The sequence below is a fragment of the Heloderma suspectum genome, chromosome 2, assembly GCF_057233095.1.
Source record: "Heloderma suspectum isolate Gila_16-S chromosome 2, 16-S_ref, whole genome shotgun sequence".
NCBI classification, from domain to species: domain Eukaryota; kingdom Metazoa; phylum Chordata; class Lepidosauria; order Squamata; family Helodermatidae; genus Heloderma; species Heloderma suspectum.
The window spans coordinates 53,838,596-53,982,774 of NC_139459.1; the positions used below are offsets into that span (position 1 = coordinate 53,838,596).

The following is a 144,179-nucleotide window of genomic DNA, read 5'->3' on the forward strand; positions in this document are numbered from 1 at the left end:
CTAGGAAAACAAACTTATAAACACAAACAAGTGATTAAACTGCAGCTATTTGGATACAACATCCATGCAATCCTGTGTTTCGCATACTCTTCCACTCAATAAATGCTAGAGATGCTTATGAAATTTTCCCCAGATGTTGGGATTCCAAATTAACCGATCTATGCATTAGTAATCTGCCATTCTTCCAATATGATTTCCAAGCTTCATTCAGGACTCTGCACATTGCAGTTTTATGTCATTTTCAGGCTATCTTTTCCTCCCTTAAAGGTTATCAATGAATACTAGCATAAGCCCACTGATTAAAGCTGCACAAAAAGGAATCTTGAGGTGACTACACAATCACATCAAAGTTCCCTTTTGCACTGTGCTTGAGAGCATCTCTACACTAGCCTAAATCCTGCATTTAAAATGCGGCTTTCTGCACCCATTTTAAATGCAAGATCACAACGCTTTACACACGCTTCCTTTCCCCTTTACACACGCTTCCTTTCCCCCTCCCCCTTATCTGAGTCTTCCATATGTTTCATTATATAGCCACTAGATGGTGCAGTGGTCTAGTGCGCTTCTTTTTCTCTTTTCATGGAGGGAACTCCAGTATGGTAATTTGATAGCTCATTATCTCTGATCTTTTAAAGGTCATTTATTCCCTGGAGACGCCCTGGAGGTTAATGACGTCATCTGAAGGGCCCACAAACTTCTAATCTCAATCGCAGGATAAAAGCTCAGTGTTAAGAAGCCCTTAATCACCACATGTGCATGTACATATCCTTTTCTTTGCTGTTTTCCCCTACTCCTTTTTTATTTATGCATCACCTAAAATTGCTCAGGGCTGTTGACATAGGCACCTACCACTGCTTAGTATTCAGGGCCTTCTACCAATAGTGTAGCAATTCGTGTGCACACACGTGTGTAGCGCTTCTCAATCCTGTGCCAGTATGTCTGTCCCCTCCATCACTGTCCTGTGAAAGCAGTCAAGACTACTATCAGTTGCCTATATGTCTCCCAAGTATTCAGATGACATGCTATGTGTATCATACCACAAACATAATATTATAAAGCTTTCTCACATGGCAAATATGGAATTGTGCTCCAGGAAGAAGTATGAAGCTGATGTAACTATTGAAAATAGGATTCAGTGGTCCTGGTCCAGGTAAGGTTAAGTCATGATTAAGACTGCAGCTCTATACTCACCCAGAAGTAAGTCCCATTGAACTCAGTGGGACTTACTTCTGAGTAGATATACATAGGATTGCATTGTAAGTCACACTGAAACAAAGGGACTTAAGTTAATCATGACTAACTTCTTCCATTAGTTTCAATAGGACTTTGTCATAGCTAATTTTTGTTGGATCAGGGTCCCAAGTCTTCTAGGTAAATCCATCCACTATGTAGTATATGTTTCTTTTTATTTTCCATTAGGGATATCATATAACAGATAATGTTCCCTATACAGAACTGTGCAGTCACAGTACTGCTGACAATTTGAGGAAATGTCCCATAATCCCAATAGTACGCAATCAAGGAGTTACAATTAAGAATGATGATGCAGCTGATCATAATTTCCTGATGCAGGTATCACATGTGGACATAGGAACTCCGATATGCACAAAGAGCTCCTTTGCTCACAAGGGCTTCCTCATTCACTTCAGGGGAGGGACAGCTTCTCAGGCACAAAGGGATGTATGCATGGAGCTGCTGTCTCCATTAAGATGAATGGGAAAACTCACATAAGAGATTCATGTACGAACTGGTGTATACATGGAGCACCGGAACAGGGGCATTGAATACAAAGATATTTCCCCCTTCCCTAGTTGGTATCTGAGGATTTTCTTTTTTAATCATATGTATCAAGATACAGAAAAATATTAAATATTTAAATGTTTCATTTATAAAGACAATAATATTTTAAAAGCTATCATGAAATCAAGCTGCTATATTTAATACATTTTTGTGTGTGTTTCTGTCCAGCAGTTCAAATATATATAACTGCCCTGAGTAGATGCTAAATGCTGCTTAGCAAAATGGCCTTTAGAATTTAAAACAGAATGAAGAACACCCCCATAAAGCTACTCAGAGTAATGCAATACATCTCAGGCATATTTAGTTTGTATTAAGAAGAAAATAGGGTCCGCTCTTTAATTATTCATACACACATTTCTAATGCATACATAATAAAACCAGGAATGATGTTCAGAAGATTTAACTGTGCTTGTTGGAATGTTATGGGATTATTGAGCAGATTTTGCTAAAAGGCATGATTTTAAATAGTAAAACAATTCTCATGTTGCCAACTTCATAAAACACTGTTGCTTTAAATTGTGTTCACATCTTTGTTTTTAACTGCTCAGAAAACCACATGGAATGGCAGTTAAGAAAAGATCAAAGTAGTTCAGACCTGCAGAGCACAGTCATTACTCTTTGGTCTGTTTTAAAGTGATGCAAACATGTAAACTTTATCCTTGGAAAGGTTTCTGCTTTGAGTAGCCTTACATTCCTTAATTTAGTCCTAGCAATCATCAAGCTATTGCATGCCCCATTCATGAAAAAAATATGCTTAATTGGAATGATGTAGCTTAAACAGTTACAATTCAAGCACTTCCTTACCTAGAGCTTCCTTTAAATTATATTAATTTAAAATATCTATTGAATTTTTTTTTTTTAAACCAAAACAAATTAATGGGTTGGGTTTATGAAAATGACTCTTTACAGTAAGTAAAAAAGATTTATCACAGTTTTGGTAACTTGCATGAGTTCATATTGAAACAAAATCCTTCACATGTTCTTGATGGATCGGACATTGTTGTGCTCTAGGTACATTCACTGGTATGACCTGAAGCAGTAGACACCATAGAGCTTGTGCTTTTTATCTGGAAAGCCCACAAAGCGTACTGCTGCTTCAGTAGGGCTGCAGCGTTTCCTTGGCTTGGATATGGGGTACCGGACACTGCCATCAGCCAGCCAGCCGGCATCACAGCGGTCGTATCCTAGGAGTTTCCAGGCTGCAAATATTTGGCCTACTTTAGCAATCTGTGCACCATCTTTGAGGCAGGCTTGCACTGCTTCATCATAGGTCAGCTTGGTTGGATGTATTAGGTAGTAAAAACGGCCTAATGAAAGCAGAGAAAAGAATATCAAATAGATGAAAAGATGAATGAGATACACATCAAATACACCCCCTCCAGCCCAATCCAGCTCTCTCTCTAGAAAAAAGGATCGCTATATTTTTGCCAACTTCCAATAACTGTAACTATATAAATCCCCCATATGCCCCATATGGGGAAAACTGTGGGTTTTTTTTCTGTAACAACTATTATGAATAATGATTCTTACTCATTGTCTGCTATTTCATTGTCCTTTGATAAAATGTGGGCTTGTGTTTACCGCAAGCCACAAGTCATTAATGTTAATTAAATTTATTAAATTTCTTAGATTTTTAAAGACTCAAGTTTACTTACAGCAACATTTAAACATCCAAAAGTTAGAAGCACTAGAACAATTATCCATATCATACTAAAATACAACTACCGAGAAAACAACTAGAACATCAGTGACACAACCGTAGACAATTAACCAATACAACTCAGCTTATGCATTAAAACAGCTCATCATATGCCATCGAATGCCTGAGAATAGAAGAAAGCCTTGGCCTGGCACTGAAAAGATGACAATGTCGCTGAGGAAAGCATTCCATAATCTGGGGACCACCACAAAAAAGGCCCTGTCCCTTGTTGCCATCCTCCAAACCTTCCTCGGAGGAGGCACCTGGAATTGGCTCAGATGTTGATCATATAGTATAAGTACCTGGAGAGGCATTCCATCAGGTATTGCATTCCAGAGCCATTAAGGCTAAAACCAGCATCTTGAATTGGGCTTGGAAATATACAGGCAGCCAGTGCAACAGGACAGAATCGGTGTTATATGCTCAGACCTTGTCAGTCTGGCCACCACATTTTGCAGAAGCTGCAGTTTCTGAACCATAGTCACATAGAGCACATTGCAATAAACTAACCTGGAGGTTACCAGATCACAGACTGCTGAAGCCAGGATATTCCTGTCCAGATAAGTGTGTAGCTGGGCCACTAGCTGAAGCTGGTAGGAAGTACTCCATGCTACTGAGCCTCAAGAGATAGTGGTAGATCCAGGAGAACCCACAAGCTATGACCTGCTTCTTCAGGGGGAGTGCAACACCATTCAGAACAGGCTGAAACCACTCATCCAGTCAGAAGATCCACCCATCTCCATGGCTGGTTGAAAAAATCAAGTCTACATGTGCTGGGCCAATTACATGGTGGGACAGTCACACTGTTGTTATGGCAGCCATGGGATTCTGAGCTACCCCAGACAAGGCAACCTCAATGTGAATGTTGACGTTTCCCATAACCAATGGTTTGGGGGTTCTCAATGCCACATCCAAGTTCAGATAGGGAGAGTGCTAGGTAGCAGGTTGGGTGGTACATTAGCAGAATCTCTAATCTGTCCCACTTGAGATGGAAACACTCCAGACTAGTAGAGTATCTCTGAGTCTCTGAGTAGGTCAGAGAGTATGGAGAAAGAAATATAATTCCTATAGATCACAGCAACCCCCTTCCCTCCCCTCAAGTCTACCCTGATGCTGAACCAAGTACCCTGGTGGGCAGTATAATTCATAAATCAGTGTTGATATGAAGTGATGGACTGTGAACTGAGATGAAGAACAGCTGCAAAATGCCATGCAAGTATGAACTGTGAAGGTCACAATAAAGTCAAATATAGGCAATCTGGCAAAATATGAACTCTATATTATGCACATTCAGTTTTACAATTCGACTTAATTTATACTCTGTTTTCCCAGTAACTTCATGACCTTAATGGGACTATCCATTTACCCTCTTTAAAATGTGCTGGTGTTTGACCTGCCTCATTTGAGACTTAAGTCTCAAGAAAACTACCTGCTGGTCTCACTGCTTCTGCCATTTGGAGGCAAATCTATGAGTTTTTTTTAAATTTAATTTAAACTTGGAGCACACTCTGATTGACTATGGTAAATTTCCTAAATGTATGCATGGAGAAAAAGAATGGGTTGATATTTATATCAATGTATATATGACGACTTTGTGTTAATGTCTGAACTTTGTCTTATCAGATAGCTGAATTTCACTGTGGGTATGTGAAACTATACATTGATTATTGTTATAGTAATGTCAGCTACTCAAAATGCAGTGGAAAGGAGAAGGGTCTGCATGGGGCATGGAGGAATGAATGAAAATCACCTCCTTCTCTTCCTCCAGGGAGGAACCACCACTGCATCTTGCTCCTAAAAAATGGAAGGAACCCTTCCATTTGCGGAAGGGGAAGTATGGATCTAACCCCAATCCTGCAGTTTAAATCTTTCATGAAGCCACACCTCTGCTGTGGAATCCTTGCTCCTAATCCCAGATATGTGCAAGCAAATTTGGGTACTCAATAGTGAGATGGAATGGAAATACTTTCTACTCAAGCTTAGAAGTACTGCTACCTTTGCTAGGTTTTCATGTGGTCCAAACTGCCATGGCTCTCGTTGCTTGCTGTATTACTCTTTAGAACTAAATAGTCTGGAAAGTGGGTAAGTTTAAAAAACCTTGAGATGTTAAGGCAGCATTTTTTTCTGTTATGTAATACATGCACATGAACATGCAGTGCACATGAGAGAAACCAGGGTTTATGGAGTGAACTGAATTTTCATTATAATTAGTCAAAGGCTGGCTAGCCTTTTTGGATCGGATGTTTATTTATTCCCTTTCCACAAATTGCATAAAACTGCTTAAATGGCATAGGATTTATTTGAATAAATCTAACCAGACCCTTATGGAACAACTTAGCTGGATCTGGTAAACATTTGCACAATATTTTAAAACCTATTTGTTTTGAAATGCAAACTCAAGACTGCCCAAAGCAAAATAAATGTTTACTCTCTGCATGTTTTAAGGCAAATAAATTTCATTGTGAATAATACCCAGAGTGTGTGTAAGCAAAGAATGGGAGCATGTCTTAGTCTGTGGCTACAGGCCAAACATCTGCTCTCCAACACGCATACAAGTTAAGACATATGTGGAGGCCCACACCTGAGTCACAGAAAACAGTCCAAGTTGTTGCTGAAGAGGGAAGTCTGTTGTGTGATGGTCCTCCCCTTCTGACCTGTATAGAGCAGTGATTTCCAGGCATTAGACAGCTAATTTATCAGATGATGGCTGAGGAATTATTTCATTCTGGCATTGAGGAAAATGACACTTCCTTTCCCTTTCATGATCCCCATTCACACCCTACTTCAGAATTTTGAGCTGAAAGTTTGCATTAGGGGTAAACTTTTTGCTCAGCTCTGTTGCAGTTAGGGTGACCCTGTGTCCTTCTTTACAGAAGGTAGTCCTCTGTTTGCAGGGCTGCCAGAGGACTGTTCTCTATTTGAAGGGCTGCCCAGTTCAAGTCCAATTTAATGATAAAGAATCATCAGAAGGATGAGCTGGGCCTTGAAGCTGCCCATCCACTGTACCTGGACAGGAGACCGAGCAAGGTACACAGGTCACCTGGTCACAGTCTTCCACATTATGGTGAGAGATGTACTATTTTTCTATTTAAATTATAGTAATGATTTTAACATTTGCATCTATACATATAAGTTAGCACATGGAAACTTTATACAAACCAGTGTCCTCTTTTGTTCTCTCTCTCTCTCTCTCTCTCTTTTTTGGGGGGGGGGCAATTCATAAGTGACTACTCTAAGTACAAATGATTTCAGAGGGCATAGCAAAGAGTAACTTCTTCAGGAATGGAGGGGTTTCTGTGCATCCTACTCCTATGAGCTGCTATAAAGCAGAGGCTCATAGTCAAATCCTTACTGCCCCTATCCTAGTTCTGGCCATACCACTTAGCACATTCTGTCTGCAAACCAGTGTTTCATTTCCAGAAAAAGATATCATGCGACTCCAGTTTTCCTGTAGCATTCTTTAATCTGCTAGACTTTCCCTCTAGTTTCTGGAATGTGGAAACTTTGTAGTTGTTTACTGATGAGAGAAATGCATTCTTGCCCTTTCCAGCAAGAAGCAAAAGAATATGTCACAAACTGCAGGAAAATTACCACACAAAGGTGCCCTAATGCATTTGCAGGCTGCTCTTCCCCATCACCCATTTACTCAGACAGTACTAGCAGCATAAGTGAATGAGGCAAGCAGTTCTAACAGTACATTTCATTGCACAGGGTTAATTTTTTTATCACTAAAATTTCTCTTTCTTAAGGGTGCAATCCTATGCAGGTTTAGACCGAAGAAAGTCCTACAAGTCCCAGTATCCCTCAGCATGCTGGGACTTGTAGGACTTTCTTGTGTCTAAATATGCATAGGATTGCACCCTAAATTATCTAAAGGACAGTTGGAAGACAGCAACAAGGAAGAGGGTGTTTTTGGTGGTGGCTTCCCGATTGTGGAATGCTCTCCCCAGTGAGGTCCCCAAGATGCCAACATATTTTTGACTCCAGGTTAACGCTTTCCTCAACCTGGAGTGACCACATGTGAGAGGGCCTTCTCTGCAGTGACCCCACACTTTTGGAACAAGCTGCCATCAGAGTTCCACCATGCTCCCTCATTGTAGACTTTTAAGAAGGCCTTGAAAACATATTATTTTACCTTGGCCTTCATTTGACATGACTGCTATTGTTGTTGTTGCTGCTGCTTTTAACATTGCTGTTGCTGCTTTTAACATAGTTATTGGTTTTATTGTTGGCTTTTATTGTTATTTTTAGTGTTTTTATATTTTTATCGCTTTTAATATTTTTATTGTTTTTATGTATGTTATTGTAGTAAGCTGCCTTAGGAGGGCTTCTGCCCTGAAAGGTGGCCAAGAAATATTGTACATAAATAAATTTCCTCTACTGCCAGGCATTTGACAGCATATGGTGTACTTTCTACTTCAGTTGCTTGATTGGTCTTGGTATTTTATTGTTAATGGGTTTTAGCTGTTTTAAATTTCTGTATAATTTAATCCCTGTTATAAGATGATTTGAGTTTTTCTGAGAAAGCTATCTAATAAATTTCAAAAAGAAGATGATTATGAAGAACAACAACAACAACAAAAATTAGGCAAAATTCTTTGTTTTTTGTTCTGCTATTACCAATAGCTATTTTTTTTAATAACACAGTAATAACATGAGTCCCATATTATCAAGCTCTTCAAAATCTCAAATATTCTTGCTGCTTTTCAGTGATTAAAGAACTATCTGAAGGACCACCTTCTCCCATATGAATCTATTTGCTGGGGCTGTAATCAGAGGCCCCGTTCACAGGTTACAACAGACAGGGCTTCTTCTGTGGTGGCACCTAGATTGTGGAATGCTGCTCCAGAGACATCTATTTTCTGCACCATGTTTTTCTAGGTCTGTTTTGTACAGGCTTTTATTGGGAGGTAGTTTGGAATGTTTTTTTCCTGCTATTTTTGCCTACTACATAATTCTGGGGCTGTTTTACCTGTTCCCGTTATGATACTTGTGCTTTATTTTTTTATATATTTTGTTCTTGAATGGTATGTTTTTAATCAGAAAACAGCTGCCTTGAACATAACTCAATTGTTGTAGACTGGGATAGATTTTTTTTTTTTAAAAAAACCAAACTATACAGGAAGCTGCTTTATATCAGGTCAGACTATTTTTTTTTCCATTTAGTCCATTATTGTCTACTCTGACTGGCAGCAATCCTTCAGAGTCACAGGCAGAGGTCTTTCCCATCACCTGCTCCCTGCTCCTTTTAACTGGAAATGCCAGGGATTGAATCTGGTACCTTTGGCATGCATAGTACATGCTCTGCCTCTGACCTATGATCCCTTCCCAAATAAGTAATAAATAGAACTGGGTTGTCATTCCCCTCCCCACTAAGGAAAGGAAAGGTTCCTGCTGTGCAAGCACCGGGTCATTACTGACCCCTAGAGGGACGCCTGCGTACGCTGGCGTTTTCATGGCAGACTATAGCGGGGTGGTTTGCCATTGCCTTCCCTAGTTGTGACTACCTTTCCCCCCAGCAAGCTGGGTACTCATTTTACCGACCTCAGAAGGATGGAAGGCTGAGTCGACCTGAGCCGGCTACCTGAGACCCGGCTACCTGAGACCCGAGTTCCTCTGGGATCGAACTCAGGTCATGGGGAGAGTTTCGGTTGCAATACTGCCGCCTACCACTCTGCGCCACACGAGGCTCCCCACTAAAGGCCCTTTAAAAAGACAGTAAGAGTTTCTTACCATTAAAATGGGATGTAAAGCAGAAGACATCGTATCTGCTTTGATCTTTATTAGAGAAGCCATAATTCCGGACTCCAGGCACCATGTTCTTCCCACCACAAGGCTCCCTTGGATTTGTGATGGGATATTGGACTGACCCATCACTGAGCCAGCCTGCATTGCACCAGTCTAGACCTGACCTCCATGCTTCATACAGCTGGTCGAATGAAGCTATAACCGCATCCTGGTCCAGGCAGGCTTGCTGAGCCTCATAGAAATTTAGGTTGTAGCGACCCAGTCGTGGAAAGTAAGGGAAGACAATACCTAAAAGAGAGAATGCAAGGGGGGAGGGGGAAGCTACTGATTATTTAAATACATTTTCAAAAAATGTGTGCATGCATGTAGTCAGAAGAGAACATTTAACAGAGGAAAAAGAGAGAAGTTATTGGTTTGTAATGCCAAAATAGCAACCTGTAAATTTTATACCTGGGCTAGAGGCTGTCAGCAGGTTAGCTGTTTAGTCTGAGAGTTTCGCATGACTGTCTCCTCAGACAGCAGCCTTCTCTCCTAGACAGAATCACACCCTTTCCCCTTGGAATGCTCCCAATTCTGTATGCTACTTTCAAGTGTAGAGATTCTATAATTATAAATATTGCTCTCGTTGTTTGGTTCTGTTCCCTACAGTACAAGCACACCTACGCAGAGTAACCTGGGGAGTTCTGAGAACAGCAAGAAAATAAATTAGGAGATGGACTGCTTGATTTAGACACAAAAACATTTTGACAACTGGACATGCCTGTTCTTTGGTGTGGGTCATAATGATAGTTATCAAGTAAAACATCATTTAAATTCAATTGCAGCGGTATGGCTGCAATCCTATAACCCACTTACCTTGCAGCAAGCTCCACTGAACTCAACAGGACCTACTTCTGAGTGGGCATGTATAGGATTGCACTGTAGTGCTATCTCCAGAACAGAAAATATATCAATCACTATTAGCTTTGATAGCTACATGAAACCAATACTAGTTAGTTGGTAAAGAACAGAAAGCACAGAGTGGGAATAAATGGTAAATTCTCCCAATGGAGGGAGTTAAATAGTGGGGTCCCACAGGGATCTGTATTAGGACCAATGCTTTTCAACCTGTTCATATCTGGAATTAGGAGTGAGTGGTGAAATGGCCAAGTTTGCTGATGACACCAAATTATTTAGGGTGGTTAAAACAAAAAGGGATTGTGAAGAGCTCCAAAAGGATCTCTCCATACTGGGAGAATGGGCATCTAAATGGCAAATGAGGTTCAATGTAAGCAAGTGTAAAGTGATGCACGTTGAGGCAAAAAAATCCCAGCTTCAAGTATCGCCTGATGGGATCTGAGCTAGAGGTGACTAACCAGGAAAGAGATCTTGGGGTTGTGGTGGACAGCTCAATGAAGATGTCAACCCAGTGTGCAGCCATTGAAAAAAGGCAAATTCCATATTAGGCATAATTAGAAAAGGGTTTGAGAATAAAACTGCCAACATCATACTGCCCCTATACAAATCTATGGTGCGTCCACACTTGGAATACTGTGTCCAGTTCTGGCCACCACACCTAGAAAAGATATTGTAGAGCTGGAAAAAGTGCAGAAAAGGGCAACTAAAATGATCAAGGGGCTGGAGCATCTCCCCTATGAGAGAAGGTTACAACAGTTGGGATTGTTTAGCTTGGAAAAAAGGAGGGTAATGGGAGACATGATAGAGGTCTACAAAATTATGCATGGCGTGGAGAATGTGGATAGGGAGATATTTTTCTCCGTCTCTCAAAATATGAGAACCTGGGGTCATCCTATGAAGTTGATTGGTGGGAGACTCAAGACAGATAAAGGGAAGCACTTCTTCACACAGCTCATAGTTAAACTATGGAATTCACTACCATGGGAGGTAGTGATGGCCACCAGTTTGGATGGCTTTAAAAGGGGGTTAGACAAATTCCTGGAGGAAAAAGCTATCTATCAATGGCTACTAGTCTTGATGGCTATGTGCTACCTCCAGTATCAGAGGCAGTGAGCCTGTGTGCACCAGTTGCTGGGGAACATGGGTGGGAGGGTGCTGTTGTGCTCATGCCCTGCTTGTGGGTTCCCGGTCCACAGCTGGTTGGCCACCGTGTGAACAGAATGCTGGACTAGATGGACCCTTGGTCTGATCCAGCTCTTATGTTCTTATAGTTTGAGCTTAATCCGCTCTGCTTTTTACGTCTCTGATGTGTTTTTAATGTAAAGTTGTATGTTTTTATAGTATTATGTTTGTGCTATATTTTGATTGCTATATGTTTTGTTTACCATCCTGGTATCATAGGATGATGAGCAGATTAAAAATACTTTTTAATAAATAATAAACACCAAGGGCTGGATTCAGATTTATGCTGGATCAACTGGTGGAAGTGGACTTCTCAGCCCACTCCAGCCAACAGCCCTCCAGCTCCCTGCAGATACTACACAAAGACCCGGTTCACATAATCTAAACAAGCTTATTTAAGTCGTGGTGGTTGTTTTAATCCTCAGCACATGCTAAACACCATTTCCCTAATTACCCACTTGGGAGCAGCTTGTTGTGTCATCCAAACCTGGGGGGCATGGCTTGTTTGAGGGGAAAACAACTCTCAAATAACCCATGGGGATTAAAACAAACTGCCATGGCTAATTTAAGCTTTGCTTTAAGCCACGGTGGTTTGTTTAATTGTGAAAACTGGCCCAGAGAGTCAGGACACCCTACTGAATGGGTTAAACCCATTGTGCGGGGAGGGGAGATCCCCAAAAATCAGATGGAGGGACCCCAAGCAGAACTCTTCCTCTCACAGAAGGCAGATCCTGGATCCCACCCCAAATGCTGAGGACAAACAATGGGTTAAGGCTGTTGTGTTCTTGCCCTGCTTGTGGGTTCTGGGAGAAACTGATGAGCTACTGTTGGATACAAGGTTTTGGACTAAGTGGAACTTTGATCTGACCCAGCAGAGCTCTTTTTATGCTCTTATAGTTTCAATATTAGCACTGGCCAGTGCCGGCTCTAGGTTTTTGAGGGCCCTTGGGCAAGACACCCTCAATAGGCCCCCTCTCTCAGTGAGCCTGCCTTCTCACCATCATTGTCACCAGCTGCTTTTGCTCCTCTTCCTCTCCCTCATCATTGCTACCACTTGCTTGCTTGACAGGCAGAGAGCCAGTCAGCATGTAGGCAATGATATTTACTACTACTCCTTTTCACCACCTCTGTTATCTGGGCCAGAGTGAAAGTCAGGTGACCAAGCAGATTGCAATGGTGGAAAGGAAGAACAAGTCCAGGGGGCTCGTGTCAGTGGGTCCCTGCTGGGGTGTGGGCTCTCAGCAGGTGGCCAACCATGCCTACCCTTGACGTCAACCCTGGCACCAGTTCTTATGTTACAGAGCAGCAGAATATTGTGAGTATGTGGAGAACAATCTAGCACATATCTACTTAAATAACATTCATTTACAAGGATTTAAAATAATCTAAACCTTAGATTCTAAAATGTAAGGATATTGGAGTTAAAAGAGGAAATATATTTCTAATTAAAACTGTGTCCCAGTTCTAAGCTGTACAGCAGGAACAAGGTATTAGCATTTACACAGTGGCTGTTAAAAATTTCTAATTACATTTTTAAAACAACAGCAACACATAGTTCATATTCAGGCAAAAAGCCAAACCGGCGTCTTTCCCAAGCCAAGAGGTTAGCAGCATTTTTGTACAAGATACCTTCCTCCAATTCCTTTTTCAAAATGACAATTGAATTGTTGTTTATCTTCACTCTTCATGACTTCATGGACCAGCCCACGCCAGAGCTTCCTGTCAGCCGTTGCCACCCCCAGCTCCCCCAAGGTCGAGTCCGTCACCTCCAGAATATCATCCATCCACCTTGCCCTTGGTTGGCCCCTCTTCCTTTTGCCTTCCACTTTCCCTAGCATCAGCATCTTCTCCAGGGTATCCTGTCTTCTCATTATGTGGCCAAAATACTTCAGTTTTGCCTTTAATATCATTCCCTCAAGTGAGCAGTCTGGCTTGATTTCCTGGAGTATGGACTGGTTTGATCTTCTTGCAGTTCAAGGCACTCTCAGAATTTTCCTCCAGCACCACAGTTCAGAAAATTGAATACCATATGAAATAACCATATGAAATGACTCAACCACTTAATATAAAAACCTACCTGTTAACCTGAGGTGCTGACATTAAACCATGCATATTTATTCATTTACAAAATGTATATCTCAGATCCTGTGGCATAAATGTGGCATTTGAAGTGATAAACAGCACAATAAAAACACTAAATTGCACAACCACTTATCAATAATAAGACATTTTAAGGCAAAAGAGAAGTAGGTGCAGTCAATTTTTCCCAGCATTAAGGTCATAGAAACACACTTTGCTTCACAGGATGAAAGAAAAGCAGGATATAAACATACTGAATAAATAAAGCAACAGATAAATGGGCAGGCAGTGTGGTTCAGTGCATTCTCTGTTCAACACATCACACTTTCCCATACATGAAAAGATATGTGGAAAGTTAACGGAGGAGTGTACTGGAAGCTGAGCAACTCCATTCTACATGGTTTGACTATGTGCTGTTGAGCAGAATGAAGCACAGCTACTTCCTTAAAGCATATCCAGTAATAAAAGAGACACAAAAAGTAAAGAGTCTTGTGGCACCTTAAAGACTAACAACTTTAATATGGCATAAACTTTCATGGAGTGGAGTTTACCCCATCTTATTCAAGGAAAATAACCCTTCTGCCCAGCACTATTTTTCCAATGAAAATTACACCTTCAAGATCCCCTTTGCCTCATAAGGAAAAACTTATACATACATGTGCATTTTCCCTAGTGAAACACATAGCAGCTTGGAAGGCACTTTTCCCCCCAGAAAAACATAGGGATATACAGAGAATTCAAAATGTGGAGGATCAAAAATGTAACAACCCCCCCACCGAATAAGGTGTCCCCATTTTGAGTCGGGTTCAGTATCTTTAAGCTGGACTAACTTTGAAATGAGAATCTCGTTGTACCTTATTGGTTCCCAGGCCCTCCATGCCAGTCCTCATTTTCTCCAAGAAAGAAAGAAAAAAAAAATACCTCCAGGAAAGAGGTAACACGCAGTGGGAGTGGGGTGGGGGGGAAGGAGGAAGGGTTGGTAGGAGAAGCCCTGCAGGGTCTCTCTCTTGCAGCCAATCATATACTCCATGCACCATTTCCTAGCAGATCATAGAAGCCCCATGATCCCTTGCAGGAAATGTGGTGCAAATCATGTCATTTCCTGCCACAGAGATGCCTTGCAGGGCTTTTCCTTAGCTGCAAATGGTGGACAAGCTTGACTTGATGTGAGCAGCCCAATTAATTTTTGGGATGAGCAAGATGGTGCTTGCCCCATCTTTAGGAAATGTGTGTGTGTGTGTGTGCATGCGTGTGTATAAGAGTTAACCCCCTACTTCCACAGTGCCATGGCCCAATTCCAATCACCCCTCGGCCTGCCCTGTGTCCGCTTTCTACAATACTCTAAAGAGGTGGGATCTCCGATTATGGAGCTGGCGTAGATCAATTCCTTCACAAGGGAATTCACAAAAATGAAAAAGAGGGATAGGTAAGTGAAATTGACAGTTCCCTTTCTTCTGCTGTGCTGGGCTCATGTCAGCAGGGTTTTGAAATCATTCGAGGCTATGATATTGGAGCTCTCCACTAGGGCTTTGGAACCATCAGAGCTCTCTGCTACAGAAGGACTGCCCATAAATCTTCATGTTAGAAAGTAAGAAATCATGTTGGAAAAGTACTACAGTCTGGGTGCCAGGTTTGAGGGACAAATGTCAGTGGAACTCAGGGAGATTTAGGGCCAAACCAGATATGACGTTAAATGTGCTTTTGCATTTAACGTTCATATTTTAAAAATGCAAATAGCAGCTATTGGGGGTCATGGTGATAGTAACCATTATCAGGATCACAGCATGCAGGAAGGGGAACCTTTTCTTCCCGTACTGCAGTCCTGGTGAGAACTTACTACCGTACTGCAGTCCTGGTGAGAACTTACTTACTGGCCCTTACTTTCAGGTAAACATGGATAGTTTTTCTCTTAGCCAACTTTTTACAGGTCACTTTCGAACAGATGAGGATGCTTAATTTCAGCTACAGCTAGCTAATAGCTGGTCAGAAAGCAAGTTCTAAAAGTTTCTAGCTTTCGCAATGCAAATTCAGAAAATATGTCCAATTTGATGTTTACTACAAGACAGTGCTAGAACACTGACCCAAATTGTGCTGTTCATACTCTCACAAAAACTTGCATTTTCTAGCAAATTCATACTTCAAGGTAAAATTGCCCCCTTGTAATGTTAAGATGTTGTTCTTGTTGTTGTTCAGTCGTTCAGTCGTGTCCGACTCTTCGTGACCCCATGGACCATAGCACGCCAGGCCTTCCTGTCCTGCGCACTCTCCCGGAGTGTGCTCAGGTTCATATTCATTGCAATGTTAAGATGACATTACAACAATTGGAGATACTACATACTACAGTAATCACATCAGTATTTCAATTAACCCTGTACTAGTTTAGTTCAACAGGTGCTTATTTAGAAAGTATCAGAGGGGAGAAATGGACAAATCAGAGAGAATATGTATAGCTTATTTACTCATAAAATGTAAACACTTTCTCTACTGACATTGGTCACCTGATATATCTGGTCATCCAGTATATTGTACAAGAGAACTGCTAATTGCAGCTGTTAAGCTCATGGTGTTGATGATGAGACATTCTGTATTGTTTTTATAAGCTGAGGCCCTCTGACAGTGAAGTGCTGTTAACTACAACTGGAGAGCAATATTGAACATTTGCTTTTCACTACAGAATGAATATTGGTCTACTCAGCCAAGGACTTGGCTCATAAATATTCATGTGCCCCATCCAAAGCATTGCCAAGAACTGAACACTGAGGAACACCAGTCAACAGCAAAGGTTATTTTTCTCATAGTCATGCTATTCCATCTTTATTCTGTCTCGAGCTTCGAGTTACCAGCTGCATGCATTGACATCCATTTTCATTTTCCGGTATATTGGCAGAAGAGAACTTAGAGCTGAGGAAGAATTTATGATATTCACGATGAGACATGAGATGACCATTTCCCCCTAAACATCTTCTGAATATTGATAGTTTGCCATGATACATGTATTCTGATTAGCCTGGAGGGGTAAAGATCAGTGGGTTGGAATTCTGCCTCCTCCTCTCCACAGCAGCTCCTCCAGCCCCCTGAAAATGCTACACAGAAGGACAGGGGAATGGACCCTGTTGTGGGATGAGCTGTGGTGGAGAGGGGGAAGGGGGGAATCCCCCCAAATCAACAGAAGGTGGGTCCTGGATCCAACCCAATATATTTTGATCGATGCAATTTTCCAATGACCAATTTTGCCTTTTATGGTGATCAAGATTAAGGTTTTAACTGTGACATTTGCAAAGAGTACCAAAGTTTCTGAGTTAACACTGTAGTCAATTATTAATTTTAAGAGCAACCGTTCTGTATTTACAGAAAGACTTAAATTTCCTGTACTATACGTCCATGTGAAAAAAAGAGGCTACTCTCAGCCAGAGTAAAGAAATTGGCTTCCTTCAGTGCTAGTCTAAACAACAAAGTCAGACTTCATTTAGCCAGAGTCAACATGGGATACAGTAGAACGTGCTATATACTCCACCAAAGTGCAACTGTCTTAAGACTCTTAACCTGGCATGGATATTTGCCCTAACTAGCATTTTTCCAACTGATGTTACTGTAATTCTGGTAAAGAGAATTATCTAATTCCTTCAGAATGTCTCACTCTCTCCTATTATATGCAGTGCCCAAGTTATTTCCATGAACCAAGGTTAGGAACACAGGAAGCTGCATTACATGAATCAGATCACTGGTTCATCTATCTCAGTATATATTGATTGGCAGAGGCGCTCTGGGGTTTTAGACGGTGGTCTTACCCACCCCTGCCTGGAAATGCCAGGGATTGAACCTGGGATCTTCTGAATTCAAAACGTGTACTCTGCCACTGAGCTATTGCCTTTCCCCATAGTCTGATCTTATAACAGGTTGCCCACTGAGCACAGTATTGTCTACTCTGGCTGGACCAGCTCCCCAAGGTCCCCAGCAGATATCCTTCACTTTGCTGCTACCTGATCCTTCTAACTAAAGATTCCAAGTTGATAATTTTGTTTGGTTCGCTTTTGCTAAGAACTTGTCTGCAAATTTCTTCATAAACAGGAGGGAAAGAACTTGAGATTTTTTTTTAAAAAAAAACACAAATGTTTAAAGCAAACTGAAAGCTTTTTCTATCCAGGCAAAAGGCCTTAAGCACTTAGCACTTAAAAGTCTGGGTTTGAATCCTTGTGTATTTAGCCATGTTTATGGTGCTGCTTGCCACCCTGATGCTGGGAAAGACTGAAGGCAAAAGGAGAAGGGGACGGCAGAGGATGAGATGGCTAGATAGCATCACCGACGCAATGAATATGGACTTGAGCACGCTCCGGGAGAGAGCGCAGGACAGGAAGGCCTGGCGTGCTGTGGTCCATGGGGTCATGAAGAGTCGGACACGACTGAACGACTGAACAACAACAACTTATCTTTAACAGCTACATGGCAGGCAGGGGCAACATGGTCCTCGCCATGCTAGGAGTAGATGCACCTATCGAATTTGCAGATAAGATTAATTAAGTTTAGTTCATTAGACCTTAACAAAATTTTCAAATTTATTCATAAACAGGAAGGAAAGAACTTGAAGGTTGTTTAAAAAAAAAAAAAGAATGTGGGAGAAAGTGAAACTGACAGATTTTTCCATCTCTAGATTGAACCTGGCACCTTCTGCATGCAAAGCATGTGCTATACCAGTAAGCTATGATGCCTCTACTGCCAGTGTTCCACTTTCCCAATTCAACCCTTTTGGTAGTATGTGCAAGAACCTCTATCTGAATCCCATGGCTGGCATGGCGTTCACATTCTAAAAGAAAGGTAGTTGAAGGGTTTGTTTTGCATTTTGTAAGTATAAGCATGGTTATACATAGTTATCACCAAACATAAGCATGGTGAGAACGTTTAAAAAATTACTGAGAAATAAGTATAGAAAAGAGGAGGGACAAGCATGACCTAACCAGTTCCTTTTTTCTACTGGCTATCTTTAGATGCTTTTATTATTTTGGTAATTTGTGGCCATTTTTATCTCAAATTTTGTGACCTAGGCACAGTAAAAAGCAGTGAGAAATATGTGTGGTGGACAGAAGAGGAATAAGGATGTCTAAAAGCATTAGATAAAAGGTAGCACAGTAATTTAATAAAATGTAACTTGTTAGCAAAAATTAAAACTTGTAATTCTCTGTAGCAGATGATCAAGTGAAGAGTCCAGCTTTATGGGTTAAATCAAAGAACTCATCTCTGACAACTGGTTTCCTCTCCCCTGAATGTTATCTAACTATAGGACATACTAGTTCACCCACCACATAAACTATAGAATTCTCTACCACAAGTTGGGTGATAGTCACCAACTCATGACTTTAAAAGGTGGTTAGTCATTTCTTCCCTTCATGACACAGGCACCAAGACATCAGTTGCTCGATGGAGCAAATATAACTAGCGACAAAGCTGTAAATCGATAACCAGTAGTTCCTAGATACTGGTCTTAAAGAATGGTCCTTGGCAGATTGAGAAAAACATTTCTTTCCAGGAATGGCCCAAGTCAGACAGCATAGTTAATCATTCCTATGTGAGTTCACTGTCTAGAAATACAAATTTTGCTAACAGAAGCCATATTTAACATAAAAGTGAAAGGAAAGCATTTCATTCCCATTTCCTAGCTAGCACCAATATCTGGTTCCTACATTTTCAGGATCTTTCTTCAACCTAAACCTTTATTCAACCTAGGGATGTGCGATGCTGTGAATTCTGTTCCATTTAAGCTCAACGGAATTCCATAGTATTTCCAGGCCAATAAGTGGCAGCGGACTGTAGAACTGGACTGTACAACTGGTGGTGTGTAATTGCAATTTGTGCAATTTTCCCAGGCTCTTGAAATTTGCACAAATTGTGTCATAATTTTTTAATTTTTAAAAAGAAATTAGTGATCCTGTGCAAGTACACATGATTGTAAGTCCACCTGTCCACTATGGAGCCCTGCTGAGGCATATTCCCATCTTGTCAATATCCTTGTCAATTTCATCCTCCACTTGGCACTTCCTGGGACAAGTTCTTTGACAAATACAGAATATTGCTCCCCTGGGCTAAAGGAAGAAGCTGTGGAGGGATGAAACTGACAATGATATTGACAAAGGGGAAAATGCCTCTGTGGCACTAGAGTGGACAGGCAGACTTGTGATTGTGTGCACTTGTGCAAGACCACCAATTTAATTTTTTTAAAAAATAACACAATTTGAGCAAATTTCAAGGCCCTCGCATTTTTTAATGAGAACTGCTGCCATTAAAACCCCCCAGAATCACTACAGATTAGTGAGAACAGCAAAGAGAAACAGAACAAAATCCACAGGGCTGAACCAGAAAAATCCATCATGTTTTCAGCCCCCCAAACAGAATTCTCATACATCTCTACTTCAACCTTCTCCAGCTGTCAGCAGCCCAATCCTATGATGCTGTGGCCCATCCACTATTTGGCACCATCCATTTTGTAAGTTCAGCATAGAGGGCTCCCTCTTTTTCCTACTTGCCATAAGATCCTATGCAACATGAGGAACAATAGTGCAGTGTTGCATCATCATTCCTGACTCTCAGATAAAAAAAGAACCCATATCATAGTAAAGAGGAACATGCTGGAATAACAACACAGAATTACAGCTGCAATGGCTCCTCACCCAGCTCTTGCGCTGGGTTTGCTTTGAATGGATTTGGGGCTGGGATTGATTTCAAGGTGAAAGAAGAGCAGTTTCCCTATGCCAGCAGTGGCACGCTTTCCTGATCCTATAAATTGCTTCTTCGGTGTTGTTGCTCAATACTCACAGCTATTAAAAGAATGAATAAACTCAGTAAAAAGAGCTTTGCTGGATCAGACCAAAAGCCTATCTAGTCCAGCACCCTGTTTCCCATACTGGCTAACCAGATGCCTAACCAGGACATGTGGGCAGCAGTCATATCCTGCTGTTGCTCCCCAGAAACCAGAATTCAGAGACTGCATCTGATCTTGAAGGTAGCATATAGCCATCATGACTAGTAGCCACTGATAGCCTTAACCTCTATGATTTCTTCTAACCTGACCCAATGAACCTGTGCTTCCTTCTCAAACAGATTTATATTATATATTTGCCTATTAAAAATGAAATAAAGATCCAAATGGTGGCAGGAATCTACATCAGCCGGACCCCTTCCCCCTGCAGTCCTGAACAGCAGCTCCTGAAAACTGGGTGTATATGTGTGTGTGTGTGTGGGGGGGGGAGTACAGACATCATCCAACAGAGCATGTGAGGTTGCAGCCAGAAGAAAAATAAATACAGCTCCTGCATTCATAGGGAAGTACGTCATACACACACACATACACACACACCTTTTTTTTAAAGTTGGGATATGGTCAGTGGGAGAGCACTTGTTTGCGTGCAAAAGATCTCCAGTTCAATACCTAGCATCTCCATGTATGCCTGGGAAAGACTTTTGTCTGAAACAAGTGTTGTGCCAAATATTTTGATTCTTCAATTTTGGGGAATTTGTGGGGGGATTGGGGCAAAGTGAAAACTCTCATGAAAGAGGCTGGGGAGGTGAGAATTTCGAATAATTTTCTCCTTGGAGTAGAGGACGGGATTTCCACGTACTTTTTTAAATGCAGGGAGTGGCTAAGGGATCACCTGTCTATTTTTATTTTTCTGCAGCTCAGGAGCTCTTCCTGAATGCCTGTGAGAGAGGGCAAAGTCATGCGGTCTCACGTTCAGAGAGTTCAGGAAGAACTGGCAGGCTGGAGAAGCGTCTATGTAAAGAGTCTCGTGCTGCTGCAAGTGCCCAGAGCATTGTTAAAGAAAAAAAAGTAGAAAGAAAGAAAGATCCCTCAGCCACCTCCTAAACTTAAAAAGGTATGTGGAAACCCTGTCCCCATCTCCAAGGAGAAAATTATTTGAAATTCTCCCCCACTCCCCTGTGAAAGAGGCAGAAAAAACAATGCCTCTTTCGCAGGGAGAGAAAAATTCCCCCAAATAGGGGGCATGGTTTGGCACAGCACTACTGAAAGCCTGAATGAATGCTGCCAGTCAGTGTAGACAATACTGAGCTAGAGACTATGGTCATTTGGTACAATGCTCTTCTTTTCATCCCGTCCTATATATTTCACCCTTGCTGTGTATCTACTCATAAAAATAAAATATACTTTTTCATGTAGACATAATTAAATGTACCTATTTCTTGTATTTCATGAAAAAGTGCATAACTCTGATTACAAAATGCAGAAGACCTGGGATCAGATCACTGCTCAGCCATGATACTTCATGGACAGCCTTGGAGAGGTCACTTCCTATCCTCCTACTCATATTTCAGGGTTCCTCTGAAAAAAATATAGGATAACCCCTATGTATACTGGCTTCAGTTGGTTGGAGGAGAGGTAGGCTAGAAATGACACAGATAAATGTGGTTATTTTAATAATAAACTGCCACTGCCACTATCATCAGTAAAGACCAAAAATATTTGCTTGAAACAATGATGTCAAAGTTTCATGTGGTATTCTTGTGCACTGACAAATGTCTGTATTAACAGAAACTAAGTAGTAAACATAAGGTACAGAAAAAAAAATCATGCCAATTCCTGTTACAACAAAAGGAAAAATAAAAACTATACCATCTACGCTACTTGAAATATCAGTGTGAAAGTCAAAGAGTTTCATCCTTCATTGACTTGCACTCAAGTGTACAATCATGTATGATTTAGCATTGGCTGTGTGGCAAGTGAAACATGCTTATGACTTGTACACACTTGGTAGCATTTTGGGGATCTGGTTCAAAGCTGGTGAAAGCCCTTATTACTCACTCTCCTGCAGTTATTGTGTTCACTGCACAAATCAATATGGGTTCCCTTGAAATATCAAGATCAATTCTTCATTGAACTCATAGACAACTGAAATATGGCTACTCCACTGATCTATAACTAACTTACAATGACAGAATTCAAAAATAAATGTGCCATAACTTGCAGCTGCTTTTTTCCCTTGTGTTTTTGTGGTTTCTGTTTTCCTAAAGCAGGGGTGGGAAATATGTAGCCTATTGTTGGATTGCAATTTCCATCACCTCTAGTCAGCACAGCCAATGGTGAGGGATGATGGGAGTTGTAGTCCAACTACAGATGGAAGTCCACATGTCCCCCATCCCTGCCCTAAAGACAGTAGATAATTTCATGGCTAAATGAGTCGACTGACCTTCATTTCACCTCAACTTTAATGAGTCAGAGTGGGGGAAATGATTTCTTAGGAAGCTAATTCAAAGCTAACATGTTAGAGGAGGAAAGAAAAACATAACTTAATACAGCAATCATATACTCAATTATCTGGGAATAAGTCCCACTGACCTCAATGGAGCTTACTACTGAGTAGCCATGTATAGGATTGTACTGTTAGCATAGCAAAATGTTAGCCCGTAAACAGTATGGCAGATAATGCTGTGGCACTTGAGAAATGACTTGGGTTATTCTGGAATGGGTATTTATAGTTAATGGCCTATTTCAGATGCATCTCATGAAGTACTCAGCTTCCCACAAAAGCTCTTGCAACAATAAACTTAAACCATTTAATGAAGGTGACATAACATTCTTTTACTTATTCAAGAGAGGATTCAAGTCCGGCTTGGCTGCAACAGAATAGAAGAAAGCTTCTTAACATAAGAAAATGAGAAGTTGTTTAATAAACTCATGTCTTTCTATGCAATAGTGAAAGTTGTGAAGTATTGTATGTCATATTAAAACCATTTTTGCACTGCTCATGTAGCAATGATTACATTAAACCATTATATTAAACAAGTTATGCCAGGACTGCTTACCTTCTAAATCTAGAGATACAACAGCTGTGTCATCTTCTAAACCTTCAATCACTTCACATTTGTATTTCCCATAATCCTCCAGCATTATATTTGTGATTACAAGAGAGGCATCATTTTCAGAGCTTTTCTTCAGGAAGATCCGTCCTTGGTAATTTCCGTAGCTCTTTTTGTGGTATCCCATTTCAACGTAGACATCCACTTCCTTGAGGTAATCTGAGGTGAGTTTGGTCCACTTGACCCGAATTTTATGGGATCCTGAGTCGGATGATGCACGGTCACGGTAAAATTTACATGGCAGTGTAATATTGCCGCCCCGACGTGAGAAGACTTTAGTTTGTTCTGCATTCACAAGAAGGCGAGGTCCATTTTCTGATCATATATTGGGGAGAAAAGAAACATTGTTTAGCATGGAATAGTGTCCTACATTCACAGATAAAGATACTGTAGTGTATGGGAGGGTGAACCTCAGGGCAGATGTAGGCAGCCCAGCAGTATGCCCAACTGGACAATGATGGGGCTAATACAGTCCAGACTCAAATGTACGACAAACAGAAAATGGGAACTAAAAGTGAATGCAAGCAGATGGCTCCAGATGACTAAATCAGTGAGGCAAGCTACAAAACCTATAGCGAGTCAAGTACATAACCTACACAAAAATGTGCACTATATTGCATTTATATCCTTTCGAGCAGGGGCATTGCACCTCTTTCAGCCTGAGGGCTGAATTCAATTTCAGAGAAGCTCCCAGGGGCTATATCCCAGTGGTTGGCAGGGCTAAAGGGAAAAGGGCCAAAATACCAGCACATTTTAGTTTAACGCTCTTATTTTCCCTAACTAACCCTTACGAGAGGCACTTCATCCTTTTAGAATAAGAAAAAAAAAAACCCAGTGCAAAAGATGGGAAACTACCAAGTGATTGGCAGTTGGGGGAATAGGGTGGGACCAGAGGAAGCGGTGTGGCCATCTGGGAAACATTTGAGACCAGACTGGGATCCCAGGTGGGCTAGAGTTGGCCTACAAGTCTGAGATTCAACACCTCTGCTTTAGACATTGATCCCATTTTCTAGATGAGGAAACTGAGGCAAAGCAATAAGGGACTACTCCAAGATCATTCTGTGACTCAATGGCACAGAATTCTTAAGCATAAAGAACACATAATAATAAAGACAGTGCCTCTGAGAACATCTCATTACTGGTCAAAGTAGTCCTATCTGAGGTTTCCTGCTGAGAAAATATTATTTTCTCTGTACAAATGACAGTCTTTAATTAAGGGGAATGTGCAAGTGTAGATAATATGACCTTTCCAAAACAATTTTTCCTTTCCATGTGGTCTGCATTAGAGGCAGATCACAATCAAAACATTTGTACCAGGATCTAGGACACAAGTTCTAGATTTTCATACATAGCTAGCAAAAACATTGGGGTGGGGTACATAAGCATTTTATGGAATTTTCACGCTTCGTTTAATGCTTACTTATATTTCGAGTTTAATGCAAAACTATACAGTCACAGCAGGCTCTAAATATTTTACTGAGTGAGGCAGAGCATCAAATGGTGCCCTCCCCCCACCCCCCAAGTCTCAAGGTACACAGGACAACATCCAAACGGACACTAGCACTAACATAAAGTATGTTGCACTACTATAACGGATCTCTAGCACAATATCTGTAGTGTTAGCTGGCACAATGGACTTTCCAGGGAATCCATCATGCTAGCTTGGTGTTATTGGTACTGCTGTAGAGGTCTCCTGAGTTACTGTAATATAATTTATGCTAGTGTCTGATGGGATACTGCCCAAAGTAACCAAGGCCAGTCAAGTTACTTTGGCACTTGAGGCAGAAAACTCCACAAGTGCCTCTCCCCCTTTCTGGTAGAAAAAAATATAAGAATAATTAATCAAATAACTAGGAAAGCAATCCTAACCACCAGATCCATTGGCTGGAGCAGGTTAGGATAGGGTGGAAGTGCTCCCCTGCCAGTGGAGACGGGCTCTGACATGGTCCACATATACACTGGCAGGAGCCAGTAAGCCCACTGAAGGTTCTGTGGATGTAGATCTACCACCAGTGGGGGGTGGGGGGATTGGGTAAAAAGAAGAACCACCAGAAAACCACTGGAACCCCCCCCCCCACTGCCTCCCACCTTGGCTGGCACAAGCTTTGGAATTGGTGGATCATTACCACGTCAATTCCCCATCATCTCTGCTTAGGATAGCTCTATAACAATTTGCTGCCCTTTTCATGACACCCAAAATCAGGCAGCCAGCTCACTCTGCCAAATGATAGGGACAGCTCTTCCTGACCATTTTAACTAGCCCTTATAAACCCTGTATAAAATTAGGGTTTTGACAGAATGAAATAAAAAACAATTAAAGTGATGCTTGATTTTTTTTTAATCTGAGTTTAATGGCTCTAATCCAGTGATGCAACCTTGACTGTAGAAACAGGACTTTTCTTGTTGCTGGCAATGGAAGGGGAAAGAGGCCTCTGTGCTCATGGAGCTTTGTCTCACATACACAGTAACAGGACTGCAATTTCTCAATTTAATATAGTAATTGTATTTATACTGCATCATTAGATAGTAACGTTATATTTTAATCTAGTATTTTAGATGGAAGGCTAAGCCATAATAATTTCATTGCCTGTAGCAGGACTACAATGAATTTAGGAATTATAAAGTTACAAATAGTGTAAACTTATTAGCATTCTCCATTGTCCAGAACAGATACTTAGAAGGGTTTCTATTTTTTATTTTAACAGCCAAACGATTTTTACTTGGAAGGGAGTCATACTTAATTAGGGGAAGGAACATAGCACAGTAGTAGAACAATCGTACATGATGCAGGCAGAAGGTCCCAGGTTCAATCCTTGGTATTTCTGGGTTGGCTGGAAAAAACACCTGCCTGAAACTCTGGAGAACTGCTGCCAGACGGGTGATACTGAGCAAGATCGATCAATGGTATGACTCAGTGACCTGGTTCACATGACATGACAAGCCATGGTGGGTTGGCTAGGGATGTCAGAGAATTTCTCCACGAATCTCGGGGAGGCCGAATGCCAACGCATTCGGCCCCCCGAAATTGTTGGTGAAATTCTCCACCCCCCCGCCCCCCCCGGGATGGGACTTACCTCCCTTGAATGTCCCTCTTGGCGGCGGGTCCCGGTGGGAGTTCAGCAGTGGTTTGTCGGGGGCGGGGGCGGGGGCGGCGGCCGCCATTACAAAATAAAGTAAAAAAAACCAAAAACACCCGTGATAGGCTACGTAACAATTTACGTAGCCTATCACGGCTGACTTTGGGAATCTAGCCGTGATAGGCTACGTAAATCGTTACGTAGCCTATCACGGGTGTTGTTGTTTTTTTTCACTTTTGTATTTCGTGGCCGGGGAAACGGGGCGCTTCTCCCCGGCCTGAATTTCGGCCGGGCGAGGCAGGGCGTCTCCCCTCCCGGCCTGAATTTCAGCCGGGCGAGGCGGGGCGCCTCCCCCCCCCGGCCTGAACTTTGGGGGGAGAACCGAAGCACCTCCCCTCCACCGCAAAGCAAGCTGCAGGACCAGGTAAGTGCCTTTCGTACATCCCTAGCTGGCACCATGGATTGTTTCAGGGTAGCTTGTCATGAAGTCTGCATCTGGAGCGGTTTTTTCCTCGTGGGTTATCTTCCATGAACAAGTCATCCTGAGAACCCATGACCTGTTGTTCAGGATGGCTTGTTTTCAGGGTAGCTTGTCCTGATGTCCAAACCTGGCAGGGTAACTTCATTGTGGATTGTCGAGAATGGCTAGAGAGCCTCCCAGCAAGAGTGGTGAAACTCCTTGCCGCTCCTCACTATCTCGCTAGTGCCACCATCATCCTCCCCCATCCCTTGTCAGTGCCCTCCTCCCTATGCTCCTAAAAACTGAGAACAAAGGACAATGGAGAGTGTCCCAAATGCATTCGCAACCTTTTTAAAAAATCGGTCTTGCACAAGCGCACACATTCGACAATCTGTGGCTGTGAAATTTGCATAATTTCCCCAGCAGCTTTACTGCTCTACCATGAAATCTGTGTATCTTTACTGATCCCACTCCCTGCTCTGCCTTGAAATATGCATACCTTTACCTTGAAATTTACATATCTTTACCTCTAACTCCCTGTTCTGCCTTGAGATTTGTATATCGATCCACATCACTGCTTTGCCTTGAAATTTGCATATCTTTACTGATCCCCATCACTGCTCTGTAACCCACAGCTAAGAGCTAATGGAGACCAATGGAGGGAAGCTACAAGCATGAAGGGAGGTGGGGGAGCCAAAAGCAGCTGGTGGTGCAGGAGAAGGAGCTTTTTTGGGGTTTGTGTGTAATTACTTTGGTAGTATGCGAAGCAGCCTTTTTTTTTTTAATGGTGAATGCTAGCAAAGCAAGCCCTGAAGAGGAAGATGATATTGACAAGGGCATTGACAAGAGGGGGATATTGGTATGCTAGGCTAAATAGTAGACAGGCGGTCTTGTGCTCCTGCACACTTGTGCAAGATCCTAAATAAATAATAATTTAAAAAGTTTGCAAAGATATCACATTCATAAGAGTTCAGATAATTATATGCATTTCGCAATTCGATGCGGCCCACCTTCTATGTTCAGTGAGACTTATGACCAAGGGAGTATATATACAGAACTGCAGACTTAGTCTTTCAAACAGTGATATGTGGATGATATGAACATCCATGCCTTCACCCTATCTGTAAATTAATCCTCTATTTTTCCTTTTTTGTAAGCTGCCTTTTGCTATGAAAAGGCAGAACAGAACTATTTTAAATAAATAAATAAAAGGTTTGAGAAGCATAAAAAACCCAGAACCAACCAACAGTGCTTTCTTCAATTTCATATCTTCTGTATTCCCAGTTACAGTACAAGATTCATTTTGCCTGATGGTAACTTTCAACCTTTCGGTAATACTCAGCCATCAATGTCAACATGTACAGATGGGTTGGGTAGGCCAACTGTTATTTTCAAAAACCTTAAGGGCTGAATAGCCTTTCTGTGTCATAAGTATTTCATAATATGTTTCTGCCTTGGGGAAAATCCTGGAATACCCAGAGTTGAAAATGGCAGACAGCCCAGTTGGTAGAGTAACTCCCTCCTGTAATACCCTTCTGATCCCCGTTTGCTCACACATTTTGCAAAAACCTTAGACTAGGTTGCAGATCCAACTGTCTATCATTAGAGATACTGAGGAATAAAAGTTGAGTGAATCACTCAACATCCATGTGCTGCAAGAAAAAGTGATCGCAGCCTGAACATGATGAAACAGAACACTTTTGTAAAGATTTATTTTCACATGCTCCACCTAAAAACTGACTCCAATTGATTCAGTTAATGGAGAAATTCTTTCGTTAAGGAACGTGTGTGTGTGTGTGTGCGCGTGTGCGCATGTGTGTTATCTACAGATTCTCAAACAGTACTCTGTATTCAGTTATAGAGAGAGAACAATGGGAATTCTGCAGGGCGGATTCCCACGGAAGCAGTAAGCAAAATGGTATTGATGGGAATAAGGCAAAGGTAAGCAATGTGTGTCCATGGGCACCACTGTGCCCATGAACACATCCTTCTGAATGAACAAAGTGCCCTACAGTAGGCTTTTAGATCTGTATTTATTTTTTTTAGAATGGGTGGCCAAGGGCATTTCAAATTGAAGTACTAGCCTCCAGCCACCTGCCACCTTTACCCCTGAATGCCTCCAGGGTGCCCATGGACCCAGAGACGTTCTTAAGAAGTAAAGATGGTGGGTGTCTAGGAACCAGTGCTTTGCTTTGAAGCACTTCAGGCCACCCAGGAAAAAAAAAACAAGGAAACAAGGAGGAACAGGTCCCATTACTGCCTGGTAAGGGAGGAGGCTTGGGGATGGCAGCAGGGAAAGCAGGGGAGAAATGGTAGTTACCTGGTGGAATGGGAGTGGGAATCAGGGAGTGGGGTTGAACCAACAGGGGGGAGGAAGCATGGAGACCTCCAAGGCCGGCCCTACCATGAAGCAGGCTCAACCTTCTGCAGCAGGTGGCACGGATCACAGTGAATCACACTGCTCCCCCCTCGCACCCCCGCCCGCACCCAGGGGCCCATCTGGGCAAGGCAGGCTTAGCCCAGCAAGGAGGGAGGGCCCCTTGTCAGAGCAAGGGCTACTTCCAGTCACAGCCTCGCCTCGCCTTGCCTCGCCTTCCCTCCATCCAAGCTGGAGGAGGCAGTGCCGCTGATGCTGTGCCTATGCCCCCACCATCGCCATCTGCTTTCCGAGAAGGAGCAATGTGGGCCAGGCTTGGTGGCTGCCTTCTCAATGCTCCTTCAGCAGAGACACTGGCGCTGAACTGGAGCACAGCACTCTCATCATGGGTGGCCTTTACTTTGGTGCTGCACCTCCTCTTCAGCCCTGCAGAGCCCGTCTCTCCACCTGCCCCCTGCTCAGCACTGGTGAGCCCAGACACCACTTGCGGAGCCGCACGCAGCAGCCCGGCACACATCAGCCATCGTGGCAGCGGACTTATTTCTGCTGAAACAGCACTTTCCCCAACTACTGGTAATACTATTGTTTCTATCATTACTTGCTAGGTTTACACTGTTGCAAAATTCCTGTGAGTTCAAAGGCCAAGCTACAGATTGCACTAAGTTCCATGTAACTTTTTCCTGACTCCAGGTACTGGATGCTGCAATTAGGAGTAGAGGAAAGATGAGTGGGAATGGGATGCTTAAACCTTGCCAGCCACTGCTGCTCCTGCCACTTGCCCCAAATCCTGCTTTTTTGCCCCCACTGGGGAAAATGCACAGTGGGCCAGTTTCTTCCTTGTCCCTCTATGGATTGGGGGCGGGGATTGGTTGGGGTTAGCTGCTAGGAGCATAATGTTAAAAGTGACATTCTCCAACCTGGCACTGTCAAGACGGTGTGGACCACAACCCCCCGCATTCCTGATCATTGGCCATGCTGGCTGGGGCTGATGGGAGTTTAAGTTTAAAACATCTGGAGAGCACCAGGTTGCAGAAGGCTGGTTTAGAGGAAGAATGGCTGACAGTGATAGGGTTAAACACCCCTCACCAAGACTCCTTCCTCTCTTCCTAACTGCATTCTTCAGCAGCTTGTTTTCATCAAAACTTTTTTAAAAGGCAAAACTTTGGGGGAAAGTTACTTAGAACTCCATGTGACATGTAGTTTGACCTGAAAAAATGCTTTTTAAAATGGTAAGCAGATGATTAAGTAGGGTCTAAACTGATATAAATTATATTCCCATTTTACTGTTGGGAAATTAAATTCTAAGTCACTTTGAGGGCTGTTTCTGGGCTGAAAGGCTACAGCAAGAGAGTGACTTTCCTGAAGTCACACAGGAAGTCTGTAGCAGAGGTGAGACTTGAATTCATCTCTCTGGATCCAAGTCCACTTCTTTCCCTGCTCCCTATAGTCAGGAAAAGGAAGATACTCATAAATCAATTTGTTTCTGATGTTGCATTGGGTTTTTTATGTATTTGTTTCATTTCTATACTGCCCAATAGCCAAAGCTCTCTGGGCAGTTGACAAAAATTAAAACCAAAAAGTGCAAGATAAAACAATATAAAATATGAAAGCATTAAAGCCACAATATAACAATACACCCAGAATAAAACCTAGCAGCAATGCAGAGATTTAAAATACAGATTTAAAACACTAAAGCTAAAACACTAGGAAGCTAAAATAGTAAAATACTGGGAGAATAAAAAGGTCCTCACCATGCATCGGAAGGAGTACAACATAGTTGTATTTCTGTTTCTTTTGTTTTATACATCATGATTTTCTTGGCTTTTTACTAATTACTTTGAATGAGTTCAAATCTCCTGGGCCAGATGAACTGTATCCTAGAGTAATAAAGGAACTGGCAGAAGAACTCTCAGAATCACTGTCTATTCTCTTTGAGAAATCATGGAGGACAGGTGAAATGCCAGATGACTGGAGGAGGGCTGATGTTGTCCCTATCTTCAAAAAGGGCAAAAAGGAGGAAACTGGTAACTACAGACCAGTCAGTCTGACATCAATCTCTGGGAAAATTCTGGAGCAGATTATCAAGCAATCCATCTGTAAGCACCTTAAAAACAATGCAGTGATTACTCGAAGCCAACATGGGTTTGTCAAGAACAAATCCTGCCAGATGAATCTGATCTCATTTTTTGATCAAGTAACCTCCCTTGTGGACTGTGGGAATGCTGTAGACGTAATATACCTCGACTTCAGCAAAGCTTTTGACAAAGTGCCCCATGATATCCTGATGAGCAAACTAGCTCAAAGTGGGCTAGATGAAACAACGATCCGGTGGATCCACAGTTGGCTACAGAACCAGACTCAAAGAGTGCTTATCAATGGGACCTTCTCAAACTGGGGAGAGGTAATGAGTGGGGTACTGCAGGGCTCAGTCCTGGGCCCAGTGATCTTCGACATTTTTATCAATGACTTGGAGGTAGGGATGTCAGAGAATTCCGCCATGGACTCCAATGAGGCTGGATTCTAAAGAATCCATGGCGGAACAGCTCCCCGCCCCCCTGCGGAATCCCCCCAGGACGGACCTTACCTGGGGTGGATGCGGCGGCGGCTGCGGCTGCAGCTGGTCTCCTGGCTGGCTGCTGCCGGGCTGCTGCAGCCGCAAATAGCGGCTGTCGTAGCGGCTGCCATTTGCGTCCTTGCAGGCAGCCATGATAGGCTACATAAGTATTTATGTAGCCTATCATGGCAAGGAGCAGGGACACAAATGGCGGCCGCTACACCATTTGTGCCCCTGCTCTTTGCCGTGGTAGGCTACCTAAGTATTTATGTAGCCTATCACAGTAAAGGTAGCCACGCAAATGGCAGAGCGGCTGCCATTTGCGTCGCTGCCTTTACCGTGATAGGCTGTGTAAATACTTACGTAGCCTATCATGGCTGCCTGCAAGGACGCAAATGGCGGCCGCTACGACAGCCGCCATTTGCAGCCGCAGCTGCCTGGGCCAGAACTCCGGCTGTGGCCGGCCCTGGCTGGTGGCTCCGCGGAGCCGGCTGGGGAGGATTCCGGGGGGAGGGATGGTGTGCCTCCCCCCCACTGCGATGCCCCAGCGCAGAATAAGGTAAGTGTTTTGTACATCCCTACTTGGAGGAGGAAGTGCAGGGAACACTGATCAGATTTGCAGATGACACAAAATTGGGTGGCATAGCTAATACTTTGGAAGACAGAAACAAAATTCAAAGTGATCTGGATAGACTGGAGCACTGGGCAGAAAACAACAGAATGACATTTAATAGGGATAAATGCCAAGTTCTGCATCTAGGAAAAAGAAACCAAATGCACAGTTACAAGATGAGGGATACGTGGCTCAATAACACTACAAGTGAGAAGGATCTTGGAAATGTTGTTGATCACAAGCTGAATATGAGCCAACAATATGATGTCACTGCAAAAAAGGCAAATGCTATTTGGGGCTGCAATCATAGAAGCATAGCTTCCAAATCCTGGGAAGTACTCATTCCCTTCTACTCAGCACTGGTTAGGCCTCATCTGGAGTACTGTGTCCAGTTCTGGGCACCACATTTTAAGAAGGATGCAGACAAACTGGAGAGGGATCAGATGAGGGCAACAAAGATGATCAGGAGACTGGAAATAAAGCCCTATGAAGAGAGACTGAAAGAACTGGACATGTTTAGCCTTGAGAAGAGAGGCCTGAGGGGAGATATGATAGCACTCTTCAAGTACTTGAAAGGTTGTCACAGAGAAGAAGGCCAGAATCTCTTCTGGATCATCCCAGAGTGCAGGACACGGAACAATGGCCTTAAGTTACAGGAAGCCAGACTTCCGGCTGAACTTCAGGAAAAATGTCCTGACTGTAAGAGCAATACGACAATGGAGCCAATGACCCAGGGAGGTGGTGGGTTCTCCCACACTGGAGGCATTCAAGATGAGGCTGGACAGCCATCTGTGGTGGATGCTCTGACTTGGATTCCTGCATGGAGCAGGGGGTTGGATTCGATGGCCTTGTAGGCCCCTTCCAACCCTACTATTCTATGATTCTATGTTTCTATGATTCTATCATGCCACCTTTTAATAATACATTTTCAGATCTGTAGCTAGATATTTGGAGGAAGTAATGGAGGTAGGTGATAGCCACAGGTCCACACCTTTCTCATGCTACTTTGAATGTAGAGATTGTACACACTGCTGGTGTAATAATGGCAGCTGTTTTTCCTGTGCATAGCAGGATATGCCTATTCCCAAGTCAGTATTCCCAGGTCTGTTACCCAGAAAACCTCCCTCATCCATAATATGATCCTGGATGAGGGTGCAGACCTGGCTAGCTGAGGCCACCGCTCCAACTCTTGCAGCCATGTGTCCAGCTGGATTTTCATATGCACAGCAGCCGAGGGCTGAGGATCGGGGAGGCGGAGTGGCTGTTATCTACCAAGAGTCCTTGCTCTTCACCAGACCCCCTCTTCGGGAGACCAAGGTTGCTGAGTGCATGTACTGGAGGTTGGGCCTGAAGGGCAGTCTGGGGATTCTGGTCATGTACCATCCACCCCGCTGCACGACTGACTCCTGGCCGAGGTGCTTGAGGTGGTCTCTGATGTGCGTGTACAGTCCCCTAACTTATTGGTGTTGGGGGACTTCAACGTACATTCAGAGGCCATCCTCACAGGAGCACCTCAGGACTTCATGGAGACCATGGCCTCCTGGGAGCTGCACCATATTCTAACCGGGCCCACCCATGTAGCCAGTCATGCGCTAGACCTTGTGTTTGTTTCTGGAGAAGCGGGGAGTGATCTGGAAGTTGGGGGTATATCCACCACCCCCTTGTCATGGTCAGATCACTATCTGGTGACGTTGGACTTCTCGGTTCCACAACCCCTCTGCAGGGGTGGAGGACCCATTAAAATGGTCCGCCCCAGGCGTCTTATGGATCCAAATGGATTCCTGAACGCGCTTGGGGATTCTCTGGAGCACACCAATGGCCACTCAGTCGAGACCCTGGTGGGTGGCTGGAATGCTGCAATCACTGGGGCATTAGATCAGGTGGCTCCAAAATGCCCTCTCCCCCTGAACAGGGCTCGGACTGCACCATGGTTCAATCCACAGTTACGAGCTCTGAAACAGGAGGTGAGACGGCTAGGTGGCGGAAGTCTTGCTCCAAAGACCATCAGACATGGGCTAGAGCTGTATCTTCAGCCTACCACATGGCGGTGAAGGCAGCAAAAAAGGAATATTATGCTGCCTCTATCGCGTCTGCAGAGTGCTGTCCCAGGAGGCAGTTCCAAGTGGTCTGGAGCCTGGTCGGTCCTTGGCTCCGGAACCACTGCAGCATTCTAAGGCCTCCTGTGAGGCCTTGGCAAGGCACTTTGCAGATAAAATTGATTGGATTAGGAGTGTTACTCCGCACGCTGTGGATACAGTTAGTGAGCAAGAGGCGGCCTGTGGCAAACCAGTTTTGTGGGATCAGTTCCGGCTTCTTCCTTCTGATGAAGTGGACAAGGTGCTTTCATCTGTAAGGTTGACCACCTGCTTACATGATCCTTGCCCATCTTGGCTCATTATGGGCTGCAGAGAGGGACTGGGTGAGGGGATCAGGGCGGTGGTGAATGCTTCCCTTGAGGAGGGATTGATGCCATCAGCCCTCAAGGAGGCAGTGATAGGACCGCTCTTAAAGAAGCCCTCCTTGGATCCCCAAGTTCTGAACAACTTTCGCCCAGTCTCAAATCTGCCATTTGGCGGCATGGTGATTGAGCGGGTGGTGGCGATGCAGTAGGGATGGCGGAGAATTTCTCCCCGAAACTTCAGGGGGCCGAGCGCCAACGTGTTCGGCCCTCCGAACAAGTTTCGGGGAGAAATCCTCCGCACCCCCCCGCCCCCCGCACCCCCCCCGGGACGGGACTTACCTTCACCGAATGTCCCTCCCAGTGGCTGGTCCGGCCGGCAGTTCGGCAGGTGTTCGAGCGAGGCGGGAGCGGCAGCCGGTCTTTTGACCGGCTGCCGCCGCCGCCATTGCAATGAAAGGGAAAAAAAAAAAAACGCCCCCTGATAGGCTACGTGACGATTCACGTAGCCTATCGTGGCTAGATTTGCAAAGTCAGCTGTGATAGGCTACGTGAATCGTCACGTAGCCTATCACGGGTGACTTAAAAAAAAAAAAAAGAGTGTACAGATAATGGCGGCCCCCATAGGGAGCCGCCATTCCCGTTCCTTATTTGGTCGCTGTAGTCTACGTAAATGTTTACGTAGACTACGGCGAAAATAAGGGCAACGCTATTTGCGTTGCCCTTATTTTCGCCGTAGTCTACGTAAACATTTACGTAGACTACAGCGACTAAATAAGGAACGCGAATGGCGGCTCCCTATGGGGGCCGCCATTCGCGTACGCGCTTTTTTTTTTTTTTAAAGTCACCCGTGATAGGCTATGTGACGATTCACGTAGCCTATCATGGCTGACTTTGCAGATCTAGCCGTGATAGGCTATGTGAATCGTCACGTAGCCTATCAGGGGGCGTTGTTGTTTTTTTTTTTAACTTTCGCGTTCGCGGCCGGGCGAGGCGCCTCCTCCCCGGCCTGAATTTCGGCCGGGCGAGGCGGGAAGCCTCCCCCCCCAGCCTGAATTTCGGCCGGGCAAGGCGGGAAGCCTCCCCCCCGCTTGAACTTCGCGGGGGGACCAGCGAAGCGCCTCCCCCCCACCGCGAACGGCCTTCGACGACAGGTAAGTGACTTTCGTCCACCCCTATGATGCAGTTGAAGGCACACTTGGAACAAACCAGTTATCTAGACCCATTTCAGTCGGGCTTCAGGCTTGGGCATGGGACAGAAACGGCTTTGGTCGCCTTGGTGGATGATATGAGGAGGGCTCTGGATAGGGGTGAATACTCCTTCCTCGTTCTCCTTGACCTCTCAGCGGCTTTTGATACCGTTGACCACGGTATCCTCCTGGACTGCCGGGAGGGGTTGGGCATTGGAGACACCGTATTGCGGTGGTTCTGGTCCTTCCTCTCCAGCAGGTACCAGAGGGTAGCACTGGGAGAGGAGGTTTCGGACCTGTGGCCGCTCACATGGGGGGTGCCACAGGGTTCCATCCTCTCCCCGATGCTATTTAACATCTATGTGAAGCTGCTGGGGGCTATCATCAGGAGGTTTGGGGTGCGGTGTCATCAATATGCGGATGACATGCAGCTCTACCTCTCGTTCAAATCTTCACCAAGGTTGGCCGTAGAATCCCTGTCCAAATGTCTGGAGATGGAGAGTGGCTGGATGGGGAGGAGTAAGCTGAAGCTGAACCCTGACAAGACCAAGGTACTTTGGGTGGGAGACAAGAGGAGGCTGGGGGATGTTGACCTGGTGTTGAATGGGGTACAGCTACCCTTGAAAGACCAGGTCCGCAGCCTGGGGGTCATTTTGGACTCCCAGCTGTCCATGGAGGCTCAGGTGTCAGCTGTGAGCCCGACAGCGCTGTACCAACTCCATCTGATACGGCGGCTGTATCCCAACCATCTGCTCCCATCAGTAGTACATGTCCTGGTCTCCTCTCGTTTAGACTACTGTAATATGCTCTACATGGGGTTACCCTTGAAGACGGTTCAGAAGCTTCAGGTGGTACAGAACGCAGTGGCTCGCCTGATTAAAGGCAGCCGCCGGCGAGATCACATCACTCCAGTGCTGAAGGAGTTGCACTGGTTACCAGTTGTTTTCCGGGCCAAATTAAAGGTGTTGGTTTTGAACTTTAAAACCCTATATGGTTCCGGCCCAGCCTATCTTAAGGAGCGCCTCCAGCAACACCAGACAGGCAACTTACCAAGATCAGCCTCGGATGGCCTTCTCTCTAGACTGGTGTACAGCTAGACTGGTGGGGATGAGGGAGAGGGCCTTTTCAGTGGTGGCCTCCACCCTGTGGAACTCCCTCCCTAGGGAACTCCGCCATGCCCCCTCTTTAATGAGTTTTCGCTGTGCATTAAAAACGTAGTTGTTCAGGCAGGCATTTGGGGTGGGTTAGGGTATTTTAGAAAATGTTTGTATTGTAGAATTTTATTGTTTTAAACTGTTTTATTATATGCTGTACATCGCCCAGAGTGGCTGGGTGACCAGCCAGATGGGCGATTAATAAATTTAATAAATAATAATAATAATAATAATAATAATAAATAGTACTTGAGCATCTAGGGTTTCAGTGTAACTTTCAGCCTCCCCCAAAGTGCTTTGGACTAGAAATCCCCTGACCCCTGACTATTGACTAGCTGGGGCTGGGCGTGGTTGTAGTCCAAAATAGCTGGATGCATCCATATTGGGAAAGGCTGCTCTATTCTAGCATTATGAGAAAACAATATTTTTCTCTATTTACTGTTTCCAAACTGTTCATGAGTTTATATACTTCTATACTCTTTCTGGCACCAGGAAGACCTTTTATTTTCCCAGGACTTTTTTTTAGTTTTAGTCTTTTAGCCCTGTTGTTTTAAATATGTTAGGGTGCAATCCTAGGGCTGCCAGTCAGTGGCTAGACGGCCATAGGATAGGTCGGTTCCCGGAGAACTGACCTGCACCCAATCCCGTGCCACCTTGTAGGCAGAGTGGATCAGCCCTGCACTCTTAAGAGGAGTTTGGAGCAGCAAAACCAGGCTGTGCGTTCCTGGGGCTGGGCCAGGGAGGGTGGAAGTGCCTTTCCGATGCTTCCTATGCATCGTCTGGCATCCCCCCCACCCCGCCAGCTCTGACTTCCCACAGCTAGACAGCCGAAATTGCCTGTCTAGCCATGAATGCAGGGCAGCTGAAGCGTGGAGGGGAAGATCCCTTCCATGCTGCTCCTGCCCTGCATTGGATAGGCAGTTCTTATTGTATTTTAATTGTCTGTATTGCTGCTAGGCTTTATTGTGGTTTGTACTTTTATATTGTAGTTTTAAGCATTTACATTTTATATTGTATTTTATAATGCGTTTTGTGGTTTTAATTATTGTGAACTGCCCAGAGAGCTTCGGCTATTGGGCAGTATAGAAATGTATGTAATAAATAAATAAATAAATAAATAATTCCCCCCCCCCATATATCTGCTTTGCCCTTATTTGAAAATAAGCCCCATACTTGAGAGTAAGCCCCATGGGACTTTCTTCTATCTACATCATAGGGTCATGATTTTATTTGAGATATTTATTTGCTGTTTGGAAGTTTTTGTTAGTTGAAGATTTTGAGGACCAGGCCCACTCCCATCACTTCTCACATGGTAGGTGTATAATTTGTAGATGTGTGAGAGTAGCATCATAAAAACTCATCTTAGCCCTGTGTACATCTTTTCTCTGAGATATTTTTTTCCATCACTTCTCTTCTGTTCCATTGCCCAGTCTAGTTGTACGGGGGGAGGGGATGGGACAATTTTCTCGTTTGCTTCATGCAGCAAAATGTCTTGAGCCAGCCCTCCAACCCAGGGCTAGGGTGGGAGGGCTGGGAGGACAACTTGACATGGGGAGGAAGAAACAGGGAGAATGGGAAGCAGTGCAGAGAGATGTATGTGAGGGGGTTAGGTATACCTGGGAGTGACCCAATGAGGTGGGGAGAAAGGGAAAGGGGAGGGGGGAAGGGTGTGTGTGTGTGTGTGAGAGAGAGAGAGAGACAGACAGACAGACAGACAGACAGAGAGACTGTTTTGATGGATGATTCTGGAAAAAAAGAGAAACTAGTGACTGAATGAATAGATCTTGTGTGTGCTGGAGTGTGGGTGAGAGAGTTTTTTTGGGGAGGGATAGCAAATGAGAGAGAACTGTGGTTTCAAACCAGTGGGTTTAAGTTTTGGGGCTCAGACCCCACCTCTGTCTTGTATTCAGGTTCTTGGGCAAGTTAAGTTTTAGCCTCACCCGTTTGCCTTTCTAAAAGTATAAGGCCATTCCACAGTACTCAGTTCATTGTACCAATGCAAGGCAGTGGAAGTCTTAATTTTTTTTAATTACCTATTTTTGGGTAGCACATACTTAATTATATACTGCTCTCCTTGCAAATAATTTGGGTTAATGAAAATTTTAAAATCAAGCGATGGGCAGCTTAAGTAACTTGCATGCTGTGCTACAAGAGCTTTGACAAATTAAAATCTTCAGAGACTGCTGCATTGCATCAAAACCATTTCAAGAGATATCTATGTTCTACATATACAAAACAGACAAGCTGATATAAAAAATCTGCAACCATTTAAAATAATATAATATATATATGATTTATATATATATATTAAGTTTCCCAAATAGTTCTAGATATTTGGTGGGAAAGGGATACAGAAAACTCCCAACCATTAATAGTGTACATATGGAATGCATATATTTCTTTATATAAACACTCTCTTACTTAATTGCAGTTTTCATTATGACCCAGATTTTTAGGAAGGAACTTCCCACCTCCCTGGACCATCTGGACCTGCTCCACTTTGGGAGAAATCCAGTTCCAGGAGGAGGGGAAAACAGGACCTTGTCTTTGGGCACTCTGGGGGCATATCTGCATATCTGACTTAGGCTGTCTTTACACTAAAGAAAAAACCCACAGTCCTCCAGTTGAAGAGCCTTTCCACATTTACAGTGGGCTCCCCGACGTGACTGCTGAGAGGGGAAACTTAATTTTCAAGGTTCCATAGAGAAACAGTGCCATCTAGTGGCTGTTTTAATAGTGCAACAATCAGACTTAAATAAATAGTGCATTATTTCCGGATCTTTTTGAGATGGAATAACCAAGAAATATCTCTGGATATGCCCTGGAGGTCGATGATGTCATGATAAGGACCCGCAAACTTCTGTGAGTGAGCAATCTCAATAGCAGGATAAAAGCTCTGTGTGAAGAAGCCCTTAGAGCAGTGACCTGTGCAAGTTTACTCATAACCAAGTTCCACTATGTTTAAGGGGGTCTTACTCCCAGGTAGATAGCTGTGCATAAGATTGCAGCTTTAAACTGGTTTAATTGCCATTCCTTTTTCCCATGGAGCTCTTGGAAGTACAGTTCTGTGAAGGGGCTGAGAATCCCCAGCAGAAAATTCTCTCCACCTTCCTCAAACTGCAATTGCCAAGATTCGTTGGCTGAAGTCATGACAGTTAAATTGATGGCCTAAAACTTACATATACGTTTATAGTATAGATATGTCTTTTATCATTATAGTTTGGTGTATAATAAATTGGTTAAGCCAAAGTTTCTGTTTTTTATGTATTTTGGCTTCAGAGAGAGCTTAAATCAGTAATGTTGGCTCATTTTGTACACTGAGCTGAATGCTCCGTGTCCATATCAGAAATTTTAAAGAATGTTTATTTTCAAATTGTACTATATGCTGCGGCTGTTATATTGCTCTCTGGTGAATCCTGAAATAATTCTTATTCCTCTGCAACAAAACATTGTATTACTCAGATGCACACAGTTCCATAACATTTTAAACTGATTAGAAGTAAATTATAGCCCTTGAATATGACCCACTTTTTGTCCATTAATCTCTCTGGAGTTAAAGGCAAGGGATTACATTTTCTTAAATATAAGTACATTGGTTAAAATGGTTGCTAAAATATCCAGGCATGGCTTCTTTCTATCTGAGTATACAATGCAATTGAAATTAGTCACTAACATTAAGGCTACAGTCCTATACACATTTACCTTAGAGTAAGTCCCACTGTACTCAATGGGACTTACTTCTGAGTAGACATATATAAAATTGTTCTGTTACTGTATTTTTTTCTCATCGTTCCTCCAATGAACTAAGGGCAGCATACATGGCTCATCATTCCTCTCTTACCATTTTATCCTCACAACAACCTTATGAGACATAGTGAACAGCCCCAAGATCACCCAGTGATCTTCATGGCTATGTGGGGGTTTGAACTTGAGTCTCCTGGTCCTAGTCCAATATTCTAACCACCACACCACAGGTCACATGGCACAATGGTATTATGCTATGCTTGTGCAGAGGCCTATGGTGACTTCCATAGGTTGAAGACCTTGTCCATTAGATGTTTGGATCCAAGAGGCTCATGCCTGAATACACCAACATCTTCCCACCACCTTCCATGATTGCCACTCAGTGATGGCAGGCAGTAAATGCATGGATGCTTGCTGTCTATTGGCTAAAGTTGGTTGGAGATGCAGCACGTCATCTTATAGGATCATTAATATCTCCAAAATTACATGACTTCACATCAGGAAATTTAGGATGGAATAACATTTTAGAATGTTTGCATTTTCTGTGTTACAGCAAAGTACTTGTTTTGGTTCACAAAATCCTTCATCTATGCTTTCTAACAATATTTTGATATCAACTGATATAAAGCTTAACTTACATCCATGTTTGAAAAGCATCCCGAGGACTGATGCTGACAAAACAAAATAGCATTGCTCATTTTGCAGTGCCCGCTCTTGTTTGCTTGGCAGCAAACAAATCCAAGGGACAAAAAGGAGACCCTGACGTACACAGGACCAAGTGAAACAGAATAAATTGCCAATATTGTACAGACATTGGCAATTGTAATGAATAATATAAACCAATATAATGGGTAGAAGAAGCATATAGCTTCCTTTGTTGAACTAGTTTGAAAACTTAAATTCAGCATTAGGCATTACATTCAGAAAACTGTCCTAACTATGGGCCATTGGCAGTGCAGATGTACAAATTACCCAGGGTTTAGGGATCAGACACGTGCCACAGAATGGCACTGGCCATCCCTCACAAATTCCAGCCTTTCAGGATTAGCAGTCTAACCCATCCTCCTAGGTTTAGCATTACAAACCATTGTCAACTCTTGTCTAAAATCCCCCTATGTTAATGGAGCCCACTTCCAGTGATTGCAGCCTTAGTTATGGTTCTTAACATTCATTAAGGAGGATTTCCAGATTCATTTTAATCTGGGTTAGAAATGGTTGCGCATAATACTGAATCTAGGTGGAGGGGAAATGGGGGTGGGTGAATAGAATATGCGGCTCATAGAAAGTGCAGATGAATGGAGGTCATGCTGAATCTGCAGCTTGTTTCTGAAGTCTAAACCCAGTTATTTGCATTGGCTCAACAATGGCTACAACCTAACTAGGAAGGCTGTAAAATCTCCCTTCTATTTCATGAAAAGGCATTAGTCAGGGGTGCTCTAAATAAAGGATATTCTGTTTTAGGTCAAACAGAGTGAGGATGTTAAACTAGATGGATTACTCAACCTGTTTAGAATTATTCTTGGACTGGTGAGTGTGTAGTACTCAGTCACCTCTGCCTTGGGGCATGTTTCCACACTATCACCTTCACTTTGTTTGCAACTTTGTTGCAATGTTTCCCCAATCACATCTTCCCCTTTTCCATTTTCCATGCTGCTTAAAGTCCTGGCTTATCATTGCTGTAGCCTGGGACTCTGTGCTGTTTCCACTGCACTCTAATCGAATTATTTTCTTGATGGATGGGTGGAGTCTGAGTGGAGTCTGGGTTGGGTCTGATTACCTCATCAGTGTTCCCACCTCTTCGGCCATGTTTCCAGGACAACAGAAGGAGAAGCTAATGGAGGAGTACCGGATTTTGAAAAAGGAATCAGCTTTGCTGTGAAGAGAGGCTTTCCCCCTCTCCCCCCCCTTCTCCTTTCCCCTGAAAGTCCAGATGCACCTGCATTTCAGGAGCAAGCCTCATTGAGCACAATGGTAGTTACTTCCAAGTAGACACACATATGCTTGTGCTGGGAAAGAGCAGGGGAGAACACAAAGAGGGAAACTAGCCCCTGTTTTAACCCAGAGGACCACAATGGGAGTTACTTCTGACAAGATAGTAATGGGTTTGTTGTGGGAAAGAGAGCGAAACCAGCCCCCATTTAAATGCACAGGAACTCTATATGGAAGCTGTGAATGAGTTATGTCCTAAGGCAATGGACCAAAGCCTCGAGATCGCACTTAATCACATTTATGAATTGGGCTTAAAAGTGTGCCATTTCAACTGAGGGGGAATCTCTGTAAGTTCTGATGTAGGCTTTCAAAGGCAAGCCTCATTCAGCACAATGGGAGTTACTTCTGAGGAGACACTAATAGGTTTGTTGTGGGAAAGATAGTAGTAAACACAAAGATGGAATCCAGCCCCCATTGTAACCTGCAGGATAGCTATAAAGAAGCTGCGAAGTATTTTCTTCCTAAGGCAATTCATTGCAGCCTCACTTGGTCACTTAAACGCATTTAAGGAATTGGGCTTTAATGTGTGCCATTTCAATTGAAGGGGAATATCAGCCTCATCCACTGCAATGGGAGTTACTTCTGAGGAGACACTAATGGGTTTGTTGTGGGAAAGAGAGAAAACCAGCCCCCATTTTAATGCACACAGGACCTCTATATGGAAGCTGTGGAGTTACGTCCTAAGGAAATGGACTGAAGCCTTGAGATCGCGCTTAATCGCATTTAAGGAATTGGGCTTTGATATGTGCCATTTCAGTTGAGGGGTTTCTCTGTTATTTCGGTGGTCACTGAGAGGGCAAGCCTCATTCAGCACAATGGGAGAAAACACCCCTTGACTGGGGTCATGGGCTGTGTTCTGGTGCTTATTTCAATGTTGTTTTCAAAGTTGGTCCCTTGGCATCCTGCTCCAAAATGGCGATGTAACTTTTGGAAAACAGGGAGAGATAGGGTTGGGTTACTGAGGTCAGAGCAACACACCCACAAAGGCTGGGCTACATGCCCCATGGGCAGGACTATAATACCAGACCCAGTGCGATTGTGGAAACAGGTCAGTAATGGAGCCGTGGTAAGCGGGAAAAGTAGGACTATAAGCAGTCTGAGAAGAAGCAGTTGTTCAGCGATAAAATGTGGGGCTGGTGCTGAATGGCCACAATATCATGGAAACACAGAGATGTCACCCCGCAGCCAGGTTAGAGTAAATTGCTGGTGGATACACAGCCCAGGTCACGTCACACTGGGGGGCTGCAAGAAGCTAATAGTTGTATCTCTCTTGGCAAGTGCCAGTGCCTCTTTAGGGAGGCCCATATCTCCAGTTTTAAGCATTGTGTTTTGTTGTGTACCTGAGAATATTTTTGTATTAGCTGCGCAGTCAGCAAAAGCATTATGTTTTGATTTGATTCATTCATTTGGCTCAATTCATTTCTGTCATGAGACAGAAAAAAATTATGTGCCAAAATTCTATGCCTCCATCCCTAAGCATGTCACAAAACACAATTATCTCTACATTATTATTGTAAGGATTAGTCCCAGCTGGGTCCTCTGATAAACACTCCTTAGCTGTAGACACAGATGTCAGATGAAACAGAGTTGAGTTCAAATTAAACTCATCCTATCGGGAAGTACAACTATAGATGGAATGTGATAGAAAGAAAATATACCTTTTATCTTTTTTGTAGGGGGGTAGCTGCTAATCATGTTAACTGGCAGGTTATGCTCAGCCACATAGGTGTATACTCCATCCTCTACTGATTATTCAAGGGAGAGAGTGTACATATGGTCCCATGTTTTCTGATCAGTGAAAGGTTCATGCTTTTGAAAAAAAAGGAAACAAAAAAGGAAACCACATTATTTGACCTGGAACCCTTGCCCATAATCCCAAGCAGGATGAGGCACAGCTATTCAGTGTGGTTGAAATGCATATCGTATTATCATAGAATAAAAGAGGTGGAGGGGGTCTTGTAGGCCACACCCACCCCTGCTTGATACAGAAAATCCAGAGCTACAGCCTACAGCAATCTCAACAGATGGCTCTTCAGCCTCTGCTTGAAGAAGGAGAACCTCCCCCCAGTAATTGGTTCCATTGTTTAACTGCTATTACTGTTAAGATGCTCTCCTAATGTTCAACTGAAATCTAACTTCCTGTAAGCCCATTAGATATAGTCCTGCACTCTAGGACAGCAGGGAACATTTGACCTCTTCTGTGTGAACCCTTCAGGTATTTCAAGAGCATTGTCATGTCCCGCCTCAGCATTCTCTTCTCCAGGATAAACATGCCCAGTTCTTTCACTATTTCCTAATAGGATTTTTTCTCCCCTATACCCCTTTTTCCATTGCCCTCCTGTGAACCTTTATCTTTTTATTTACTTACTTACTTATTTCATTTTTAGTCCACCCAGGAACAAAAAACTTCTCTGGGCAAACTAACTATAAGTTCCAGGTTTGAGCCCCAGCATTCAAAACAGACTCAGGGATCAAGCTCTGGCTTAAAGTTGTTGTTCAGTCGTTCAGTCGTGTCCGACTCTTCGTGACCCCATGGACCATAGCACGCCAGGCCTTCCTGTCCTGCGCTCTCTCCCGGAGCGTGCTCAAGTTCATATTCATTGCATCGGTGATGCTATCTAGCCATCTCATCCTCTGCCGTCCCCTTCTCCTTTTGCCTTCAGTCTTTCCCAGCATCAGGGTCTTTTCCAGAGAGTTTTCTCTTCGCATTAGGTGGCCAAAATATTTGAGCTTCAGCTTCAGGATCTGTCCTTCCAATGAGCAGTCAGGGTTGATTTCCTTTAGGATTGACTGATTTGACCTCCTTGCAGTCCAGGGGACTCGTAAGAGTCTTCTCCAGCACCACAGTTCAAAAGCATCAATTCTTCGGTGCTCAGCCTTCCTTATAGTCCAGCTCTCACAGCCATACATTACTACTGGGAAAACCATAGCTTTGATTAGACGGACCTTTGTCGGCAAGGTGATGTCTCTGCTTCTTACTAGGCTGTCTAGGTTTGCCATAGCTTTCCTCCCAAGGAGCTAGCGTCTTTTAATTTCATGGCTACAGTCACCGTCTGCGGTGATCTTGGAGCCCAAGAAAGTAAAATCTGTCACTGCTTCCATTTCTTCCCCTTCTATATGCCAGGAAGTGATAGGGCCAGATGCCATGATCTTCGTTTTTTTAATGTTGAGTTTCAAACCAGCTTTTGCACTCTCCTCTTTCACCCTCAACAAGAGGCTCTTTAGATCCTCTTCGCTTTCTGCCATTAGGGTGGGGTCGTCTGCATATCGGAGGTTGTTGATAATTCTCCCAGCAATCTTAATTCCGACCTCTGATTCATCCAACCCGGCATTTCTCATGATGTACTCTGCATATAAGTTAAATAAGCAGGGTGACAATATGCAGCCTTGTCGTACTCCTTTCCCAATTTGGAACCACTCGGTTGTTCCATGTCCAGTTCTTACTGTTGCTTCTTGACCCTCGTACAGGTTTCTCAGGAGACAGGTAAGGTGGTCTGGTACTCCCATCACTTTAAGAATTTGCCACAGTTTGTTGTGATCCACACAATCAAATGCTTTAGCGTAGTCAATGAAGCAGAAATAGACGTTTTTCTGGAATTCTCTTGCTTTCGCCATTGACCTGAATGGTTTAGTGGTTTTCCCTACGTTCTTCAATTTAAGCCGAAATTTTGCAACAAGAAGCTCATGATCTGAGCCACAGTCAGCTCCAGGTCTTGTTTTGATCGACTGTATAGAGCTTTTCCATCTTTGGCTGCAAAGGACATAATCAATCTGATTTCGATATTGACCATATGGTGATGTCCATGTGTAGAGTCGTCTCTTGTGTTGTTGGAAAAGAGTGTTTGCTATGATCAGCATGTTCTCTTGGCAAAACTCTATTAGCTTTTGTCCTGCTTCATTTTGTACACCAAGGCCATGCCTGCCTGTTATCCCAGTGATTTCTTGACTTCCTACTTTAGCATTCCAATCCCCTATGATGAACAGGACATCTTCTTTTGCTGTTAGTTCTAGAAGGTGTTGTAGGTCTTCATAGAACCGATCAACCTCAGCTTCTTCGGCATCAGTGGTTGGGTCATAGACTTGAATTACTGTGATGTTGAATGGTTTGCCTTGGATTCGTACTGAGATCATTCTATCATTTTTAAGATTGTACCCCAGTACTGCTTTTCCCACCCTTTTGTTGACTATGAGTGCTACTCCATTTCTTCTAAGGGATTCTTGCCCACAATAGTAGATATGATGGTCACCTGAATTAAATTCGCCCATGCCTGTCCATTTTAGTTCACTGATTCCCAAGATGTTGATGTTCAATCTTGCCATCTCATGTTTGACCACCTCCAGCTTACCTTGATTCATTGATCTGACATTCCAGGTTCCTAAACAATATTGTTCTTTACAGCATCGGATTTTCTTTTCACCACCAGGCACATCCACAGCTGAGTGTCCTTTCGGCTTTGGCCCAGCTGCTTCACTCTTTCTGGCGCTACTTGGAAATACCCTCTGCTCTTCCCCAGTAGTATATTGGACACCTTCCGACCTGAGGGGCTCATCTTCCAGTGTCATCTCTTTTAGCCTTGTGATACGTTCCATGGGGTTTTCTTGGCAAGAATACTGGAGTGGGTTGCCATTTCCTTCTCCAGTGGACCACATTTTGTCAGAACTCTCTGCCATGACCTGTCCATCTTGGGTGGCCCTGCACGGCATAGCTTATGGCTTCACTGAGTTACGCAAGCCCTTTCGCCACAACAAGGCAGTGATCCATGAAGGGGCTGGCTTAAAGTAGGTGGCATCTAAAGAGCTTCCCAGTGGCACACATGTATAATGACTAGTTAAAAGTTGGTTACTGCAGCTTTGAGGTATATCCTCTCCCACTGGTGCTGTTAGTTCTGGATCCCTGGGCAGAAGTCTGGGGCCCAGTATTGGATAGTACCCATAGCCACAAACTCCTCTCAACACCTGCACTGCTACAAATACTTTTAGAAAACTACCAAGTGGTATATGCTGACAAATTAATGATACAAATTATTAAGATAAAAGAGACAGAAAATTTGACTAGTGATATGACCTGCTGCAAAGTACTTCAGTGCTCTGACAGTTATCAGTGGTCATACTTTCACTTTATCTACAATCTGCTTTGCTTTGCACATGGTCTTGCTATAGTGTCTATCAAATCCTTCCCTATATTAATACACAATCATCTCTTCTCCCTGCAGCTGGTTCTATGGCACCCCATACCTGAGTAAGATTCTTTTGGGTTGTCAACTGCCTGGTTTTAAGGTGACCATATTGTTTGTGGGGGATTCCTCTGTTTTGTTTATCTTTGTGTAAGGCAATGGGCAGTTTTAAATCTGAATACTATGTACAAGTGAGCCATGACCAAGTGATTTTTCTGAGACAGGTGACCGCCCTATGTCTTTTCCAGAAACCCTCTACAAGGGGGAAGGGCACAGAGCCACAGGAAATATCAGCACTGGGACTGACTGAGTAGTGAGGGCACTAAGGTTTTAATGGTGGCGGTGAAACATTTGCTTTTGTATTGGCAGTTTATCACTAGATTACTGATGGAAATACTACCAGGCGAATTCCAACTGCTGTAGATTTGCACTTGACCAGCACCTCTTTGGTGCTAAATTACTAAGGGTGTTTCCAGACACAGAGCTCCTAGTACTACCAATTAGAAGGCATCGTGCAGCTATTCCATTTTTTTCTCCCTAATAGATTTTCTGTGGTAAGAAAAAAAAGGTGGAAGCAGTGGGAAAACATTGGAGGGTTACGAGTGTAAGATGATGACATCTGAACACCTCTCCCCCCCACACACCTAAAATTCTGTGAATGAGGCAGGACAATGGCACAAATGGTTCAGAACTGCCCTAATTGGAGTTTCTGCTGTAGTTTACTGCTGGTTTTTTCCCCTGGGCTGCTTGCAAGGACATTGCAGTCTAAAGTCCAACTACTTAGAACATAAGAGCCCTGCTGGATCAGACCAAGGGTCCATCTAGTCCAGCATTCTGTTCACACAACGGCCAGCCAGCTGCCCACGGGAAACCCACAAGCAGCACATGAGTGCAACAGCACCTTCCCACCCATTTTCCCCAGCAACTGGTATACATAGGCATACTGCCTCTGCTACTGGAAATACCATATAGCCATAAGGACTATATGCTACCTTCAATATCAGGGGCAGTATACCTATGTACCATGTGACAGTAGGCAGTATGCCTATTGCCCCATTTGACAAAATAGTTGGGTAGAATGACCTTTTACAGGGCAACATCTTCCACACTGCCTTGATCAATGCTACAAAACGTGGAACAGCCACTACTTTTCTTCTTGGTCCTGAGACAAAGTAAAATATTCCAGGCAGTTTACATTCCACTGAAGTATCAAACTACTACAAAGAGGTAAATATATTTTACTGCTCAGATTGACATGGAATTAAAGTACTGGTGTTTGAAAAGACAAGCTCTTCTATTAAATCCCTCTCTCCAGGTTCTTTGAGGGAAGGTCATGGGTTGAGTCCAAAGTGAGGACATGTTCTGAGGCATAATTAACACATTTTCACTGACAAATTCAACTTCCCCTGAGACATTTAAAAAAGAGTTCATATTAAATATTTAGAAAATAGTCTTTTTCCTCCTATCCCAGTTCAAAAGGCAAATGCTGGTATGGAAGTGCTAAAGTTACAGTCCAAAACGACTATTATCAACTAAACAACAGTTCCCAAGGCAAGAGCTGAATTCTTAGGAATAGACCAATTAACAAACAGTGTTTTACAAAGTCCATCTGTTTTTAGCCTGATCGTTAATCCCCTTTTAACCACACAGCTTACATTCTTTTCTAGTGCCTGCTGCTGAGACACCAATCTTGTGCAACTTCTTTTTTGACCTTGAAGTCAGGGTCTGGTGCCTGGAGATGTTGGGATCTAGAAATCTCCACTGAGAGAAGAACTGCAAATGCTAAGCCCTGCAAATGCTAAGCTCTGCCTTGTTCTGGTAGACAAGTGTACTGTAGTGTATGTTTGCAGAAAGTGCAAACACCATTCAAGAACCTCCAAACTTGATATGGTACCCTTAGGCTGCATAATTTCAGTTGTCAACATTTAATGTATACAAGTGAGAGAAGCAAAATGTTTTTTATCCTGCCTGTCACTTTTGCATAAATAAATGTTTTGGCTTGCTTCATACAGGATGACCCTCAGCTGCTGAAGCTGGAACTGAAAAACAGCTGCATTGCACTGCAGCCTCAAAGCATCATACAGCCACCCATAAGCTTTAGGATTCAAATGGATATACATGATTATGCAGAGGGGCAACATAGCGTTTTATACAAATGAAAAGCTATGTGGAAAGGCATCTCTTTAGTGAGGTAAGCTACTTCTTATATTGCTCAAGTTGTCCACTGATCTCTATTTCTTTCAGTACTATGTCTTATTAATAAGTCATTACCGTGTATCTGTGATATGGAGGTCTTTATTATATGACATGTTTTAGATCATATTTGTTCTGCAGTAAGGCAAATGGATTTTCTGTTTAAGTCAAGTGCTTACTTTCTGCATTCAATATGCATGTGCTTTAGTTTTAGCAAAAACTGTTTCAGTCTCAGAAATCATTGCAGGGTTGCATATTGAATAACTGCAGTTCAAATCTAAAAGCAGTACAAATTTCATTGTTCACAGTATAATAATACAAAACAACAGCAAAGGTAGGATATATATAATATCTGAACATTTCAGTACAGCATCACAACTGTTGTTTAAATTCATTTTTCTTACCATGGATGTGGATAATTCTGTCATGCTCCTGAGTAAAGTTGGCAGCATGATGGTCAGCCCAGCAGAAAGAAATCAGCACCAGAAAAAGTAGACTCTTCATCTTTTATAGCCCAAGACTCTTCTTCACTGTGAGAGCAGCACATACAAAGAAGCTGGTGAAATTTGGAAATCTTAACAGTGATGCACTGCACAACTTGTTACAGCTCCATCATTCTCTTGTGGCTCTACGAAGATTTAACCCACTCTGCTTGAAAAGTTATAGCAGCAAGTGACTTTAAAGAAAAAATCTTATAAAAGATTACCCTCCTTACCAGGGAGTTAGCTGCATAGACTATTAACTGACACTTAAATCAGTTGAGAGAGACAATTTAATAATTTTGTCCATTAAAAGTATAGGAATGGAAACATGCAATTATCCTCTCCAAATCATAAAGTAAAAATAAGTGATGATTGTGATTCTTAAATCTTAAGTGGACTTTGGTTTATTGGTCTGCTTAGTATTATGAATTTATTCTATTTATCTCCATTAAACAAATATGTACTATATCTCTGATATAGTATGTATTGTAATGCATCTAATCTAATATAGCTTTTTTTGCATCCTAGTTAATTCAGCATCGGACTGTAATGTCTTGATCTAATCTAAGGAGCATACAGGCTGAACAGCAAAGGCATACTTTATTTCAGGTACACAGTACACTTACCATTTTAGAATCTAGTCTACTGTGAAATGTTGAAAACCATGCACAAAGTAGGTTAGAGTTGCATGTGCTACCACTGCAGTTGCCCTGATTGATTTTTCATTCATTTCTATCTAGAACGCTGACGCACTAAATTGTGTGCCAGGTAGGGTCTCTGCAGTCAGCAGAGCTGCTGAGCGCTGCAGGGGAAATCTCTGCCAGCCTCAGACTCTCAGAGTAGTAATTAAGCAAATGAAGAAGACCAGAAATAGGTAAGAAGGCACAAAATGCAAGCATTCTTATGCAGAAGGTTCATGCTGTCATGTTCTTTAAAGGAATTATTTCCATAGTTCGGCATTCTCATTCTCTCTCTTTCTTTCTCATTCTCTCCTTTTTAAAATGTGCTTAGAAATTACTGTTTTGTGACCAGGAGACTCTGCAGATAACAAAGAATAGTGCTGATACAGACAATGCACTTTACCTCCTCTTTTTTGTTTGCATTGGAACTTAGGGTCAATCTGAAGCAAAAGTACAATTCACAACCCCTCTAAATTTGGAAGTAAGGAGGGCTGTCCTTCAAGTGTCTTCCTTAGCCCCCAGTAATTTTGCTGCTCTTGCAAATATATGTCTAGGAGCGGGCACAAAGGCTGTTGCAACAGGACACCATGGCCTGTGGCACTACAATATGGCATCCTGAGCGAATCCATGATGTTGCCCTGCAGCAGAAGCATGTCAGCAGCACTGCTTCACTGGCAATAATCACTATAATTCATGCCAGAAAGCAATGGTGGAGGTAGGACCTGAGGCAATTTAGCATCTACTTCAACCAGTGTGGAACTAGCTTTATCAATATACGTCTACCTACTAAATATTTGGTATTAGACATTGTTATTAAATGGCAACTGGCAGGCAATATAGTGGAATGGACATATACTCAGGTTGCCTTGATCCAATGGGATGTAAATAAGCCCCTGCCAACATGGTCAGTGGTCAAGAATATTGGGAGTTGACATGAAAAACATCTGGAGATGTACTTTCTTCCCACCCCTGATCTACATGACCCACACTGTCTGTTGTTATAGCTCTGTCTCTGGCCTTGCAGAGGGAGATTCACTGTACCCTATGTACAGTTGCTGTCTAGGGGACATAGGATGCTTTCTTAAGGAAGTTAACAAAAAGAATGTTTTCTGTTCCCTTCTCCCTCCTGTGGCCACAGGCAACTCCTGAAAAGTCTCTCTGGAGGTTTGGGCGGCTCTGAACAATGTGGACTATTATGCAAGAGCTCCTGGTGGAAGGAAAAATCACTGAAATTGGGCTTGGAGTCTAAGTAAGTAAACTTAAGGAAGTTCATGGAACAAAAATTTCCTATTCTTTCCACCTTCAGGAGCCCCTCCCCCCCGATCCCATCTCATATGGTTCAGAAGGGCCCCCAACCCTTCAGAGAGACTTTGGGAGTTCTCAGCAGGTGGCTCATGGTGTGGGGAGGGAGGCAAGAGGAAACTTTCCTTCTGTGAACTTCCTTAAGTTAATTGATCTTAAGAACCAAGTCACTGATCGCTGCCCAAACAGATCAGCTAAATATGAATTGTATTCCTCATTAGAACGGTATGAAATTTCATTTCAGTCTGCAAATCATCCGAACTTGCCCCATTTGCAACCCCAAATGCAAATACATTATTTTGGAAAATGTTCACACATTCTTGAGATTGTGATGGTGATTGAAAAATACTTTTTTTTAAAAATGCTCATTTTGAATTGCACTTAAAAAAAAAGAGCATTTTCACACTTTAGTCAATGGGGGAAAACTGAAAAATTCGCACAGAAATATGTACTTTTCCCATTCAAATGAATCAAAAAACATGTCACAAATGAAAACAGGAGTGAGCTGAACCAAGCTTCAAAGTGAACTTCAGAGAATTTTGGTGAGCTTGAACATTCCTAGTCCTTCCATCCCTATTCCTCATATGTACATTTGTGTGTGTGTGCGCACGCGCGCATGTAAACTTGTAATCTACGTCTTAAAGTCAGTGCAGAACAATGTCTAAGCCTTGCTTTGGTTCTGTTCAAGGGTCCTACAATTATCACTTGATAAATATCCCAAACTCCCCCCATCCACCACCTAACTTGGTTTAGCACAATACTATCCTGTCCTCCCCAGTCTATCAAAAGAATAGAAATGGTTCTCTCAAGACTGTATCATTCAACACCATTTTGTCCTAGGTGGTGAAGGTCATATTTATTTTTCCCATACTTAACTGATTGCTAGCATAGGGAATTGAAACAGAACAGAGAAAACATGTGTGGTGGCATACATTGTAAAGTACCCCTTTATTTGAATACAAGAGTTCTGACTCACTATCCCCTTTAGGAAAAATTTGTTTTAGAAATTCAGATATTGGCTGCAATTGGTTTTGCTTTGCCAACAGACACAGAATTTGAAAGACTTCTTAGTTTCCATTACAGTCACTGATTTTTATGCCAGTGATGGACACAGAGGGTGTGAAACACAGTGAAAGGATTGGCTTCATGGACTTAATGAGACATGTTGAGTTGGATAGGTTTGTGACACTATATGCTTGTTTACCACAGGGCTGTTCCTGTCTGAATAGTGGGCAAGAGCTGTAGAGCTGTACAAAACCTGTCCGTTTATTTCTGCATACTTTTTTGCTTTACTTCACCATGTTCTCAAAAATCCATGGAAAGTTTGCAGAGCATCTTCTATGTCCTTGTTTTTCAAAACAACTTCTGTACATGAAGAACTTTTTTCTCCTGAAAAGGCAGTTGCACAAATTGATGTGCTTTATCATATCAGGCTGCTGTGTGCAAATCCAAAAGTTTTGGATGTACAGAGCAGGAGTGGGCAATCCATGGCCTTTAGCCTGCACATGGCCTGCAGAGCCTCTGCCATGTTCCTCCCAAGACTTTCTTACCCAAACGAGGAGAGGCAGTGCCTCCTGGTTCAAGCAGAAAAAGAAGAATGCTTTGAAAGTCTCCTTGCCTGCAGTGTTCTGCTGATCTCTGGAGAACAGCTGAGCAGCAGGGAAAGGGGCTGCAGATAAACTAACTTTTCCTCAACACTGCCGCTACCCACAGCTCAGCTGTTTCCTGCAGATCAACTGAACAGTGGAGGGGTGGGGGATCAAGGTAGAAGACTTTTAATCCTCTCCTCCAGCTGTGATCCTCATGAAGATACCCCCCCCAATTGATATTAAGCTTAGGAAAAAAGGTTATTAGTAGTGTGGGGGATGATTTTCATCCTGATTTGGAGAGGAGGGAAGGGCTAAGCCTGCCCCCCACAGTCTTGATGAGTGGATGTGTGAGTGAGTAGGGAGAAGTGTGAGTGAGTGGAGAAGTGTGTGTATGTGAGTGTGGGGGCAGAAGGGAGCCTCGACCCAACCCACCCCACCCCTGCCCATGTGGCTCTCAATAGATTGCAGTCCTCAGGGGGTTAAAAAGATAACCCTGGGGGGGGGGGGTTAAGGATGGATAACACTCCTCTCAGGTAGTCTTTTACTATGCAATTTATACATGTCTTCTCATTTATTATGAGATGTAATATATCCATTGGATTTTTAATTTATAGTCTTGCACTGTCTTGTTTCAAAGGAAACAGTTATAGCAGTTCAATTGGAGCATGCTTTATCAGATCATGCTTTATCAGATAAATGTTGCCACTGGAACAAGGCAGTCAAGATTTATGTTGTCCCAGGAAGTGCTAGAAGTTTAAATGCAATTCAATGTACTATACACCATAAGTTTGCAATTTTTTGAGCACCATTTTGAGGCTTTGCTTCTTCTTTCAGTTTGACCTTGACCAAACCATTTGGCATATGTTTTTTCAGTTTCTTTGTCTTTGGTGGGATTATGATGTCTTTTCTTTGGCACGGGAATTTGAAATTGAAGGACAATTGAGGACCATAGTTTATAGCCACTGTATAAGAGCAACGTTCCCATTTATATTAGTTTTAATGGTTGCCATCAAATTATTAATTATAGAGTGGCAGTCTAACATTGCACTTGCTCTGTTAGTCAGTAGATTTCTGAAGTTGCATCAGTGTTTCTCTTTTTACAGAAATAAGGACGAATTTTTAAAGAGCACCTTGTAAATTCTCTGCATGCACATTTCATAGGTCACCACAATGGAAGGAAGCCAGTTTTTCTTGTGATGAGGATAGCAATTAATATTGGCAGTTTGGATTTTCATTTGATGGCCCGTAATCCCACATCATGACTGCTTTGGGATTTGACTATTTCATTACTGCATGCAATGCAACACTTTACTGTCCTGTAAATTTAACTGTAGAGGGAAATAGGAGCCTAGTACCTGGAAAGAATGCAATCCTGGCACAGGCATTCTCAGGTGCTATTCTACAGTGACATTTTGCAAACAGACAATAATGCCTGGAGCTATTCCATGGTTGTATATACTTGAAAACACTTTATGTGAATCTGAGCATAAGCTGTGGTTGGATCCGCAGATAGTTAATAGGATCATCCAAGGGCACGTTGCATGGAAAACCCATTTGAATGAAATTTAAATTCGTGCTTGGTGTTCATAGCCAAACTGATCCCTCTAGAAGCCATTTCATGAAAGCAAAATGTTCTGTCAGAATTCATTATTACTTTTATCATGGATAGGGATGGGTGAACCACCACCTCTGGTATCAGAACCTGCTGAAGCATTGCCCCCATTTGAGCTCTCTCAGACTCACACTCGAGCCCACAAGCGCACTGAGCCACCCTCACTCACCCTGGATCCCATCCGCGAGCGCCCACCATTTTGCTGAACTTATTTTTACAGAAAAAAGGAGCTCATTATTTATTTATTTATTTATTTATTTTTATTTATTTCTATACCGCCCAATAGCCGAAGCTCTCTGGGCGGTTCACAAAAACTAAAACCAAACAACACACATTAAAACAATTTAAAATAAATAGAACATTAAAACCACAATATAACAATACAACCACAATAAAACCTAGCAGCAGTACAGGAGTTTAAAATACAGATTTAAAACAGCAAAGATAAAAATTTAGAAAGCTAAAATGCCTGGGAAAATAAAAAGGTCTTCACCTGGCGCCGAAAGGAGTACAATGTAGGCGCCAGGTGAACCTCACTAGGGAGCTCATTCCAGAGCCGGGGTGCCACAACAGAAAAAGCCCTCCTCCTAGTAGCCACCCGCCTCACTTCCTTTGGCAGGGGTTCACGGAGAAGGGCCGCTGCTGATGATCTTAAGGTCCGGGCAGGCAAATATGGGAGGAGGCATTAAACATGCACATATAAATAGCACAAATTTGGGCTGGGAAAGCTGATACACGCAGTAGTAGAGGCGTTGCCAGGAAAGCCCCTGTTGCCTTCTGAAATCCTCAAGTAGCCAGAATCAACATGCAGGTAAAAGGGCTCCTTTCCAAGGCTTTATTTCCATTCAGCCTAATGATGCTTACAGATGCTAACTGCCTGAGACTAAGTGGAAAACACAAAGGAGCAGCCTACCAGGGGATTTTAAGCATTAGGAACATCAGGGTCTCTGTTTGGAGAAAAGCACGGCAAGTCTCTGAACTTAAGGAGTAGGAGGGAAGAGTCCTCCCTTATCCCGTAGGGCCTCGGGGCGCAGCTGTTGTCGTTGTGCCAGTTGGGCTGAACACCTCCTCTCGACGCCCGCAACCTCCTGCTTGTCTCTATGCCTGCGCCTCGTGTCCAGAATCTCAAGTTGTCCCTCCCTCTCCATGCTAGGGTCACTGTCGCTCCTAGGAATGTGAGCGGAGGGTGGGGGCTCTCCCTCTAGCTGCACCTCTGAAAAACAAGTGGGTTCCTCTCCCACGGATTGTATCTGTTCCTCAGAATCAGAGCTGCTTTGGGACTCTATGGGCTCAGATCCAACCCTGACAGGCGTAAATGGGCCATTTATTATTATTATTATTATTATTATTATTATTAAATTTATTGATCGCCCATCTGGCTGGTCACCCAGCCACTCTGGGCGATGTACAGCATACAATAAAACAGTTTAAAACAATAAAATTCCACAACAAAAACATTTTCTAAAATACCCTAAGCCACCCCAAATGCCTGCCCAAACAACCACGTTTTTAATGCATGACAGAAGCTCATTAAAGAGTGGGCATGGCGGAGTTCCCTAGGGAGGGAGTTCCACAGAGTGGGGCCCACCACAGAAAAGGCCCTCTCCCTCATCCCCACCAGTCTAGCTGTCCTGGCTGATGGGACAGAGAGAAGGCCATCCGAGGCTGAGCTTGTTAAGCGGCCTGTCTGGTGCTGCTGGAGGCGCTCCTTAAGATAGGCTGGGCATATTATGCATCTAATATAGCATAGATCAGCATTTCCCAGCCCAAATTGGTGCATATTTAATATGTGCATTTTTAATGACCTCCTTTTTTCCATAAATATAAGCTTGGGAAAATGGTGGGTGCTCATGGATGGGTCCAGTTGAGTGCAGGGAATGTCTGGGAGGGCGTGAGTGGAGATGAGTGAGGCCAGAGGCACGGCAGGCATGGGCCAGGGGTGTGGGCAGCCTGACAGACTCCCAGACCCAGTTGGGCATCCGTGCCAACCCTAATCATGGATGCCAGGAGGAGAAACAGTAATGTTTGATTCGGTTTTTCTTTAATAATTTTTGTAGCAGTGATTTGGTAACTCTTATTACCCTGGGCAATTTTTTTCCCAGTGATCTCAGCAACAGCAGCTCTCAGTGGCCTCAGGAGAGCTCCCCATGCCCATTTAAAAACAAACACCTTTTTGCCACCACTCATTGCAGCAGCCTATCGCTGGCCACCAAGTTTATTTCCCTACAATGCCCCCAGCTCCAGCACTACATCTGGGTGAGGCATCATGGCATCAATCAATATGGCAGCTGGCCAGGGTGCCACAACAAGAAGAACTCTGCTTCTTCCACTACCACTGGAGTGGCTAGGACAAAAAATAGGGAAGGGGACTATAGCACATAACCTGTCTAGGGACCTGCCCTGCTCAAAGCTATAGCCAACCTTGGTTCACATTGTGTTTAGGGATAGAAATGGGTATTACATATGCTCCATAGTCAAGGCAAAGACAAAACAGAAGAGAAGTCACACTTTGGGAAAAGATGGCAAAACTTTCAATGCAAAGTGTTCTTGGTTCAAGATTTTAAGACGGTATTTTTCACAAATTGCACTTAGAGGTATTTCTTCTTTAAAAAAATGCATCCTCCTCCACCCAGAACAAAATATAATGACAATGAGAATCACAGTAAAGAAATGCTTTGATATTTATACTCAGTGTAGTGATTCTGATAATTGACTTATTTCTAGCAGAGATAGAAACTGATTTTTTTTTTTTGCTTGAGTGAATTCTGGAATAGAGAGCCCCAATGTTAAATATTATAGAGTATAGTTCTTTATATGATTATTTTTGTATTTATAGTCATATGTCTTTAGAAGTACCTCTGTTATTCATTCTAACAATATTGCTGAATTTTGTGCTCAGCACTATAAGATATTACAGTCTTAGCATCAAATAAAGTTCTTTCAAACCAGCCTAAAACAATTCCCCTAATTCTTGTTCTTCAGAGAAAGAAGACTCACATCCCTACTGTTCAAGGAGGAATTCAAGATGTTTTAAGCAGTTACTATATGCAATCTATTTTAATAAGGTATTAATCACGTGCATGGAGAGAAATCTTTGTGATTGGATCTTATCTCTTTTGTGTGAAGTTGGAGGAGGAGAAGGAAAGGGACTCTTTCATCTGTGCCATTATTCTCATTGCCTCAAACTTCCACTGCCCCCCCTTTACAAGTCTAAGACTGCACACATGGGGAAGGAAGTATGTGGGGAGACAGTCACCCCACCTGAGAAGACCACAGAGATTTCACAGGAGGGGCAATACAGCCTGAAGCTATGGACCTTTTCTGCAGTTGTCCTTTGTGTGGTGCAAGCTCCTAAGGAAGCAGTGACAGAAGATCATAATGTGGCTCCCCTGGAGCTGTTTTGCCAGGAACAGGGAGAAAGCCACAAGGGGATTTGATGTTAATCAGAACTACAACAAGAAACACAATGGGAAAGGTGCATTGCATGCCTTGATTTATTTATTTTAAACACTTCTATACCATCTTTCATCACAAGAAATTCCAGGGCATAAGTAACTAATTATCCTGGAAGTCATCATTAACCAGAGAAATTAGTGTCATTGACTCTAATGCTGAAGGCCAGATAGGGGATAGTAAATGCCTGTAGTAACCTAGCGAGGCCTGAGCTGCTGTTGAAAATCATGCTCTCAATACATTTTTCCACCTACTACAAGACCGGTCACCAAACAATGTTAAGGATGCTGAAGACAGTTTCTTGAACAAGAATTGTTCTTGAAGAATAGCTGATCCCATCTCAGTAATTGTCAGTAATGATTCTTGTTAGACAACAAGAGTACTACTAACTCATCAAAGATGTCTCTGCATCAAACTGAATTATATGGAGCCAGAAAATTTAGTGTTCTTTTAAAGCTTCTATCCTTGCTCTTGCATAGTTGGCCAAGTAAGCATAGCTTGATCCACTCCAAATGTATTTAAGAATACTAGAAAAGTTTGTTGCAATGAAAGAAGCTGTGTGTGTTAACACATGACAGGTCAGATGCAAAAGAATATCCTTCACAGCCACTAGAGAAGACAGCACTGATAAAAGAGCCTCTCTTATATCCACAGTATAGACATAGGAGACTCTGCAGTCTTGACTTTGCTCATTACTTAGTTCCACTTGTTAACCTGGAAGGACCTTATGAAAACATTGAGGGCTTGTCAGTCAAATACCCCTGACAAGATATTGCTAGCTTAGCAGCATTGCTAAATCCTCAAGAAAATTTAGAAACACACTGTGAATGTATGCCTATTTAATTGCTCATTGGTTGTTTTGAAACACGCAGGCAAGTCATCCTATTCTGGCATTCAAAAGGTGTTTCATATGTTAGCAAAGCTAAACACAGACAAACATCTATGTTCCAATTAAGTACAATAGTAGCAATGAAAACAAATAAAACAGTTTTTAGAGAATCTTTGAAGACTATGTTGTCTATACATGTTACATTTATGTTCTCCTGAACGGCTATTTGAGCTAAACTAGAAAAGGATCAGATTCACAGTTGTTATGTTCATGAAGCCCTCATCATCACTGACTTCTATTCACTCCATTGTTCCAACACCCCACAGAGAAAATGGTTGAGACCCTGATCTCTGTTGTTCTTTAAAATAGTGAACGTACTCATGTAATAACATCAGTCCTTTGGCAATCTGCTTTTGAACTCCTACTCTCAGGAGTCAGAGCTGGCCCTGTCATTAGATGCAGTGAGGTGGCCACCTCAGGCAGCTGACTTCAGGTGTCATGAAAAGGCAGAAAACTCTTATTTATTTTTACTGGTTTTTTTAATCACAGGGAGAGGCGCTTGAGGGATTTTCTGACTCAGTTGCCAAAAACCTTGACCAAGCTTGGGTACTACACACCTTGACTTGTGGCAGGGGTGGGGGTATCATTTATTGTTCTTCCTCAGGCAGAGGAATGCCTTGGGCTACTCCCTATTTAGACAGATCCAATGCCCATATAGGAACATACTGATAGATATCTGCTTTGAGTATGTTCTGCCAACCTGTGTTGTCCAAGGTCTTACAACAATTCCATTGGCTGGCTTTCCATCTTCAACACCATTCTGGGCTCATGCCTCCATTGTTCAGTTACCATTTGCATAAAGTCTCAGAATGCTAGAGATGTTTCAGTTAAAACTTGGATTAAAAGTCTAATAACCACTTAATGGCTTGCTCCCACAGAAGCTGGGTCCTTACCTAACCAACAAAGAAGTTTTGATAAAGCATCCTAGTATGCCTGGCCAAACTCTAGAAGGAAGATACAACAACAAAAGCCTGAAGGGCGGGGGTAAACCCCTATTCTACTAGCAACATTATTTATTATTTAAATTTATCTGCAGTTTTATCCTAATGCTCAAGATTTTTTTTAACTCAAGGCATAGTTAATGCACCTTAAAACACCAGTTAAAAATCTCAGCTTACTCTCACGCCTTGACCAACTGCCTCCACAAATCAGCTTCAACCTGGCCACAAAGAGCCACCCTGGACAGTAATATAATGCTGACAACTCTCTGTGGAATATAACTGCATGAATGTGACAAAGCCACAATTATATAGGTTTGAAGTCTAGTCTATTACAACTGAAGCCATTCTCTAACTTCCACAGTGGTTTCTTTTCTTCCTGTCACTCAGTAATAATATTTATCGTATTTATTGTATTTTTAGTCTGCCCAATAATAAAAGGCTTTTTGCTTGCAGAGGAATACATGGGAAGGATGGTTGATAATTCAGGTTAACAGGAAAATCAGGACACTGCTTCACCATGGTGGGCCTACTGAAGAAGGCTGGTACATCACCAAACTTTTTAAAAAGTAGAACTGCATGGTTCTAATCTGCAAAAGGTTTGGCAGACGTGGATTTTTCATCTGGATCTCTACGAAAATCCACTTCCCTTTCAATAATTCCTTTTGGGATGCAGTCACCCTGAAATGTCTGGAAATCCAGCAAGCTCTGGCAGCTCCAGAAAGCATTGTCAATACTGTAGACAATGCTCCTCATGTAGATAGGACTGCAACCTTAGTCATGTTTAGGCATGCAATGCATATTTAGTGAATGCATGTAAGAGGGCAGCATTAAGGCAGCAGGCTCACTATTCTAGCCTATGCATGCTCCTTTACAATGGCTGAAAGGCGCCCACATGGGTGCAGTTGTACATGTGGCGCCTCCATCCAGGGCTTATAGTGAATGCATATAAGTCAGGGACAGAACCAACCCGCTGCCCCCCCCAACCACCACCCACACATGTATGGTCATTGCATGCATCTTGAATGTCTGAAAATACTATTGTAAGACATGATGACCTAAACAGGTTTCTTCAAATATAAGGAAATTCCAATCTGTTGATGAACATTGTGTAAGATAGCATGATTTATGCCAACTAGGACCACTGTTGGTTGACTGGCCATATAACAAGTTTGTTATAGGAATCACATACTTAGTGAGAATTCTGTTTGACTATACTGGAGTTTACAGAAATTACTTTTTAAGCACTGATGGGACCAACATGGGAAATGGTTATTGTTGCTGTCCAGTTACCACCAGCAGGATGTTGCTGAATATGTAGACTCTAAAAACATTTTGCTTGTAGAGTCTTGTTCAGAATATGAGACAAATTGGTTAAAGATACATCAGGATGCCTCATCTGGCAAAGATTACCAGAGAACAGTGAATCTGTTTTGCACCGTGGAAACCTCCTGCTGTGGTTTTTCTCCCCTTGGAAAACATTTTGTACATGTAGCAAATGGCACCAGCATGAGAGAAATTATGAAGCCCAAGTTTTGTGAAGTCCCCAGGTAAATAATTTAGTCACACAAAGTTCCACTGAGGGAAAAAATAACTAAGAAATTCCCTGTCTGGATGTGCCAGACAGAAAAGCACTTAAAAGAAAAATGCATCCTGTGTGTGTGTGTGTGTGTGTGTGTGTGTGAGAGAGAGAGAGAGAGAGAGAGAGAGAATAAAACACCTCAGTGTTTGTCAACTGTAAAGTAGTTGCCTTTGACCAGGTCTTTGTGCAGCTCTGCTAGTCACTTTTAGAGCTGTGCTGGAATCCCTGACCTAACTCATCTCGGATGTAGATTTAGAGCTGTGTTAGAATCCCGGAACTAACTCATATGTAGATTTGAATATGTAGGTGATCCCAGCCTATGGCTCATGAGTTGCAGTGTATAATTGGCTCCACATTCTTAACCAGCATTTTGCATCTAGCTCCTCCCCTTCCCTCCAATGACTATTTTTAACTGGTTCTGGTTAGTGGATTAGTAAAAAACAAAGTAGATCCCATCCCACATGCTTGAAGTTTGCCCACCTCTGTGCTAAAGGATTTTCATTCTTATTGTCTTACATCTGCATTAAAATGTAGCAAGATCGATACTGAGAAATATTTTGGAATTTAGATATATAGAACTGTTTAGTTACTTCGATCTGTATTAAGCATTCTTTATTTATCTGAGAAAAAAAGTCTTCTTGTAAACTCTGTTCAAGATTGTTGCAAGTTAAATTTGCCAACTGGGTAAATGCATTGTCTAAAAAATAATTTACAATCTTGAGATATCTTATAAAACTCTGACTACAGTGAATTCCTGTTATTTTAAATGTGTGCTTGATGTAGAGATATGATAACACAAACAAACAAAAAACCACGAAAATGATGTACACAAAAGAAAACAAAAAACTTTTACAGGCTACCTGGCAGCTTGCTAAACTCAGCCGAGAAGATTATTTATCAGCAGGTATGTGACAGATCTGCACATACTTTCTCAGTTCTCATATGTATGTTCTATATTTTCACTTTAATTGAGCCTAGATAACAGCTTATGATTATAGCAAACTAAATAAACCTCAGTGAAAGCAAAACTATATTCTTTGTTCCTTTCTTTTTTCTAGAAGAACCACAAATTCTTTTGGTTTCCACATTGCATTTGGAAAGGCATTTGGTAATAGCTATCCTGTTACCAAACACACTGGCTCTGTGCAGACATTTGGAAGCCATGGATAAAGATAATGGAGAGGGAAGCAGGATCCTTGATGCCATTCTCCATCTGAAGATCTCAAAAATGCCTATAGCAGGGATGAGCAACCCAGTGCCCTAAACATGCTTTGGACCACAATTTTCATAAGCCCTGACCATTGGTCATGCTAGCTAGGGCTGATGGGAGTTGTAATCCATCTGGAGGGGACCAGGTTGTCTACCCCTGGCCTATACACATACAAGTTTATGTACACAGTCTACAGTTGATCAGACCTTTGGATGAATGTATCGATGGCATGCATGCCTGTGCACATGCATACATACACACAGAATACCTGAAAGGGCTAATCTTAACTTGGCTGCAATCAAGAGTTTCTTCTGGCTGTTCTGTACTTGTCGGAAAGAGGCAATAAAATTATTTTCTACCTTCCTAACTGGTGTGCCCTATAAGCTTTCCCTGATAACTAGAAACTAGCTCATTGTGTTTTACCTTCATATAGTTGCTATGTTCATTCACATTTAAACATTGGTCAGTACCCAATGCTGTCACAGTGCTAGCGCTAGTGACATTGCACTAGCATAAACCAGTGCTAGCACAGTATCATTAGCTCTGGCTAGGCAAAGGGAAAAGGTGATTTGAATTTTGATGACATGGTTTGCCGGTAAATTTCAGCTGCCAAATTTGGATGCAAATTTGGATGGTGCCAAATTTTTGATGCAAATCACTGCTTTTCCTCTTTGCCTAGCAAATGCTAATGACATTGCACTAGTGTTGGCTTATGATAACACTGTGACAGCATTGGATACTGCCCATTATTACCTAGTTGGGTGGAATTATACGAAAAAATTGAATAATGAAGTAATATTGGTCTGCCTAAGATTTTCTCCATCAGCAAATTATTCCTGAGGTTGGGATGTACTAACTGCTAAGCCAATGCAATATTGTTCTATGACATTTTGCTGACATATGAAAAAGATAAGCTAGCACTAATGTGTAGGTTTGCTAAAGAATGAGCAACTCATGTAAGTCTTCATCAACCATTAATAGAAAAATTGTTTCTCAACCCTAGTGTGTATGTATTAAAGCAAACTTGAGGGAAAGTGCTGACCTATCAAATCCAAGTTGTCATATTTTTACAAGATATAAATGAAATGCAAGCATCTTGTTCAGCCTAATGGTTTTGGTTCTATGTGTAAGCATGTGACTTGTAGAACTGAGATTGCTTCAGTAATTGTCCTCAAAACATGAAGAAGTTGTGCATATACTTGCAGTCTATTCAGATCCTATTCTGCAGTATTCAGTCCAATGGATAACTACCATTCTTAGACTGTAATGAAGTTAAAATGGAGCCAGTAGTACTTCTCTTTCCTACTGGTGCTACAGGACATAAACTAGGATTCCTGTGGAAACTCACTTCCTGTGCCACTATTTTATTTAGGGAGCAATCCTATGACAGAGGCTAGATGGCCATAGGATATCTGGTTTTCTGGGAACTGACCTCAGAGCCCCCGCTCTGAGTTCGGTTCCCGGAGAACTGACCTCCCCCCACTTCCACGCTGCCTTGGAGGCAGCGCCAAACAAACCTGTCCTCCACGCTCGCAAGAGGAGCATGGAGTGACTGAAAAGGGGCATTCTGGGGGCGTTCTGGGGTGGGGATGGCAGAAATGCCTGTACGACACATCCAATGTGTCATACAGCAGCCTCCTCCCCTGCTCAGCCCTTCCAAGGCTAGACAGCCACAATCGGCTGTCTAGCCAAAAATGCAGGGCAGGATAAGCATGGAGGGAATGATCCACTCCATGCTCTCCTGCCCTGCATTGGATAGGTGGTCGCCTCTGAATTCGGAGGCAGCCGCCTATCTGAATAGGATAGCACCCTTATTTTTTATTTTATTTCATTTCTATACCACCAATAGCCAAAGCTCTCTGGGCAGTTCACAAAAATTAAAACCACAGAGAGCAGCATAAAACAATATAAAATATGAAAGCTTAAAACCATAATACAACAGTACAGCCGGAATAAAACCTAGCAGCAATGCAGAGATTTAAAATACAGATTTAAAACAACAGAGCTAAAAGATTAGGAACCTAAAATGCTAAAATACTGGGAGAATAAAAACATCTAGAGCTGTTGGTCAAAGGAAGGATCCACAGTAGTGCTGGAAAGAAGGTCTACTGATAGATCTCTGGGTGAATTGCGGTAGATCTGCAAGGTTTCTGACTCTCTATGGTTTAACAATAGCACCAACAAGAACAACATCCTCCCCTTTTTTGTTCCTCGTGGCTTTTTAAATAAATTAGCTCTGCACTCTGTCTTTAAGATTATCTCCTGCTCTAAGTTCTGCTGTGGGTAATGTTTTCAAATTGTTTTCAAATTATTTTAAGTTTTAATCATGAGTTGCCTCGAGGTCCCTCTTTGAGCCAAAAGACAACTCATACATTTATAAAATAAGTAACAAATAAAAAGAGTGCCAGTCTAATAGCTTTGGATACTTGCCCACCATGGGCTTGAGTTTCTGACAAAGTTTGTGAACAGCAACCTCTGCCACATAGGTTGAAAGAGATTTGAAGGTCACATTGTCCAGAATAATAAAAACTACAACCAACCGAATTGTAATAAATTCCACATAAATATATTGTGTATACACTGGTGTTAAATAGGTCTTTCCCATAGAAAACATGCAATGTCTGGACAAGCAAGCATACATACATACATATATATGTTATCCACATATGCAGGAAATACCAATGTAAAAACAGTGTACACACAGGAAGAAACATGTTTGCTTTGTAAAGTGTGAACTTGCCCTGAGCACTTTCTTCTTCATCTGCCCCCCATCTCAAAACTGACCAGAAGATTCTGTATTATTCCTCACAGAATTCCATATGGGAGAAGTCTGTGCTGTACTGAGTATTCACTGCTGGAAAGGATACTATAATATGTCACCACATACACACACATGCATTACTATTGTGCCATCCTAATTATCCTTCACTTTAGGCATGTGATTAACAAGCAGGCTTTTTTCTTATCCATGCATCCTATGTCACTGTGCATGAAAACACTTGCATCTGAGAATGTAAAACCACCACCAAAAAAAATAAATAATGGGCCCAAGTTTATAATATCTCTGGACATGACAAAGTGCCATTGAAAACTAATGCAAAACCATAAGCTAATGTCACACAAGTGGATGTCACTTGTGTGATAAGACTTACCCATCCTCTTTTCCCCCCTGCAGCCCACTGCACCCACCCCAAATCTGCTCCAGAACAGATTTGGGGGGCACGTGGTGGGTTCCGGGGGGGAGGGGAAATCCATTCCACCAGTGGTCTCGCCTCCACTGCCAGAATGACACAATTGGATACAACTCAATGAGTTCTATTTTAGCACAAAAGCATTCTAATGAAAGCCACTGAGAAAATACAGAACATTACTTTGATGTGTACAGTACAACATGTTGACTTCAAATTCACCAAAAGAATTTTATGACAGAAGAAATTACACTATTTTTTTTGATGCTAGAACATCCAAATGTATCCATCAAATCATGTGCTGATTCATTTCAGCAACAGCTACAGCTCTACTCAAATACATGTTATCAAAGCTTTTCCCCCAATCTCTTGTTAATTTCTTTTTTGTCCATCTAATTTGTAATTTTTCTCTGGCTGTCATCTGGCTACCCAGTGAGTCCATGACTGAGATATTGATATCAGTTATACCACATGAGTCTTGGAGGAAAATCCACCTGTCAAATACTGCACAGATAAAATGCTATTAACTTATTAGTCTATTCTGCCCAACACTTCACCTGCAGCTGTGGCCAACATTGACTTTTCAGAGGAAAAAAGCAAAAGAAAAACTAATGTGAGTTGGGGGGGGGATCCACAACCAAGGAACCCATTTATTTATTTATTTATTTATTACATTTCTTAATCACCCATCCGACGCATCGTATTTAAAATAATATATAGCAATTAATAATAGACTTTCAATTTGCCACTCATTTGCTCACCTGTCACAGTGAGCAATTGCCTCCAAGTGAGTAGTTGAGTAGCAAACTGTTACTCTATCTATCTGTTTGCATTGCAATGCAATGCTACCCAAGGATCCTATCCTGGCCATCTAATATCGTGCTGAAGACATGAGCCACCGTCTTTTTGTTGCTGTTGACAAGCTGTAAAATCAGCACAACTCTATGTCAGCTGTGTGCACACTGTCCTCTCAGGCTAAGAAGTCCAACTCTTTTAGCCTGCACTACAGTCCTGTGCAGACATATGGAATTTGTAGATAATAAATGAATCGAGGATGGCACAGGATCATTGTCCTTGTTCCCAACTTCCAACAAGATGTATGTGCATAGGGGCTCTTCCCATATGATCAGAACCAGGCAAAAGTCAATGTCCCTGATGGTGCATATGAAGTCTAAAGACATACATCTACATGCACACTTTGAAGAACATTTAAAATGGGGTGGTCAGGGCATGGTGAATTTTACCAATTTCTCAGTCACATTTGTAGATCTCTTATTTAATAGGTAAATTATATGCTTTTTAAAAACATTGTTCTGAAGGAAATCAAAACATTGGGGGTGGGGTGGGGTTCCTGCTTGTTATCTGACTGTTAATGCTAGCCTCAATTTCTGCTGCAAAAAATATTGTAATTATTGTGTATGTTGCCTTGCAAGAATAGAAGCACTTTCCTCTAGTGCAAAGCCACCATTGGATACCATTGGACACACCACTGAATAGAAGTACTTTCCTCTAGTGCAAAACACGAGAGAGAGAGAGAGAGAGAGAGAGAGAGAGAGATGCCCCATGAAACAGAACACACAAGAAGGCATATTTTCAATAGAAATTATCAGAGAGATTGTTAAAACAAGAGAAAGTGTCCTGGCTAAGAGCAAGTGGTTTCCAACAGATGGTTTTTAGGGATGGATTCCAAAATCCTTTGGAATGCCTTGAGTCATAATGGCTCCAGTCCATAAACCAGTTAAAACAGTATACTTCTATTTAATCCAGATCAGACTGATTAGAATCAACATGGCTAAACTTGTATAAGTATGCCCGTTACAGTACTTTGTTGTTTTTATTTGAATATTGTATATTGCCTCGGGCCCAGTGGGCAGAGGGACAATGTATAAATATGGATGATGATGATGATGATGATGATGATGCAGGAGTTCCTGGGCTCAATCCCTGATTCTTTCAGTCAAACGGTACTCAGCTGGTAGAACTGGGAAAGGCCTATGCATGTACAAACTGTATATGCATAGCTCTGCTAGTGTGAACAGGGACTCTTGAAAAGACAATAGTATGACAATTTGGTATTTTGCCATGATATTAATCATATGCATTTTAAAAATATTTGGATGCCACATTGATTACATTTTAGAAAGATAGAATAGAAATTCCAGATTTCTAGCAAGAAAGAAACCTTAGTGTCTAGTATCCTCAAACTGTCAGGTGACCAACAGACAGAGTCTGATGTCACTTCTTTCCTCCACTGCCACAATTAATGTTGATTGCACTGAAGAGCAAGGGGTTTCTTTCTTCAACACAATCAGCTATTAGCTGCCATATTACCTGTGCTGGAAGTTGTCATATCCCTAACTTCAGATGCAGAGATGGTAGTTAATTGGGCCATGACATCTTCTGCTCATGACATCTACTATCTAGATTCAAAGCACAGACATCAAACATAGCAGGATGACAAGGCAACCATTACAGATGGGCAGGAATACCTGGTGTGGTTAACTGTACCACCTCCATTTCTTGATGGTAATGGCATCCTGTCACTTTGATTTTTCTTTTCCTCCCAGCCTTTTCATGCTGAGAGTTCAGGTATTTATGTGGCTTTTTCTCCAGTGAAACAGTGTAGCAGTCTAGCAGAATCTAATTTATTAGTGATTTCCACACATGTATGCTTTCTTCTGCCTAATATCATGCAGGTTGCTTCCTCTGCATCTTCACTCTGATTTTGCTTTAACCTTGCTTGTGAAAGTTTAACAAGCCTTAGAACTAGCTCATCCAGGTGTGTCCCAAATGTAAAGAAGAGATTAGCTCTATGAGTTTTTACTACAGGGGATGGAGGGAAGGATCTGCACTAGGAAAGAGCTATAACATATTGCTGCCTAACCTTGAACAAAATTGCTCAGAAAAGGAACAGAGACTGCAGTGCAGCTCTGCACCATTCCTTATGAATGGCCATGCCTAAGGGTACAATTTGCAATGTGTGTGCATACTGAAGTGGAGAATGCCAATATTTAGAGAACAAATGGCTACCCAAAACGCTGAGGATCACAAGAACACACACACAGTGTCAAACTAGGAAAATCCTTGCCCATATGACCTGTACACACATTTTTGGATTCCCCACCCCCATCAAATGACCTATAAATGGCAGACACATTTGTTTTAAGAAAAAGGACTTCAACCCTCTTTCACCTCTGCCAAGTTATCTATTTATATCTCCTAAATGAAATGTTATTGAGAAAAATTATGTTCACACACAGAGGGAGTGCGAGCGCTAAGTGTTCCTTTCCATGATGAAACCATATTTTCAGGTTACACACCCTATTTATAGAAACTCAGTTATAGGATTTACTTCCACAATTCTCAGACTGGCATGTATTTTTTAACCAGGAAATAGTTTTTGCAGTTACTCATTTTTGTGAAATAATTCTTTGCTATTTCTGTAGCCTTGGATCAATTCAGAATAATTACCCCTAGCGGATTGCCATTAATTAAACTTTGTTCATTTTGCCTTCATATGAGGGACTTCCCCCAGAGATTGTTATACAGTACATTGTTATACAGAGCCAGTGTGGTATAGTGGTTCAAGTGTTGGACTGGGACTTGGGGGACCTGAGTTCTAGTCCCCATTCACTCGGCCATGAAGCTCACTGGGTGACTTTGGGCCAGTCACAGACTCTCAGCCCAACTTACCTCACAGGGTTGTTGTTGTTGTGAGGATAAAATGGACAGGAGGAGGATTATTTATGTATGCCGCTTTGGGTTACTTGGAGGAAAAAGGGCGAAATATACATGCAATCAATCAATCAAATTGTGGTTCCTGACTACGTTACCAGCCTTCCCTCAGGTCTGGTAGATTCTGCTGCTGAATGTCAGGACAGTCCAAATAAAATAAAAACTCCCTCATTCACAATTTAATTGTGGCTGAGAGGGCTGACCTGGTGTGCATTACTGAGCCCTGAGGTGGGGTGGGAGAGAGAAGGGGGGGGGGTGTTAGTCCCTCCCAGCTTTGCCCTCCTGGGTATTCGGTGCAGCACCAATACTGACTTGAGGGTCGGGAAGGGGGCAGGTTGCTTTGGTCTACATATATTTTCTTTCCCTCATTACGCTTCCTGACCATTTGAATGCCAAGCTTGAGTGTTTGTATCTTATGTTGGGTACCCTGGACAGATTAGGGATTCTGCTGGTGTACTGCCCACCCCGCTACCTTTCAGACTCCCTGCCTGAGTTGATGGAGATGGTCTCGAACTTCGTGTTGAGGACCCCTAGGACTATATTTCTAGGGGATTTCAACCTCCATGCTGAAGCCATTGGATATGGGGTGGCTCAGGACTTCAAGGATGCCATGACAACCACAGGGCTGTCCCAACATGTCATTGGCCCAACGCATGTAGGAGGACACATTCTTGATCTGGTTTTCTTGACTGGGCATGAGGATGGTGATCTGGATGTGGGGGAATTAACATCTATCTCCTTCTCATGGTCAAATCACTTCCTATTGAGGTTTAGACTGTCAGCAGCCTTTCCCCTCTGCAAGTGTGGGGGACCAATTAAAATGGGTCACCCTTGGAAGCCAATGGATTCTAATGGATTCCAGAGGGCTATGGGGGATTTTCCTGTTGGTATAGCTGGCCCTATTGAAGACCTGGACTGAGGGCAATGAAGCAAGAGGAAGACAGAACGCAGGTGGAGGAAGATGCATGCTGAGACCGACTGAGCACAGGTTAGAGCCAGTTATCAAGCCTACTCTGTGGCAGTGACAGTGGTAGAGACAGAGTTCTTTCCCACCAGCATTGCATCTTCACAGCGGAGCTTTTCCAAGTGGTTCATGGCCTTTTGCAATCTGGGCCAGGGAGAGAGATGGTGGAACCCTCAGTAGCATGCTGTGACAAGTTTGCACAGCATTTTGAAGATAACGTCGCTCACATTCATCATGACTTGGATACCACAGTTAGTGCAGTTCCATTAGTAGAGGGACCCAGACCACCATCTGGTCCAGTTTTATTGGATATGTTTCAGTTATTCAGGCCCAAGGATACAGACAAAGTGCTTGGCTAAGTCCAGTCGACCACCTATGTGCTTGACCCTGGCCCATCAGGGCTTATTACATCTAATAGGGAGGGGATGTCTGGCTGGGTAATGGAAGTTATCAACTCCTCTTTGAGAGAGGGAGTGGTGCCAGCCTCTTTAAAGGAGGTGGTAATTAGGCCACTCCTGAAAAAGCCTAATCTGGACCCAGAAGATGCTTACAACTATAAGACAGTTGATAATATCCCCTTCCTGGGCAAAGTGCTTGAGTGGCTGTTTGCAGGACAACTCCAGATACTCTTGATTCAAACAGATTATTTAGATCCATTTCAATTGGGCTTCAGACCTGGTTTTGGAACAGAAACTGCTCTGTGGGATGACCTTTGCAGGAGAGGGACGGGGAGTGCGACCCTGTTATTCTCCTGGACCTCTCAGTGGCTTTCAGTACCATTGAACCTGGTATCTTTCTGGATAGGCTATCTGGTCTGGGAATTGGAGGTACTGCACTGCAGTGGTTCTGCTCCTACTTGGATGGCTGATTCCAGAAGGTGGTGCTTGGGGGATTATTGTTCTGTCCCTAGGAGGTTATGCCATGGGTTGCCAGGGGGCTCTATTTTATCCCCTATGTAGTTCAACATTTACTTGAAACTTTGGGGGGGGGGATATCCAGAGAGATGGACTGAGGTGTCATCAATATGTGGATGATACCCAGCTCTATCTCTTCTTTTCATCAAATCCAGGTGAGGCAGTGGGAATTCTGAACCAGTGCCTGGGTGCAGAAATGGACTGGATGAGGACCAATACACTGAGACTCAATCTGGACAAGATGGAGGTACTGTTAGTGGATGGTTTGTCTGCCTGGCTAAGTTATATTCAACTTGTTCCAGAGGGGGTTGCACTCCCCCTAAAGGATCAGGTCCATAGTTTGGGGGTGCTCTTAGATCCAGAACTGTTGCTCAAGGCACAGGTGAACTCGGTGGCATGGAGCACCTTTTATCAGCTTAGGCTGATACCAACTACATTCTTATCTGGACAGAGATAGCCTAGCTACCATGTTCTGATAACCTCTCATTTGGATTACTGCAATGTGTTATACGTGGGGCTAGTGGTGTACGAAACCCCGCTTACCTGGCTCTGCCGGGTTCCGCTGGGGGGGGGGAAGGCACTCAGACCCTCCCTCTGGACTCCTTGACGGGGGGGGAGGCGCTCCGTGCCTCCCCCCGGAATCCTGGCTGGCCGGCTCCGCTCCGTGGCCAAGCCACGGAGCCGCTGGCTGACTCCGGCCGCCCGCAGCCGGACATCTGGCTGCTGGGCAGCCCTGCAGGGACGCAAATGGCAGATGTCGTAGCCACCATCATTTGCGTCCCTTTCTTTCGCCGTGATAGGCTATGCAAAAATTTACGTAGTCTATCACGGCAGGGGGAAAACCCCAGCGTATGCAAATGGTGGCAGCTGCCGCCATTTGCGTACACTGGGGTTTTCCCCCCCCTGCCATGATAGGCTATGTAAATACTTACGTAGCCTATCACGGCAGGGGGAAAAAAAACCCAGCATATGCAAATGGCAGTAACCACCACCATTTGCATACGCTGGGGTTCCCCCCTCCCCGCCGTGATAGGCTACGTAAGTATTTATGTAACCTATCATGGCAGGGGGAAAAAAACCCCAGGGTACGCAAATGGTGGTAGCCTATCACTACATAGCCTATCACGGCGAAAGAAAGGAACACAAATGACGGCGGCTACGACAGCCGCCATTTGTGTCCCTGCAGGGCTGCCCAGCGGCCGGATGTCCGGCTGCGGGCGGCCGTGATAACGTGTCTCTGCGTTAGCCGTGATAGGCTATGTAAGTATTTACGTAGCCTATCACGGCTGAAGAGGAACAAGCGAATGGCGGCCGCAGGACGGCTGCCATTTGCACAGCAGCGCAGACGGGAGCAGGTAAGTGCTCTGTTTCGTGCGCCTTTCGTGGGGTGGGGGCGGTGGGCACTTCGTCCCGTGTGCCTTTCGTGGGTTGGGGGCGGGGGCTTCGTTCCGCGACGGTTTTCGAGGGGCCGGATGCACTGGCATTCAGCCTCACCGAGATCCGTCGCGGAATTCTCTGACATCCCTACGTGGGGCTGCCTTCAAAAATGGTCTGGAAACTTCAGCTGGTCCAAAACAGGGCAGCAGGATTGTTAACACTGACTTGCCAATGTGATCATATTATGCCAATACTCTTTCATCTGCACTGGCTGCCAGTCAACTTCTAGGCCCAATTCAAAATGCTGGTACTAGCATTCAAAGTCCTCAACAGCTTGGGGCCAGACTGCCTGAAGGATCGTCTCCTCCCATATACACCTGCCTGGATCCTAAGATAAGCTTCAGCAGTCCTTCTCTGGGAGCTCCTGCCAAAGAAAGTGAGGTGGGTGGCTACTAAAAATAGGGCCTTTTCTGCTTTGGCTAGTGCTGTGCTGAAACCCTACCTGCCCTTTCGCAGCCTCTTCATTTGCCTGTGAGAGAGGCAGATCTTTTTCTGACGCTTTCATTGGGATGTTGATAATTTTGGAGAAATTTCTCTGGGTGCAGAGCTTTAGCGATTACTTTACTGTAAGGAGGTGGCTGAGGTGTTCGTATCTGCTCTTTCTTTTACCCCCCCCCTTTCTGTCCTTGCAGCCTTTCTAGCTGTTTGAGCATCTTGGAAAGCCCCCATAGAGGGCTTAGCCAGGACTCCCACCCTTGGGGCTTAGAATCATAGAATAGTAGGGTTGGAAAGGGCCTACAAGACCATCAAATCCGACCCCCTGCTCAATGCAGGAATCCAAGTCAAAGCATCCCTTGCAGATGGCTGTCCAGCCTCATCTTGAATGCCTCCAGTGTGGGAGAGCTCACCACCTCCCTAGGTAATCGGTTCCATTTCATATTGCTCTAACAGTCAGGATGTTTTTCCTGATGTTCACCTGGAATCTGGCATCCTGTAACATAAGCTCATTATTCCGTGTCCTGCACTCTGGGACGATCGAGAAGAGATCCTGGCCTTCTTCTCTGTGACAGCCTTTCAAATACTTGAAGAGTGCCATACTGCTGCCTGCTCAGTGCCTGAAGGCTGAGAGTGGAGTTGTTATTCTTGTTACTCTTGATGTTGTAACTGTTGTTGTTATAAAATGACTTTTAATAACAACAAAGCAAAACCAAAATGCCTCTCTCAGCTTTCAGGCACTCAGCAGGCAGCAGCACTGGAAAGCTCCAAGGGAGGGCATCCTAGCTAAGTCTTCTAGGGGGCTTTCCAAGAAGCTCAAGCAGCCAGAGAGGCTGTGAGGACAGAATGAGGGTGTGAAAATGGTAAAAGGAAAAGCACCCCCCACACACACTTCCTTCCAGTAAGGTAACCTGCACCCAGAGAAATTTCTCCAAAATTCTCACCTCTTCCCACAATTTTCAGGTGCAGTTTGTTTTTGCACCCCCCACCCCCCCACAAATCGTCAAAAATAAATAGGTTGAAAAATGAGTTTTCCACAGAGGTTCACCTGGCACCTATGTTGTGCCCATTTAGTTGCCAGGTGAAGAGCTTTTTATTCTCCCAAGCATTTCAGTTTTTCAGTTTGTTTTTAATCTGGTATTGTATTTTAAATTTGTTTGAAGTTGTTTCTAGGTATATTTTGTCTCCATGTATACTGTCTATGTGTTTTTATGTAAATGGTTTTAAAACTTTGTATACTGTATTTTAATTATTTTTAATCTTTGTAACCCACCCAGAGAGCTTCAGCTATGGGGCAGTATTGAAATGTAATAAATAATAATACTTTTTTGCACTGCTGCTAGGTTCTGGTTATTTTTATATTGTGGTTTTAAACTTTTAAATGTTTGTATTTTATTTTATCGTCTGTATTTTATTGTCTTGTATTTTAAGACAGCTTTGGCTATTGGGCAGTATAAAAATGTAATAAACAAACAAGTAAATATGATTGTGCACCAGATCACTGTATGTACCCATGCAAGGAAAGCACGGCCAACCACAGCCATCACCATGCTGGTAACGTATGTTCCTTTGTATGTTCTGTCTTTCTTGCTTTTTGTCAACCAGTCGGGGACAACCTTAGCAGTGGGTGAGGAGGCGCCAGGAACTGATCTGAAGGGGGCACTGAGCTAAGCTCAGTGGCTCAGTATTTGTTGGGTATACTGTGTGCAGTGAGCAAGAGGAAAAAAAAGTAATTAGTAAGGGTGCAATCTTTAGACTTTTTTTAGATAGAAAAAAAGTTGTATGCTGGGAGTTGTAGGACTTTTTTCTGTCTAAACATACACAGGATTGCACCCTTGCTATAACCTTTTCCCCAAAGTTGTACTGGTTGATGTAGTACTAACTATAAAAGTGAATTTCCATCAATTAATTTTAAAGTACTTTTAAAAAAAAATTCCAGTTTGATGTCTTTTGTTCTTGATAAAAATCAGCCAAAGCCAGCTTTACATTTCTAGGTTTTACAATTCTGCACAAGCCACAGAACTTGGCAGCACTGCAAAACTGACTGAGGTGGGGGTAGCAAAGGTACCTTTCACCCAGGGTACTATTCATGCTAGGGCCACCCTGGTCTACAGCATGGCTGAAGTATATTAATGAGTTATAATGCAGGATGTTACTAGTTGTTCATTCAGGTGCTGGACACAGGAATAAAGAAGGAATGGCTCCTAAAGGTTTCTGCTGCAGTTGAAGGGAGGAATTACCCAGAGAAATAGATGCGTTCTCACTTGTGATTATCTATATGAAGGTTTCATGCCTTTTGTTGCATACAACCAGCTTTTAGATGGCAGCTTTGAGCTGTAGTCCTTTAAACTACTTTATTTTTAAAAAATATACTCTGCTTTTCTTCCCTGGCTAACAACAAAATAATACAACACTTTTAAAAATACAAAATCAATAAAAATTAAAGTAAGACTATATTGCAGCAAAAACATAATAAATTAAAATGATTTAATAAAAAATAATAATGAAACAATAAGTTAATAAAACAATAAACTAATACAATTAATTGACCCTTGCCTAAATCCTTTGATATGGCTAGCAATTAGGGGCTAATTACGTGTTACATATAAATGCATGTTACAGCGCCTGCTTGTATTGGAACATCTCATTTGCTGCACTAGAGGAAGGATGGCTATCCTGGTTCCCTGACATTTTATTCAGCGAGTGCCTTGGCCATTGTTGCTGTAACATGTAATGAGTATGCAATGATTTCAAAAGTGCACACCTGCAGTTTTGCAAAGGCACTTGCAGACTTCTTGGCAATGCAGGGCCCCTCTCACTATTTGCTTGTGCTGCAAATTCTGCTCTAAGAATCCTTAGTCCCTAGAGCAGAGGGTCAGGGGGCAGAAAAGGAACGGTATTTTGGAATATTACTACCGTTGCCTGATACGGAATGTATGTTTCCAATTAAATGGAAATCTGCACTTAAAGGATATCATGACCTTTCTAGTCCTTAACTTATCTATTTCAGGCAGCTGTATCTTTGACTTCTTCCTGTGTCATCTGTATTTCAGGGAGAATAAAGAAGGTGCCTGTGCCAGAAACATTCTGATTGGTCTCATTATTTTGAACTGAACAGTCACGCCAAGTATTCCAAGCATATTTACAATCACTTTGAAGTTAAAGATTATCACCAGCTGCCCTTGTAAAAAGAGATGCTATTTTGCAAGGGAACAACACTGAAGGCTGAAGCCAAACCCACCAATCAAAAGCTGCTAGATAGGCATTAGGCAGAAAAACACTCACTTCACTGCATCTTTTCTTTCCATTTCATTGGTGCTTGATTCAAGCATAAAGTTGCCAGTGTTGGCTCCTGGGACCTAACACTTCCGTGCATTCTTAGTGCTCCTTTTCTGTGTTCTCCCATTTCTTTTCTTGTTTCTATTATACTGCATGACTGTCACATTAATATTACCAATAGGATTTCTGGAAAGCAGAATCTTTTATCCACTCTTAACAGCAATAAAGGTTGCATATGCCAGATGCATATATTTTATTCTCTGAAAACTGTGCCTCTTATGCATCCTTACTCTCTGTGCCTGGAGAGCATTGCCCTCCAGGCAGTGTGGATAGGTTGAGGACATCATTAGCAGCACCCAAAGAAAGTGCAGGCCAGCCACTTTCACTGCATGGGGTACCTTTCCTTTCTTATTGGTATACAGGCATAAGCAGCAGTGATTCAGCACCTTGCTCTGCATGCACCACTATGGGTCCTAGCTTGGACTCTTGCTATTCGCCCTTGAAACACCATTCAGATAAAATAACACTACTAATACAGCTATCATTCTACACACCAGAAAATAAAGCCACCATGATGGGGTCAATGTTTCCTGCTTTGAAACGTTTGTTTTGCTTTAGATAGCAAGTGTTAGAGCCATTTCCCCTCCGATTGCAGGAAACTTTATCCAGTGTCAATGTTCAATTCAAATGACATTAACTCCTAATTATCTCTAGGTTTGTTGTTGTTGTTGTTGTTGTTGTTGACAGTTACTCTTTTTGAAGGATTATAAGCTCAGGCTGTTTATCAGTCTGCTTCCTAAGATGAGATATAACAATGATTTTTTGTACAAAGTAAATAATAGAATCACTATTATTTGATTCTATTATAAATAATAGAATGACTATTATTAGAATCACACAATCCTATAGGGATAAGAGGCCACCTCTGAACTCGGAGGCGACCGCCTAGCCAATGTAGGGCAAGAGACGCATGGAGGGGATGCATTCCAGGCCTGCTAGACCCTGCTGGACCCTGGACCCTGCTGCTCCAGCCCTGCATTCATGGCTAGACAGCCAATTTTGGCTGTCTAGCTGCAGGAAGTCGGAGCGGGGGCAGTGGCGGCTGGACGACATATAGGATGTGTTGTACCGGCATTTCTGCTCGCCCCACCCCTGCTCATTTATAAATGGGATAAATATCCCATTTATGCCACTCCGTGCTGCTCTCCTGAGTGCAGAACGATCGTGGGGCCGTTCTGCACTGCCTACAAGGCAACGCAGGAGTCCCCCCCCGCTTCCCCCACTCCAGCGCAGGAGTGGGGGAAGGTCAGATCTCAGGGAACCGACCTTGGAGCGAGGGTTCCAAGGTTGGTTCCCAGAAACCGATGTATCCTGTGGCTGTCTAGCCGCTGACTAGTGGCCATAGGATTGCTCCCTTAAATTGTTACAACCAAGAGCTAGAAAGCAATCCTAAGAGACCATTACATGATCAATGGATATCAATAAGGTTGCCAATATTGTTGATTCAGAACTGTATCCTGGGTTCATATTGATTAAAGGCCAATGAGCGAAGTTGAAAGAGATAATTATCCCAGATATGCTATTTACTGTGTGACTCTTGCGCAGGGCTACAGAACCTCTTTCAGAATGGGGGCTGAATTTTATTTCAGAGAAGCTCTCAGGAGCTACATTCCAGTGGTGGGTGGGGCTGAAGCCTAAAGGAGCAGGGCAAAAAACATGAGCATATTTTATCTTGAAGCTCTTACCGCCAGTACTGTGCCTTAGGAGAGACATTTCAACATTTTAGAATGTGGAAAAAACTTTACAAAAAACTTCACAAAAAACTTTCAAATGGTGGTTAGTGGGAAAAGTGTGGGGCCAGGGGAGGGGGGCATGGCCTTCTGAAAAACCCAGGAGGGCTGGATTGGGACCCCCAGAGGACTGGATTTGGGCCCCAGGGTTTTGTACCCCTACGCTAGGGCAGTGGTTCTCAACCACTGATATTGGACTACAACTCCTATCCTCCTCAGTCAGCATAGTCAGTGGCCAGGGATAATGAGAGTTGTAGTCCAGCAATGTCTGGGGACCCCAAGTTGGGAACCACTGTTCTAGGGTAACTAATTTGAATTCATTAGACTACATGTCAGAAGGGCCCTTCATAGGCCTAAAATATTACAGCTTCAATTCGGCTATTTTGCATTTTCAAAACAAAGCTCCATTTCTTAGCAAGCAGAGTCCATGCCTAGAAATCTCATTGCCCTGTTTATCGATGGAAACAAATCACACAAATAGCGAGCAAGTACACTCGGTAAACATTGCCAAAGCCATCTACTAAGGAAGTCACACATTGCCAGAAATAACTGTTGAGGGAAATTTATACGGGGAGGATCCTTAACCAACATACTAATATATGTCAGAAGAAATAACTGATGTGTCATAAACAACATTTACAAGAAAGTCAGAACAAATGTGTAATTGAAAGTGGACCATGAAATGTCACCAGCCCATTCCAAGTCTTCACCATAATGAAACCTCAAGTACAAATCCCCATTAAACCAAATGACTTTGAAGCTGATTTATGTTCATTTCATGTAAACATTTTTTTAAGTGAACACAAGTTGACTTTTTCCAGTGGATATATTTATGACAAATTGTTTTGAAATGGTTCAAGGATCCAGATCATGACATGACACATCCTCAAAATCTTTTACAATAAGAAGGAACCAGAATATTTTTAGACATTCATAAGACTGGTTAAACACATGCAAAGCCTTCAAGGAACTCAGGCTGTTGACCGACATTATTCTTCTTTCATATCTGGAGCCAGTTCACACACACATTTATCAATGTGTTGGTTTAACCAGTGTCTGATCTACATGGTTCATGTATAAAATTCACTCAGGAGATCCTAGAGCAGGTATAGGCAACTTCGGGCAGTCCGGAGACAATTTCCAGTCCCCCCAGCCAAATAGGCTGCACTACTGTGCCCACTGAATTCAGCAGCGCAGCAGCAAAAAGATTGGCGGTTTACTGCTGAATTTCAGCAGCAAACCGCTATGGAACCTAAGATAGGTCAAAATTTGCTAGAAAGCAAGCTACTTTTGGCCTTTCTAGGGCTCTGTAGAAAATTCTTGTAAATTCTTGTCCCTGAATTTTGGCAGCAAACCATTTGTTGTTGTTTTTTGCTGCTGTTGCACTACCAAATTTGTCGCTGTGGTGGCAAAGGCTGGAGAAAAGGACAGGGGTGGGGCATGTTGATGACCCCTCCACTATAGTCTAGGCCATTCATTCAGTTCCTTTCAATTGGCTACATTATAAGCAAATTTCATCTCAATGGAAAAACTATATATTTTCTTAATTATATAAACACAAGAGCAATTTGTGAAACAAGCTTTTGCAGCCTGGGCCAGAGCCAGCTTCATCAAATTCATGATGTTGAGATGCTTGACACCTGAGGATGGGTGTTTGAAATGTCTGCAGTTTCTAGGCACTCTTGAGAAAGAGCAAATACTTTTTCATGCTGCACTTCTGTTATAGTTGAAGTGACAGAGACTTTACTTTGGAGAAAGCATTACCTGTGCTTATATCTCCCACCTTGTCATTTTCACATCTGCAGTGCAGTTCTAAGGATGTTTACTCAGAAGTAAATCCCACTGCACTCAATTGAGCTTACTCCCTGGTAACAGTGGTAGGCTTGCCACCTAATGCTGCAATATTATACTTAGTGATGGGTGAACTTATTCCGAGTGAGTTCATTATTTACTCGGAAAATAATAAACTCACCCATGTAGGCTCAGACAAGAGTTCTCCCTCAAAGTGAGCTTTTGCACATGTGCAATATCAAAGTGCATCTTGGGAGCCATTTCAGTCAGAGCCTCAGAGCCAGAGCTGCCCTGGAGGCAGCAACAATGAGAGAAGCTGCTAAGGAGACAGTACGATGACTAAAAATATAGGTCTGCTGATGATGATTCCTCCTCCTCACAGAGTCAGAGAATTGGGAGGGGGTGCTACTGCGTCCTCCTTCTTGCAGTACCAGAGTGGTGGCAAGGAGGGAAGCAGCACTGGATTATGCAAGGAAAGGTTTAATCCCACCAATGCAGTACATGCACAAAAATGGCATTATTTAGATTCAAGCTGCGCATACTCAGAAGCGTGTGATGAATTCTGAACTTAATAGAGAATTGGTAAAAATCTGGTCCAGGCTCGTTAAAAAGGGAAGCATTATGAACAGGTGAAGTTCAACCAGCGAGTGGACTAATGAAATTCAGTGGTGTCATTAATTATACCCATTTATCTGGGAGTACGCCTGACTGAAATCAATGGGACTTGTTTCTGAGTAGACAGGCATAGGTTTACACTGTTAAAGTTGTAAATTTCAGAAGTACCACTTAACCAATTCGCATTTCCTAAATAACCATATTCACTTTCACACTGTAAATTAAGTGTAGCATGCCTTTCTGATGAGGACCAGTGTTCATAATATCTAACTAGATATGCAAATTGTACACAACATATGCATTGACTGCAGCCCCCTAGTTCTTTATACCTTGTCAGTCTCAAGTTTGGTTCAGTTCAGAACAAGTCACCTACTTTCTAGAGGGAAAAGACTGTAGGCATCTTAAGAAAAGATGTATCTGACAGAAAATATACAAGAAAACATTTCAAGTGTCTTTGAGTAGGTAAAATTAATACTGTGACCTAAATTGTTGGAAATTTTCATTTTCTAACCTGCACAGTTGTTGTGCATGAGCCAACCTGAAAGCATCGACTTCCTTATTGTATCAGGCAACACAAGAGGATGCCACTGGGTGGCAGCACAAAACACACACACTGTTACATTTACATTAATAATGCAGCTTTAATGTTACAGAGTAAGGCACGATTTGAATTTAGTTATTACATAGCCACTCAGTTACTGTTTCTGATGTGATACATTTAAGAAGTTTAAGGTGAATATTACAATATTTTCAATTATGTTAGTCATGCAAAGAAAAAAGATGACTTTGTTGTTGTTAAGGTAAGTGCCTATTTAATTTGTTTATTTGATTTGTACCCTGCCTTTCTGCCAAAAATGGCACTCAAGGAAGCTTAAAATCACTAATAAAACTTAATAAAAACAATAATAAGCAAATACATTAAAACACAATTAAAATAATTACAAACACACAACAGTAACAGGGTAAAAACAGCATCCAGCTCAACAGACCCACTTACACACCAACGGCCACCAAATAAAGTGGTCTTTGCCTGCTGGTGGAAGGACAGTACAGACGGAGTAAACCTAGCCAGCAAGCGAGCGGCCACCGACAAGGCCCTTTGTTGCATTGCCACCAAACACACTTCTGAAGGCAGTGGTCTTGAAAGAATGGCCTCGCCCAAAGACCTTCAGAGCCGGACAGGCTCGTATGGGAGAAGGCAGTCTTTCAGGTAGCCTGTATAGGGCTTTATACATCATAACAAGCATGGAAACAGACAGGTAGCCAGTAAACCTGTTGTAATAAGGGAGTCATGCGCTACCTGTAACCAGCCCCGAGCAAGTCTGGTTGCAGCACTCTGGACCAGATGAAGCTTCTGAACAGTTTTCAAAGGCAGCCCCATGTAGAGTGCATTACAGTAGTCCAACGGGTATGTAAGGCATGTGTGACCATGGCCAGATCAGATATCTCCAGGAGTTGGCGCACTAGCTCAGTTGTGCAAATGCACTCCTGGCCGCTGCTGAGACCTGGGCATCCAGGTTCAAGGCCAAGTCCAGAAGTATATCCAAACTGTGAGCCTGAGTCTTACATAATCTTCATAACAAGTATATGAAGTTTTACAGTTTTAAAGTAAATAGCTTAAGAAATAAAGTAACACATATTTGCTCAATATGATAGTGCATTATTATTCCAAAGTAATAACGGAAGTTTTAAAATATCCTTTAAGCACTTTTGTATGCTTAATCCCAAGCTAAACGTTAATCATAACCATAAAATGGTACTACAAGAACTACTCTTGTAAGTTGGGCAAATAGCCTAAGCCAGAGCAGAGTCTCAATATATTGCTTGGCTGAGAATTGTATTGACAACACTAGAACTTTTCTTTGCAGCCAACTGACTCTTCGGGATGAGTACATTGCACAAATCGATTGGGCGCATGGAAGGTGCACATGGATCTCCCATTATATGTGTTGTCCAGGCAAATTATTTATTTGATTTATTGATTTGATTTATACCTTGCGTTTCTGCCCCAAAAACAGCATGCAAGGCGGCTAACTGTAATAAAACCAAGATAAAAATAAATTTAGGCTGCAATCCTATACCCACTTACCTAAGAGTAAGCCCCATTGAACTAAGTGGAACTTAATTCTGAATAGACATATATAGGATTGCACTGCTAGTCAAAACAATAATAAAAACAAATAATTAAAAACACAATTTAAAAACTGCACAACAATGAAATAAATATAGCACCCAACACAATAGAACCCACTTCAGCTACAGACTCACTGGCTTAAATGCCAAAGGCCTGCTTGAATAGACACATTTCTGTCTGCCTGTGGAGGGAGAACAAAGAGGGAACCAACCTAGCCTCCCTTGGCAGGAAGGTTATTTAGCCCTGCATCTGCCCATCAGCAGAAGAATAGGGTATGTTAAAGGATGCCATCGAATCTCATGGAATACATTCCTCTGTTTATATGTGCATGCTGGAGAAGTTAAACAGGGTCTCATTTATTTTAATCACTGATTTTTTAAAATCCATCCTGTATTCTTCTGAAAACTACTTTTTTCTAATCTTTGTCCACACACCCACTTAATGTATGTCCTTCACCTATTATAAAAGCCACATACGTCTCCAATCTATTACAACAAGTTCTGGCAAACAACGTATACATTTATGTTTAACTCCCATGAATAGTTATACAAAATCTGGTACAGTGACTTGTATTATTATTCATGAGGCTGGTGCTTAAATGAATAGGTTTGCATTGTGATGTGAGCTTTTCGGAAATGAGCTTCAAAACAGTAACAGTTGGTACCAGCCTCTAGCCATGCAAACAATGAGGTACCAGTTGTGAATCAATGGGAAACTATGGCCAGTGTGCAAAGAACCATAAGTCAGCAATAGTGTACAGCCTAAAACAATAGGCTGTCAATCAGCCAAAACAAGCTCCATGTTCAAAATGGTTTGTTTGCAGCTAAAAGTAATATGCATTATATACAAGCATATATGCATGCATGCATCTGGTAGGATAGGTATGTATATAAAACAAAGGGCATAATCAGATAATATATATATATAAAAGAAAACATTAATTGCACAATGAGGATCTTGGATTTCAAAGTGATAGAGCATATGCAAAAGGTTAAAGGGCTGAGAAAGAAACCTGCCTGAAATGCTGGTGAGCTGCTACCAGTCAATGTAAACAGTATTGGGCTAGATGGCCCAAACGCTGACTCAGAATAAAGCAGTTTCCTATGTTCCTAAGAGACAATGCAATCTTTAACATCATCTGTTATTGCAAAGCCTTGCTCATTTCGCATCACCTTGAGCACCTTAGAGGAAGAGTGCAATCCTACTCCTAATACCAATACCAATAATAATAACAACAATAATTATAGTATTTTTTACTATTATTTTCTATAATTACACAACCTCTGCTGGCAGTTGTAATATACAGAAACTTCTCCAATGAAGCACCATAGATTCCTGTTGCATTATGTCTTTAGTCTTCGGCATTTGCTCTCTCATCTCATCAGATTCAGTGAAATTATTATTACTCTATAGAGAGATTTTTTTGTATATCACAAGTGCCAAGAAGAGATCATGTGAAGCAGCCTCTCAGTGGTGGTCTTTCTACATGGAACACGTTATCCATAGTATGACTTTCCAGTGGATCACCTCCCACTACTTGTAAAGCTCCCATATTCCCACTGGACATTTCTAGCAAATACATAAAAGTCTCTATGTGTTCTGCATAGTGACAGACACTACCCATTAACAAGGGTGGGCAACTTGTGGCCCTCCAGTTATTTTGGCCTGCAGCTCCCTTCATCCTTCACCATTGGCCATGCTGGCTATGGCTGATGTGAGTTGTGGGCCAAAACATCTGGAGGGCCACAAGTTGCCCACACCTGCATTAGAACCACATGCAGACTTCTGTAGGGTGGTTGTAACTGGCTAAGGATCTGGCTAAGGATCTGGCCATCTGGCTAAGGATCATGGGCATGACTATTACTAAATAATTCTTTAGTCCTCCCACATGTTTGCATTTATTTCCCACTACACAAAACTTTGCTGAACACATCTCTTTATCTACCATGTCGCCACTGCCCATATGGTGTTCAGTAAGCCTTTAAAATAATTAAAAGCTATTGTTAATGGAATGCTGTGGCAAGATAATAATCTCTTGTTACAAGATTAAATGTCAAGATGATACTTATTTTCTAAGCAGGAAGCAAGTATCTGGTAACAGTCTTCTGGGCCAATAATTTTGTTTCTGTTACACAGTGCCACGTGATTAATGATGCAGATTCAGTCATTATATCTGCTATAGATATAATGGTGCAGTATGCATTTAGTGCCAAGCTTCATGCTACCCCAGACCTTTGGGCCCTGCAGAAGATTTCCATTCTACCAGATTGTAAACTCAAGTACTGCATCCTGTGATTCTCACTTGTGAAACCAGAACATTTGTTTCCACCCAGGAAGTCTGAAGTCTGAAATCATATATGCTGGTGCTATCATCTGCTGAGACATTTTATCAAGCACAGTTTCAATTTGCAAACTTCACCTTCCTCATGAGAGGAAATTCTTGCTCGCTTCAGCCATTAGCTCATACATCACACCAACAGCTTATTAAAGTAATATTTCACATAGCTCTATTAAAACAAAATGTTTTCCAAGCACTCAGAATAGTTTTCAGATGGACCATTCATACTGCCACTTTTACATGTTTGTTTTCGGTGCAGTCGTTCATGTCCAGGATTTCCACTCTGTTGTACTAATTAAGGGGAAACAACCTGTTCTGAATCTGAGTGAAGAAGACAAGGAAGCTTTCTACATAGGGCTTCATTTATTTTTCAACATAGTGTTTCATTTCTTTCCCCAGTGGGACCAAAATCCAGAGTAAATTATGTCTGAAAGCCATGTACTTTGAGCACAGAGAGTATCACTGAACTGTAGTGCTTGAAGAGACCTCCATAGGTCTAGCTATGCTCCTAGTATAAAGCAGAATGCCCAGATATTAGTATCGGTACTAGTAATCTTTGCTAGTAATGAGAGGTCAAGGGAGGAAAGACAAACTCTGTTTGAAGACCTCCAGTGAGGTACAACAGTCCTCCTGAAACATAAGCCCATTAAATCTAATCCTTCCCTGTGGAACAGCAGACAACAAGTCTTTGTCCTCCTCAATGACAGCCCTTCAGGTATTTCAAGAGTGGTAGCATGTCTTCCTTCAGCCTCCTCTTCCCCATGCTAAACATAACCAGTTCCTTCATTCTTTCCTATAGGGCAGGGATGGGGAACCTCTTTTAGCTTGAGGCCTGAATTCAATTTTGGAGAAGCTGTCAGGGGCCGCATTCCAGTGGTGGGTGGGGTAGAAGGCAAAGGGCAAGGCCAAAGGCAAAAGGGGCAGGACAAAAAAAAAATACCAGCACAACTGCCTAAAGCTTTTAGGCTGCCACTGACTAAGCCTTAGGAGAGACATTTCAGCCTTTTAAAATGGGGGGAAAAACTGCACAAAAGGTGGGAAACCAGAAAACTATCGGTTGGCTGGGCCAGGGAAAGGAGGCGTGACTATCTGGGGAACATTAAAACGGCTGGACTGAAACCCCAGGAGGGCTGTCTTTGACCCTGGGTCTGAAGTTCCACATCCCTGATACAGTGCTCGCCTTCACCATCTTCAATGCCCTGCTTTGAACCTGTTTCAATTTGTCTATATCTAATTCATCTGTTCATACATCAAAAGGGCAAGTCTAGGAATGTATGCCCAATATAAAGGAGGTGGGGAATTGGTCTGAAGACAAGCTTATCAGCCCATGATATAAAAAGGGAGGGATATAGTGACTGGGTTTGGATGACACGCTGTGGCTCATGACAAGCTGCGGCACCATGTTGCATATGCAACCTCATTCGAGGGTTGTCGTGTCATGTGAACCCAGCACAAGTGATTTATCCAAGGGTTAAACAACCCCAGTCTGTTTTAGCATTATGTGAGGGTTGTTTAACCCTCACATAACCCATGCTTGCTAGGTTTGCATGACACGTCAACCCCCGAGCAGGGATTGCAAATGCAAAATGATAGCTACAACTGCCGCTGCCTCACCATGGTTAAATAACCCATGTTGGGCTGTCATGTCATGCAAACAGCCCTATTATGGCAGTTGAAGGAATGAAGAAACCAAGAACCTCATCAGAGAAGGAGCAAGGAAAGAGAGCTTCAGCTATTGGGCGGTATAGAAATGAAATGAAATAAATGAATAAAATAAATAAGGAAAGAAAAAAAAGAGGTTGGGTAGAGATAAGAAGAGTGGAAAGGATAGGAAGGTGAGTAAGCTTTTTTTCTACTAAGGTAGAATGGAAAAGAACCAATTATTTTCACTGGCATTGCTTTCATTTTTACGATGACATTTTGCAAGTACTATTGGCATTAGCTGCGAACATTGGCATTTTAGAAAGCTATCTCTGAAACTTGATTCAAATAAGGTTATTACTGTTATTACATGTGTGGTTCGTCACTTAACCCTTTGGAAACAGCAAAAGAGTAGTAAATTTCCTTGAATATTCAACAAATGTTAATGTTAAACTGATTTTTAGTAGGAGCACTTTTCTTGAGAGAATAAAGGCACAATCTTATGCATATTTAGATAGAAAAATGTCCTACAACTCCCAGCATTCCCTGGCCAGCATGGAGAATGCTGGGAGTCATAGGACATTTTTCTGTCTAAACATGCTAGCCTTAGGGCACAATTCTATGCAAGTGACTGTTAATGACTTGTCAGAGTTAACATGCAGCATTGGCTACAGATACGTGGATTTGCGGGGTAAAAATTATATTTTTTATGGTAGAAAAATACTGTCACATCCACTAGGTGGCACATGGTGACCATGGTTAATACATTATACCTCCACAAAACCTCCCATTCATGACATAAATAAAGACCAGCATTATTAATTTATAACATTGCATCCACTCTGCCCCCAATATTTGTTTAGCCAGCTGTTTCCTCTAATCCTGCTTAAACACCATTGATTAAAATCCCAAATACGTTCATAGGTGGGGTTGTTGTTGTTTTTACCCCAAAGAACATTTTGTTACCTACAAATTACAAGTTGCCTTTTCAAGTACAAGACTGTAGTTGAACTTCTAACTGTGGAGCCAGAATGTCTAATAATTCCTGAGAGGTGACAAGAGAAGTTTGTGAGCTGAAAATTGTTCAATTAAACATCTTCCAAAATTGAAAAAGGATTTTTATATATATTGATAAACTATATTTCTGATTGTCAACTGTAAAACAAACAAAAAGTGAAACCATTTTCAGTGTTTCAGGGCATTTTAATTTTCACTTCAATAGAGAGTGACAAATATTATTTCAGCTCTGAACTTTCCATTCTCCTCATGTCTCACAGTTTCATTCTGAACAATGTTTAGGACTTAATCCTAATGATAGCTGCAAGAAGAACTTTCCACTGAACTCATATGACATACTGCTGTGTAAACATGTTTATGACTGGGCTGTAACAAATGCAGAGTATTAATATGATTAACTTGCTTTCATATAATGAATTGTTGCCTGCATGGACCCAACATATTTTATCATCTTTCCCATCACAGATATAGAGAAAGAGAAAAATAGACAACTAGATACTTGCTTGTGTCATTTTTTTCTTCTTTAAAAGTCTACTCCTAAGTAGCTTGTTCCACTCGATCAGTGAGGTGCAAATTTTAGCAGAGCAAAAGGTATGTTTTGTGGTCTGATATGGGGAAGGACAAACCCAGATTCAACATAGTACTTCTACCATCCAGATTCTTTTTTCTGGTGCTGTCTAAACAATGTCTCATCCCCCATCCCCTGCTCCCCACAACACAGAATTCATAGACGTTGGTTTTGTGATCATTCAGGAAGAATGGAACAAGCACAGTTCTCCCACTGGAGGGAGAAAACTTGTGAATGCATGAGATTCTTTATGTTCTCAAGCCTAACAAGGAGGAAGTCCCACATATACATGCAGGTGGAGTGACTATTTTCTACACATTGGGAAACCGATGATATGTACAGTAGCTCCTGGCTTACATCACTGCAGCAACAGACATCCGTGGAGAGATTTCTATGTTACAATTGAGACAGTTTCCCATCATGTGTTTTATTTATTAACCTCTGTATTTTTAAAAAAACAAACAAGGTATGTGAAGTGGTTTTCAAAGTCACACAGTGTCACCATGGCCAGCAGGATAAGTAATCAAGTTTGGTAGTCAGCAGAATCCAGATTCATTTAAGGGCACATGGAGCCATAAACCACCTTATCAGATTGATGATCTCCATGTGGAATCTGTATGCGCTGAACACAAAGTTCACCTCCTCCAAGTTCTCCACATGTTGCAGATCATTCAGAAAGGATGGTTTCTGTGCTAAGCACAGAACTCCAAATATACCCATGCAAAAGCACAGAGGAGGGATGCAGTTGCTCTCAGCATTGCTGCAGTGAGTTGCCTCCCATCCCATCATGCTCCCTGATTCCATTTATGGCCAGCCCCAACCTAGGATCAGGCAACTGATACTCCTCCTCCTTCTGTTCCTCTCCATGCCTCTTCAGAACCTACTACCAAGAAAAGATGAGTTCCCTCCTTTCCTTTCAGTGGACTCCTTTTACTTGCTTTGGCCTATTCTTTCTGAACAGCATACACACACCCTGCCACCAAATCTCCTACATATACCTTGTCATATCTACTTCCACATCTCACTACTCTCAGCTGGTGGTGTGGTAAAAAAGGATGGGAGTAATGTTCTCCAGCAGTGATGCAGCCCGGTGTGCAGTTACATGGCTAGGATTTAGGATGATGCTTGCTGGGGAGTGTGAAGGCACCCTGTTCAGCAGTGCTAAGTGAGTGACAGGGAGACCAACCCTTCTTTTCTGGGCTTTCTGTACATGCTAAGGAAGGGGAGGGTCTCTAGTAATTGTGGGAAACTGCTAATAACGTCTGACTATTAAGTCAAGCCTAGGGTGGCCATGTGCCCTCTTTTACAGAGGACAGTCCTGTATCTGAAGGGCTGCCAGAAGCCCGTCCTCTACTTAAAAATGCCCTCTGCTTGAAGGGCTGTCTAACCCAATTCTGGTTTAAAGATAAGGAACCACAAGAACTCTTGGCCATCCACAGTTAGCACCTGAACAGCAGACTGAACAGGCAGGCACACAGGTCACAGTCTTCCACACTATGGTGAGATGTACTGTATTTCCATTTAAATTATAATAATTATTTCTAAATTTTTAGCTATACATATAAATTAGCATAAGCACATTTTATGAAAATCACTGTCTTCTTTTGTTCTCTTTTTCTGGTGATGCATAAGTGGCCACCCCAGTTGTGGAAGGAGCCCACCAACCAAATGGCAGCACTGCTACTTTGACTCTCTTTTGGTTCAGGGTCCAGCCAACACGGTCCAGCTGTGCCCCAATAGAGAGTGACTTAATGCACACACATACCTGTCCCGTCACAGTGCACAGCTCACATGCCCCACTCCCTTCCACCTTTTTATAGTCAACTTCCCATCTTCCCCACCAAAGATAGTTAAGGGGACCTCCTATATCAGTTTGCTCAAGTGCCTTCAAAATGCTGGTGTAAGTTCTCTCAGAATTTCTAAACTAAAGAAACTCCACAACTGACCAAAGGCTGACCTGAATTATGACCAACCTAATAAAATTGCAAAAGGAGCTACTCTTCTTGTGGATTTGTATTTTCTGGAACTATTCCTGCCTATATTAATTCCTGTTTACGATAGCTTATTTGATAATGTAGTATCAGTCACACTATAAACTAATTCCATTAGATGTTATATACAAAATAAATATACATTATTTTTATGCTAATTATCTTCTCACTAACTTCTGGATTTTCTTTTCATCATTTTATTTTTTCTTGAATCAGAGCATAGCCACAGTTTTCCTTTATAACAAGCATGTTTCTTTCTCGTTAAAAACACAAACATAACAACTTCATATTCAATCCAAACTCTTTGGGCATAAAGGCTCATTAGTAAGACAGCCTCTTGGCATGTATGTACTACACAGCAGATGTTCCTTTATTGCACTACTGAAGGTTTTAACATTTAATTCTTTGAAGAAGGCACACATTCAGTACTGAATTTAGGCTTATTGTTTTATTTTGTAAGGCGTGTCAGTTTAAGTGTATGCAATTTAATAGATCATGCACATTGAGCTAAAGAGAGATGAGCCATTTGATGTTTGCTAAATATCTCCTCCACTAACAAGTCAAAGCTTATCCATGTTACCATCTTAAGCTTATTTCATCATGACCCTGATGTGAGATCATTGCTTGAATGCTGCTGTGAGAGAGAGGACTGGGGGGAATTTAACTTTGTGTCCTACCTTACCACCTTTGGAAAGAAAGGTGCTGAAGTAGAAAAAACCTCCTATTATTCAAACATTGTATAAGTTCCACACCCTGCCTCTGCCTCCCTCCTACTGTCTCCTTGGATTAGTGCAGTAAAAGTAACTACTATTTTTGAAAGTCAGTGTGGCTCAATGCACTCAGGGTGCTTCCAGAGAGATGGCTCCTGGAGTATCAGTGAAAAGGTACTGCGTACCTATTCCACCTTTACATCCTTAACCAATTTTCTGTAGTAAGAAAAAAGATGGAAGAAGTTGCAGGAAAACATGAGAAGGTTACAGATGGAAGATGTCACCATCTGGACACCCGCCTTATAATTCTGTGAATGAGGCAGAGTGATTGCACAATAAAAGTCTTGTCTGGGAACACTATCAGTAAATAAGAAGCCCCCACTTACCTACTTGCTATGTCACTTTGGACAAATGAATGACAATTGAAGGATATATTTTTAACTTTAATAAGACCAAGATTATAAAATGCTTTGCAAATGTTAATATATTGCACTAAACATATCTAATACTGTTAACTGTGATGAGACTAGAGTTGGCTTAAATCCAGGAGGCTCGAATTTAATAGCTTATTGTATCAGCCTGTAACTTTCTCAACATGCAAGAAACTTGGCTTTTGAGAACGTAATTATCAAAAGGGCATAATAACACCCATTTCTTCATCTTCCAGGAATGTGCATTATAAGACTTACTGTATCATATCATATAGAAGTTTTTTCAGGGCAGAATTACTGAAACTCTTATTTCACTACCACCACCTTCTTACTTTTACAGTCATTGAAAGTGCTTGCACATTGAACATGTTAAACTCACAGTTATTAGATTTCCATTAAGCTGTTGTCAAAAATGGTAATGCATGCGTTTTATGTAATTCATTTTTCAGGTTATTTTTTGAATTAAGGAATATATGACATCCCATTGAAACTATATATGCTTACCATTTCCACTTTAATATTATACTATCAAATATTATAGAAACATAAACCCATATATATATATATATATATATATATATATAGTAATCTCATTTACACATTGCCTGCAATGTAACAAATTAACAATTCCAAAGAAAGAGCTGCATTGATCTAACCCAAGCCTAGTAAAAGTGTTGGTTTTGGAATATGGATTTAGGATTATTATTTTCTACTTAACTAAACTACAAAACGTAAGAAACAAGCAATGAACTCTTTTTAGAACTTTGAGATAATACTGTTGTGGATCTACTACTGAAACAGTATTCTGATCATTTCCAGAATATATCAGGAACATTTCCCCTCATTTAAATTGTGATCATAAGGAACCCAGTGACAGAAAATATTTGAGGCTGTGACCTTTTTATGTCTCATGGGCAAGTACTGATGTTACAATTATCCTTAAAGTGCGAAGTGGGCTAGCAGTTGCTAGAAGTGCAAACTTCTTCATGCCCTTTCATTCCCTTTCTGTGTATGCTGCTGATATCACTCCCATTAAACATTGCCAACTGTAGGGGGCTAACCCATCTTGTTGACCAGGCAAGCTAGGGACTTGTAGGGTTTTCACTGTTCTTGCTTCTCTCAAAAGGCTCATCATTCAGAATAATTTAATCCAGATTAGTTACTTATTCAACAGATCACCCTGTTGTACAGTATGATCCAAGAGTTGCAAAAGAATAGATCCCCCCCTTCTTCCCCAACCTTTCAGTACATCTCTATATGTAAAGCAAGGGTTAGTGAATGTGGGAAGAGAACTGCAGAGCGGTGGTTCTGGATTTCAGTAACTCAGAGGGTCTAGGTGTGACATTCTGAATGTCCCTACAGGTATTTGCAAGTACACTGCTTTTTCCCTTCTGTTTTCCCTTCCTTACAAATCCACCGCAAACTGGGCTGTCTTTGGTTTCTCTACTTCAGCCTTCCCCAACCTGGCGCTCTCCAGATGTCTTGGACTGCAACTCCCATCATCCCCCAGACAGCCTGGCCAGGGAGAAGGGGTGCCAGCTGTGGATGATGGAGTTGTAGTCCAATGCGTCTGGAGGGAACCAGGTTGGGGAAGGCTGCTCTAACTGAACTGAGATGCTCAAAACTCTTTTCCTCCATGCTTTAGGGGGCTTAGAACGATGATGGCTTAAACTTCAGGAAAGGTGACGAAATAACAAAGGAGAAATAAATAACTGGGAGAATCCAGAGAAGGGGCAGTGGTAGCAGTGGAAGCCAATCACACTTGGCCAGAGTATCCCATTTTCATCTCCAAACTCCACCTGGGATTACAAAAGCGATGCGACGCATTCATAGACAGGGTTGCCAAGAGCTGAACATTTTCCCAACACAGGGGTGTAGTGATAGGGGAAGTCAGCAGTACAAAAAAAAAAGGGGGGGGGAGACAGAAGAGCTCTGCCAGAAAGGGGGGGAAGCAGTACCCCCTATTCACAGTGCCCCATTAGTTAAACCATACTTCCCCAACCTGGTGCCAATCCAATCCAATTGTATTGCTTTTGGCCAATGGCCTTTGCATAATATATATACACACGCCGAGAAAAAGGCAAAAAAATCCAAGGTTCAATATAATATATATAACACATAATGTGCAAAATTTAAAAATATAAAAATAATCTGTCATCGGTCCATAAATAACATGGTTATTATTTATCTGGAGGGCAGCAGGTTGGGGGAGGCTGAGTTACACCAACTGAGAAAAAGTCCGTTTCAAGTGGCCCCTCACAAGAATTTCGAGCCTTCCCAACGAAAGTGGCGCCTTCGGATTATTGTCTATTGGTGGCGCGCGGCTTGACGGAACTCCCTCTCGCCCTCCGTCCCCCACTCCCCCCCTTTTCTTTTCTTTACCTTTCTCACAGCTCCAAAGCGAAGGCGCCTCCCCCACCAAAACATACAAAGACCCTCGACGTTTGTGCCACTACGCGCGGGGGCCCTGCCGCGTGGGCGCTCGCGTCGAGGTGGTGAGGCGCGCGCGGGTCTCGCTTCTCGCCGGGCGCCTGCCTGCAGAAGGCGAAAGCCCCGCTCCGAGGGAGACTGAGGGAGGGAGAAGGAGAGGGAGGGAAACAGAGCGCGAGAGCCACTTGCAGTCCACGTCAGAAGCGACGGCCGTTTCCAAGAACGCGAGCTCCGTTCAAACCCCAGGAACGAAGGGGTGGAAAAGTGGAAAGCAAAACACCACACGCGCCCTCGCGCGCGCTTTCTCCCTCTCTCCGTCCGTCTGTCCCTCCCCCCCCCCTCTCTCTCACACACACACACACTTGCACAGTGCCCGGCGCGACAGCGTTTCAGTCTGTCTCCACGCGGCCTGCCTGACTCCACACAACTGACGTCCTCTCGTCTTACCTCAGACTCAGGGTCCTGCTTAGGTGCCCTGCCCTCTTGGCTCGGCCCCTTAAGAACACCCCTCACGCCACCCAGCCGCCCACGCCCCGGCCTTGCCCACCACCAAGTGGAACAAGTTGTCAGAGTTTCCCTGGGAAGCGAGCACGGCAGGGCGCGAGTGACCGACACCTTCAGGAACATGATACTCCCCAGCTCCGGCTGCCCTGCCCTCCTCCTCCTCCAACCGGCGCCCACCCCTTTCCTCCTCTTCTTGGGATGGTGTGTGTGGAAATAAATCCAGAGAGGAGAAGGTCGGCGGATTAAACTGATCTAACTGAATCCTGTTCACTTTTCCACCGAGCTTCAGTCCACTCGCTCCGGATCAGATTTTATAGTAGTAGGCTCTATATCAGGGGTGCACCACCTCTTTGGCCCCAAGTTGTGCACCCCTGCATCAAGCCTGGGAACGAATCTATTATGCTGTAGTTGTGGTAAAGATTCTTGGTCAAGATCATGAGCTTGAAATCACACAACATATCCCCCTCCCCAGCTATGTTTAGCCAATAATGAATGAGGGAGGAAGGGAGAGTACAGAATGTAAAATCGTGATACTGTCTAATGTCTCAATGGCCTAACTACATATGGCCTTAGTCAGGTGTTTGAAAAAAGGTGCTTAAGACAGACACTTTTATTTTTAAGGAAAAGGAACCCAGATGATAGGCGGTCAAACAGTAAATAGCCATCTTTCCCCTTTTTACTTGCCCTACAGCACAGGCTGAAAAAGAGCAGGGGAGGGGAGAGGAGGACCCCCCCACCACCACCCCAGTCAGGAAGCTCCCTGCAAAACCCCCTACTACTATGCCTCCTCCTTTGAATTCTGCTTCTTCTGGGGTGGGGTGGGGTGAGCAGAGAAACGTAGAAGCAAGACAATACAGGGGTTGCTCCTACCTCCTCTCACTTGCTCATCCTCTGTGGGCAGTGTGGCAAGGAGGATTGGGTCCACAGTACTGCCACAACTAGCCACCTCTGCCTGCCTGCCTGCCCTTTTTCTGGTGGTTGGTGCAGTGCAGAGGGTCTATCATTCAGGAAGCAGCCACTGTATCTTCTCACTCACCTGTACTCTCCCTCTGAGTAGGATTAGGACTAAGCATTAGGACTAACTAGCCCAATCTTCTACACCATGCATTGAATAAGAGTGAGTGAAATGGCAATGGTTGTGGCTGCTCCTTGGAGAACCAGCAACATCCTTTTCCTTGCTCACCCTTCTGGATGGCTAAGCCCAATTCTTCTTGTGGCATTGCCCAAAGAAATAGGATGCACATGCTGGTAGAGCATTCAGGAGACTGCAAGTACAGCAAATCAAAGGGAGCATCAGCCATCACTTGCCAAATCCTTCTACTCACTGCTTCCTCTCACTCATTCTCTCTGGGTGCTTCCAGACAGAGAGCTCCCAACGAGAAGGCATTGTGCAAATATTCCATCTTTTTCGCCTCCATTAATTATCTGCAGTAAGAGTAGAGATGGAAGAAGTGGTGGGAAAACATGGGAGGATTACGAATGGTAGAGGACATCATCTGGGCTCCCTGTAGAATTCTGTGAATGAGGCAGGATGATGGTGCCATAAAAGCCTTGTCTGGGAGGACCCCCTCTCTGGGTGGCATGGATGGAGATGGGTGGATGGAAAAGCATTCAGCCAGAGAAGACAGTGACTGCTCCTGCCTCCTTTATCTTGCACACCCTCTCTGAGCACTCCAGCATAGTGGACTGAGCCTGTGGTACTGTCGAGAGAGAGACCTTATGCGCAGTCATCCCTGTCCACTCATTCGCCCTTTCTCTGGATAGTACAGCATACAGGGTTGGTCATGGAAGAAGCATCCACCACATCCTGTCACTTACTCACCAGAATTCTCCTTCTGGGCAGCCCAGTGCTGGGGATTCTGCCCAATGAACCAAATTCTCCCTGCTTTGCCACCCAGAGAGGGAGGGTGAGCAAGAAGAGGCAGCCACCACATGATTTCCTCAGACTTTCTTTCTCTCAGTAGAAAGGATTGGCTCTTCTTGTCTCTGATTGCTTACCTTGCCTCTCTCTGCAATGCTCTACTTGCTTGAACATCCTGTCTTTTTTGACAATGCAGCAGGAAGGACTGGGTTTAGAGGAGGCAGTGGCCTGCTCACTCCCCCTCTGCTTCTGCCTACTCACTCATCCTCTCTCACTGGGTGATGAGGAGGACTGGAAGATCAGAGGGAGAGCATAGGTGTGTGAATGAGGGATGGGATGGCTTTTCCTTCAATGGCCATCCATCTGTGCTGCACAACCCAGAGAGAGAGGCCAAGCTAACCGACAGGGGTGTCTGCTTGCCCTATCTCTCTAGAGAGCACAAGCAGCTGTTAGAGTTGCCACGGTTGGGGAAATAGAAGTGGTAGGAGAAGCACTCTTGCTTGCACACTTCCTTGCCCACCCCAGGAGCGGCAAAGCTCAGAGAAAGAGGTATCATTGCAGGGTGGGCAGGGGTGAGCTGTGGGTTTCTTTACTGAGGTGGGGGTATTGCTCCCCTCTGTTTTTTTCCATCCTCTCCTGAAGGGGCAGGGAAAAGGAGGAGAGATTGCTGTTACTGTTTACTGATTGATTGCCTTTCCTCACCCCATGGGTTGTGTTTCTTTCAAAATGAAATTGGCAGTATGAAGTACCCTTTTTCAAATATGTGTTTAATCACATCATCTGTAATTAGTGTATATATTTATCTGAAAGGCTAGGAGATGTATTGCCTGCTTTCCCCCTTCCTCAAAACTTGGCAGTTTGGGGAAACTGCATGTCATCCTGTCAGAGGGAGAAAAATATTGCCTCTTCTGTTTCACTGGCAGAAAAAAATTATGCTTTCTGGTGACCTTGTGGATATGAGGTACATGGATTTTAAACCCAAGTTTTTGGTTAAGCTATCAGCTTTAGGAAAGCTAATCCTCATGCCACTGGGAAGAGGATCTCCAAAGTGTAGAAGTTCAGGGTGGCAGTGGGATGGGGGGCCAGGGAAAATGGGTCTTGACCCATTCGCCATCAAGACCCAATAACTATAGTTTAAATAATGTTCAAGCTTTTACAGCTATATTGCAAGCCCTTGTGTTCCCCTTTCTATTTATTTTTATTCATTTATTACATTTCTATACTTCCCAATAGCTGAAGCTCTCCGGGTGGTTCACAGCAATTAAACTCCGTGATTCTATTTCCTTAGCAAAGATTAGGTACCACATATTTGCTGCTGTACTCTAGCTCCAAGCCATCATTTCTCTGTAGGAGAAACATACTATGGCACTATGTTGGAACGTGCTATTTACAGATGTACTGTACTGTCTGGATATAAATATGCAATACTCTTATTTGGGGAGAAATATAACAGTTCCTGCCAGATCCAATAGCAACGTTTTGGCCACAAACATCTAGTTCATTGAACAAAAAGGTTCTTAGTAAGCTACAGGTATGTCTTGACAGTGTGCTTGAAATGTCCATATATAGATATAGGTAGAGCAGATCTGCTGTCTCACACCCCAATGTCAAACATTCTAGGAACATTCCAAAAATGTTAGTTGCAACAAAGTTACACTGGAAAGAAATAGAATGAAACCTTGGGTGCTTTCAGATGAGGCTTTTATCCTGCCATCACCCTATCTCATTCATGGAATTTTACACGGGTCCAGATTATACTTTCTTCCACTTGTAACTCTCCCATGTTTTCCTACTACTTCTTCAGCCTTTTTTCCCCCTTCGCTTATAGCAGAAAATCCACTGAGGAAAAAAAAAGATAGAATAGTTGTACAATGCCTTCTGATTGGTAGTGCTAGGAGCCCCAAGGAGTGCATGGAGATGTACACAGCTTAGCAGTGAGCCCACTGTGGAAAGGCATATTCTGGGCAAATGCACCACTTTCACCAACAGATCCATGTAAATCTCATCTAAATCTGTTGCCCTGTTTTACAACAGAAGCTGGATTTGCTCAGTGCTGATTGGATAGCACTCATGTCTCTCACAAAGCCACATTACCCCCTCTTCTGAGTAGGGCACGGCACACAGCTTATTGGCTGGACCTTGTGTCAGTCAGAAAACAATCTTTCCTTCTCTTCCCTAGAGGAGCTTTAAGTTAAAAGGGAAAAAAACTTTTAAAAAAGTATCAAACATTTGAGTAGGTAAACATGCAAGACCCTCTAAAGTATGGGGGGGGGGCGAGAAGGAAGAGACAGCATTGGATCTACAGGTTCTATCTGTGTCATTGCAGAGCAAGGGAACAGATAGCTGAGCTCATTTCACAGCAGAAAACCTGTATCGAGTCCTGTTTGAAGGTATGCCTGCATGCAGCTTAATTTAAGTCCTCATTGGATGAGGCCAAAGAGGTTTTAAGTGTATACCTAAAAATGTAAAATACGAATGCAACAAACTCATGTTTGCAAAAATGTATCATACATCATCATACTACTCATCAGGAAGTTCTATTTGGTTGTGGTTTCTCATCAAGGGCACACTTGGTGGCAAATCTAGTTTTGCTGCTTGCGATGTGTGAAATAAACCATAGTCCTGACTAACTTTTTCTGGACCATGTCCACTATTTGAAAGTCAATCACATTAAACTCAGTACGCTTTGCTTCCAAATTATGTGTATTTATGGTCAAGGTGTCAGCCACATTCTTTGCTTGAAGTTTTAGTTTACCTATCTACATCAGGTAGAAATATCTGCATTCAGTAAATATTTAGATTTTAAAGAACATACACCTCTAAATTGAACAGTGAAATTTGTCCAAAGATGTTTTCATGCATGGCAGTAAGAGCACCTTTAATTGATGTTTTCTCTTCTTGACATGCAAATGTATATATGAAATAGAAAGCAGATGCGTGTAATTTTTGAACTGAATTCATATTCTGTCCAAAGCAGGGTTTATTCTCAAAATGCAAGCATGGGAAATGAACAAAATCAGTTTAAGCACCGTGTGTGAATGGCCAGAAGAATCCATGTTGCCCCACATGGGCCTTGCCCATCTCAATCAAGTGTGAAGCAGTATACAACAGGATCATTTTGGGAGCTGCTATACTGTGAAATGTTTGTTTCTTAAAACAATAGCAGTGTGGGAAAAAGCAAGCTTACATTTACAGAAGTCAACATTTCAGATTGGTATCATTATCTCTTCAGTCAAATACAGTTCAATCCACATAGGTTAATCTAATTAAATACTGATTATACTAAGAGCCAGAGTAGATGTTCTTTTTAAGAAGATAGTGGTCAGCTATCCTAATTTTCAGTTTCTGGGTTAATCATTGTCATCTTCTTTCCATCAGAGAAATGTATAAATCAGTGTTTGATAGGGATGTATGAAAGTCACTTACCTTTCGTGGATTATGTTGATGGTGGGGGGGGGAAGCGCTCCGTCCCTCCCCCCGGAATCCTGGATGGGGGGGAGGTGCTCCGTTCCTCCCGCCCTGGAATCCTGGCCGGCCGGCTGTGCTCCGCAGGGATTCTGCGGAGCCGCCGGCCGGCTCTGCCAGCAGCCGGACATCCGGCCGCTGGCTAGCAGGGATGCAAATGGTGGCGGCTGTAGCTGCCGCCGTTTGCGTCCCTGTAGTCAGCTGTGATAGGCTACGCTATGCTATTTGCATTCCCCTTATTTTCGCTGTCTTAGTCTACGTAAATCTTGACGTAGACTAAGACGTGCCAAAATAAGGAACGCAAATGGCGGTGGCCGTGGCCGCCGCCATTTGCGTAAGCGCGTTTTTTTTTTTAAGTCAGCCGTGATAGGCTACGTAAAGATTTACGTAGCCTATCAAGTTTTTTTTTTAAACCTTGCCGTGATAGGCTACATAAATCTTTACGTAGCCTATCACGTCTGTTTTTTTTAACTGGAAATGGCGGCGGTCGGAAGACCGGCCGCTGAACAGCCACCGAACCGCCGCCGGAGCCGCCACCTCCAGGAAGATCCACCCCAGGTAAGTCTCGTCCTGGGGGGGGTGTGGCAGACCGTTCCGCCACCGATTTCGGGGGGCCAAATGCGCTGGCATTCGGCCTCCCCGAGATCCGTGGCGGAATTCTCTGACATCCCTAGTGTTTGAGCCTTTCTGTGCTATACCTGTAATGATAACTCCTGCAAGTCCCTTATCAGTGCTGATAGCTTAACATCCCATCTGCATAAAATAATGGAAAGCATATCTTAATCTTTGCTGTGCAGGCCATTATCATGCTAGTACTTGTATGTGGACTAGGTAGAAGAGTTGGGGTAGCAAATAGGAAGAATAACTCAGTGACACAGGAAGAATAACTCAGTGACATCTCTACACCAGCCTAAAATCCTGCATTTAAAATGGGGCTTTCGGCTTCCATTTTAAATGCAGAATCACAATGACTCCCTTTTTCACCTGCTTCCTTTTCCCCCTCCCCTTTCCCCCTCCTTCTCCCCATATCTGAGTCTTCCATTATCTTTCATTGATCTTGCTCCTCTTCTTGCCGCTTTTCCTCTTTTCAGGGAGGGAACTCAAGCAGTACAGAACAGGGTAATTTGATAGCTCATTATCTGTGATCTATTTAAAAAAGGAACAAAGGACATTTAGTGCAGGAGATGCATTGAATGATCATGGCGTCATGTAAAGAGCCTGCAAACTTCCATGAAGGAGCCATCTCAATCGCAGGATAAAAGCTCCATGTGAAGAAAGACATAGAGGGAAGGCTTGAGAGTACAGCTTCAGAAAGTGACTCAGCATTAACAATACAGAGGCAAAGCAGGAGGACACAGAGAGTGAGGAGTTAGAAGCATATCTGTTAAAGAAGTTTATTTTATGTAACTCCTGCCTGAAGTGGTTGCAAACACCATTTGAAACAGTACTATGCTGCAGTGGAAGAGCAAGGGAGTGCCTAGCTTTGAAACAATGTTTAGAAGAGCAATCCTATGGTCCCTGGGAGAGTATCTCAGGGACCATAGGTTTACTTGCAAAACCCTTCTGAGGTCGGAGACAGGACTCTGATCTCAGAGGAGGCAGTCAGAAATCTGACCCTCCTCCACTTCCATCCTGTAGCCCATGCGGAAAGAACTGTGCTGGCTGCCCTCCAAAAAGCAACCTCAGAGAAGGAGGAAAGGGGTTGTTCCAGTGGATAGGGAGGGGAGGAGACCAGAGAGGCCAGCATACAGTTTATCCTGAACATCCTCCAGCCTCTTTCCCTTCCCCTCCAAAGAACCCTGACTAGATGGGTTGAAAAGCCTGTCCAGCAAAAATTGCCAAAGATGGAGAATGGGGAGGTGAAAATCGCTCCTCCTGCCCTGCTGGCTTCAGCCTGGCAGGGCGTAGGAATTTTGGAAGCCTCCAATTTCAACAGGATTGCATCCTAAATGTTTAAATATTTCTAGCAAGGATGGGGAATCTGGTGACCTCCAGATCTTATTAGACAACGGTTCCCATCATCCCTGACTATTGGCCATACTGGCTGGGGCTGATAGGAGTAGGAGTCCACTAACATCTGGATAGCCATGAGTTCCCCGCTCCTGATTTAATGAATGGTGAGACATTGTTATGGTGTCATCTCTCCCCTTCTGCCCAGCTTTCTGCTTTAACAAGATTGTTGGATTAGATCACCACTGCTGTAAGTGTACAGAAAAGAAGCTAATGGCCTCCAAAGAAAGCAGGGGAGGAAGAAAGCACCATAATACATAACAAGCAATGCTCATTAGGTGACCACGATAACCATATTCTAGCCTTCCCCAGCCTGGTGCCCTCCAGATGTGTTGGGACTGCAGCTCCCATAATTCCCACCCACCATGTCTATAAATTATAGGAGTTGCCATTCCAACACATCTGGAAGGTGCCAGCTTGGGGGAAGGCTGCCATATCCCCTACAACTGTTATAATAAAAGTGATTGTACTCTAGGAGTATTGCATTTTCCCAGGTGCAAAATGTTCTGTTTTGAGTGTTGAGAAAATGCTATATTCTTACACCAGAAGTGCAACCTTTGGGTAGACATTAATCCCTGTGGGTTGTACAATTGCCCACACCAAAGGAGAGGACATGCAAATCCTACAGATTCCACAGCATGCTTTCTATTCACTACCTAAAATATGTTGTTGTGTGATAGATAGGAATTTATTTGCCCGAGGCCATTCTGTAAATTCACAGCTCAGCCAGTACTTGTTCCAAAATCCCACAAATCCACATCAAGCATGTAAACAACTGGATCATATTAGTTTCTGTTCAGATTTGGAAAGAGGATGCCAAGAGTCAAATGAGTTTAGAGGCATGTTCCATCAAGGTGAAGGGTTCAGTGGCATTCAGGGAGTGGGATATGACAGACAGCAATTCAGTTTCTATTCATGCAGTAGGGGAGGCTGCTCCAGCCCCACCCTCCACCCCCGTTCAGAATGTCCATGCTTGAAGCTACGATCTGCCAACATTCAGGTAATGAAAGCTGAGTGAGTCATATGCTCCCTGGCATGTGTCAAGAAAGTTCCAGTTTTAAAACTTCTTACTGGACTATGTTCATGTAAACTTGGAGCAAATACTGAGTCACACTCAAGCTCTTCAGCCTTCAGAGTAAAGGTTTATGTGGACAAAATCGGAATGAGAATACATGACCCAAGGGGTCCCCATCTGTACATGTTGCCAAAAGCCCCACACCTCCCAGAGTTGGAGTGGAGAGTCTTGTTTTTAATGCCATGCTGAGCTTCAGAGGAACCTGGAGTGCCTCTGAGGCTCAGTGCTACTGCAGAGGTGACACACCACCCCTTCACTTCACTTTGGAGCTGGCAGGGGACAGAAAGCTCATCCCTACCATGCTAGCTCTAGAAACTCTGAGAGCACTTCTGCAGCCAGCCCACCTGTGTGGGCTTGAGCTGCAATCTACTCCCCAGTTCTAAACTGGGGATAGTGAGGGACCTGCCCCTGTTGTGCTAGCTCTGGAGATAAAGAAGGGAAACATCTCACTGCTTCCAGAATATCTTGAGCGCCTAAAGCAATGTCAGGGAGAGTCTAACCCAGGAGTGGGGAACCCGTGGCACTCCAGATGTTGTTGGGCTACAGTTCCAATCATCCCTATTGGCCATGCTGGCTTTTGCTGATGGGATTTGGAGTCCAGCAACATCTGGAGGACCACAGGTTCCCACTCCTGCTGTAGCCTTTCCATATAGCTTGAAGAAGGGTAGAGTCTCTCCCTTATCTTGTATTGACTCCAGAGATACACAGAAAGCTCTGAGATGACTTGTTGTTTTCCAAGTATCTCTGAGGCTCAGCACAAGGTCAAGGAGAGCCCCCATCCTCTTCCAGGAACCAGAGAAGGGCAGTGGGCTCTCCACAGATAAAATGATGTGCTTAGCTTGCCAAGAATGGAGTGGCAAGCATTATAAATCGTTACCCTGCCTTGATGGGGTTTTTTTAGCAGATAAGGCAGTATATAAATGTTAATAATAAATAAATAAGAAGTGCAATTGTGTACTCAGATGTATAACAAAATGGGTAAGGAAATACGTTTTTCATTTAGCCAACTTTTGCACTGCTTTGCATCTCATTCTCTGACACCTACATGGCAGCAACAAAAACAAATTCTCACATTCTGAATGCAGTTACTTGCTGTAATGACAATTACTAAATAATGAACTCATTAAAAGCAAAGGGGAGAGGGAGAAGGGGCCACATGGGCTAGCCCCCCTCTGATGTGCCTGCTGGGCATGCTCCCCACTGGAGTGTACCCCACTGGCACACATTTGGCAATGGTGAGAAGTGGCCCTATGTGTGTACCAACATTCCTATGTGTAGAGCAGTCCTACCCAATGAATCTTTATTGGCCCAGGCTCTCCCCCCATGTGGAGTCACTCTACATGCATAGGGCTGCTTGTCCCTGCTGAATGTGCAGCTGCTGGTGATGGGACAGAGCCCTGTGACCCCCCTCATCCATGTTTTTAATATGTGAAGGAGTTCATGTTCACCTGAAATGTGAACCCCTTCACATTTATATAAAGCAGCTGCAATCCAACATTGCTCTTTGGTTTCAAAGGTTTTAATAGTTTTAAGCACTATTAAAACTATGCAGGGCCCCGTCTACATGGCACTGCTTTCACCCTTCACCCCATCACAACTGCACAGCATTTCAGCTTTGAATTAGCTTCTGCTGGGATACACTTGCAATTTACTGCAGCCTTCCCGAATAAATTCCACCGTGCCCTCTTTTTTTTTGCCATTATACTTTAATGCGCAGCTGTGCAGTCCCATGAGCATGGGGGCGCAACACTTCAGTGGCTATTTTGTATTTTAGGGGTTCTGTTGTGTCTTTCCATTCCTTATTAGGTAAAAAGTGGGTGTCATGTGCGCCTTCATTTCCACAACATCTGTTTGTCAGCTTCCCAGCTTGAGACTCTTGCAATGGTTCGCACTCACATGTGTGAGAGGTATGTGCCTACCCATCACTCTGAAATGGTGGCCGGAGCAAAGCTGGTCCTCCTCCAAGACCCCCCCGGCCCTTGGGCACTGAGTCCAAAAGCAATCATTGCAAAGATTTGAAGCTACAGAAATGTGCGAAAGTGTGATTAAATAAATGAGAACACCTCTCTGTGCCTCTGTAACTGCGCAGCTGCGAAGGGATGGGGGGAGTAAAGGGACGTCACAGAGTGACACAAGCACTACGCATACCTACAACACACCCAATGCAAAGTTGGTATGGGGAAAGGACAGATGGCTCGCAGCAAAAAACATTGCAGCAAAGTGCCTCCTTGGAAATCCTCATTTTCTGGGATAAAGCAGTGGATGGCTGTGAAGTGGCAACTGCATCAACTGTCCTGAGGGACCTTGACTCACAGCTGCCCCAGAGTAGAAAGCTCATGTAGATGGGGCCTAGGACAAATAGCTGAATAAAATATTGAATAAAATCCACTTGTCATCTTCCTGTGATTTCCCACCACTTTTTCCATTGTTCTTCCAAAACAAAACAAAAACCCAGCCAGAATAACTGCACAGTGCCTTCCAATAGTTAGTGCTACGACCCCTCTGTCTGGAAGCACCATATGTGTGGTATTTATTTATCTATCTATTTATTTATTTATTTCATTTCTATACCGCCCAATAGCCAAAGCTCTCTGGGCGGTTCACAAAAATTAACTCACAATTTAAGTTAATTGTGCTCACAATTATGCACCTGTCTATCACCACTACAGAGCATTTGGGGGACAATAAAGGTCCATTTAGAGATTGCACCAGCCTTCCCCAACCTGGTGCCCTCCAGATGTTTGGGACCACAACTTCCAAAATTCCTGTTCATTAGCCATGCTGGCTGGGGCTGATGGGAACTGAATGCCAAAACATCTGGAGGGCACCAAGCCGTGGAAGGCTGCATCACAGACTAATGGGAAGGGATGTGAAGGGTAAGTCACTTGCATTTTTTCTTTTATCATCATGACTTACTTCTGAGTAAATATGGATCAGGCTATTTTGATCCACCTACTGGTTTATTGGGATTGCTGCCCAATAAAAATAAATGTTGGCATATGTGTGTGCATGACATACTCCATCAGTGGTGCAGTTAGGGCTAAATCTTGGGGCCAAAGTCCAGGGCTCCACAGCACAAAGAGCTTTTCTACATGAGGCTTTTATTGTACACTCATCATTCCCTAAGCATGTTTGTTTGTGGGTTCTTTAGATGACATCGTGACCCTCTAGTTTTGCTTCTGTTTATAAACAGCACTTTCCATGAGATTTTTTTAGTGCAGGGAAAATGGGGTTTTATTTTGAAAGAAACTGCCATTTTCTCTTGTGTATTTGCACTATTCCACTATATCACAGTGCCACCTAGAGGTTATGTAGCAGAAAAACAGGAAAGGAAACACTCTGTGTGTAGTGCTCAGATCCCAGTTCTGCAACAAAGCCAAAAGTAGATGCAGTCGATTAACAGCCTCCTGTAGAAAACCCAAAAGCCCCCCACCCCAAACAAGCACTCAAGAGAATAACAGGTCATCAGAAGCAAACTCCATTTTATTCCTATAGTCATGATGGTGTTATGATTTCAGTGAGTTTAAAATGCAAAACCGCACATGCTCAGAGTATTTTTTTTTTAAAATCAGGGTTGCCAAACAGTTTTGTTGCTCTTCTAAATATATGGAATGGAGAAGCAGTTGAGTTTAACATGCAAAACTGCACATCCTGAGTTTAATTTTTATATATATTTTTAATCAGGGTTGGCAAACGGTTTGTTCTTCTAACATATAAGGAACAGAGAAGCAGTTGTAAAGGATAGAATGGTGGTTTTAGCGGCAGCATGGGTGATGGCGCGGAGGGGAGAGAAGTGTTAGCGGTGTGCTGCACAACTGAAGCAATACACACGGCCATCTAAAGCCCCCCTCCCGCCCCAGAGCGTTAAGTCCGGGGTCTAAAATCACCTAGCTGGACCACCACACTCCACACACAATCCGTGCATGCCTAACTCTGTGCTGTGTTCTGTACAGCGCCTAGAAGTTGCTAAATAAACGTCCAGATAACGACAGGAGCGTATAAGAGTCGCAAACAGAGTGTGTGTGTGGCTGGCGGGAGTGTACTGAAAGGGAGGGATGATCTTTTGGGTGCTCGAAGGGGTTGGGGAGGTGGCCACAAGGGGCGATTTAAGAAGATGGGGCAGACACCCTCTCTCAAAGTAGCCGTAAAGGGAAAGACGGCGGGACACAGACCTTCCCTGCCGAACAAACAGGAGGTATTTATTTATAAGCCCAAGGAGAATATATAGGGCCATTGATTCCCGCCCTGAGCAATTCCAGCTTTCGTTGGAGAGGAAACGGCGTCCTATTTCAACAACAGAGCTGCCTTTGAGGGCTCCTGGAGCCAAAAGAAAGCCAAAGAAACACGCCCTCGGGAAACCGGGGGGAGAATGGAGGGGGCAGCTCACGCGGAGAGATGGGATCGAGCCTCGGCTCGGCTCGGCTCGGCGGAGCAAAGCAGCGGGATGGGCTGGGGAGAGAGACGCGAGGAACAGGAAGGAAGGCGATGCTGAAATGAAACGCCAAGGATTCGGGATCGGGACTGAGGCGGACGGGGCGGGTGGCGGGGATCGGTGCATAGCAGAAATTGCTGGCGAAAAGGTCTCGGCGTGCGGAGGAGGAGGCTCTTTCACCCACGTCTGCAGAGGAGAGCCAGCTCTCAAGAAGGAGCACGAAAGAACTCGCGATCACGTCGAGATAGTGCCAGTTTTGTTGGCGGGGCTGAAACAAGCACCTACAGGGTTTAAGAACTGTAGGTGGCGCTATTGGCTAAACAAACAGCCTGAGACGTGCCGTGCGTGCCCCAAGCAGAGAGACTCCGCTAGACTTCCGTAAAGGCCGACGGGGAGGGAACGAGGTCGTCGCTTTCTATTTCCCCCGCTATCACTTCGAGTGCTTCTAGACAGTAGGTCACCAGCGCTGCCAGTCGCAACTTCAAGGCATCCTGAAGCAATTCTGGCTTTTTCTCCTGAACGTTTTTTTTCCCTTTTTAATGGAGGGGAAAAAAGACTGGAGAAGCAGTGGGAACACAGGTGAGGGGTGCAAATGGAAGACAATGGCGTCTAACACCCCCCCCAAATCCAGTGTATGAGGCAGGATGATGGTGCAATAAAAGCAACATCTGGAAGCTGGTGGCACAAAAAACCTCTCCTGTCCCTTGATTTGAATATCAGTCCTTTAATAAGGAGAGATAAAATTCTTACATATAAATCAGACATCTTGCAACTCACCCCAAAGTACCCAGGTTGGGTAACAAGTTAAGCAGCAAAACTTGAACTAGAGCGGGTTTTTGGTTTATTTGGGTTCTCTTATTTGTTTCTGGGTGAAACTACAGGATACGTTAAATATGTAGGATGCAGCTGGTCCTCTGTTTTGGCTTTGGGTTTTTTTTTTTTAAACTCACGAGTATGCATGGCCATGATCCAGATTGGAACCACCACATGGGGGTAGGGGAGGTTTAACCTTTCCCCAGGCTCTTCTTTTGTGAAATCCCCCCCCCCTCCACCAAATTGCAGTGGCAAAAAAGAAAAAAGAAGAAGCCTCCAATGGGTCAGTGTTTATTTGAGAGTGAAAAACAAACAGGGAGTCAGCTGCACTAGGTACTTAATGTATTGTGTAGTTTGACCCCCAGTGACAACTCAATTGGGTGATTACAGATTCTGTAAACAAATTGCATAACTAAGAAAGTGCAAATGGGCGTAAAGAAAACAGGACAGTGTGGCTACTAAAAGAAAAAAGAAGAAGAAAAAAATAGAGACTCAAAGAAATAGACTGACAGTGGTCACAGAGGGCTCCAAGTGCTACCAATCAAAATACATTTTCTTTCCCTCCTTAATAGATTTTCTGTGATAAGAAAAACAGACGGAAAATGCAGTTGCAAATCATGGGAGGGTTACAAATGGAAGACAACATCCTCTCCCCCTCCCCAAATTCCGTGAATGAGGCATAGTGATGTCAGGAGCGCTCTGGCAGTCTTTCCCAGTAGATTCCAATAGCCAACTCAAGACACAGATGAAAGGATTTCTTTTCAAAGCTTTAATCCTTTTACAACTTAATGACTCTTTCAGATGCTAATCACCAGTGACTAAAGCAAGGAACAGCAGGGTGGCCTAAGCTTCAAGTAGTCAGTTGATCCCCATTTGAAAGAGAGTCACTTGAAGACCCAGAACTTATGGGCTAGGGAGAGATCCTCCCTCTTTCCCTTGGGTCCTTGGGAGGCGGCCGTTGCTTGTGCGCCAAACAGGCACTATGCCTCCTTTCCGCGCCCTCCATCGCTCATCGCTCTTTGCATCTGCGTCGAGCATCTAAGAGGCCCCCCTCCCGCATTCCCTCACTGCCAGGGTCTCTATCTATCTTAGAAATGCTGGCAGGAGGAATCTCTGCCAGATACTGAGCCTGGGAGGGATGAGCTGGCCCTTCTCCCATGGATAGCTGTTCCTCCTCAGAATCCAAACTGCTCTGCGGCTCTCTGGGCTCAGTTTCCACCCTGACAAGTGATTGCACAAAAAAGCCTCACCTGGAAGCAGCCTGGGTGTTAGGTGCTGTCGCATATTTCTGCTGTTTATCATACTGCAACATGCACATAGACTTAACTATAGAGAAGTCACTATGTCCTTGGCCTAAAAAGTTCTATGCCTGTAAATGGGAACAATAAGACCAGGGCTAGAACCTGAGAATGGACAAGGATGTAAACGCTCATCTCCCAGGGCCAAGTCCCACATTACGTTATGGCATGCTGAAAAGAAATCTTAAGGGCGCAATCCGATGGGGATAGGCAGCCGCCACTGAACTCGGAGGTGACTGCCTATCCAATGCAGGGCAGGAGAAGCACAGGGCAGGGGATCATTCCCTCCGCGCTTCTCATGCCCTGCATTTGCAGCTAGACAGCCTATTTCAGATGTCTAGCTGCAGGAAGGCGGAGTGGGAGAGGAGGCTACCAGACAACACATAGGATGTGTCATACTGGCATTTCCACCTTCCCTGCCCCAGAATGCCCCCCAGGAATGTCCCACTTTGGCTGCTCCATGCTCCTCTATTTGCTCCTTGCCGGCAGCGTGGAAGGGGAGGAAGCTCAGTTCTCCAGGAACTGACCTTGGAGCACAGGCTCCGAAGTTGGTTCCTGGAAAACCAGATATCCTATGGCCATCTAGGTCTGACTAGCAGCCATAGGATTGCTCCCCTCATAACTGGTTTGGGGAAAATTCAAATGTCTCATATTTGCAGTGCTGCCTTACAAATTACTTTGTATTTGTTATATATGTTGTGGCTATCCATAGGATGTGAAATTGCCATTGAACTGTTTGATATGTTGAGGTTTATATTTGGCTATGTACTCATAGAATCATATGGTTGGAAGGAGCCTATAAGGCCATCAAATCCAACCCCCTGCTCGGTGCAGGAAGCCTGATTCCCAGGTGGTCTCTCATCCAAGTACTAAGCAGGGCTGACCCTGCTTAGCTTCCAAGATCAGATGAAAGCAGGCACATCCAGCCCTTTGTTGTTTTCATCACTATTACAATGAAATAACATTATTATTACTACTACTACCACCACCACCACCACCACCACCACCACCACCACTACTACAGTATTTATATTTGTAGTTTTAAAAGCTGTCCTGGGCATAATTTCTTGTGAAATGTGTCATACAAATAAATGGATGATGAGCAGGGTGTGAAAACTAGCTCAGTCTCCGTGAATCTTCCTTTCAGGTTTCCCACCCTCGATGAAATGAAAAGAAAGGATATAGCACTGGAAATCGTGGCTTATCTTACCCTCTCCCATGAGTTGCAAGAGAAAAGGAAACCTCTAGGCCAAGCAACTTTCTGATGATTGCACATAGAGAGGGAAAGAGGAATATTAACCAACTCCAAGTTTTTTCTGGGTCCAATTAAAGGTGCAGGTTCTTACCTGTAAAGCACTAAATGGTTTGCGGGCAGGATATCTAAAAGATGTGGTCCTCCCATATGAGTCTACTCACAAATTATGATCTTCAGAGGCCCTGTTATATGTCCACCAGCTAAAAAGGTTTGGTTGGTGTGGACACAGGACAGGGCCTTTTCAGTGGACTCTGGAACTCCGTCCCTAAAATGAACAGATTAACATCATCTTCACCAAGCTTTACATGGGCCATAAAAAATGATTTTATTTAGGCTGGCATTCAATAAGTTTTAAATAGTTTTAGTCTGCTTTCTGGATTTTAAATAGTTTTAGTCTACTCTGGATTTTTTTTTTTTTTTTTAAGATAGCTTGATCTGTTTTATTGTGTGTTTTTAAAGTTGTACATTGACAACTTTCTGGGCAGAAAGGCTAGTTGTAAATATTTAAATAAACAAATAAATACATATATAATCATAAATGTACAGTCAGTCACTCAGCTCTACAATCACAGAACTATGCATGCATCTTGGAATCCTGTGATGTCCATTGGTGAGAAATCTGTTTCTTTTTTGGCTTGATGGAGTTCCCCGGGGTGCCTGACTTGGCTTGCATTTGTGAGTTTTCCTGAACTCCAGGAACTTATTGCACATTTTAAAATTTTGCATAGAGATTTGTGTAAATTGCAGCTGCAGTTTGCATAATTTCCACAATTTCAGCTACAATTTGCACAAATCTCCATTTGTGCAAATAAAATAAATATAAAGAAAATCTGCGAACTGGCCTGACTCGATGCAGATTGGGTCAGGCCAGTTCATGGAAAGCGAACCAAAGTCTGGTGTGTGTGTGTGTGTGTGTGAAAACCAAAGGGAAGCTTGTCAAAAATTCACATTTTGTGAATGTGGCTTCACAAAAAGCTTAGGGATGACCTGAAAACAAAAAAGGACACATATAGGAAGTGGAAAGAAGGCCAGGTAACAAAGGAAGAGTACAGGCAGATAGCACAGAATAGCAGGGATGGCGTCAGGAAGGCTAAAGCTGAGAATGAGCTGAGGTTAGCAAGGGATGCTAAAAACAACAACAAGGCTTTCTTCAGCTACGTGCATAGTAAAAGGCAGAGGAAAGAAATGGTGGTTCAGCTATTAAATAAGGATGGCAAAACGATAACAGATGACAAAGAAAAGGCAAAGGTGCTCAATTCCTACTTTGGCTCAGTCTTCTCCCAAAAGATGGTCCATGACCCCCCTGGCAAAGGCGAAGTACAGGCTGAAGGGGCAGGATTGCAGCTTGAGATCGATAGGCATATGGTCAAGGAATACCTAATTACTTTGAATGAGTTCAAATCTCCAGGGCCAGATGAACTGCATCCTAGAGTAATAAAGGAACTGGCAGAAGAACTCTCAGAACCGCTGTCTATTCTCTTTGAGAAATCATGGAGGACGGGGGAAGTGCCAGATGACTAGAGTGTAGCAGCCATATCGGGGGTCAGACTAAGTAGCCTCATGCAGTCTCATGCTTCATGTTCTTGCTGAGCTCTTTCGCCCTTGAATATATTGTTGTAATCTGACGAGACACAGGAATTCCTTATCTTGTCAAAGGTCATACAATCGTATATCTTGTTCTCTGCTGTTCTCTTCTGTTCTCTCCTTATCATGGCTACCCTATAACCCAGTTCTTGTATTATAAACAATGGTGCTAGGAGGAGAAATGTTGAGGACTGCAACCCCACATGGGAGGGGGAGGAGGACCCATTTCATATGTGTCACAATGTCTATAAAAACAATGTGCTGATGTATTTCGGGGCTTCTGGCTCTTTGGAAATGATTCCAGCCTTAAGCCCGCGCGTTAAATAAAGAATCTCTTTTTCCTTCACTCCGTGGTCTCTTTGACTCTGGGTTCTGCAACATAAATGGTGCCGTGACTCGGATGTGGCAGGCTCTGAGACAGAGAGGTGGCAGTTGCCTGCTCTTAATTGCCGCACCGGGAAGACGAGCTCGGCGCATGCCTCCCTTTCTTGGCACCACCGACCTTTTTGTCGAGTGAATGGGAGAAAGCCTGCACCGGGATCGCCCAAACGGCAGCGAGCAGCAAGAGAACCTTGGGAAGCGGAGGAAGGAACTTGAGCCCTGCCTGTATCGCAGCTGCAATTGAGTTGAAACCCACATTGGAAGCCTTCAGGAGAAAGGCAAGTATATGGGAAAAAGAGGGCCCCGCCTTTAGGGAGAAAGGCCACTGGGCAGAAAAAAAGAGGGCCCCGCCTTATGAAGAAGGTCAGTGTTGGTGGTATACGTATACAAAAAGAACCTACTCCTTGCGGGTAGAAGGGGGGCCTGATCACACCCCCGAGTGGGCGCCAGTACCCAGCACGCCAGTACTCAGTAGGAAGCTGAGGAAGCTGGGGAAGCCGCTTTCCGCTCTGGTAAAAAGTGGGAAAAGTGGGTGGCAGGGACATATGGATGCAGTGGAGAGATTGATGATTGTGTGGGTGGCTACTGCGGTTTCTGACGCATACCGTTGACCGTCCGGGTGCCCAGGCCAGTAGCAAAGTGCGTGGTGTGTAAAATCCTCTTGTGTCGGCCAGTGAGACCCCTTACTCACTGACCAATTCCCATTCCCTAATTGTGTCTGTCTTCAATTTAGGAGGGAGGCTATGGGTGGTGGGGGAAGCAAACCTTGCACCCCCTTGGGATGTATGCTAGCAAATTTTAAGAAAGGTTTTAGTGGAGATTATGGGGACCCCCCCATGAATCCTCAACGGTTGCAGCCTTTGTGTGAAATAGAGTGGCCGTCTTTTGGTGTAGGATGGCCTACTAAAGGCTCTTTAAAGCCCAGCAAAATCAGCCATGTATATGCCATTGTGGTTGGGAGACCTGGGCACCCCGACCAATTTCCCTACATAAACTCATGAGATTCCATAGTCCGTGCTTCTCCTCCATGGCTAAAGAAATGCCTAGAATCCCAGGCAAACGTTTTGGTGCTCAGAAAAGAAAAATTGGCCAAAAAGAAATTACAACCAGTGTTAGAAGCCTCATGTAAAGATCTGGCAGAGCTAACCACGTTTCCACCTGCTTATGCCCTGCTTTCACCACAGGCCCATGTTACTGTAAGACCGCCCCGTTGAGATCCAGATCCTGTGGCTCCTGAACCTCTGCCATCCCCCCTACAGAGGCATTGCCCCTCGCTTTGACTTAGAACTGTCGCCATCAGTTTCAAGCCCCACCGGCAGTAATTCGCCGATTTCAGCTACGGCCCTCAACTCCCAGATATTGTCTGCCGAGACTTTCATCTCTACGGGATCGAGAGGTTCCCCTCTTACACCTCAATCAGCATTAATAAAAGAAACTAAAGAATTCAAGTGTTGGGCAGAAGATTTAATAAAATCAGCAGTGACCCTTAAAAAGATGTGTTCTCACAAAAAAGGGGAGGCGAGCTCGTCTACTGCTCAAGACTTGCACCCCCTTGAGATGTATGTCAAACAAAGAAGGAAAAAGGTTTTTTTAAAAAAAGATTCAGAATAGAGAGAGAAAACAGCAAAAAGCTCAAGGTCGACCTGAGAGAAAAAAAAAGAACAAGATCTGAGGCTGTTAATTAGAAAAATGTTGCAGGACAGCCTGGCTTTTAACAAAGCGTGGGAGCGTGAGAGTGTAAGGCCTAAGAAGTAGCTGTTAGCCTAGCGCGCCGAGAGAGGGGGGAAAGGAAAATTGCCCACAACGTTCTGAGTTGTGCAACATCATCACCTCGCCTAATTGAGATGAAATCCCTAAGAAATGGAAACTGAAAATGAAGACCCAGAAGATGAAGGCAAAATAGAAAATAAAGGTGAAGAATCAGCCCCCAGAGCACAGGCTAGACCCCTCTTCGAGTGAAAAGTGTGCCATAAGACTGTCCCAAAGCAGAGTGAAGCGGAGAGACCACGTTGAAGATCTCTGTCAAGGTAACCGTGTTTAGCTTTGAACTGTGTTAGAATTGCATAGAGCCTGTAGCTACTGACCATCGGCTATATGATTTCTGAAGAGCGTAACCATTAAGCTTTTGCCGTGGGATTCCCTGCAATGAAGAAATCTCACTGATTTAAGTGTCCAGTGTTACACTGCCTAAGTGTGTGTGCTGAAGAGACCGAGAAACCAGACAGCATGTTCCTGGCCAAGCCAAAATCACGCTACTCCCATGCTCCTGAAAGCTGCAATAAACTGTGTAAGCTGGGAGACCCAACCTGATTGAGAAGAAAAGAAGATATTGGAGCAACTGTCTTAAAAAAACAATGAGATCTGTGTAGCTGGCTGGCTGACGCTGTCAGTGATGTTACAACTTTAAATTAAGACTGTTTTCCTGTTTGAGACCCCAGCGAAGAAAGCTGACCCGAGTTATTTGTTGCCCATGCCAAAGCAAAGATTTAGCTGCCCTGTACCTCATCATGTCCTGTTTTGAGCTTGAGATTTACAAATACAAACAAACTGAGAAGCTTGCCTTTAAAGTCCTGCAAATCACCCCACCGCCTCCCCAAAGATTAATGGCTGCCTGAAAAATGCAAGTATAAGGCGATGCCCATCACCCCCCAGCGTCCTGAGTTTCGGCACTCAGTGTTTCAGTGCTTTCGTGTACCAGGTTAGAAGAGAAAAAAAAAGAGTAAGTTTTTAAAATGTCTGTGAGAACCTGACAGAAATAAAATAAAATTTACAGAGGAGTTGCCCAGGTTAAAGCGTCACGGCTAGAGAGCGGGGCTGTGCCGCTCTGTTTAGACAGAGGCCTTGCTAAAAAGTTAAAGGCCCTTGTCTGTCAGAAGGGGTGTAGGGCCACACTTTCCCTTTTTAAACTGATGCAAAAGTGGAGAGCCTTTGCTGGAAACATCTCATCTTCATTGCCCAGAGCCTTCTCTGTTTGCCTCCATCATCATCTGGGCTTTTTAGAGACACTCTGCACATGAACTAAAATTTTAAATTGTCAAAGACTTGCCATGGACAGTGCTGTAAAGCTTTTGATAAACGTGAACTCTCATCACTGTGGACTGTGTGTCTGTGTTTGTAGTCAGCTCAGTGTACAACAAGCTAAGTTTGATCTCTGACTTTTAGATTTCCTTCTGCTAGAACTCATGCAGCATAGAGTTGCCGATGCAAAAATAGTGACCTAGAACTCTTTGTGTGTGTGGGTATGCCCGTCCCTTGATTTTAATGGGCCCTGAGCATGCCAGAAGAGCAGTATAATTGCTGAATCTGCTCCATCATGCCTTACCGTGCTAAAAGTGCTTTCCATTCATTGTGTTAAATTGCAGAAAAAGTTTGTTATGTATATTTTATGATTTCTTAGATATCATAAAATATATGTGATATTTGCAGATTAGTGTTAGTTGCAACTCCAAATGATACTAAGTGTGGTTCCCAATGGATGACAAGGAGAAAAGGCAAAGGCAAGTAGAAAAGAGGGAATAGAGAAAGTAGCAGACAGATAGAGAAGGGAGAAAAAAAGAAGAAAGAAAAGGCAAGAGGCAAAGAAAAAGCATTTGTAGAAAAGAAGCGTGGCCATAGTTGCCCCCAGGGTAAATTAAGAGCAGCTGATTGTGCCTGGAGCTTATTACCTGGGGTAAAGTAGCCACAATAATGTAATAGTTCTTTAAGATCAAGAAAATGTAACTAGAAGGAGAAGAAGAGCCTATCCCAAATGTGTGTAATTGGGACTAGTGTAAGGCAGAAAGGTTTAAGTAAGTGAGCTTAACTTGAAAAAGACAAATAAAGAGACAAGGCTGGTGCATGGAGCAGAAAGTTTTATGTAAAAAGTTTGAAACATAATCTGCAATACAGGCAGATCAGCAAAGAAAAAGAAAGCAAAAGAAAGAGAAAAAATTTGTCTTCCCATACTATTGAATAAAAGTGTTACCAAGCACTTTGGGAAGCAAAGTTGTTTACAGGAAGCTGTGCCTGAGAACCAAACACTTCTAGCCTATGCTGAAAATGCTTGCTAGTGTTGTGCTGCCTCATGGGTAACATGTATGGTATAAAACCCATTTAGCCCAATAGCTCATGGTTCAGAGAAGCTGTCTGATCCAGCCATTAAGTACGCCTGTGTGCTGTAAGTTACCCAATAAAGTCTCCTTGTAAGTAACCCCCCCCGCTGGAATCCCAAAACAAAAGTGGGGCTAGAGCGCCTCACCCAGTATCAAACCCTACTGTTAGAAGCCATGAAAGCAGGTATGAAGAAGTCAATTAATATGACCAAAGTGTCTAAAGTGCTGCAAGGTGCCACCGAGGCCCCAGAGCATACTTGGAGCGTCTTTTAGATGCCTATTGCCAGTACACCCCCCTCGACCCAGAGGCCCAAGAAGACGCGGACGAAAGAAGAAAAGAAGCAGACCCGGCAGAGGCAGAAGATTCTTAAAAAAGAACCAGTGTGCCCAGTGTGGACAAGATGGAAATTAGTGGCATGAATGCCCAAATAAAATAAATCAAATACACAAAGGAGAAAACCAAAGGGGCCAGAATGGGCGAAGAGGGAGACAGCTTGAGAGGGGCCATGACATTGACTGTGAGGGGCCGTGACATTGACTTCATGATTGACACTGGAGTGGCATCAAGAGCAAGCAAACGTTAGCCTTAAACAAGAAGTCCAAACACTGAGCAAAGTTCTTCAAGCCCAGCGTCGCTTTGTCTTAGAAAATAAGCCATTCCCATCACAGAAGTTCATCCTTTCCAACCAAGAGTTAAAGTATGAGTTAAAGAGGGAAAAATAACCCTTTGACTCCCAGATGGAGAGGACTGAGAACTGTCATACTTTCCACCCCCACAGCTATGAAAGCAGCTGGAGTTAAACCCTGGATACATTGGACACGAGTCAAGAGAGCAAGAGGGGGGGAGTAGACTGTAAACAGAAATCCTGAAAATCCTTTAAAAATCATTCTGAAAAAGCAGTAAGAAGACTCAGGCTAGACCTTACTGTGGACGCACCGGGAAACTGTCCCCCTGCTTACGGTCAGACCTGCAACTGGAGAATTGAAGAAGGGGACTAGACCCTATTGCAGCTTGCCAGGTGAATAGCTGGCCGGTGTACGGTCAGATCCCAAAGAAGATCAAACATGCGTGTTGTAGTGTTAGTAGTGTTGCATTGTGTTTCCTTAATAAGGTGCAAAAAGGGGGGTCTGCCCCTAGAAAGAGAAGTTTGTCCCAGCGATTTGCTGATAATTACTGGCTTCACCTGGCTAACATCACGAGAGTAAAACATTTTTGTTTGCCAAGAGGTATACCTGCAAACAGGCTTATTAGCTCTTGCCTAATACCTGTCTGTAGACATCCTAGGAAAATTCAAAAAGATACCATGTTAAGAGTTTATGGTGTAAGTTTAACTTATTCCCAAAATGCTAATTGGGGCGTGGTTGCAAAGATCCTACCCCCTACAGAGTTCACTCTACGCACCCCCATCGTTGCTGAAACAAATGCTACGTGTGCACGAATGCTTAATTGTCAAAAATTTTCCAGAAAATATAAAGCTATCCCTGGCCCCCTTCCACTGTAATAAAATTCAAAACATATCTTTTAATGATGCCCACATACTTTTGCCTCATAGATGGTTTTAGACATGTAGTTCCCGCACTTGGTCATTCATTCCTGCCAACTTGTCTAATAACCACCCATGTTGCCTCAGCCGCCTGGTGCCAATTCTTCCCCTGTACCCCGAGAAAATCCATCGACGGCAGCCTCGAGCACTCCAACTAACTAAAAATTGTAATAGTCATGTGCAGTTATATCCTGACTCAGAAAAATTGGCCTTAGCAATGTCACTGGTTGGGGTTCCAGGTTTAGCCTTGGCTGATGGTCTGGAGATCAACCGGTTAGCTTGCAGCTTAGCCAAAAGCATAAATGCCACCTCACGAGCATTGGCATTGTTAAATAAAGAGTTGCGTGATCTAAGAGGTGCAGTTCTAGAAAATAGAGCTGGTATAGATTACCTCTTCCTTCTTCATCATTTAAGTTGTGAGACACACCAAAAGCTCTGTTGTTTTAACTTAACTGATAATGGCAATGCTGTAGATGAACAGATCAACAAGCTGCACAATATAGTAGCTAACAAAACAATAAGACAAAACAATTAGCTCAATTAGTTAACCCCTTGGCTTCCAGATCTTAGCTGGCTTGAAGCATTGTTCATCCTAATTCTACCGGTGTTGTTCATAAAAGTTCTGTTATGTCTCTGCGTTCCTTGTCTTATGCGCTGTTTAACCAATCTGTTTTATGTCTCAGCTAGTAAAACTGCTGCCCTCTACGCTCTAATAGCCCAACAAGAGGCTAAGTAATATGTATGTCACAAAAAGCTTTGTATGGTTATCAGAAATGCTATAATTGTAATGAAATTATGCATTTAAGGGGGGAATGTAGCAGCCATATCGGGGGTCAGACTAAGTAGCCTCATGCAGTCTCATGCTTCATGTTCTTGCTGAGCTCTTTCACCCTTGAATATATTGTTGTAAGCTGACAAGACACAGGAATTCCTTGTCTTGTCAAAGGTCATACAATCGTATATCTTGTTCTCTGCTGTTCTCTTCTGTTCTCTCCTTATCATGGCTACCCTATAACCCAGTTCTTGTATTATAAACAATGGTGCTAGGAGGAGAAATGTTGAGGACTGCAACCCCACATAGGAGGGGGAGGAGGACCCATTTCATATGTGTCACAATGTCTATAAAAACAATGTGCTGATTATTTCGGGGCTTCTGGCGCTTTGGAAATGATTCCAGCCTTAAGCCCGCGCGTTAAATAAAGAATCTCTTTTTCCTTCACTCCGTGGTCTCTCTGACTCTGGGTTCTGCAACAAGAGGAGGGCTAACGTTGTCCCTATCTTCAAAAAGGGTAAAAAGGAGGAACCTGGGAACTACAGACCAGTCAGTCTGACATCAATCCCAGGGAAAATTCTGGAGCAGATGATAAAGCAATCCATCTGGAAGCACCTTGACAACAATGCCGTGATTACTCGAAGCCAACATGGATTTGTCAAAAACAAGTCCTGCCAGACAAATCTGATCTCATTTTTTGATCAAGTCACCTCCCTTGTAGACCGTGGGAATGCTGTAGACATCATATACCTCGACTTCAGCAAAGCTTTCGACAAAGTGCCCCATGATATCCTGATGAGCAAACTAGCTCAAAGTGGGCTAGGTGAAACAACGATCTGGTGGATCCACAGTTGCCTACAGAATTGGACTCAAAGAGTGCTTATCAATGGGACCTTCTCAAACTGGGGAGAGGTAATGAGTGGGGTACCGCAGGGCTCAGTCATGGGCCCAGTGCTCTTCAACATTTTTATTAATGACTTGGAGGAGGAGGTGCAGGGAATGCTGATCAAATTTGCAGATGACACAAAATTGGGTGGCATAGCTAATACTTTGGAAGACAGAAACAAAATTCAAAGTGATCTGGATAGACTGGAGCACTGGGCAGAAAACAACAGAATGACATTTAATAGGGATAAATGCCAGGTTCTGCACCTAGGAAAAAGAAACCAAATGCACAGTTACAAGATGGGGGATACGTGGCTCAACCACACTACAAGCGAGAAGGATCTTGGAATTGTTGTCGATCACAAGCTGAATATGAGCCAACAATGTGATGTGGCTGCAAAAAAGGCAAATGCTATTTTGGGCTGCATTCATAGAAGCATAGCTTCCAAGTCCCGGGAAGTACTAGTTCTCCTCTACTCAGTGCTGGTTAGGCCTCATCTGGAGTCCTGTGTCCAGTTCTGGGCACCACACTTTAAGAAGGATGCAGACAAACTGGAGAGGGTTCAGAGGAGGGCAACAAAGATGATCAGGGGACTGGAAACAAAGCCCTATGAAGAGAGACTGAAAGAACTGGGCATGTTTAGCCTTGAGAAGAGAAGACTGAGGGGAGATATGATAGCGCTCTTCAAGTACTTGAAAGGTTGTCACAGAGAAGAAGGCCAGGATCTCTTCTTGATCATCCCAGAGTGCAGGACACGGAATAATGGGCTCAAGTTACAGGAAGCCAGATTCTGGCTGAACATCAGGAAAAACTTCCTGACTGTAAGAGCAATACGACAATGGAACCAATTACCTGGGAGGTGGTGGGCTCTCCCACACTGGAGGAGTTCAAGATGAGGCTGGACAGCCATTTGTCAGGGATGCTCTGACTTGGATTCCTGCATTGAGCAGGGGGTTGGACTCGATGGCCTTGTAGGCCCCTTCCAACCCTACTATTCTATGATTCTATGATTCTAAGCTCCACCTCCCAAATGGATTCCTCAGACATCCTTACTACTGACAAATTTGGGAAATGTTACACAGGATGTACCTTACCACAAATCATATCCCCAAAAGCTACTGCACTGGGCAATCATGAAAATCCTAGATCGCAGGAATAGGCAGTGATGTTGATCTGTGTGGTCCAGAACATTTTGTTCTAGCAAACACATGTAATCATACGATTTGGGTTCTCTTAAACTGGACTTTGGTTCAAAGAAAAGGGCTTTTACAGAGCTAAATCAATTCAAATAGGCATGAGGTGACAACTAGCTATTCTATTTGGCATGTTAAGTTCACTTTTAATCCATTTTGTTGTTGCTGCTGCTGGATGTCCCTCTGTTTGGGAATTGATTTTCTCCATGATCTAGACTTTAGATGAATGTGCCAAGAATATCTGGTTAATCTCACTTCCTAGCCATCAGGGAATTTATTTTTCTTCTTGCTATTAATTTGTCCTTGGTTCCAATTGATTATTTTTCCAAGTAGCATTTTTTTTCCAGCTCATTAATGAAAGTGATAAATAATTCTACACCCCTAAATATCCACTACAACAGCCTAATAAATACGTCCTTTCTGTTTTACCTATTGCCATTTATTCATTTATCCCAATGAATTTTGATTCTTCTTCCAGTCTTAATAACTGTGAATTAGAATCTTTAAAGCCTACTTATTATCTGACGGAAATGAAGGATCCCAGAAAATCCTTAAGGTTGCAATCTTATGCACATTTATTTTGGAGTAAGCCCCATTGAACTCAATGGGACTTATTTCTGAATAGACATACATAGGATTGCACTGTTACATAATGATTTAACAGGGAAATTGATAAGATGCATGTGGCATTTTGCTTTGGGGGTTGGGAAGCTCATTTTATTCTAACTTTTTTCAGGATATTTCTAAATAATACATTTTAGAATCAAGTGATGAGACTGGTTTTAATTGTTCATTTTGATTTTATCATGATTTTTAGCATTTAAATGCGTTTCAGATTTTGTTGTTTACCGTAAAGGAAACTCATAATTGTTTTAATAAATAAATTATTCAGACAAGCCTTTTTTCTCTCTTGTACTGACCAGCTTAGACAGGGTGGCCATTTGCCAAAAAAAGAGGAAATTCGTTACTAAAAAGAAAGAGAACAAAAGACAAAATCTATTTGTATAGAATTTGCATAAACTAATGTATACGTTGTCTTAACATGGTGCCTGGGCAGCCAGGGCCCACACACTAAACAGAGTTGAGGATACCATTATGACTCAAGTCCACTTGTGTACAAGAATCATTTACTGATGGAAAATGGATTCAGAGAAAGCAGAAGAAAGCTCACATGTCCTTTAATTCTTGGTTCAGTCACTCTGGTTCCCAGGGGAGTGATGGGGCAGTGTTCCTCAGGGCTGGTTATCTGAGAAAGGTGCACCTTTCCCCTCTCAGACAAGAACATGTAACAGGCCAATTTGCTCAGGATTTTATAGAGCAAGCAAGCCTCACTAAGTTAGAAAACTGTCAGAATAGTGCACCCGCTTCTCCCCTTTACCAAAGCCTTTCTCTCTTGGCAGCAAAATGAGTTTCTCACAATAAAGAAAGAAGCATCGCGTATCAGTCAGAAGATACACAGTGTGAAGAGTGACTACTGTGCATTGTTTTAGCTTCTGTTAGTAGCAAAAAGCATGGCCTTCTCTGTATGTGAATACAGCTATGAGAAAGGAAAGGAAAGGTTCCTCCTGGTCATTACTGACCCCTGGAGGGACGCCGCTTACGCTGGCGTTTTCATGGCAGGCTATAGCGGGGTGGTTTGCCATTGCCTTTCCCAGTCATGGCTATCTTTCCCCCAGCAAGCTGGGTACTCATTTTACCGACCTCGGAAGGATGGAGGCTGAGTCGACCTGAGCCAGCTACCCGAGACCCGGCCTCTGCTGGGATCGAACTGAGGTCGTGGGGAGAGTTTTGGTTGCAATACTGCCACCTACCACTCTGCGCCACATGAGGCTCTCACAGCTATGAGAACCAACTCTAAAAATCATGAAAACTGCCAACTGTCTAGCAAGTAAGGGTGCATGTGCTGTTAATTACTGCCTTAAATACTGCATATGATTCTGGGCAAATTCACACCTGACTGTCTGCCATTTTTCTGAAACCACATCCAATACATACGTATAGATAAAAAAATAGAAATAATTATTATAATTTAAATAGACATACAGTACATATCACTGCAGTATGGAAGACTGTCCAGGAAACCTGAGCGCCCGCCTGTTCAGACTGTTGTACAGGTTCCAGTAGTTGATGGGCAACAGTTCTTTATTTTTCTCTTTAAACTAGAATTGAACAGGATAGCCTTTCCAATAGAGGAGTTCTTCAACTAGAGGATGGTCTTCTGAAAAACAGGACACATTTACCACCCTAGTCAGGCATTAACGTTATTATATCTGCAAATGCCCATCTAGAGTGAACATCTAATTAGAGAAATAACACACCTTCATGGTGTGCTGGCAAACTCTCAATTAGAGTACCTGTTGAAAGACCGAAGTTTTGACTTGTAAGATTTGAAAAATCCCTATTGAAGTGAAATCAGTATTCGCAGCCAATTGATTTGCGTACCATGACTCTGAATTTCTGTATAGAAAAACATTTGTTTGTTTTTACACAAAAGTAAAAAATCATGCTTGGAATTAATCTATGATTCTGTAACACCATTACTATGCATTTCACTTAAAAAGGAGGATTGTGTATTTTATTACATCACCCAACCTCTAACCATCAGTTGTGCATGCCACACCCACAGGTTTTCAGTAGCTGTCTATGGGATTCAGAGCCTCCATGGTATGGTTTGGCTCATGACCTGAGCCCATGAATTGGTGAATACTGTGAATAGTATTTTTATTTGGGGAAATGTATAATGATGACTAAGGATCAGTAAACAACTCTGTAGTCTCATTCACTGACTGATGCAGAGGACATGACCTGCATGGGTGAATGAACCATCAAAGATTAATGACTACAAACAGAACTTTCATACCACCTGAAGTCAGAATTTTGAAGAACTCTGACTCTGAAGTCAGTTTTCTAAGTTTACACATTAGACTGGGGGTAATAAGAACATAAGAACATCCAGCATTCTGTTCAGAGTGGCCAACCAGCTGTCGACTAGGGACCCACAAGCAAGGCATGAGTGCAACAGCACCCTACCACCCATGTTCCCCAGCAACTGGTGTACATGGGCTCACTGCCTCTGGTACTGGAGGCAGCACATAGCCATCAAGACTGATAGCCACTGATAGCCTTCTCCTCCAGGAATTTGTCTAACCCCTTTTTAAAGCCATCCAAACTGGTGGCCATCAATACTTCCTGTGGCAGCGAATTCCATAGTCCAACTATGCACTGTGTGAAGAAGTACTTCTTTTTATCTGTCCTGAATCTCCCACCAATCAGCTTCATAGGATGACCCTGTGTTCTCGTATTTTGAGAGAGGGAGAAAAATATCTCCCTATCCACATTCTCCACACCATGCATGATTTTGTAGACCTCTGTCATGTCTCCCCTTAGTCTCCTTTTTTCAAAGCTAAACAATCCCAGCTGTCATAACTTTCTCTCATAGGGGAGATGCTCCAGCGCCTTGAGCATTTTAGTTGCCTTTTTCTGCACCTTTTCCAGCTCTACAATATCTTTTTTTAGGTGTGGTGACCATAACTGCACACAGTATTCCAAGTGTGGCCGCACCATAGATTTGTATAGGGGCAGTATGATGTTGGCAGTTTTATCTCAATCCCTTTTCTAATTATGCCCAACATGGAGTTTCCCTTTCTTGCAGCAGCTGCACACTGGGTTGACATCTTCATTGAGCTGTCCACCACAACCCCAAGATCTTTTTCTTGGTCAGTCACCGCTAGCTCAGATCTGATCAGGCTATACTTGAAGTTGGGATTCCCCCCCCCCCCAATGTGCATCACTTTACACTTGCTTACATTGAACTGCATCTGCCATTTAGATGCCCATTCTCCCAGTTTGGAGAGATCCTTTTGGAACTCTTCACAGTCTCTTTTTGTTTTAACCATGCTGAATAATGTGGTGTCATTGGCAAACTTGGCCACTTCACTGCTCACTCCTAATCCCAGATCATTTATGAACCGGTTGAAAAGCATTGGTCCTAATGCAGATCCCTGTGGGACCCCACTATTTACTTCCCTCCATTGGGATAATTGACCATTTATTCCTACTCTCTGCTTTCTGTTCTTTAACCAGTTACTGATCCATAAGAGGACCTGTCCTCTTATTCCATGACCGCTAAGTTTGCTTCGGAGTCTTTGGTGAGGGACTTTGTCAAAAGCCTTTTGGAAGTCCAAGTAAACAATGTTTACCAGATCACCCCTGTTTGCATGTTTATTGACACTCTCAAAGAACTCTAAAAGTTGATTCTTTTTCAGCAGGGCTTGTCCTTCTATATGCTTACTCATTTTATCTTTAATAATGCCTTCAACCAATTTACCTGGAACAGACATTAAGCTAACAGGCCTGTTATTTCCTGGATCCCCCCTGGATTCCTTATTGAAAATTGGTGTTCCATTGGCCATCTTACAGTACTCTGGTATAGAAGCTGAACTTAGGGACATGTTGCATATTTTGGTTAGAAGATCAGCAATTTCATATTTGAGTTCTTTGAGAACTCTAGGATGGATACCATCTGGGCCCAGTAATTTATTTGCTTTCATTTTATCAGTAAGGTTGAGAACTTCATCTTTTGTCACCACGCTTTGCCTAAGTTCCTCAGACTCCCTTCCTGAAAGCATCAGTTCAGCCACAGGTATCTGTCTTATATCTTCTGCAGTGAAGACGGATGCAAAGAATTCATTCAGCTTCTCTGCAGTCTCTTTGTCCTCCTTCAGTACTCCTTGAACTCCATTGTCATCCAAAGGTCCAGCTGCCTCCCTAGCTGGTTTTCTGCTTGTGATGTATTTAAAGAATTCTTTATTGTTGGCCTTGATGTTGTTAGCAATATGCTCTTCAAAATGCTTTTTTTTTTTTTTTGCATCTCTTATTGTCTGTTTGCATCACCTTTGTGCAAGCTTGTGCTCCATTTTGTTTTTCCCACTTGGGCAAGACTTCCATTTTCTGAAAGAAGCTCTCTTTTCTCTAATAGCTTCTTTGATGCTGCTTATTAACCATGCTGGCAACCTCTTGGGCTTGGTGCTGCCTTTCCTAACCTGTGGTATACATTTTAGCTGGGCTTATGTTATTGTGGTTTTGAGTAATCACCAAGCATTTTGGAATTAATCCTTTTGCCCCCTCCCCCCTCCTGCTTTTTAGCTTCCTTTTCACCAGTTCCTCATTTTAGAGAGGTTTCCTCTTTTGAAGTCAAATGTGACTGTGTTGCACTTCCTGGGCAATTATCCACTTAAATATATATTAATGCTCAGTGCAGGTCATCCTGCATGGAGAATTCAAGTAATGAGAGATCAAATTATCTACATGCTCATGTCACATACTGTCCACATCTAACACCAAATAAAATAAATTTGTGTCATGTCCCTTATAAAAAGAGTAAGCTATATGTATTTCAATTTTTCTGTTTCTCCTTTTGATCTTTACTTAACACATATACCATGAAGCACATGGATATTCACAGTTCCTTCTGTACACTCCGTGAGGTTCTTAGGAATTTATTTGCTCACTTTTCAACTTTGTAAGACAAGATAGACCCAACCCCAGTCCTAGGCTATCTTTCTCATGCTCTGACTGGTATTCTTCCTTTCTGTATCTTTGATATTCCCTTGCCTGGAAACATTTTGGTCTCTCTGGAACTGTTGTCTCATAACTCTGGGACAAATTCATGTGATATGTGGCTGGCTGGCCCTATGATAGGATGAAATGAGAGCCAATATGATGCTCTGGCTAAAGTATAGGTGCTCAGTCTGTGAAATCTGGATTCAAACCCATGCTCAGCTGTGAAACTCAGTGGATGACATTGGTTAAGTTACTATCTATCTAGAAACCTACTTCTTCATAGGGTTGTGGTTGTGCTGAAATCTTGCAGAAAGCTCTTTGATTGAAGGGTGGGGGGAGGATCCAAATACAGTCAGGGCCAGAAATATTGGAACAAGGTGTTTTGGCAGTTGACCTCTGTACAGCACCACATTGAAGTTGAAAGGAAACACACCCAGATGGGAGCGAAGTCAGGACTTTCAGCTGCCATGCAAGGGGTGTAACAAAAGTGGGGCACTAACCATTCAGGAAGGACAGCCAGTGGCACACACACACACCCATCATTGGTGGCTCATAAGTAATGGAACAAACCAACATCATTTCAAACTTAAGGATCGCCTTTAATACCTGGATGAAAATCCTTTGCAGTCAATGACTGCCCGAAGTCTGGAACCCATGGACATGACCAAATGCTGAGTTTCCTCCCTCGAGATGCTTTGCCAGGCCTTTACTGCAGCTGCCTTCAGCTGTTGCTTTTTTGTGGGTCTTTCTGCCTTCAGTCTTGTCTTCAGTAAGTGAAAAGCATGCTCTATTGGGTTGAGATCAGGTGACTGACTTGGCCATTGGAGAACATCCCACTTCTTTGTCTTGAGAAACTCTTGGGTAGCTTTTGCTGTATGTTTTGGGGTCATTATCCATCTGCAGTATGAAGCGGCATCCTATCAGCGTGGCAGCATTCGGCTGAATCTGAGCAGAAAGTATAGCTCTATACACTTCAGAATTCATCCTGCTGCTTTGATCAGCAGTCAGGTCATCAATAAACACCAGTGACCTGGTTCCATTGGCAGCCATACATGCCCATGCCAGAACACTGCCTCCACCATGTTTGACAGATGATGTGGTATGCTTTGGATCATGAGCTGTTCCTTTCCTTCTCCATACTTTTCTCTTCCCATCATTCGGGTACAAGTTAACCTTGGTTTCATCAGTCCAAAGAATCTTATTCCAGAACTGGGCAGGCATTTTTAGGTGTTTGCTGGCAAAGGTTAATCTGGCCTGTCTGTTCTTGAGCATTATCAGTGGTTTGCACCTTGTTGTGAAGCCTCTGTATTTACATTCATAAAGCCGTCTCTTGACTGTAGATGTTGACAGTGACATGCCTACCTCCTCAAGAGTGTTCTTGACCTGGTTAGATGTTGTGAAAGGGTTCCTCTTCACCCTGAGCAGAATTCTGCAGTCATCCCCTTTAGTTGTCTTCCATGGTCTGCCAGGCTTTTTGCTGTTGCTGAGCTTGCCAGTTAATTCCTTCTTTTTCAGGATGTTCCAAACTGTTGTGTTGGCCACTCCCAAGGTTTTTGATATCTCTCTGATGGGTTTATGTTGTTTCATTAGCCTAATGATGGCCTCCTTCACTTGCATGGACACCTCTTTGGACCTCATGTTGGGAGTTCCAGTGAACAGCTACCAAATGCAAATGTAGCACTCAGAACCACCTCCAGGCCTTTTATCTGCTTGATTGGTCATGGGGTACCCAGGAAACAGGCTACACCTGGCCATGCAGCTAGCTGCTTGTCAGCCATTCGTTCCATTACTTATGAGCCACCAACGATGGGTGTGTGAGTATGCAACTGGCTGTCCTTCCTGAATGGTTAGTGCCCCACTTTTGTCACACCCCTTGAATTACAGCTGAAAGTCTTGACTTTGCTCCCATCTGGGTGTGTTTTCTTTCAGCTTCAGTGTAGTGGTGTACAAAGGCCAACTGCCAAAACAGTTATTCTTATTACAATATTTCCGGCCCTGACTGTACAACACATAATTAACTTAAGGAATTTACTGCCATTTGTAACTCCTACTAGCTTTCATGGCTTTTTGAAAGGATTAGCAAATTCATGGAAGTTTGGTTATCAATAGCATGTACAGCAACTGGTGGCTCAGATCCTAAGTGTGCCTTCCACAAATGGAAGGGATCCTTTGGTTCATGGAAGGTTTTCAGTCCAGCAGAGCTTCCTCACTGGAGGAAAGGGGAGAAGTAACTTTTGTCAATTCACCAACCCCTGGAGCTCCCCTCTGCTGGAGGGTCTTCCAGCTCTGCGGAACAGATTTTTTTTTTTGGGGGGGGGTGTTCTAGGGCTGCATGGGGAATCAATAAATGTCACCTCTTTATTTCCACCAGTGGGAGCATTCTATGACTGGAGCTCTGCTCCCACTCCTGCCAGTGGGAGCAAACTCAGTATCCAAGCCAAATAGGGCCTCCATATTCAGAGGCAATATATACTTTAATACCAGATGCTGGGGACAAAGAAGAGGAAAGAGCTCTAACTTCATGTCCTGCTTGTAACTTCCCAAAAGGATTCAGTTGGCCACTGTCAGAAATAGAACATTGAGGTGGTTGGACCTTTAGTCTGATTCAGCGGCATCTTTCTTAGGTACTTATTTAAATATAATTAATCCCAGTATGTACATAAATCCAAGAAAATTGTATATCTGATCTCTCCAACTATAGCTAACCAACAGATTTCTAGATATGATTGGTGGGCCCACATCCAAAATGGGAAAATAAGTCTTTCAGTTCTAGTTTCACTAGGAAATGTACACACTGTAAGCTTTTAAACCAAGCAACTTTCTTGAGACCTCACATTTTTTCTTCTGATCCTGTGCTCTTTCCATTTGTTTCATAGAATCATAGAATAGTAGGGTTGGAAGGGGCCTACAAGGCCATCGAGTCCAACCCCCTGCTCAATGCAGGAATCCAAGTCAGAGCATCCCTGACAAATGGCTGTCCAGCCTCGTCTTGAAGGCCTCCAGTGTGGGAGAGCCCACCACCTCCCCAGGTAATTGGTTCCATTGTCGTATTGCTCTTACAGTCAGGAAGTTTTTCCTGATGTTCAGCCGGAATCTGGCTTCCTGTCACTTGAGCCCATTATTCCGTGTCCTGCACTCTGGGATGATCAAGAAGAGATCCTGGCCTTCTTCTCTGTGACAACCTTTCAAATACTTGAAGAGCGCTATCATATCTCCCCTCAGTCTTCTCTTCTCAAGGCTAAACATGCCCAGTTCTTTCAGTCTCTCTTCATAGGGCTTTGTTTCCAGTCCCCTGATCATCTTTGTTGCCCTCCTCTGAACCCTCTCCAGTTTGTCTGCATCCTTCTTAAAGTGTGGTGCCCAGAACTGGACACAGGACTCCAGATGAGGCCTAACCAGTGCTGAGTAGAGGGGAACTAGTACTTCCCGGGATTTGGAAGCGATGCTTCTATGAATGCAGCCCAAAACAGCATTTGCCTTTTTTGCAGCCACATCACATTGTTGGCTCATATTCAGCTTGTGATCGACAACAATTCCAAGATCCTTCTCGCTTGTAGTGTGGTTGAGCCACGTATCCCCCATCTTGTAACTGTGCATTTGTTTTCTTTTTCCTAGGTGCAGAACTTGGCATTTGTCCCTATTAAATGTAATTCTGTTGTTTTCTGCCCAGCGCTCCAGTCTATCCAGATCACTTTGAATTTTGTTTCTGTCTTCCAAAGTATTAGCTATGCCACCCAATTTTGTGTCATCTGCAAATTTGATCAGCATTCCCTGCACCTCCTCCTCCAAGTCATTAATAAAAATGTTGAAGAGCACTGGGCCCAGGACTGAGCCCTGCGGTACCCCACTCGTTACCTCTCCCCAGTTTGAGAAGGTCCCATTGATAAGCACTCTTTGAGTCCAATTCTGTAGCCAACTGTGGATCCACCGGATTGTTGTTTCATCTAGCCCACTTTGAGCTAGTTTGCTCATCAGGATATCATGGGGCACTTTGTCGAAAGCTTTGCTGAAGTCGAGGTATATGATGTCTACAGCATTCCCACGGTCTACAAGGGAGGTGACTTGATCAAAAAATGAGATCAGATTTGTCTGGCAGGACTTGTTTTTGACAAATCCATGTTGGCTTCAAGTAATCACGGCATTGTTGTCAAGGTGCTTCCAGATGGATTGCTTTATCATCTGCTCCAGAATTTTCCCTGGGATTGATGTCAGACTGACTGGTCTGTAGTTCCCAGGTTCCTCCTTTTTACCCTTTTTGAAGATAGGGACAACGTTAGCCCTCTTCCAGTCATCTGGCACTTCCCCCGTCCTCCATGATTTCTCAAAGAGAATAGACAGTGGTTCTGAGAGTTCTTCTGCCAGTTCCTTTATGACTCTAGAAAGTCATAATGACTCTGTCTGTTTCCTTCAGACAGAGTTATTAAAGAAGTAAACATAAACATCAGCAATATGTGTGACTCACAAAATGAAATGTATAAATGTGAGCTCTCTCTGCTATGACAACGTGAACTATATCTATATCTCTTGAATAGATAAAACTATATTTCTTTAAAAGACTGATAATATTTCCACCATCTGTGTAGGCAAAGCTGATGGCTGGTACTTAAGAAGATAAACAGAGATAGCGCTCATCTTCTCTGCAAAGAAGAAATTGACCTCAGAGAGTAGTCAATGCTGACATTCTTTTAGTAAACTAAAGTTGGGCTAATAATGAAATGGTAATTTTAGTTTCTGTGAATGACTGATAAACCATTTGAGTAGGAAACCACCTCTATACATTAGTCCTAGTCTGGTGGACAGCTCAGTTTACCACCATCCTAAACCCCAGATTTCTTCTGCTGAAAAATATGAGACCACATTACAGGGGAAGACTACCAGAGTTCTATTCCTAGCTAAGTGATAGTCTGTGACTTCAGGCTAGGCTTGGCCAACAGTAGCTATTTCTTTTGCAACTCTGAGGACATATTTCTATTCACTAAATGTGGCATTTGAAAAATCCAAACATACTTGTGGGGATTTATTTTGATCTATTAGTCCCTGTTGTGTCTAAAATAAGGGCCTTCAATCACTTCATTCATGCAATGGCCAAGAAGCATTATAAAGAAGGTTCTTTTGAACAACAGTAATAGCTCCTTCTGCCATGTCCGTCCTAGAGGCAATTTCACATGAAACCCCCTAATACCTTGTAGAATAACTCCAGTGAGTTTGATAAGACTACTTCAGAGTGTTTTGAGGCAGACAAAGCCACATTAGTAACTTGGGAAAAGGAATAACGGGCGAAATCAATATCATATTAACAATATTTGGCTGCTAGTTTTAATCCATGTATATCCAAGAAGGAAGACATCCTAAGCCCCTCCATGAAAACTGTCAACATTTCTGTCTGCTGTTTACACAGTTCCACTGTTTATACAATTACGGACCAACACAACTAAACAATTATGTCTGCAACCTTACTAGGGATAAGCCCTAAAGAACTGAGTGTGCCCTACCTCTGAATAAATATGGATAGGATCAAATTGCATGTGTGTTTGCATGTGTTCATATGGTTCCAATTTTCTGAAAAAGCTGTATTTCTTTTAATCTGTAATTTACATTGACATAATCTTCAATTACTAAATATAATAACAGGATATGAGATTCAGGTAGGAGTAAGAACATCATCCAGTTTAGAAGGGGATTTGTGGCTACAATCCTAGGCACATTTAATTTGCAAATGAGATCCATTGAAATCAATGATACTTTCTTCTGAATAGATAAGGTTTGGATCAGGGTGTTTCTCAAATAAAGGCATTGACTGGGTTTGCACATGCATGGGTGATTAATAAGCCATGATGATGTGCCAGGCATGAGCCACCTGATTTCCCTAATTACCCTCACTGGGAATGGGTTGTTGTTACATGCAAACCTGGTAAGGGTGGGTGGTTGGGGTGGCTAACAAATCACCCAGAACCCACAGTCTGTTGCAGGGTTGTTGTGTGGCTTTTTATCCAGCAAGGGTAATTAGGGAAAATAAGTGGTGGTTAAGAAGCCACTGTAACTACCTTCATGTCATGTAAACCAGACCATTATATTGTAACAGTGTATGAAGCAGGGCTTCTTGAACGTTGTCACCAGTCAAGACAACAGCTGTTCAAACTTTCTGAAGTATGGCCATGAAAAGAAAGGATGAAGGGCAAATTCAGAAATGCACACTCATGACTTGACAATGGCAGCTTCAACTGGTGGTTTGCATGTGGGGAAGAACCATCACAGAATAAACACCACAGATGGAGTTTTCATATCATCTTTAAAAATGAAGAACATTTCAGTGATGGTGACTGCCATATTTGGCTGAGAGTCATCAGGAGTTGTTATTGACTGAATATAAATGATGCATGTGTTTATGCATGAATCAGGCCTTAGTCAAATAGTTTGCTGGCAAAGCTCATATGTGTCATCCACCTAGAGGGAAAGTACATCAAAGCAAAAGGAAGTTTCTAAGGCCAAAATGCTCGACTGCACTTTTCTTGCCGGCCCAACAAAAGGGGGAGAAAAGAGTCAAACTTGTTAACTGTCTGTGACTCCCCCTTTGAGAACAGTTGCCACACATCAGTCTCATAGTTCTGTGCTACACATGACAAGATAAATTATTGTGCTATGTGGGTGCAATGTTCCAAGGACAAGGAAAACCTGAAAATACTTGTAGCAAAGTCAGTATAAGGTGCAGAATTATCCATGTGCTCTGTACTACAGAGTACATGTCAAGCACTGTGGTCACTCAGAAGATTATTGCCCAATGCTTACTCTGCTTGGCTGCCTTTGGATACCTGTGTGAGTGTAAAGAGTATAGTATGTGGGGTAGGATCTAAAGACCAACACTCATATCTTTTACACTAATGCTGGAGACCTCATCCTTAGGGTGGCCATGTGTCCTGATTTACATACGATAGTATCTATTTGATGAGCTTTCAGAGAGCAGTCCTCTATTTAAAGGCATTTTCTATTTGAAGGGTTGTCCAGTCCAAGAAATCAACCCTGACTGCTCATTGGAAGGACAGATACTGAAGCTGAAGCTCAGATATTTTGGCCACCTAATGCAAAGAGAAAAGTCACGGGAAAAGACCCTGATGCTGGGAAGGATTGAAGGCAAAAGGAGAAGGGGACAGCAGAGGATGAGATGGCTAGATAGCATCACCGATTCAATGAATATGAACTTGAGCACACTCCGGGAGAGAGCGGAGGACAGGAAGGCCTGGCATGCTATGGTCCATGGGGTCACGAAGAGTTGGACACGACTTAATGACTGAACCACCAATCCAAGACCAGTTCAAAGATAAAGAATGATAAGAAAGGAAAGCGGAAACCTTGAAGTTGCCCATCAACATGGGTCTACTCTAAGTATGACTAAATTTTATTCCAACACATCAGGTATTAGTCATGATGCCTAAGCGGAACCAGGTCCAGAGATAATATGCCTCTGAATGCCAGTTGCTAGGGAACAGCAATGGCAGAGGACTACTATTTGTGGCTTTCCTGGAGGCATCTGGTTAGTCACTTTGGAAAGCAGAATGCTGGATTTGGGAGACATTACAACATAAGAAAAACCCTGCCGGATCACCCTAAAGGCCTATTTAGTCCAGCGTCTTCTTTCCAGACTCCTATGGGAAGCCCACAAGCAGAACAGGAGGACAATATCCCTCCTCTTCTTCCCCAGCAACTGCTATTCAGAAGCATGCTGCCTCTGATCTAGGGATGCTGGAGAAATTTGAGACAAAAATGAGCTCAGATTTCTAAGCCTGCGGAATCCGCTGCGGAACAACCTCAGGCCATGCAGAGTCTGTGGACTTCTGGATCTTTTCTTTTACTTTCCTGAAATTTATGCATACTAGGAAAATATGGAAGTTTCTGGTGAGACTGGTAAATATATGCAGAACAAAGTTGAATGGAATGGGGGACAATATGCTAAATGTTATGTACTAAGGTAAATTATGTAAATCATTGTGAATCCTCTTATGGAATTATTTGCATATTTTTCCGCACAATGAAAACAAAATTTCAAATCTGTCTGTTAATGGACAATGGAACAAAAAGCACCTGACAATCCACGAAAGACAGATGGAGCAAATTTTACACAATCAGTACATCCCTGCTTTGATCCTGATTCTGGAAGTAGTAAAAAAACCATCAGGACTAGTAGTCATTAATATCTTTTTTCCTCCATAAATTCATCTAATCCCCTTTTAAAGCCATCTACACTGGTGATCATTCAGAGGCATATTGTTTCATCTGATCTAACTTACCCTCATTTTTTAAGTCCTTATCTTCACATTCTGCATGATTACTGATCTTCAATATACACCTCCAGTACTGTGTGCGACTGTTTGCACACTAAGTGGAGACAATGGATTCAGTGGTGTGCTCCCACTAAGGCTACTGAAACCCTAGCATAAAAGAGCACTTGTGTAACATAACTAGTGCAATGGGAAAAAGCAGCAATTTGCCACTGAAATGTGGTGCAGCTACCAATTTTCGGTGGCAAACTGCCACTTTTCCCTTTTGTGCTTGTTACATTGCATAACATTTATGTGAAGCCACTGGGGCTATCATCAGGAGGTTTGGGGTGTGGTGTCATCAATCTGCGGATGACACGCAGCTCTACCTCTCATTCAAATCTTCACCAAGGTTGGCCGTAGAATCCCTGTCCAAATGTCTGGAGACAGTGAGTGGCTGGATGGGGAGGAATAAGCTGAAGCTGAACCCTGACAAGACTGAGGTACTTTTGGTGGGAGACAAGAGGAGGCTGGGGGATGTTAACCTGGTGTTGAACGGGGTATGGCTACCCTTGAAAGACCAGGTCCACAGCCTGGGGGTCATTTTGGACTCCCAGCTGTCCATGGAGGCTCAGGTGTCAGCTGTGAGCTGGACAGCACTGTACCAACTCCATCTGATATGGCGGCTGCGCCCCTTCCTTCCCGACCATCTGGTCCCATCGGTAGTACATGCCCTGGTCTCCTCTCGTTTAGATTACTGTAATGTGCTCTACGTGGGGTTACCCTTGAAGATGGTTCGGAAGCTGCAGCTGGTACAGAATGCGGCGGCTCGCCTGATTAAAGGCAGCCGCCGGCGAGATCACATCACTCCAGTGCTGAAGGAGTTGCACTGGTTACCAGTTGTTTTCCGGGCCAAATTCGAGGTGTTGGTTTTGACCTTTAAAACCCTATATGGTTCCAGCCCAGCCTATCTTAAGGAGCGCCTGCAGCAACACCAGACAGGCCTCTTAACAAGATCAGCCTCGGATGGCCTTCTGTCTGTCCCATCAGCCAGGACAGCTAGACTGGTGGGGATGAAGGAGAGGGCCTTTTCTGTGGTGGCCCCCACTCTGTGGAACTCCTCCCTAGGGAACTCCGCCATGCCCCCTCTTTAATGAGCTTCCGCCGTGCATTAAAAACGTGGTTGTTCGGGCAGGCATTTAGCGTGGGTTAGGGTATTTTAGAAAATGTTTGTATTGCAGAATTTTATTGTTTTGAACTGTTTTATTATACGCTGTACATCACCCAGAGTGGCTGGGTGACCAGCCGGATGGGTGATTAATAAATTTAATAAAAAATAAAAAAATAAAAAAGCATTGGTTTCTGCTAGCACATCAATAGTGCTAGCAGAAGTGCACCATTGGATCCTTCCCAATAGCAGGGAGAATGTGTGCTTTCTTGTCTGCTGAATCCATGGTGCAAGAACACTATGTCCCATCATTCCAGGTTTGACATTAAAATACCCAACTGGAATCAGGAGGATATTCCATGTAGACTTGTCTTTAATATCTTTAAAATATGAAAAATAATAATGCTAATCCTTGTCATCTTGCAGTGCAAGACTACCAAAAAACAGAGATTCGTTTTCCTTTTAACTGTTCCGTGGTCATAATCTGTTCAAGTACTGTCACAGCTGTCTGCTTCCTCTGAAGTCAAAATAATTGCCCTGGGATAGTTTGTGCAGTCATTACTCCTAGGGTAATGTCATAGCACTGACTGGTTGTGCTCTACTGGCAATTCAATATCAACTGGCATCATCTTGAACAGCAGTTTTAGTTATTTGTTTGCTATTGGAGTGTTATGGATTATTTGATTCTCTACAAAGGAAGTTCACCCATTGTGAGTCTATTAAATCATTATTTCTCAGGAGTTTTCTTGCTCTCTTTAACCGTAACATAATGTTCCTTTGTTTTCAAAGCAATATTTTTTACCTGAACAAATAGCCCTCAGATAATCAGGGGGAAAATTACCTATTGAGATGAATCATTTCAGGGTTTTTATACTGACACAACATTCGGACTGCTGTGCCACCATAGCACTGTTTATTAGCACCCAACTGAAAGGTACCTGTAATTATTTACACTTCCAGGTTTGTCTCTGGGGAAATTACCATGAGGCAGAAATATCTTGTATAACTTGTCAAGAGTGAGAGAACCATTGTCAGTAATGGGGGGTTTGGGGCCCAGTTTGTGGTCTCTGCTGTGCAAAAAACGAAAAAAAAAGGAGGGGGGTAGGATAGGGCCAAAGACCCTTTTGCTACTGCAATGTTGTTACACCAGTTACTGTTGTAACACTGAAAGTGGTGTAACACTGAAACAAAAAAGCATGAGTATTAATAACTACATATATGTCTCAAGGATCCAGGTCAACAGCCCAAATGTGGAATGCTGACAAGTTAGCATGGGTGCGAGTGTTTGAGCTACAGCATCCCTTTGTACTGCAGTATTGACTTGCATAATGTGGATAATCGATCCACAGCTTGGCTTCACTTGAGACAATGAAGGAGAAAGTACAATGTTACGCTGAGGTTTCAACTAGAGATGCTGCCCAAAGTTTGTATTTTCCAGGCTTAGAATAATGCTCACCTTCAGCATGAGGTCCAAGATTCTTTTTTGGATCAGATCATAAGCTGAGCCAGAGAATAATCCCCTCCCTTCTACTCACACCCACTTACCAACCTACCTATCTACCTAGCTACTGCTCTTGTCACTGCTCCAGTGGTAGGGACATGTGAGAGGAGGTGCTCTCCTCCATTATCCCCAGCATGAAAACCACTTCTAGCTTGGCATGCACAAGGAGCCCTGGGAAACTACATTTCCCAGGGCTCCTTGCAGATGCTTCCCTAGCAGTGTTACTGGGAAGAGGAGGAGAACAGGGAGGGAGAGGAATCAAGATCTTTATTCTCCATCCTATTGCTGCACTCCTACCACTTCTGGAATGGCAGCGGCCAGGGGGAGAATGAAGAGAAGGAGAGTGAGGAACAGAGAGTCAGACAGTGCTGCTGGAGGTCCCACAGCAGCTGCCATCACAGCAGCCCAGCAGCCACAGCAATTATGGGACAGTAATTATGGGCCCAATCCAAAGAGTTTTTTTCCCCCCTGAACATTCTTCACTTTGCTTGTGATTGCTGAAACTAATCCAAATTGAGCTTGGACGAGCTTGCTCATGATGGCTTCTTAAAACTAGAGTTTTTGTATCTATGGTACTGCCTATGGTAGTACCTCTTTCTGGAACTACTTGGAAATACCCTCTGCTCTTCCCCAGTAGTATATTGGACACCTTCCGACCTGAGGGTCTCATCTTCCGGCGTCATCTCTTTTAGCCTTGTGATACGTTCCATGGGGTTTTCTTGGCAAGAAATACTGGAGTGGGTTGCCATTTCCTTTTCCAGTGGACCACATTTTGTCAGAACTCTCTGCCATGACCTGTCCATCTTGGGTGGCCCTGCACAGCATAGCTTATGGCTTCACTGAGTTACGCAAGCCCCTTGGCCACAACAAGGCAGTGATCCATAATTAAAGCCGAAAGGACACTCAGCTGTGGATATGTCTGGTGGTGAAAAGAAAATCTGATGCTGTAAAGAACAATATTGTTTAGGAACCTGGAATGTAAGATCAATGAATCAAGGTAAGCTGGAGGTGGTCAAACATGAGATGGCAAGATTGAACATCAACATCTTGGGAATCAGTGAACTAAAATGGACAGGCATGGGCGAATTTAATTCAGGTGACCATCATATCTACTACTGTGGGCAAGAATCCCTTAGAAGAAATGGAGTAGCACTCATAGTCAACAAAAGGGTGGGAAAAGCAGTACTGAGGTACAATCTCATAAACGACAGAATGATCTCAGTACGAATCCAAGGCAAACCATTCAATATCACAGTAATTCAAGTCTATGCCCCAACCACTGAGGCCGAAGAAGCTAAAGTTGATCGGTTCTATGAAGACCTACAACACCTTCTAGAACTAACACCAAAAAAAGATGTCCTCTTCATCATAAGGGATTGGAATGCTAAAGTAGGAAGTCAAGAAATCACCGGGATAACAGGCAGGCATGGCCTTGGTGTACAAAATGAAGCAGGACAAAGGCTAATAGAGTTTTGCTAAGAGAACACGCTGATCATAGCAAACACTCTTTTCCAACAGCACAAGAGGCGACTCTACACATGGACATCACCAGATGGTCAATATCGAAATCAGATTGATTATGTCCTTTGCAGCCAAAGATGGAGAAGCTCTATACAGTCAGTAAAAACAAGACCTGGGGCTGACTGTGGCTCAGATCATGAGCTGCTTGTTGCAAAATTTCGGCTTAAATTGAAGAACATGGGGAAAACCACTAAACCATTCAGGTATGACCTCAATCATATCCCTTATTAATATACAGTGGAGGTGACAAATAGATTTAAGGGATTAGACCTGATAGACAGAGTGCCTGAGGAACTATGGATGGAGGTCCGTAACATTGTTCAGGAGGCAGCAACTCAATCCATCCCAAAGAAAAAGAAATGCAAAAAAGCCAAGTGGCTGTCTGATGAGGCTTTACAAGTAGCTGAGGAAAGAAGGGAAGTGAAAAGCGTGGGAGAAAGGGGAAGATAAATCCAACTGAATGCAGAGTTCCAGAGAATAGCAAGGAGAGACAAGAAGGCCTTCTTAAATGAACAATGCAAAGAAATCAAGGAAACCAACAGAATGGGAAAGGCTAGAGATCTCTTCAAGAAAATGGGAGATCTCAAGGGAACATTTTGTGCAAAGACAGGCATGATAAAGGACAAAGAAGGCAGGGACCTAACAGATGCAGATGAGATTAAGAAGAGGTGGCAAGAATACACAGAAGAACTATACAGGAAAGATCTGAATGTCCCTGATAGCCATGATAGTGCGCTCACTGAACTTGAGCTGGACATCCTCGAGAGTGAAGTCAAGTGGGCCTTAGGAAGCATTAGTAACAACAAAGCTAGCGGAGATGACAGTATTCCAGCTGAGCTATTTAAAGTCCTAAAAGATGATGCTGTTAAAGTGCTGCACTCAATATGCCAACAAATGTGGAACACTCAGCAGTGGCCACAAGACTGGAAAAGGTCAGTTTACATTCCAATTCCAAAGGAGGGCAATGCCAAAGGGTGTTCAAACTACTGTACAATTGCGCTCATTTCACATGCCAGCAAGGTTATGCTCAAAATCCTACAAGCTAGGCTTCAGCAGTATGCGAACCGAGAACTACCGGAAGTACAAGCTGGGTTTCAAAGAGGCTGAGGAACTAGAGATCAAATCGTCAACATTCACTGGATCATGGAGAAAGCAAGAGAATTCCAGAAAAACGTCTATTTCTGCTTCATTGACTATGCTAAAGCCTTTGATCATGTGGATCACAACAAACTGTGGCAAATTCTGAAAGTGATGGGAGTACCAGACCACCTTACCTGTCTCCTGAGAAACCTGTACGAGGGTCAAGAAGCAACAGTAAGAACCAGAGATGGAACAACCAATTGGTTCAAAATTGGGAAAGGAGTACAACAAGGCTGCATATTGTCACCCTGCTTATTTAACTTATATGCAGAGTACATCATGAGAAACGCCGGGTTGGATGAATCAGAGGTCGGAATTAAGATTGCCGGGAGAATTATCAACAACCTCCGATATGCAGATGATACCACCCTAATGGCAGAAAGCGAAGAGGATCTAAAGAGCCTCTTGTTGAGGGTGAAAGAGGAGAGTGCAAAAGCTGATTTGAAACTCAACATTAAAAAAACGAAGATCATGGCATCTGGCCCCATCACTTCCTGGCATATAGAAGGGGAAGAAATGGAAGCAGTGGCAGATTTTATTTTCTTGGGCTCCAAGATCACCGCAGATGGTGACTGTAGCCATGAAATTAAAAGACTCTCGCTCCTTGGGAGGAAAGCTATGGCAAACCTAGACAGCATAGTAAGAAGCAGAGACATCACCTTGCCGACAAAGGTCCGTCTAATCAAAGCTATGGTTTTCCCAGTAGTAATGTATGGCTGTGAGAGCTGGACTATAAGAAGGCTGAGCATCGAAGAATTGATGCTTTTGAACTGTGGTGCTGGAGAAGACTCTTACGAGTCCCCTGGACTGCAAGGAGGTCAAATCAGTCAGTCCTAAAGGAAATCAACCCTGAGTGCTCATTGGAAGGACAGATCCTGAAGCGGAAGCTCAAATATTTTGGCCACCTAATGCGAAGAGAAAACTCTCTGGAAAAGACCCTGATGCTGGGAAAGACTGAAGGCAAAAGGAGAAGGGGACGGCAGAGGATGAGATGGCTGGATAGCATCACCAATGCGGTGAATATGGACTTGAGCACACTCCGGGAGACAGCACAGGACAGGAAGTCCTGGCGTGCTATGGTCCATGGGGTCACGAAGAGTCGGACATGACTGAACGACTGAACAACAACCATGGTAGTAACTGCAGGTTTTCACATTCCTTTAGAGGTAGCAAATGCTTCCACTTTTCTGTCTTTGCTCTATCCTTGATAGACCCAAATAGACAAGCCCCCCCCAAGCCAGTTTATAAAATAAAATACAACAGATTTGAAACAAAGTATTATTTAAAAAAGAGGTGGAAAGCATGTAGTGATGGTCTTGTTTTTATTGATTTTATGTAAAGCACCTTGGAAATCTTTTTTTGCCTGGAGGGCAGGGTAAACTGCTTTAAATAAGTAAATGTATTCCCCCTTACACACACGTGCATGAGCATGCGAGCACGCGTGCGCGTGCACGCGCACACACACACACACACACACACTTCAAAGCTTCAAGTTAATGATATCAATAGATGGTATCTCACAAAAGTTAGCATATATACCATGAGAAAAATAGCAATATGAGAAACATTTTCTAATGTAGTAAGTTGATCGCACAATTATAGTATACATAAAAGTTCATTTTTATTTGGAACACTGAGTGAACCTTTTTTTTGGTCATATAACCTTGTAGTTTTGGGTTCATCCAAACCTCCTTTCATTTGGTTATTGCACCATTTTTAGCTAACTTGCACCAGGGTGAAGCAACCTGCTTCAGTTGGTACCACTGCTGTGGGGTGGAACAGATTAAGGCAGGGGTTGGTGTCTAATAGTGCAGCTCAACTTTTTAAAGTGTTACTCCCAGGCAAAGGCACCATTTTGGCTCTGCTTCAGGCAGCAAAATGTCTTGCACAATCACTGTTCTGTTACAGAGAAGCTCAGCCATGATGGCTTGTGTTTTGTTTTTGGCTGGCACCTTGTGAGAAAAGTAGAAAAAGCAAGAGACTGGAAGGTTCCCAGGAACAAGAGCCCTGGATGTTAGCAGGGTGGCTCTTACTTAATTACGTATCTGTGTCCTCTGTTAATTAAATTAAAGGGAATTGCCCACATGGGAATGCCAGATACATGTGAATGCCTACCTGACACCAAGTCATCACTCAGACAGACAATCCACAACAGTATCTATAAATTAGCCAGTCCAAAGCCTTGGCAGGAAATGAGGCACAATCCTGAACCGTCCCTACCCCCAGTTATATTAGCTGGTTAAACCACCACCTAGGCACTGCTGGTGATGCCCTTTTGTTCTGTACACCTCTACCTGGCATCCAGATGGACAGCTTTATAATGCTCAGTCAGCTAAACTGGAACTTCCTTGAGGTTCCGCACAGTCAGACTTTTGTTGTAACCCATCCTGAGTCTAGCCCAGAGCTATTGATCCTCTTGTACCCTTTATTTTGAAGTCTATAACTGCTCTAGAACTGAGGTATTCAAGTGTGTTCTTTCAGTATCCTTGCATTGTGGGACTCAGCTCCAAGGATTACCTGGGGTTCTGTGACATACC

At 43.2% G+C, this 144,179-nt stretch overlaps 1 protein-coding gene across 2 annotated transcripts; it reads right to left on the reverse strand.

Moving 5' to 3' along the window:
- Positions 1-1,412: 1,412 nt before the first annotated feature.
- Positions 1,413-95,977, reverse strand: HAPLN1 (hyaluronan and proteoglycan link protein 1). Of its 2 annotated transcripts, XM_084832082.1 has the most exons (6): positions 95,697-95,790; positions 95,287-95,472; positions 50,594-50,719; positions 23,213-23,581; positions 9,233-9,535; positions 1,413-3,107 (listed from the first exon to the last, which is right to left on the reverse strand). In XM_084832082.1, exons 3-6 carry the CDS (start codon positions 50,691-50,693, stop codon positions 2,818-2,820), a joined length of 1,062 nt encoding a protein of 353 aa, XP_084688208.1. In that variant the 5' UTR covers positions 50,694-50,719; positions 95,287-95,472; positions 95,697-95,790; the 3' UTR covers positions 1,413-2,817. The 2 variants fall into 2 exon arrangements, with proteins under 2 accessions (XP_084688208.1, XP_084688207.1); XM_084832081.1 differs by lacking the exon at positions 95,287-95,472 and having other exon boundaries at positions 95,782-95,977.
- Between the last annotated feature and the right edge of the window lie 48,202 nt (positions 95,978-144,179).

Excerpts from the sequence above, each read along its gene's own strand:
- HAPLN1 (XM_084832081.1), bottom strand. The coding sequence starts at position 50,693 with ATGAAGAGTCTACTTTTTCTGGTGCTGATTTCTTTCTGCTGGGCTGAC. Across the intron at positions 23,582-50,593 it reads CAGAATTATCCACATCCATG|AAAATGGACCTCGCCTTCTT; the intron begins GTAAGAAAAATG and ends ATATATGATCAG. Across the intron at positions 9,536-23,212 it reads TGTATCTCTAGATTTAGAAG|GTATTGTCTTCCCTTACTTT; the intron begins GTAAGCAGTCCT and ends TCTCTCTTTTAG.